Source organism: Panthera pardus, unplaced genomic scaffold (assembly GCF_024362965.1).
Source record: "Panthera pardus isolate Hobbes unplaced genomic scaffold, ASM2436296v1 HiC_scaffold_16, whole genome shotgun sequence".
Classification (NCBI taxonomy): Eukaryota; Metazoa; Chordata; class Mammalia; order Carnivora; family Felidae; genus Panthera; species Panthera pardus.
Window position 1 is genome coordinate 12,935,344 of NW_026526721.1, and position 144,179 is coordinate 13,079,522.

A 144,179-nucleotide genomic window follows, 5' to 3' on the forward strand; every position below is an offset into this window, starting at 1 on the left:
TATCTTTCGAAGTCATGCAAAGACACACATTCTACATTCATGTGGAATGCCACGTAAAGATGGAGCAAACATTGAAAAATTAGACCCTGGAGTCAAAGAACGCCAAGGTTTGCCTAGAACCACCAGAAGCTGGAAGAGGCAACGAAGGATCCTCCCTCAGAACCTTCAGAGAGAGACTCTGGCCCTGCTCCACCTCGATTCCAAACTTCCCTTCTCCAGAACCGTGAGGGAATTAATTTCCGCTGTTCGAAGGCACCAAGTTTGTGATCTCTTACAGCAGTCCCAAGCAACTAACGCAGCCCGATAAATGGGATGAGAAGACATCCTACCACCCTGTGACACACAGAGTGCACAGATGGACAATGGCCAGATCAAATACGACAGAACCCTGTCCCGCGACCGCCGCGGTAACCAGCCTATGAAGCCCAACCCCTCCGCAACAGTCAGCCCAATTAGGCCTTGGTCAGTGACTGCCCCTGCTTCCACCTTAGAGCCAACCAGAAAAAGCCAGATGTCCTCCCCTAAGCAATCACAAGGGACGCCCCCCTCGGAGTTGGCCTGCTTCCGGCTTCCCCATGACAACCAATCAGGGCACGCCTGAAACCTTCCCTTTATCCCACTGTGAAGCTTTCCCACTCCCCCGCCTGCCGCGGGGTCTCTGTCAGACACAAGTGACGGCTCTGTCCCCTTCGCTACAGCAAAGCTCTGATAAATAGCCTCTGTTTGTTCTCGTTGGATGGTCTCCCTTATTTCCACACCTGCGATTTGTGGGTGTGTTGGTTTGCTATGGCTTCCATAACAAAATACAGCAGACTTGAAAGCATACACAACAGCAATTTATTTTCTCACAGCTCTGGAGGCTGGGCGTCCACGATCAAAGTGCCGGCAGATCGGAGGACTCTCTCTTGGGCTTGCAGATGGCAGCCTTCTCGCTGTCCTCACACAGTCTTTCCTCTGTGTTCTCGCACCCCTGGTGTCTGTGTAATCGAATCTCCCCTTCTTAGAAGGATACCGTCCAACTGGATGCGGGCCCACCCTAACAGCTGCTCGTTTTTAACTTAATCACCTTTTCAAAGACCCCCGTCTCCAAACACACTCGTATCCTGCCATACTGGGGGCTAGGCTTCAACAGATGAACTTTGGGAGAACACAACGCGGCCCACGTGGGTGGAAGAAGGTCAGCTGGAGTGAGACAGAGAATGCCGTCTCCGTCAGCCACACACCAGCCTCATAAAAGCGCATTATCTGTTTGCGGTTTTTAGATGCTTTGTGCGCAATAGAGCCGGAAACTTGGGGTGACGAGATGGGAGAATGAGGTTATCAGTATTTCAGGGTCAGCATTAGGAAGAGTCTGGGCCTCAGTGCACAGGCCAGTAAACACTGTGTGAGTGGAGGAGGGACGGCAGGGAGCTGTCCCAGCCTCTCTTACAGTTTCCTCATCTTCTTGCCAAATCTCTATAAGGTCACCAAAGTTAAACCATCAAGTGAACGTACGGGCATTCGGCAGATGAGGACAAAGGCTTTGCCACACAGCCAAGGTCTAGGATTACTTGTTTCCAGGTGGCAAATGGACTTACAGTAGGAGGGGGCATTTCTCTGGCTGCCCTCTGTGAAGGACATTGGTACTCAAAGTTAGTGCCCTCTTTATTTTCCGGGCCCATCATTGTTATGTTTATTAAGTATTTTGAGGGCTAGTACCCTGAATTAGGGGAGTATTTCCCTCTCCCTTAAGTGCCCTTCAACCATTCACTAATCTAAATCATTTACATCCTCTCAACATTTATTTTCAATCCTATTCATTCCTCATTCCATCCACCCACCCATCCATCCATCCAACCACCCACCTATCCACCAGCTCTCCATCTACCATCCACAGTCTATGTGTTCACCACCCACCCATCCATCCACTATCCACCACTCACCCACCCATCTATTTACTATCCATCCATCCATCCATCCATCCACCACCCATTCATCCATCCACTAGAGGCCAATGAGGGTTGGAGTCACAAGACTCACACTGACTTTGTATCTGAATACATGACACATTAGTCCTAAGTAAGAAAAAAAAAATTAGCAGGAAGTTACAAACACTCTGCTCCAAGGAATTGCTTTGTGCTTATTCTAACAGCCCACATTTCCTGGTGCCTTTAGAGGACTGCCCCAAATTCCAGAGGACTGAGCCTAGGGCTGGGTGACCCCCAAGGTCCCTGCGATTCTGCGGCTTGGGCCTGAATGTTCCGAAAGTGGGAATGGCTCATGTAATCGAAGCGGTCGTAAGTGGGAAGGACTCTGAACGGGCTCTTTGGCGCTGATTCAGATGACACGATTCGTCTCTTAGTACAGGGGACACTTGTCCAACCTGTGGTGACACCACATCATTCAGGTGTGAGTAATGGTGATGATTCCCCTATGAGGCATCATTCAGCTTCACGTCTCTTCTAGATTTAGACTTGTTCCCTCTGACTTTCGGGAAGCTCTTTCTTTATAAGCAATAAGAACCCATTTTCGAGAGGCCATTCACAAAGAGAAAAGGAATGCGGCTTGAATGGAAAATGATTTGTGTACCAGAGCGATGCCCCGTTCTGCGCAGATGAAGGCAGGGATGAATCTGAGGGTGAGGACTAAGTGGCAGTGGCAGATTCCTGACCAGGACAGCTCTCCTGAAGCATCGCCACGTCTGCGGATGGCAACCAGCCTTGGAAACCCACTGAAAGCAATACAGGAAGGGGCAGCAAAGAGGAAGGCCAGGTTCTCGCCTCACCTCCCAATCCCCTTAGGTCCAGTCCCTTTCCGACACCCTTCTCCGGTTCATTACTATGAATGACGCCTCCTTCCAAGCACCTACTGGCCCAGATACCACAAAAAAAGCTCTTCTCTTTCTTGCGGGTGGTGAGTTCCTAAAACGAACACCCGTAGTGTATGACTCCAGTCCTGGGTGTGCGGACCAGGCAAACTACCTAAACTTACGGGCAAGAGACAACACTTGACCACGTTCCCGGGTTCTGGAGAAGGGGACAGCAGGAAGCTGAAGGGTCAAAGTCTGCTGTGGCCTGTTTTTATGTGCCCACCAGGTAAGAATTATTTTCACATTGTTTAAAGAGTTATAAAAACAAACACAAACTGAAAACAAGAAGAAGAATACACAACAGGCTGCATGATCGTCCACTAAATACAAAATATATTTACTACCTGGCCCTTTACAGAAAAAGTCTGTGGATCTCTGGATTAAAGGAAGAAGTATGCTTGAAAATAAATGGCACCAGGGCCTAGAGCACCGGGGACATTTGGGAAGGTGGAATTTCACCGCAAAAAAGAAAAGGACCTCCTGAGAGTAGTTTAGTTGTCAGAAAATGGTCAGTGGGATGGAACATGTGATTTGTGGCCTATATAAGTGTTTCTAAGTGTCTTCCCTGCCGCATTAGTCTTCTACGGCTGCCGTGACAAAGTGCCACATCCTCAACAACAGAAAGAAATTGGTTTCTCTTTAGTGCTAGAGGCTGGATGCCCAGGATGAAGGTGTTGGGAGGTTTGGTTTGTCCCGAGGCCTCTCTCCTTAGCTTGCAGACGGCTGCCTTCTCTTTGTGTCTCACATGGTCTTTCCTCTGTCTGGTATTCCTCTCTGTGTCCACATTTCTCCTTCTCCTTCGTTCTCCTTCTTTCTCCTCCTCCTCCTCCTCCTTCTTTTGTTAATGTTTATTTATTTTTGAAAGAGAGAGAGAGTGTGTGAGCCAGGGAGGGGCAGAGAGAGAGGGAGACACAGAATCCGAAGCAGGCTCCAGGCTCCGAGCTGTCAGCACAGAGCCCAACACGGGGCTCAAACTCGCGAACCGTGAGATCATGACCTGAGCTGAAGTCAGACGCTCAACCGATTGAGCTACCCAGGCGCCCCCTTATTATAAGAACACCAGTCAGATTGGATGAGGTCTTACCCTAACAGTGGCCTTATTTTAACTTATCTCCTTAAAGGCTCCGTCTCCAAAGACAACCACATACTGAGGTACTTGGGAGTTAAGGCTTTAATATATGAATTTGGGGGAGATACAATTCAGCCCATAACACTCCTTCCCTTAAATTAAATGAAACGTTAATAATTAACAAGGCTTATCCCTTTAATTAAAACAAATAATCCATACAACACGAAGAAGCGTTATACGTGTAACTATGGGAAAGACCAGTCCAGTCTTAGAGGGCCTTTAAGTGGTAAGCATCTTTACCTTCCCTGTGGCAGAAACAGTAGCTGTACCCCAAATGTCCACATGCGCCCCCACATTTCTCAGCCTCTGGCTCCTAGGAGGGCCATAGGACTAGTTTCAGCCCTCACAGCACACTCGAGGGCAGCAGAGAACCCTCTAGCTCGCAGCCAGGGAATCACGGTGAGTGGATGGAGCCATAGGTAGGAAGCAGCCTGGACCCCCGAGTCACCACATGGAGACGGCTGCTGTGGGACTCGGCCAAATGGCATCAAAGCGCGTGTGGGAACTAACCCTTCATTGGGCAAGTCACAGACATTGGGGGTTTACGTCGTTATCACAGCAAAGCCTCACCTATCCCACAGCAAAGCCTCACCTATCCCACAGGCTGGGTTGCCAGAGAAGACGTGAACACGGGTGAAGGGGTCACGGAAGGCATTCTCCTCTCACACCTGCCACGAGTTCACCGCCTAACTTTGGACGAGAAGCCTCGTTCCCGGCACAGGCTCGCACCCTTTTCAGCTGGCTCTCGTCACGAGGCCTGAACAGATATCTTTGTGTTATTCCCAAGGGTTTATAGTGCCGGCCAAGGACTTTCCTTGCAAAATAGCTAATGGGTCGACTGAGCAGGGCGTATGTTGTGTAAACAGCTCAGACCTATCTTTTTCGTCCACCTGTGAATAACGCAGCCTCCTGATGCTGCCCTCTCTGCCCCGTGCCATCGTTCAGTTTCACATCACTAAGCTCCAGCTGACCCCTGGGTTTGCTCCACATCAAGCTACTCTACAATGACAGAGCTGGTTCCCCAAAAAGCCTCCTTCTCCACACGTCAGCTCCGACGTAGATCTACCCGTGGAAGGGGACTGCCAAGGCTGAAACGCTCCCCACGCTTCCCCCACCCCAGTCCCTTGGTGCCACAAACGTCAGATCTCGGAGATAACCGTGTGTCGCGAAAACAGGCCCACAGAAAAGAAGTTCAAATGTGTATCCCATTTGTCTTTGGAACCAGATGTCTGAAAAGCTCCCTCGACGAAAAAGCTGCCACAAATAATACACTCATTTACTACTCAGGAAATACGCTCCTTTCATTGAAAAGTGATGACATTACATTGAACCAGTTCCCAGTACTGCTCTGAATTATTCGTACCGCGCCTGTAGCACATAGAGGGTCCTACAAAGAAAACAAATACAATAACTAAGAGGCTTCCGGACCCCCCTTAAAAATATCAGTCTTGTACTCTTTCTGAATTTGTTTCATTTCACGACATGGCTATTTAAAAAATGTTTTGTTGATTGAATCTAGTAAAACCCAACAGCCTTTTAACAGCAAAGCAGATAACAAAGTATCCAGGGGTTGCTGCTTATTTGGAAGATCTGCTGAGAAAGAAAAAGTCTTTCTCTGTCTTCGAGAGTCGGTGGTGGATGGTGGAAAAGAGCGGGATACACAGAATCTTAAGGAGCTGTACAATTCTGATAATGACTTAAAAATGCCTAGACCTGGGGGGGCGCCTGGGTGGCTCAATCAGTTAAGCGTCTGAATTCAGCTCAGGTCATGATCTCGTGGTTCGTGGGTTCGAGCCTCATGTTGGGCTCTGTGCCGACAGCTCAGAGCCTGGAGCCTGCTTTGGATTCTGTGTCTCCCTCTCTCTCGGCCTCTCCCCTGCTCTCGCTCTCTCTCTCAAAAACAAATAGACGTTAAAAAATTTTTTTTTAATTAAAAAAAAAAAAGTTGGGGTTGAAGCACCTCATCTCAGGTCTCTTTCTGTTCTAAAATGTTCTGCCCCCTAAAAGAAAATAGCATCACCACAACTAGATACTCATTGTTGCTTCCCAACCCCATCAAACTTCAGAGAAACTCCACTTCCTCCATGCCACCCTCTGAGCCACACCGCCCAGGGGGACCCCAGGGTTCCAGCAAGGTGGTTATGTATGAAAACCTTTTGCGAACGGTAATGAATAAAGTCAGAGCTAGGACAATCCAACCCTCCTGCTCTACCTCATCACCCTTCTTTCCCGTCCCTCACCAATCCCTAAGGCAAGGACAAAAGCTAGAGATAATGCTCACAGATGTCACTTTTCATGTGCCATTTTCAGAATCTCCAAGAGAGACCCCGAACCTGCTAAAAAAGAAAAGAAAAATGCTGAATTCTCTTGCACCGCCATTCGCTGTGTGCCGGTCGAAGGAGACTTCTTAGATCACACGTGCTGCAGCTGAAATGAAGCAGTGATGTGGGGGCAGAAGATGCCCTCAAACACCCCACAGCGCGATTCCCACCGTATCCTGTCAGTTGCAAGGCCAAGGACTTTACGGAGAAGACAGCTCAGCGATTGCAACATACTCAGTGTTTGGAGATGTGTCAAATGCAAGTGAATGAAACAGTCATGGTGAGGGAATAGTGTATTTCACAGTCATTATAAAAGTACATATACTTAATGGTGACATAAATACAGTCCTTACTTACGACCAAATCACACAATAAAGTGGACTTTTCCTCCTGGACTTCACACGGTGACAGTTCAGTCATTTCCGTCAGTGACTACAGGCTGACTGAGGTCATGGGCACACACTAATGAGAGACAGTCGTGGGTCAAACAGACAACATACTTTGTACTTACCAAAGGTCCAGTTTCCCATATAAATATAATAAAATAATAAAGAATTTAACATCTCCTCTTTCATTCGGTTTCATAGATTTGTCAGGTGCTCACATACAAAAAAATACAGTTGACCCCTCCCCCCTGCCTCATTCTCACCTCTCACTGGGTCTGGAATAAACCTGAGTTCACAGTTCAAGCTACCAGTGGTGACACGGTCCGTGAGTCGTACGACGGTCTGCGGCTGTTCCTGAATTGAGGGACAGAAAGCATGTCCCAATGAGCTTAACTGACAGCGATACGGAAAAAACACTCGTGTTCTCAAGGAAAGTACAATACAAGGAAGAGACATAAGGGGAGAGAAGTTCACAAGGCACAGGGACACAGCCCGCGAGTCGGCGAATCGGCAGAGCACGACACTTGAAGCCAGCAACCACGTTCGAAAAGGGTTCCTTCGCTGGTCGGAAACCAGACACGCTTCGTGTCAAGTGGAGAGAGGCCGCTTTCAGATGCTTTTCTTCTCTCTGCTTAACAAGCGCCACTTCCAATGGAAAGTTCTGGAACCCGGTCTGGAGCCACACAGAAGAACGACACCACAGCCAGGAGCCTGGCTCCCTCCTAGCAAGCCCCAGTGCCGGGATGATCCCATCGAGGTGGGACACAGCAGCTCCAGGTCTTGCGAAGTCAGCCGAGCCCGGGCATCTCAGTGGCTTCTAGAGTCAGCCAAATAGCCACGCTTTTCCTTGCTCAGCCAGAAACGTGTGGGGCAGGAGGAGGTCACCGCTGCTAAAGGAGAAAAGCTGAGGAAGCACCTCAGGGCTCTCTGGCACGGGCTGGTTGCCAGGGGAAACAAAGGCAGGCGTTGTTGTTCTCAAGGGCCGAGGCCCGTTTCCGAACCAGCGGGCAAGCCCCAGGGTGACCACAGCTGTGGGTCTGCTCACGCCTGCGCCAGTCAACAGCCGAAGACCCCAAGCCACTGTGTCACCTGTCTCCCGAGCTAACCGCTATCCGGCCTGTGCCAATTCCTCCTCTTTCTCCAATTTTGCTCATGACCGGTGGTCGCCACCAAGTGCCAGGGCCCGGGGCCCTGAGAGGAGACGGACCCCAGCAAGCTCCTGCTAGACACGGTCAGACAACACTGAGGTCCACAAAATGCGCATACGGGGATGGCGTGGACACAGAACCGGAGACGCATCTTTGGTTCGATCCTTGACGAAAGGCGTGAAAACAGCGCGGACTCTAAGCGTGTTTGAGGAACGCTGCTTTCCTCCAAGAGGATACGGTGCTGAGTTTTTGAACACGATCCCCGCCAGGCAAGCCCTCTCACAGCTCACAGCAAATGAACTCAGCTCTAAGCCACCCTTGTTATCTTGGCAGCTTGAAAGCCGCACTGCACAGAGGTAACGGTGCCTTCCGAACGCATCCAAATTCAACCTCAACCTTTTCTCTTCCTAAATAACCAGCCGTGGCCATGTCCTATGCCTTCCAGAAGGATCAGGTCATGTTGACACAACGGGAGGGACACGGGGCCAGCTGCGATCAAGCCCTCCTGCAGGCCACGGGAGGCCACCGGCCACTGAAAACATCACGTGGGAGAGCTTTCGTGCCCTCCACGCTTATCCTTGCGTGAAAACGTGAATTTGGTAGAATCGCTTCTCATGGTCTCTCCAGCCGGGTTGTTTTTTTAATTATGTTACTTCAATTTGACATCACATAAAGAAACACCATCTTGGGAAAAGATCATTCAACCATTAGCAAGGTCAACCAAAAAAGATGGCAAAGGCGTGTCCCTTTGGGCCCTTCCTTTCACCAGGGTCCCCACCGTTTGGATCGGTCTTTGCCCCGATGCCCCCTTCCACTCAGAGGGGGTGATGCTGCTTCCTGTCTTCCTCAGGCAGCGGGCTCACCAGCGACCACGGTCTGCGAGAGGAAGGGGAGCAGTGGCCTGGACGAGTCACTCTGCGATGCCGCCTTCAGTCCCCGGGTGACTGGCTGACTGCTGAGAAGATCACAAAGTGAGGAAAGATCTCATAACAGTCTGTGATCCGAGAGCCCAGTGGCCGGTGTGGGGTTTTCACCCAGCAGCCCAGCAGTGGGAGGTGGGCAGAGGGTCGTGGGTGGGTGGGCAGAAGGAGGACACAACTGGTTGAAACCGCACCTGTAACCACCCCTCCTCGTAAATCCCAGCGACTCCAGGGTCCCTACGCGAGCCTGGGGAGTGCAGGCTTTGGGTCTGTGGGTTTTAGCGGTTCACAGTGGGGACATTCCGTGGCAGGGGGCGGTGAGACCCTGAAGGAGGCTCCCATGAGGCCTTTCAATCTTCACACCCTGACAGATGTGAGGAGCTCTGTTCCACCGCTGTCCTTAGAAACACCCAGAATCCCGCCACTGGCCCGGGTTAGCACTGGCCTTTGACCCCATCAGGCATGTCGAAGGAGAGGCTCACGGGGGCCATGGGCTGCAGGGGGGGCATGCTGGCCTCCAGGGGCCGGTCTGCGGGGGTCTGCAGGCTCTGCTGTCGCTTCCTCAACATCTGTCCGATGCCCATCATGGGGAACCTGCCGCGGCTCTTTACGCAATTCGGGCTCCCCAGCGGCTGCGTGGCACCGTTACTGGGAGCCGGAGGTGGGGAGCACACGCCCTCCTCCTTCGGGGGGCTGCTCTTCTCTTCGTGAGCAAAGGAGACCAGAGTGGGATGCAAAGGAGTCTGCAGAGGGGACAGGCTTCCGGGCAGCAGCGCCGGGGAGAGCGTCCGCTCACCGGGATTCCCACGGGCCAAGCCCCCAGGTGAGCTTAGAATCCGATAGTGATGAGACGGGGACAGTGGTTCAGAGTGGTCCTCGCGGTCCACGGACTCGAAGGAGCGCACCATATCCAGCACCGGGGGGTCTTCCTTGGGGGGGATGCCAGGGCCCCCAGGGCCCTGCGGAGGGGGCTCCGGTCTCTTGACGATCCTGGGGGTCCTGGGGGGTGGGACGGGGATGAACTCCATGGAAGAAGAAGTCACACAATTGGAGTCTGAGGTCTTGCGGAAGATATTGCGGCGGCCGAAGGAATCTGCACGCGAGAAAGCAGAGGAGACCATGAGGACGGCGGTGAGAAGGGCCCTCCTGCTTCACCGAGACAGACCGTTCCTGGGGAGGCCAGAAGGAAGCAAGAAGCAAAGGGCCCCCGCGTCCAGCGCTCCCCACAGGGGACCAGCTGCTCTTTCTAGAATGGAGGGGACAGAAGGCCGGAGACAGGAGGCCTCCCGAGTTCTGACGTGCCCACGGCACCACCTTAACATCTGCCCTCCTCCTGGCTGCCTAACATGCGGGACCCTGCCAACGAGTCTTTGAATCAAAAAGGTACCCGACTCAGAAGAACGCCACCAAACTGCTAGGAGCACACCCAGCCCAGGACCCGTGAACTTGGTCCTCAGATAGCCAACACTGGAAGGAGGGTTTCCCTTGTGCTTCCTTTTTTTTTTTTTTTAAATTGTGGTTAAAAAAAAAAATACGTAACATAAATTTCTCATCTTAACCATTTTTAAGTGGATGGTTCAGTAGTGTTAAGTACGTTCACACTGCCGTGAAACAAAACTCTTCGTGTTGGGAATCTAAAAACTCCGTACCCACTTGGCAGTAACACCCATTCCCAGCCCCTGGCAACCTCCATTGGACTTTCTGTCGATGCATCTGACGTCGCTGGGTGCTCCATATAAGCGGAGTCTACGGCATCTGTCCTCTGTGACTGGCTCGTGTCCCTCAGCTGAATGTCCTCCTGGCTCACCCGTATGTAGTAAGTGTCCGAATCGACTTCCTTTATAAGGTTCCCTCCTGACTCCTGATCTTACCGGGGCCTCATCCGGTTCTGAAGGGGTGAAACAGTCCTCATCTATATCTTGAGGGCGATGAGCCAATCCCCCTGGCTTCCATCTCAAATTGGCACAGACCGGAATCCAGGGTTGCGGACTGTGCCAGAAAAGAGAGGGGAAACCCCACAGATCTGAAGCTGAGGGAAATAGAGCCAAGTTCCTGCAGAACGAGCTCTTAGCTTGGCTTTTCTACCATCGCGTGTTCTAGGCCCCCGTCGAGGCTCAGCTACAGGAAGAAGCAGAGTGATTCAGGAGCAGCCGAGGGCATAGGGCATCCTCGTGGCCTCATATAAATAAATACACAGATCCCAAAATAAATCGCCTCCTCAGGCCACCACAGGTGCCTGAGAGTCACCAGCAGAGAGAAGCAAAATTTCATCGGCGGCTGACGAATCCGGGGTGACAGCCGGGCACTGCAGCATCTCGTCCCCTCCCCTTCCTGCGATGGCCGTGTCCTCCAAGTTTGTGGCCCGGGGTCCCCCTCTGCCCAGTCCTGTGTCCTTCCCTTCTCCGGGTGATGTAGATCCTGAGAGGAAGCCTCCCACATTCGCCCTGCTAATCTCCATCTAGAGTCAGCCCCCCAGGGCCCTGGCCGGCACACTCCATCACCCTGGGCAGGAAGGACCTGGTCACCAGCCCCACCCTGTGAGCGCACCGGCCGGCTCCTCACCTTCCATCCCTATCAGGACGCAGGGGCCTGCACCAGTCAGGAGAGAAAGCTCTAGAGCCAGGCGGCCGGGTTGGAAATCTGGACTCTGCCACTTACGAGCTCTCTGACTTCGGCCAGTTCTGCCTATTTCCTCTGCTTTAGTAACGGAGGTGAGAATAACCTCACTGGGGTGAGCTGAGAGCTTGACACAGTGCTTGCCCCATGGCGAGAGCTCGGTCTTAGCAATTACATAGGGTGTCCACGCTTCTAAGCTAACATGCTCTCAGAAGGAAAAACTCGAAGAAACAAATGATACTTGGCCCAGGAAACTGCCAGGAATGGAATCCAGCTCTGGGGTGGCAAAGTTATCCAACGCATCAGCACTGACCTAGACTTTGTTGGGGACATCCATGGGATGTCTCCGTCAAGGGCCTGAATTTGCTGCTGGTTACAAAGCCAGAAAGGAGAATCACTCAGGAGGGACAAGCAGAGTCATCCTGTGAGACCCGCTGCCTTTCTGAAACCTCAGGAAGGAAACGGAATCAAATGGAATTTTCCTCTCTGGCTGAGAACCAGGTCTCTCTTAGGGTAACACCTCTAGTGCTCGGTGCTGTTGGAACCTCCCCAACACTTTCCTGCTTCCCCCACGTCCCTCAGTGCTGTCCCGGAGGAGGGAGCCTCGCATTTATCAGTTACCTGATGTCCCACACTCTGAAAGAGGCGGACAAGCCAACCTATGTATCTCATTTAATCCACCCAGTAGCTCCAACGGGTGGGCTTCCTTTTGCCAGTAAGGGAACCAATTTTGGTCCTCTAAGGGTAAGGAGCTTAACCCACAATAAGCCACAGAGCTGGCTCTGAGCACCCCCAGCCCCACCCCAGAGCCCAGACTCCATCAACCATGCCTCAGTGTCTCTAGGTGTTCGCTATTCTGGGCAGGCTCTCGCCACACAGTGCCGCCAATCCCCAATTTCTGTCCCTGCAACAATGAACACCTGTCCCTCGTTCCATAACACTGTGCACCCCAATCCCTACTCCTGAAATACCTTATACCCTGATCTCTGCTCCCACAATGCAATGCACCCCACCTCTGCTTTCTCAAACCCTGCCTGCACGGGTGGCCAATACCACCCCGTCTGGACCTCCAGTGTTCTTGGGTTGCCTTGGGTGTGTTCACTGCTTTCCCAGGGCACAGGAATCGTGTATGTCCCAGGGGGTCCGCACAGCCACCCGGGAGGGGTACGCATGGCCGTGCAGCTTAACACGAGTGGTCTAGACTGTACCTGGAGCTGACCCACCTTTGTCGGGGAAGCCGGACTTGGGGGCCTTCCGGTCCTTCAGCAGGGCTTTGGTGTTCTGAATGTGCGTGATGAGCGAGGCCGAGGGCTGTTTGTGGGAGGGGAGGTTCCTGTCCAGCTTCTTGGAAAACGGCCGATGAAGAAAATCCCCTCTCTTTTCTTGTTCTTTGGGTTTTTCATCCTTCAAGTCAGAAGTAAACACATGTACTCAGACACACAGACATATACAATGTGACTCCCCTTTGAAGAGTTATCCAAGTGGATTTGAGAAACCCCAGCCTCTCAAAACTCCGTTCTCAGCTGCACGTCGAACAAGGGAGGAGCAGAGGCCCAGCAGATGCCCCAGGGAACCCACCTCCCTCTCCCTGGGCCACAAGCAGGCTTCTGTCATCCCCAGCTCCCCGCACGGCCCTATTTCAAGGTGTTCCAGCAAGGGCAAGTTCATCCCTAGGAGGTCAATTGTTCTAGAACAAGATGAAGGAACTGAGGCAAAACACATGAGGATTTCTGGAAGTCTGTGGTCTTACTCAGAATAGGGCTCTAGGATTTTGCTCACAGCAGTGGTTTTGCAAAGGTAACTTCGCAAATGAAACATAACCATTTCTATCTTAATGTTTACTCTTGTGTGTTCAGTCAGGCCAAGGAGGTGGACGGCAACCCCAGGAGCCCTGTGCCATCCTGGGTGAGTTTCTGACCCTTTTCCGCCCTCGGTCATGCAAGCCCTTGCTTGCGTCACTATGTGTCACTTGTGTCCCTCTGACTGGAGTGAATTTTACTATTTTATGTATCTTCAACCCCACAGCCTCTGGCATAAAGCCAAGCACATAGAGAAGACTTAATAGTTATTGAAATGTAAAAAAAAAAAAAAAAAAAAAAAGCCAGTAGAAACCAAACTGAATTAAAATTGCGTTCCAGCTTCTGGGAAGGGCGATACCACTCAGAAGTTTCTTCTCCAGCCGTAAAGACTTTGATGTTTACTGTTCAACAGATTCAACCGCATCCCTGACCTCACCACCAGATTCACGGTTTTTGCCTTAAACGTGAAGAATATTTACAATTCAAGAGAGCTCATCAGCTCCTCATTGATGTTGTTGAAAAGCTTCTCCAGGAAGCTTCTCCTTGGGCTCACACAGCCCCTTCCAATGGGGATTTTCAAAGCCTGTCCAGATGGGGGTTCCTGATGCCCAATCGGCGGGTGGGAGAAAACAGCAGGGGAGGAATGGGAAGTGGGGGTGCCACGCCAACCCTGAGGGTCACCGTGAGGGCTCCAGTGCCTTAGGGCCCCAAGCCTGGGCTGCCATGGCCATCCCCAGTGGAGGGCTGAGGAGGGAAGAGAGGAGGGGTGAAGCTTCGCAAACTCCCTCCCCAGCATCCGAAGAGCCTTTTACGGGACGTCGAGTGCCAGGTGCTGCACTGAGAGCATGACCTGGGACAAAGCACAGCTGTCACCCCATCACGGACCAGCAAACAGCCAGAAGCGGGTTGAATAATTCATCTGGGAGCCGAGTGAAAACTCACGCCCTCTGGAAGCCTGGGGCAGGACGAGTCCGGGGCAGAGAGAAAGGCAGACACACGGGCCGGTGAGGGACAGGGACCAGGCTGTAGTCCCAGGGTTCCAGGTGGGCATCCGGGATTCTCGGGAGGAGGCTTGAGCCCCAGGTCATTAGCAGAATGCTACGAACGGGAAAGGGGGCCACCTGCTCCAGACCATCTGGGTCAAGGCCGCATCCCTCTCCTGGTTTCTGTGACCCCCCCAACAGCCCCCTTCTCTAAGGCAAAGGGGAACGAGCTGTCACACCCCCGCTGTGCCCCAAGCATCGAAGGGACGTGACAGGCTTGTCCTGAAAAGTCTGGCAAAATCTCTTCCTCTTGTGCTATTCTTCCTGTCTCTGTTCTAATGAGAAAAATCACCAGTTCTACCTGTTTACACTTTAAATGGTAAAAAAGAAACTGAATGCACTTCTATGAAACCACGTAAAACAGTGTTTGGAAGAAAAGACAAAATTGCAGATCCTCCCCGCCCCCCCCCCCCCCCCGCCATTTTCAGGATTGTTTTCTAGAATAGTGAGTACAGGGGCGCCTGGGTGGCTCAGTCAGTTGAGCGTCTGACTTCGGCTCAGGCCGTGATCTCATGGTTCGTGAGTTCAAGCCCCGTGTTGGTCCCTGTGCTGACAGCTCAGAGCCTGGAGCCTGCTTCCGATTCTGTGTCCCCCCTGCCCTCTGCCCCTTCCCCACTACATTCCGTCTCTTGCTCTCTTCCTCTCTCAAATAACATTTAAAAAAGAAAAAAGAATGACGAGTACAGCTTCCTTCGGGGTGCTCCGTGATCCCTACACTTTAGAGGAAGCTGCTCTGCCTTTGGCTTCATGGCTTCATCTTGGCCCCTCCCCAACTCTCTTTGGGTTCTCCAAAGCCAAAGGATCAAGATGCAAAGTTTCTGGGGGGCCAGCATCACCACCCAGCTAGAGTTCATCAGCACTGAGAGGTGTACAGGACGTGAATTCCCTGTAGAAAGAGCCCAACGTTGGCTCTAAAAAACCTCTCTGGGAACTGACAAAGGGATAGCACCAAACAGCCTGCTATGGGGGCAGAGGGATGGGGAAATGACCTTAGGAACCCTGCTGGAGCCACCCTGTTGAACTTCATCCCAGGATCCTGCACCCGGGTGTTTTCTCCAAAAGCTCCCAGAACACCCTTGTCCAACCCAAAGAATGGGTGATTTCATAGTTACCAGTTTCTTACGGGCATGCCAAGAATCCACCACCCAAGAGACCCCTGCTGGGGACACACGGCTGGATCAGTCCGTGTGGATGGGTCACCAGCCCACACAAGACATGTGTTTGTACAACCAGCCAATCTCAGCGCCCTCCAGGCACAGGTGACCAAATGCAACCCATCATCCCATTATACCTTTTCATTTGCATACCCTATTTTCTCCACAAGAGATCTTCCAGGGAGCAGGATGCTAAAGCACCTTATGTAACAGAAACAGATCTTCAGAGGGACTCATTATATTTCCCCTTCGATGTGCCTACACCCACTCCCGTGCTCCCCTCCCAGCAATCCGGCTGCCTGCACGGTCTCTCTGGCTTTCTTCTGAGTCTCATGTGCTCCCCACACCCACCCCGCCTCCCAAACTCCCCAAGGCAGATCGGAGAGGGGGCCACATGAGGCCCCAGAAGCCAGCCCCACACAAAACAGCTTCCGGTTTTCTTTAAACCACTTTCTACCCACTGCACATGTGCACGGACATTTACTAAACCGGACACTTTGAAAATGTGGCCTCAGGGCACCCAGGTGGCTCAGGTTAAGCATCCGACTTCGGCTCAGGCCATGATCTCGCGGTTTGTGAGTTCGAGCCTGGCATCGGGTTCTGTGCTGACAGCTCAGAGCCTGGAGCCTGCTTCAGATTCTGGGTCTCCCTCTCTCTCTGCCCCTCCCCTACTTGTGCTGTCTCTGTCTCTGTCTCTCTCTCAAAAATAAATAAACATTAAAACAACAAAAAAAATGTGGCCTCACAAAGGTTTGTCTACTCAAGACTCTTACAGTGTCACAACTGTTTGGTAGAAGAGAGGAAGAAGCCAGGGAGTGGTGGTGCATGGGGCTTTCTGGAGAAAAGTAGGTTCTTGGCCTCTGACATCTGAGCTCCAGAGCCGGTCCCTTTGGGCTCGTCCCTGTGACTCCAGCCTCCTGCGTTCCAAAGAGCGAGAGCCCTCCCCCTTCCTCCCCAGCTCTGCTCCTATAGATACAGCAGGGTACACATCAGTAGCACACGGCCCCTTGAGAGAAGTGTTTCCCCCTTGAGAGAAGTGTTTCCCCACCTGCAACCGAAAGTCAGCTCTTCAGGCATAAACATGAACCTCACATCTCATCTGCGTCACAGTCTGAAAGGCCAACGCAGCCATTTCACAGGGACAGGGGCGGCCACACCTCCTCCCCACCCCGGGCTGCATAAGAGCTGCCTTGCACCCTCACGCGGTGGAAACTGACCACGGATGGCGTGATGCCGCAGCCAAGAGCCTGGGGTCTGCAGGTGAGCTGAAGCTGTTTTCTTTGGATGATAGTCCAGCTCAGCATGGGCTCTTCTGGAGCCTGCTGTCCCCTTGCTGACGAGCTAACCTCATGTGACTGTTTGGAACGTCAGAATCAGGTGTGGATCGTGAATACCTGGGGCGGCCCAGGTGCCCAGGCATTGCCTGCCGGTTGCTTTGGAAAAGCCACAGAGACCTGATTTTGCCACGAGAAAAACACAACGCAGCTGAGAAAAAGAGGACTTCGTTCATAAATTAGGCCACTGAGCTGGGAAGCTCTGGACTGTTGCAAACCCCACTTCTCATATAGGTAAAAACATGAATGCACAGCCCAGTGTGCAGCGACAGCAAGACAATTAAAAATGGTCAACAAAGAAAGCACCAGTCTGATCTGAAGGGATTCTGATAAACCCACTCACCATCGGACTCTGCGTTTTAATTCAGGACAAGGAAGGAGGTATGTAGAATCCAGAGCCCTAAGCAGAGATCCACTAGCCCTCAGGGTCACATGTGATGGTTCATTTCAAGTGTCAACTTGACCAGGCCACAGTATCCAGTTTTTGGTCAAACAGCAATCTAGATGTTGCTGTGAAGGTATTTTTCACATGGGATTAAATTAGTAGGCTTTGAGCAAAGCAGATGACCCTCCACAAGGTGGGTGGGCCTCATGCAATCAGGTGAAGGCTGTAAGACAAAAAGTCTGAAGTGTCCTGAGAGAGAAGGAATTCTGCTTCCAGAAGGCCCTGGATTTTGAGCTGAAACATCCACTATTCCCTGGGTATCCAAGCATCATGAGACAGACACACACACACACACACACACACACACACACACACACACACACACTGTTGGTTCTCTCTAGAGAACTCAGACTAACCCATCATAACTCCCAGGTTCTTACCTGCACAGCATGGAATTCAAGGTCTCTTGTCCAGGTGTCCAGGGAGGCCTGTGAAAAGCAACATTTTCAACAATTTGAGTAGCTGTACCTGCTGTTTATTCCCTAAACTCTCTCTCCCCTACCACTTGCAACTCTGGGTTTGAGAATTATTCCTTTCAATGTTTAGAGACCAGAAACGAGACTCCTAAACCATCATGCAAGCGGGCAGCAGATGTCCTAATTCAGGCACCGAATAGATTTTCTAGGTGAGAAAATCTATTTTATTCAAGTCTAAGACATATAACGGAGGAGTGCTCTCAAGGAGACTGAGCTGCTCAGTCAACGCATTCTCTCCAAGAGCAAAAAATGTGCATGAGAGCTCCACCCGGATTAAGATATGGAGCCCAACCGGCCCCACCCGGAACCCCCTCCCCCCCCATCCTTGCCCTCTCCCAGTCCCCAAAGGGAACTACCCTTTTCATTTCCAACAGCACTGATTGTCTAATCTGATTTCAAACTATTTTTACAAGCTGCATAGATGTGAAATAAGATACAAAGTGAACATTTTAATATTTTACCTTCTAGCTTACTGCCCCTCTTATGGGTGGAATCGTATTCCCCCCCCCAAACTGGTACCCAAGAGTCCTAACCCCCAGGAGCTCAGCACGTGACCTTCTTTGAAGACAGGGTCAGGACAGGCCTATCGTGTCCCCTTTGATGCTTTGGAAGGGGGGAGGAGCACATGGAAAGCTCACTCTCTTTTGCCTTTGGGGAGGGGGCCTGTTGGTGTCGCCTTTACAGAGGTAACCCAGCCCTCCTGCAATGGGTCTGGTATTCTCATAAAAGGGAGAAACTGGAGACAGAGGCGCACACACAGAGAAGGCCAAGGGAAGGTACAGGCAGAGATCGGGTGGTGCTTCTTTCTACAAGCCAAGGAATGAAGCCCAACGATGTCAGCAACCAGCAGCAGCCAGGAGGCAGGGGACAGGTTCTCCTCCACAGCCCGTGCAGGGAACCAACCTTGATCTCAGACTTCCGGCCTCCAGAACTGAGAGTCAGTGAAACTGCTGCTGTTGAAGCCCCCCATCCCATCCCATCCCACCCCACCCCACCCCCGGTGTGTGGCACTTTGCTCCAACGGCTGGTCACACTGATGCCGTCCCTCTGCCGCCCTCCACGCAGCTCTCTTCCAAGCCTGCCTCGTTACCCTGTGCTACCCAGAAGCCCTCCCCGCTCTATTTTCCACTGCTCTACAAATTAACATTTTTGGGGAAAGATTGTAACACAAATGGCCTCTGGCTCTATGTGGCTTTAATAAGCCAGCTTAAAAATGATGACTGGCCCCCCTGCCTCGATCTCCACGGTCCTTGAGGGCCTCTTTTTTTTTTTTTTTTTTTTTTTTAGGAAGAGGAGTCTCCGGGGCCCATGCTCGAGGTGCTCTTGGATGAGACACGTGTCCCACTTTCACAGACATATCTGCTACCCTTTAAAGGCAGAGGAGGTGGAGAACGTGGTAAAGTCGTACAATAACAGCACTGTAATCCCAAGGGGGACGTTTTTGCAACTTAATTCAGCTGCTTTGTCTCGGAGGAGAGAAAGAACTGGGACTCAGAACAACGCAGAGGCCTCGCTCACTCCCCAGCCAGCCTGCGCACGACCTGAAACCCATCCGCCTCTCGGCGGCTTCTCCAGGACCAGCCGACGGCAACTGGAAAGAAGCCCACGGAGGCTCTGAGTGGGCTTTACCTAGAAAACCTGGGCCCTTTCAGATCTTCTTAACACTTTTCCGAGCTGGCCCCATTCCACTCTCTACGTTCCAGCAGAGGCGGGCTGGATGATCCAGTAATAGCCCGTAATTTAATTAGCACAAGTATCACTGCCGTTTGGAGAAAACAAATGGATCACAGAGAAGTGAAATGCTCTTTTCCCATTAGTGTTCCTATTTAAACCCTAACCGTTAAATATTTCAACAAATGTTTAAAACGCTCTCCATGTGTTTTCAGGCCAAATGAGATAATCATCCAAGGAAAATAATCTGGGTGAAAGAAAAGGCCCCTTTCCCATCATAGACGCTTTCAAAACAAACAAGCGCAGGGGTCAGGTTCGAGGGCAACCGAGGACATGGGCGTCAGCAAAGTGGAGTGGAGGCCACGTAGGGCACACAGATGGGACGCTGGGTGCATCTGTTCACGTTGCTCCTTGAGGCCCTAAACAGTCAAATGCAGATCCAGAGGCAAGGGAGCCTAGCCGTGAATTCTGCACTCTCGGCACGCCAGCCGAGGTGATAAGCCCTCAGAGCCCGTGACCGTGAGACGGCCCTCCCTGCTTCGGGGCATGGTCATCTGTAAGGATAACACGACTTGCACGCTATGCTCCAGGCGTTCCCCTGCTTTAGTCAAGCTAGCTGTCCTTCCTGGATCATTCCACCTTCTCCCCTTGGGAATCCAATTCTACCGGTCAAGGCCCACTTGCTTCTTTCCTTTGTTCGTTTAGCGAATGCCAGGCATCGTGTAGACTCTAGGGATACTGTAAGGAGCAAAAGGGACACAGTCCCCGCTCTCATGGAACTCACAGTCCAGAGTGGGAGAAAGACGTGAATCCAACACTCCCTGAGCAAACAAAACATGCGCATGGGACAAACCCCGGGATGCAGGATGCGGGCGGGGGTGAGTCCGTGCTGGAGAGATGTGATGCGATGGCAAAGGTCAGAGAATGGCAGGGGTCCGGGATGAAATGACCCTGCCTTGGAATCTGAAGACATAAAATAGTAATCAGCAAAGAGAGCTGAGGGGAACATTCTGGAAGAAGGGGCAGGGTGTGCATGGTGCTGGGAGCCAAGAGAGCACAGAAGTCTTAAGGCCTGCAGGAGCGAGTGAGAAGCAGGGCTGCGCGTGTGGGCCCGGGGGACGAGGCTCGAGAGGCCAGCAGACCACGGTCTAATCTGTGACGTGGTGGCCATGTCACCGACCGTGCCTTCCAGCTTAAGGAGGCATGCCTGGCGTGCACGAGGTGCTCAGTAAACATGTGCTAACTGGAGCAGGGAAGGGACAAGATTCCGTCTGAGCGCGGACGGCTCAGCTCCGGCTGGCGTGTGGAGAAGTGAGAGCCAGGCATTCACGGAGAAGGGGGTAGACTGGTCAGGGCTGTGGCAGACATCCCCGACAGAGGCAGAGGTGACAGTGGCTGGGATGGGGAGGGAGGAGAGAGACCAAGGCGGCGGAGGGGATCTGAGAGGTTGAGGAGTCACACTGGCAGAACTTGGGGACGACCTGGCTCTGGGGGTGAGAAAAAGTACCTCCTGAGTTCCTGCCCCGTACCGAGGGTGGGGCTGCCATTTGGAGACAGACACTGGGGGCTCCAGGCACGATGGACTGGAGACACCTTCCCTCACGCAAGAGGAAGCTGAGGAAGCAATTGGCCTGAAGGGTCTGGAGCTCAGGGCAGTGTGGTCCCGACATCACCTCCTGCCCTCGGCCTGAAAGCCAAGCATGACCCACCCCCCCAAAGACTCCTCTGCATCCTCATCATGCAGGTGCCGGAGCCTGTCTCAGAGGCAGGAGGCCTCCAGGCCGTGGTCAAGGCTAAGCCCCACCCCAGCCATCCCTGGATTTCTGCCCAACTTCCCCCACCCTCACTCCTCCCCAACCCCAGCATCTTTCAGGCGGGGGGCCAACGTCACCCAGAGAGAGGTCTACGCTCACTGTCTTCACTTCCCCTCCTCCTCCTCTTCCGGAACCCAGGCTATCTCTTTCTGCCTTTCCCACTTCTGCCCAGCTGGTCTCTGTAAGGGCCCAGGACAACTAACTGCTCGGTCACCACCACTGACCACTTTGACCACAGAAAACGGAAGAGAGAAGTGGGCAGGCCCATCGGCCTCATGTAGGGCATGGAGGAAGGCTCCCTTTTGATTTCTGCTCAAATGAAAAAACTGTTGGGGCACACGGCAGAGGTTGCGAAGGGGAAATCAAGTGGGTTCCCAGGAAGATCACTGAGAAGGCCGAGGGGTCGCGTTTGACAAAGCATTGCGTGAAGAGTCCTGGGCGTTGGGGGTGGGGGGACACCCTCATCCTGTGCCCCTGGCCCTGGATCCAGATTCCCAGGCACAGTCTCTTCCCAAGCACATATTTGGGGACCAAATTTGGTACAACTTGCCAAATGATACTGCTTATTTTTAAAAAAATTTTTATTTTTATTTTTTTATTTTTTATTTTTTTTTATTTTTTATTTTTGGGACAGAGAGAGACAGAGCATGAACGGGGGAGGGGCAGAGAGAGAGGGAGACACAGAATCGGAAACAGGCTCCAGGCTCCGAGCCATCAGCCCAGAGCCTGACGCAGGGCTCGAACTCACGGACAGCGAGATCGTGACCTGGCTGAAGTCGGACGCTTAACCGACTGCGCCACCCAGGCGCCCCTTAAAAAAATTTTTTTAATGTTTATTTATTTTTGACACAGAGAGAGAGAGAGAGAGACAGACAGACAGACAGACAGACAGACAGAGCATGAGCGAGGGAGGGGGGGAGACAGAGGGAGACACAGAATCCGAAGCAGGCTCCACGTTCTGAGCTGTCAGCACAGAGCCCAACACGGGGCTCGAAATCACAGACCGCGAGATCATGACCTGAGCCGAAGTCAGATGCTTGACCGACTGAGCCACCCAGGCACCCCATGATACTACTTTGTACTTTGAAATCAAAGGATCTTGGTATTTTAAGTATGTATCTAGCATCAAGTTGTCCTAGGATGCCTAGAAATACTTGTTTTCATCCAAAACTTTTTCCTGTCCCTCATTTTACTGCCTCCTTCTGATGCCAAGTGTTACACTCATGTACAGTTTTGAGCATCTCATTTTTACCTTTCGAAGAACTGGCAGTGGTTTCCAACCTTGGCCACTCCATGGAATCTGCCAGGGAGCTTTAAAAACTACTAACGCGCGCCCACTTTCCCATTCCTGCCCCATGAGTTTCAGGAGAATTATGTGAGGTGCAATCTGGGCATCCAGATGTTTACATTTTTTTTATATATATATTTTTTAATGTTTATTTATTTTTGAGAGAGACAGAGACAGAGAGTGAGCGGGGGAGGGGCAGAGAGAGAGGGAGACACAGAATCCGAAGCAGGCTCCGGGCTCCGAGCTATCCGCACAGAGCCTGACTCGGGGCTCGAACCCACGAACCATGAGATCATGACCCAAGCCAAGTCAGACGCTTAACAGGCTGAGCCACCCAGGCGCCCCTCCCCCGGCGACTCGACCGTGTAGCCACAGCTAAGATCCACAGTCTAACAACTGAGAGACAGTGGCTCGGCCGTACGCCATTGTTTCGGGGACCCAGTTAAGTGACTAGTTGTCTCTTGCTGCTTTTCTGTCCCACAATAACCGGTTTCCTTTCCACTTTGCTCTCAAAATGGAAACCCACTCTTCCTAAGCGATCCTGGATTTTATTTTTGGGGGGGGGGGGGTCACTCACCTCATAGGGCTCCTTGCTGGGCCTGCACTTCTCTATCTGGTAGAGCTGGGTCTTGTAGCAAACGCTGTCCTGGATGTCAGATTTCTATCCGAGGAGAAAGGCGGGGAAAAAGCATGGCTTAACTCACAGGAAATAGAAGTGTCCATTAAGCAGTCATTAATTTTTAAACCAGCACTTGGCTGAGAAAGTGCCGAAACTGGTTGGCAAGCCAGGTAATCGCAATGCAAAGCCTCTTTGGAGGGTGGCCTGCAGGCATGATGCAGCGAGGGGACAGCCCCGGACCCAGAGTCGGGCAACCTACTTCTGTTATGGCTCTGCCAGGACAGGGCCAGGTGACCCTGGGCACGTCACTGCTCCTTGCTGGCCTCAGTTCTTTCATCTGTACGATGAAGACTACTCTGAGATGTGAAAGCAGAAACCGGATACGTGAGCTCGAAAGAATAACTCATTTTATTGACCTACCAAACAAGATACAGATCTTGCTTATTTCCTTAGTGAAAAACAGCCCGCATCCCTGCCCTCCCCTGCCCAGTGAGCCACAGCAATTCATAACACAGCTTACAGATGACAGAAAACCATATCTAGGATGATCTAGGTGCACGACTGAGGTGCCGGCCTGTGTGGAGAAAGGTGAATTAAATGACTGATGCATCTACCAACCAACAAAGAGTCACGGAACGGCCTTCCAGGCTCTCCAACACAGAATCCACGCTTCTTGGTTTTAGAAAGAGAAAACAAGAACGAAGAGAGAGAGGGAGAAATGACAGATAAGGTAGGTATTTTACTTGTCAGTTCACGAGTTTCGGTCTTAAAATTTTACGTGGGTTGTCAGTAATTGGTTGATGAGATTAATAGACGGGACAGTGCACACAGGGCAGTTAAATTAGCCGTGTGTGGAAATTACTGAGCTGACCGGCTGTAGCTGTCTGTGGGGATTAATTCACCCTAGTTAAAAGCAGCCACTCGCCCAGACCCTAGTTCTCAAGACCAGGTACGTCCTAGGCTTTAAGGGTTAAGTGTGAAACAGACACAATAAAATAACCTTCTCCAGCTGGAACTACATTAGCCGAGTTTCCAGGGAACATTCTCAACAGACAAAGCCATGCTCAGCTTTGCAAGACTTGCACGCAACCTTTATGCCGATGCTCAGGCCGGGCAGAGAGGAGGTGCCGAAACCAGCAGATGGGAAGAAACAAAGACAAATTAAGACACAGCCTGAGAGCTTCAGGGATTGCTCAGGAAGAGCGTGAGTAACCAAAGTTCGTATCTGTAGCTGTGGAGGCAGAACAGAGGAAGGAAAGTATTTGAAAAACTAAAGTTCCTTGGGGTGCCTGGCTGGTTCAGTTGGTGGAATGTGTGGTTCCTGATCTCGCGGCTGTGAGTTCGAGCCCCACGTTGGGTGTAGCGGTTATTTAAAAACAAAATCTTTAAAAAGCAAAACAAAAAACCCCTAAAGTCCCTGCACATTATTGATCGGCATCCAAAGAAGTTCTGCCAAAAGAATGTTTGCTTAGGAAAGTAGTAATTTTTCCTTTAAACATGAAATTGTGAATTTTATAGTCAGTTTCAGCGGAGGCACTTTTTAAAAACTAATTTTTGAGTAACAGTCATCATTTGAAAAAAAAATCAGTGCGTTGATCCTCTTTCCTTCCTTTTAGTTGACAGCTATTTAAATTCTTGGGGCACCTGGATGGCTCAGTCGGTTATGCATCCGACTTCAGCTCAGGTCACGATCTCACAGTCCGTGGGTTCGAGCCCCACGTCAGGCTCTGGGCTGACAGCTCAGAGCCTGGCGCCTGCTTCAGATCCTGTGTCTCCCTCTCTCTCTGTCCCTCCCCTGCTCACACTCTGTCTCTCTGTCCTTCAAAAATAAGTAAACCTTAAAAAAAAAATTAAAAAAATAAAAATTAAAAAATAAATTCTTAACTACTGTTTTCTACCACAGTCATCCCCAAATGGTGCGACCTTGAACCCATATGAGTGGAAAAGGTATAGGAAGGGACCTATAATATATGCATATTTATTTATAAATTATAAGCATGCACCTCTGTACTAACATATCATGTACATCATAAAACATATAACCAAATAGGGATTTAAAAAGATAAGAAATTGGGGCGCCTGGGTGGCTCAGTCGGTTGGGCGTCCGACTTTGGCTCAGGTCATGATCTTATGGTTCGTGGGTTCGAGCCCCGCGTCGGGCTCTGTGCTGACAGCTCAGAGCCTGGAACCTGCTTTGGATTCTGTGTCTCCCTCTCTCTCTGCCCCTCCCCTGTTCACGCTCTGTCTCTGTCTCAAAAATAAATAAACATTAAAAAAAAAAAGTATAAAAAGATAAGAAAGAAACAGGGGGCATGTGGTCTTCTTATAAAAGGGAAATGAGAAGTAGCTTCAAGTCCAATTATCTTTAAGTTCATCATCATGGAGGGACAGAGAACCTGGGCACAGTACAAGAGATGCTCCTAATCATTCCTTATAGTAAAATGATATAAAAAATATACTGTGTCAAAGGTCCTGTCTTTCTGGCCTCAAATTCCTCTCCCGCAGTAGCTCTCCTGTGACTGGACACCATCCCTCACATCCAGTCTCAAAGCTGCAGATTTGTCCCCATCAGAAGTGTCACCCCAGCAGGGCTTACATGGGACATGTATGTGCCATCCCACCCCCCAATAAAACACCGTTGTTATTTTCAAAAGCCTCTTATTTGTTGAGAATGTTTCTTCTCGAGTACAATTTTTCCTCTGGTGGTTCACCCAAAAAGTACTTCTGTGGATAATTTCCCACTGGAGCAAAATCTAGCAAATTCCCTAAGCTGACTCAGCTTAGAAACACCTGTGCTCTCATCCAACTGTTCAACAAACCTCCCAAAGAGCCTCTGTGTCTATTCAGCAATGTTTTGTAGACATCTCCCAAATCCATTTGCTAAAGAGACGCACTCTGACCATCTCGCCTTCTGGGCCTTATTGTGTGGTCATTTCTGCCAGACAGGGAGAATATCATTTCCCCAACTGTAGGTGGATTTTCATTTTAGCTCCAATCGAGAAACCTCACCAAAGGTTTCTAAGCCTTTTGCGAGATACTGGGTTGACTCTCACATGACTTTAAATAGCACTGAAAATGCACTAGAAGTTCTTCATGTTCTGTTTTCTACACGTGTTCCTAACACTGACAGCCCCATACCATCAGATCTCAGGGCACCACATACACAGGGTGATGGTCACCCTTCGTGACCGTGGATCTGAAATCAAATTTCCGACAGGCTTCCTGACAATTCTCAATCTCTCTAGCAGGCTGACCTCCCGTCAGAACTGGTCAGTCTCCTCTATTCGGAGTAGGAGAAACAGGAGTGGTCTGCAGAATTCTTTTCAAGTGGAGAGAGGATTTAGTCAGAAGCAGACACTGAAGCACGTCAATTCCTTCCCCAGGCGCACATGAACTGCTTGTGGCGGAAGACCAAAGGCGACCGACGCATGAGGGTACCACCGTCCACCCCCGTCCTAGGCTGCAAGACTCCCACACTTCCTCCCGTGCGGCACAGGACACCTGTGCTCTGTCACCCAGACTGAAGGCACCGGGGTCAAGCCAGCAAAGCTCAATTTCATTTTCACCTTCTGGAGAAGTACCAGTAAGTAATGCCTTCCTCATTAAATCATGCTTTCGAGATCAGTGCCTGAGAGGCTCTGCTCCCCAACTTTTACGACCACAGAAATCCCCAATGCCTTTAACATGGGAACCCAAGGAGCTAAGAGGTAGGCAGAGAAGGCAACGGAGAAACTGAAGGGAAAAGAGGCTTGACTCTCTCACAGTGCTGCCCAGGGCTTAACTCCGAGGGAGGACATTTGAAAAATACCTCAGATAAAAAGCGCGAGCTACCTGAGAAGCAAGTTTAGCTACTATTTTATCCCACATTCAGAAACTCGGCCTTCCATTAGTTCAAATTAACAGCTTAGATCAAGTGTCAGCAAGTGAGAAACACTCGAGGTCTAAGAAGAGCTCCTTTTTCCACAGAGAGCAGAGAGAACAGCCACCAGGGCCCCACTCACCCCTGACAAATAGCGCTCGAGTTTCTTGTTTAAGAGGAAGTAGATGGCGAGGATGTGGCAGGCGCGGTTGGAGAGCACAGTGTTGATCACGTCGCTGTTCTTGTAACCCAGCTTCTCCGTCATGTGAAGCACCACACTCGGGCTCAGGTCCTCCAGGGAAATCCTGCACCGTAGAGAGAGAACCGGTCACTTCTCCACGGCCACCGAGAGGTTCTGGATCCTCCTTGGTGGGGTCACAAACATGGCGGCACAAAGCACAGCCCCCCTCCCCATCCCAGGCCCTTGGAGACACTCAGACCGGTTCATTCATTCGTTAACTCATTCATTCTTTGGCTTGGCTTTTTGTGATGAAGAATTTCACACAGGAAAGTCGAGGGAACAGTAATAAATACCCTTTGTGCACCCAACACCAGAATATACCGCTGTTAACACTTGGCCATATTTTCTTCCTTTGTTTCTTGTTTATTGCTTATTTATATTATATATATATATTGTTTATTTACTGCCTATTTATTATTATCAAGTATTTTGAATCACACACATCATGACATTTCATTCCTAAACACCCCAGTGTGCACCTTTAAGATCCAAGGGCATCTCCTGCAGAATCACAATACCGTCCACACACCCAACAAAATTTTAATAATTTCTTGGTGTTCTCTAATATCTGGATTGTATTCAGATTTCCCCAATTGTCCCCAAGTTTGTTTGCACTTTGGCGTTGCTTTCTAAAAATGTACTTCTTGGACACGGGTGGAGCCTACACTTGTGTTGGGTGTAAGGTGGGTTAGGAAAGGAGTGCGTTCAGAAGCCAGTGCAGACTGTGTTTAAAGAAACACCAAGAGCTCCCACATTCACAAATAAGAGTCTGGGGCGCGGCTGTAGGGTACTGTTATTTTCCCCATTTTACCAATGGAAGAAACTGAGGCCAACAGCTATGAAGTAACTTGCCCCGGGTCACATAGGCAGGAAGTTGCAGCCCCACCATACAAACCCTGACAGCCTAGCGCAGAATCTAGATGCTAAACCTCTACACTCACCGGCTCTCAAGTAAACAGATGTGTCAAATGGCTGTGGAGAACACGAAAGCAGGCTGAGGAATACAGAGTGTGTGTGTGTTGGTAACACGTACATCATCAAATAGAACTTTCTAAATCCCTTAAGAGAGATACAGATGGGGCACTCTGAGCAGAAGGAAGGCACATCTGGCCCGAGAGCTCTGTAACCCACCCCTCACCCCCAAGGGTCTGAAGACATTTTTTTATGGGACTTCAGACCGTAACACCCTGAGAAACCACACAGGACAACTCCACACTGGGATACAGAAGAGGAAACTGACTTGCCAAATTCACAAGCCAGCTGAATAGGGCAGCAAGGGCAGACCTAGGTCTGCTGACCATCTTCCACCACCCATCCATGTAACCTATGACAGCACTCCCTCGCTAGATAGGAGTAAGTGCCATCCAAAGAAAACGGGCCCAAGGAACCACGAAATCCACCTTCCTCGCCCTGTTGCCCATAAAATCACAAATTCTAGATCACAGTGGTGGGGTGGAGAGCGGGGAGTAGAATGACTACTGGTAAAAAATAACTTTTGTTAAAAAAATAATACTTTTGAAGTTTGCCAAAGCACTTACTAACGCCGAAAACTCCATTGTTGGCAACTCCCCAGTAATGTCTGCAGGGGAGTGACCCTGCTCCTGGCCAATCAGATGACTGCCATGTGCCTTGTCCTTGGCCAATCAGACCACAGCCTCATGGCCTTGCCCCTGGCCAATCAGATCAGGGCCACGCAAGGTGCCCCTGGCCAATCGACCCAGCAACACCTTGGAAGCCTGTTCTCCCCAGGAGCAAGCAGGGGAAGGGAGAGCTCTCTAGGAGAAGGGTGGAGGTGAAAAGAGGCCAGTAAACGTGGGCAGGCACTCCAACTCTGCCCTTCATGTCCACTGCCTTCAGAAATAGGAGAGCTCTGCCAAAAGACACTGCTGACTCTCTTGATTGAAAGTACTATTTTTTTTTTTTTTCATTTGAGAGGGAGAGAGAGAGCGTGTGCATGCATGGAGCCCCAGATGGGGCTCTATCTCACAACCCTGGGATCATGACCCGAGCCAAAATCAAGAGTCAGATGCTCAACCGACCGAGCCACTCAGGTGCCCCTATTTTAAACATGTTCAGGGGCGCCTGGGTGGCTCAGTCGGTTGAGCGTCCGACTTCGGCTCAGGTCATGATGTCGCAGTCTGTGGGTACGAGCCCCGCGTCGGTCTCTGTGCTGACAGCTCGGAGCCTGGAGCCTGCTTCCGATTCTGTGTCTCCCTCTCTCTCTGCCCCTCCCCTGCTCATGCTCTGTCTCTGTCGCAAAAATAAATAAAACATTAAAAAAAATTAAAAAAACATGTTCAATAAGTGGCATGTATATTTGGTATTCTGCAGCATCAGTTATTTAATTTGTATCATCTCCTCTTTTTTGGGCAATACAGTCACTAGTCAAACGTTCTGGAACACTAGGTGCAATTCTAAGTAAATTCGCATTAAATCCCGTGTTAGACCGCTTTGGCCCAATTCCTTCCTGTGTTACCCATGACCTCCTTCCCCTCCCACCCATCTGCAGAGCTAACTGGAGGGGTGGGAGACTGTCCAGGCCCCAGAAGGAAGATGGAGGAAAGCAGCCAAGGTCACCTCCATAAAAATATCTGCTCCCAGAACAGGGAGGCTAGCCTGGCACATGGCAAAACTGCTGACGGACTGGCTTGAACATTTATTATAAAAAGTGTACTTTTATACGTTTAAATTGTAAATATACAATTTAAAGATATTTTCCTCTTGCCTTTTGGAGATCAACTTGGAAGCCCAAATGACATAACAAAAGGCTTTACAGAAGAGTGATACAAAACGTAAGCCCTTTATTTTATCCATTTCCCAGAAGTAAAACCCTTTTTTTTTTTTTTTAATTTCTGAGACAGAGAGAGACAGAGCATGAGCAGGGGAGGGGGAGAGAGAGAGCAAGATACAGAATCCGAAGCAGGCTCCAGACTCCAAGCTGTCAGCACAGAGCCCGACGTGGGGCCCGAACTCTCGGACTGTGAGATCATGATCTGAGCCGAAGTCGGATGCTCACCCGACTGAGCCACCCAGGCGCCCCACAAGTAAAACACTTTTAACAACATCTAAAATAATAAAATCTGAGGCTAGGTATGTTGAGAAGCTGTAAAATATACTTTATAATAAAGCCTATATTCCTTTCCCTGATCACATGTTCTTACTCCATTAATCTGTGTACTGGTCAAACCAGAAAAATAACTACCAGGGGCACCTGGGCGGCTCAGTCAGTTGAGCGTCCGACTTCGGCTCAGGTCGTGATTGCATCGTTGGGGAGTTCAAGCCCCGCCTCAGGCTCACTGCTGTCAGCGTGGGGCCCGCTTCGGATCCTCTGTCCCCCTCTCTGCCCCTCCCCTGCTTGCGCTCTCTCAAAAATAATTTAAAAAATAAAACCTTAAAAAAAAAAAAAAAAAAGAACTATCAAAAGCACATTTTTTGCCTTACACGTTTTTCAAAATAAAGACTGTAAACAACATCTGCCTCCCCCAACAGTTTCAATTTCTGGTTCCAGCACTTTAAAACCCGACATTGGGGCGCCTGGGTGGCTCAGTCCGTTGAGCATCCGACTTCAGCTCAGGTCATGATCTCCCAGTCTGTGAGTTCGAGCCCCGCATCGGGCTCTGTGCTGACCGCTCGAAGCCTGGAGCCTGCTTCACATTCTGTGTCTCCCTCTCTCTCTGCCCCTCCCCCGCTCATGCTCTGTCTCTCTCTGTCTCAAAAATAAATAAAAACACTAAAAAAAAAAAATTAAAAAAAAAAACCCAACATTAATCTGCCTCTGGTACAAAACGAGCGACGGGCCACACGAAAACGGAAGGCAGCGAGCTGCTGTTTTCTTTGACATACAGGATCTTAACGGTGGTCCGAACCCAACTAGTTCACATGCAGCCTTTATGCTTCTGACCAAATCCAAATGCAAAAATCACTGATCTGGCAAAACCAGCAGACGATACCTGGGTTGAAGTTGTAATCCACAAATGCCTGTCTGCGACCTGTGGAAAAGCTACAGAATGAGGTGCCCCGGAACGACTCCTTGCGAATGAAGATGCGGCCATCAGGGAGGGGCAGGCTGTGTTTCTACTACCAGAGCCGCTTCCTTCCAACGGCTGCCATGTTGAGTGGATTGATTATACTCATTTAGGCAGCGATCACATTCGCTTAATGACTCCTGTGGCTGTCACCAGTGCCCCCTCCTTTAGCAGACAGCATACCTGTGTGCTGCCACCTTTCGTGAGCCCTGGTAATGAGGCATGGCTCCTCGGCTTGGCTTTCCAGCTCACGTTGAGGTAATCTTTCTGGTGTCTGTTTCAGGTACGGGCCGAGGGGAGCCAGCGCTGGAAACGAGCAGTCTATTTCCAGGTTCCCTTGGTAACCTAAGTAACTAGACTTTGTTTAAATTACTTCTCATGAGTCAAATGCTAGAATTCTAGATGGCGGCTGAGTGAAACCACCTCAGCCCTGGTGAGTGTAAATCTGGCTCTGTGGCATGGATACGGACTCTACCCACGGCCTCTTAAGTTCTTCTAGAACTTTCTTCCCAAGACAGAGCCCTGCCTGCCCATCCTATTTGAAGAACTCAGTGTGACAGCTTTCCTAAGTCTTGATGGATGTTTCCAGACCTTCCTGGACATCTTGAAAATCTCTGTCCCCCCTTCATCAGTGGTCCTTTTGTCCTCATCTGAGCTTCAGACTAGAGTGAGCAGGCCCGGGACCCGGCGTGTGGGTCCCAGTCCTGGAAGGTATTTGACCTTCGTGGACTTCATGTTTGCTCTAAGGGAACCAAGGTGAGGGTCCTCATGCCTTCACTCGGGTTGGTTAACAATACATCCGATGAGTAGGAAGGAAGTACAAGCTAATGTTTTCTTATACTTGTTTTCCAATGTGTAGTCACTACAGCAGTGACAGAGACGTGTGGGCCATCACGAGGTGCCCCTCGGCATTTCCATGCCGCGGACCCCCGCCTGCAAGCCTGCCTTAAAGCATTCTCCTCATGGAAGCTGCTAAAGTGAAGCCTTCACAGGAAGTCCACAGGGAAACACGGCCTGAAGCGGCTGACCCCTCCTACTGCCTTTTCTTCCTGACCCCAACGTTCTAAGGCAAGGGACTCGGTGCTAAAATAAACATCAGAGCAAACAAGTGTCAGAAGAGGAGCCCAAGGGGTGGTCTGAAAGGGGAGAGGGGCAGTCCCGCTGGACTCTGCCTGAGGCTGTCAGGAGAGCCTACAGATGGATCTCACACACTCAAATACAACCACGTACACTCACAGACACAGACACGCACACACACAAACGCAACCAGATACGGCCACAGACACGCTCAGCACAGACACGCGCCCGCTCGCTCGGGCCACAGCAAGCCTAAATGGTCCCTTTGTGTGAATTAGAAAGAGGTGACACTCTGTGAAGACAGAGGACGTGGGCCCCCGGGGCACGTCTGACAAGGGGAATGGGGTGTGGAGGGCAGCCTCCACCCACCCTCTGCTGGGTGCCCCGTGCAGGGTGAGCTCTGCATAGCCGCATGGGACGGCCCCGTCTACACTTCCTCTCGTGCACTGAGGTGGGCTAGTCGGTGGCTGTAGGGGCCCGGAGGGGAGGGGGCGGCCAAGGGGAAATGCAGCTTCTCCTTGAATCACGCACAGCTTCCTGCCCAGAAGTGGTCAGGGCTCAGAAGACGGCCTCGTGTGGCCCGAGAGAAGGGCCCCCTCTGCGTGCAATCGATTACCTGTTGGGATAGGTGACGTTACACGGCACTTTGCCCGTGTAATTCTCATTAAGCCAGCGATTGGCCAGGGCTTGCTGGATATTGGGCCTCTTCACAGGATCCGGTTCCAGGAGAGAGCGCAGGAAGTTGATGGCCCCTGTGAAGACATTCGGCAGACAGACATCCGCGTTACAGGCTGAATGCAGAGGCCACCGAGACTCAAGGCAGGTGCCCGACCACCTCTCCGGAGTCATTGCCAGCATTGACCTATTCCCTGGATCTCCGGGTACCTCGAGTCTGACGAGTTTAAGGTATCTGTCCAAGGAATACAACTGGTACACGGTAAAGTAAGAGCCGATTCAGGTCTCTCCCCGTGCCCTGCACTTCCCAATACTGCGGTCTTAGCTTGGCGGCCCATCTCTAAAGGTGAGCCAGAGGGATGTGTGACGTACAGGCTGGTAATACAGGGATGAAAGGAAGTAAAGAGAAAACACTTGGCCTCAAGGTGGGTTTTTGAGTACTCAGAAATGAACCAGAGAATGAAGGCATTCAAAATTCTGCCCTCTAACTTGACCCTCACCATGCGACACACAGAGTCTCCTGAGACCCAGGGAGGTCGTGCTCTCTTTCTGGTCCTTTCTTTTAAAGCCATTTTGCATGGCCATCTACTTAGTCCCCGGACTCCGGACTGATGACACAGCACCCAGATCAGCTATAGCCCACGCCTGTGAAGCCAGGCCAATCAGAGGGCCAGTCTGGGTTATGGTGTAAGTAAACTTTGTGACTCAATTTTTTTTAAAAAAATGTTTAATGTTTATTTATTTTTGAAGGAGTGAGAGAAAGAGAGTGACAAGTGGAGGGTCAGAGAGGGAGAGAGAGAGACCCAGAATCCGAAGCAGGCTCCGGGCTCTGAGCTGTCAACACAGAGCCCGATGCGGGGCTCAAACCCATGAGCCACGAGATCATGACCTGAGCAGAAGTCAGACGCTTAACCAAAGGAGCCACCCAGGCGCCCCTGTAACTCAAATTTTAAATTCCTTAGTTTGTGTACAATGTTGCAGAAAGCACCACACTATAAAACCACATCTACTTGAGGGGCCCATTCCTTTTGTGCATTCCCTCAAAATGAAGGGGCAGCTTGGGCAGGCTATGTTGCCAATAAAGTCTGTCCTTATCTGGCAGCCTACTGAACTTGGCTGTGGTCACGTTAGTTAGGCTGAGCATGATAGGTAAGGAAAGAGTATGAGAAGCAACTGAGAAGCCAGAAGATCCCTACAACGCCCTTCCCCTCTGTCCCAGGCAAAAGCCACAGTGATTTTTTCAAATGTCCTGGGTGTCCTTTCATTAAATGAACATTTACAAAGCACCTGCTGCCCAGCCAGGCACTAGGGATAGGAAGCTGGTTCATCTCTAAGGAGACATTTCCATCCTTTACGAGTATAACAATAGAGATAACTACACGACGTGGAAAAAATATCTGAATAATGCACAGGAAGGTCACAGGCTCCAAAGCTGCTAGCGTGACAACAGGCATGAACACATATAGAGACAAAGAATGCCAGGGACTGATTACTTCCAAATGAAGATGGCCTGTCTTGCTTGTGTTGTGGGACTGTGATTTTGTTTTTATTCTGTACTCCTTATCTTACTGTTGTATCATCTTGGCACTATAAAAAATATCCTTAGGGCGCCTGGGTGGCTCAGTAGGTTAAGCATCTGACTTCGGCTCAGGTCATGAGCTCGTGGCTCGTGGGTTCAAGCCCCATGTCGGGCTCTGTGCTGACAGCTTGGAGCCTGCAGCCTGCTTCCGATTCTGTGTCTCCCTCTCTCTCTGCCCCTCTCCAGCTCATGCTCTGTCTCTGTCTCTCTCAAAAAGAAAAACATTACAAATAACTTTCTAATAATATTCTTTTATGTAGCCTTGCACATGATATCCAATTTCCAACATACCAAGTAATAGATTCCAGGAAATAATCCCGATTTGCTTGGTTCCCAAACTTTTCTATCCTTCTCCCCAAAGCTATCTTTCAGTTTTCTAACATAATCTAACCTTTCAAAGAAAAGTCGTAAGAATTCCCACATCCTCATAGGCTTTGGCTGTCATTTAGTTACCGTTCTTAGAGAATGGTGGGTGTTTTCTGTCATTGTTTTCCGTAGGGCAGAAATCAAGCCATCAAAAGAGGGGCTGATGGTGATGCCAGAATCAACCCAAAAGAAACAATTTTTACCACCAAGTAACTCCTCCAGTGGGTTTCCATACAGTTGGTGTGGTCATCAGGTTATTTCTCTTTAAGAATGTAGCGGGTAAAAGTACATGTGTAGACACAGTTATGAGGGACATTTAATATTCTGAGGTTTATAGCTGAGTCTCCAAATAAAACTTTCCTAAAATGTTGTTCAATGGTCTGAAAAGCAAACAGATGTCAAACAAAAAAGAAAAAAAAAAAAGGAAAGAAAGAAAAAGGACGTTTCTCTTTTTGGAACCTTTGTCCCTCTTCTCTCGACTCCCGTTCATTGCAAGAGTCATCTGGATGCTTAATCAGGGACATCTACTGATCAAATAAAAAAGATGCGGCCTTAATGAATTGAAATGCGGAGGCTGTGAGTTCCGGATGTTTCTGCGACATCTCTGTCGCTTACCCTCAAAGGACCCGTACAAGCCAGGCTACTGCCAGGCTTTTTCAGAGTATGATTAACCAGAAGAGCTAAGAACAGACTGGATGTGCGTTTTTGTTCTATTTTCAGAACCACGCACTCTGCACCTTCACAAACTGCTGATGAGCACAAGTAATTTTAGTTCTGATCTCTACTGATGAATTTTATTTCTTTGGACATCACAAACGTGGCATTACTATCCAAAAAGGACTTTGAAAATATCGTTAGAGTTCTTTGAAAAAGTTTGTGTTGGGGCCTTGAAAATCCCTATGTTTGGTGACCCCAAAGGGATTAAAATTCTCCATTTTCCTGGAAAGCCACGGCAGGCATGGCCACTCCTTGCCCCCTTGACAGAGAGAGACGGAGCATGAGCGGGGGAGGGGCAGAGAGAGAGGGGGACACAGAATCCGAAGGAGGCTCTGGGCTCCGAGCTGTCAGCACGGAGCCCAATGCGGGGCTCGAACTCACGAACCGTGGGATCATGACCTGAGCTGAAGTCGGATGCTTAACCAACTGAGCCACCCAGGCACCCCTGCCCCCCACTCTTCTAAGCTAGGAATTGGGGTCTCCATTCAGGCCCAAGGGTAGGGCTGACCCACACAGAGAGCTCCCTCTCCGTGTTCCACATCATATGCATCATACACTTCTGGTGCAAAACCTACTTTCCTCCTCCTTTCCAGAGTCTGGACTGGTTTGTGTGAGCGCCGTGACACTGTGCCCAGGGAAAGGGCTATAGGACACAGACAGAGCCATCGGACTTTTTGCAGTGGTAAGCCCATCACTTGCAAGTGGAGTCCCATCCCCACGCAAGTCTCCTTCCCTATCATTTCCTAGGCAAAAGCATCAAGAACAAGAATTTGACGGTTGAACCTTCTCAAAAATCTCAACTGGCATCGGCTCAATCCTTACAAAACGCGAACAACTCACCTTCAGCTTCACTTCCGTGATTTCATGGTGCAAAACCCTCTTGATCTGAAGTGATTGTTTGGAATGTGTAAGCACCATCACTGAGACGTAGTGATGTAAAGGTAAATTGTCTGAAAAACGCGTAAGCCACGAAAGGCATTCCCGACCCTGTGATAGGCAAGTGCCAACAACAAGCGGAAAGAGACTGTCTAGAAGCAAGAATTGCAAAGATCCCAAAAGCTTAAGTTCTCAAAGTACATGGTAGAGATGAGGGGCAATTCTTCGAAAGCATGCATAGTGGACTCACAAGGGCAATAACACTGAGGTTGTTTTGTTTTTTTTTTAACTCGGCCAAAATTCTCCCAACTGAATCTAATTGTACTATTATACGGTACACATGTAGAGATCCTTACAAATACGAATGATAGAATCATTAAATTAAAGATGTGTTGGCAAGACATTTAATGAAATTGGCGTATTTTCAATTTGGGCATCTCAATTTTGACATTACTCAAAACGTAAAAACAACAGATCATTCCCCCCAAATCTGGAGGAAGGGGAAGCATCTTACAGCAAATAAAATAAGGAAAGGGAGAGAAGCAGCCTGATATATTAGGCAAATCCAGGTTTGGGGGTGAAGCAGACATAAAATCAGAAACAGAGAAGCCACATAAGCTCATTGAGACTCTGTTTCCTCCCTGATAAATTGGGAATGAGAGTACTTACCTTGCAGGGTTGTTACGAGAGTAAATGGTAATGTACAAAGCACTTATACCTGGCCATTCAGCTGGTCTTGTTACTGGTGAGTATTTGGGGATGTAAACAAAATGGTGCCACACAGTATCACAAATGACGGGGGGCCAGGCTAGTCGGGAAGGAGAAGAGGTAAAGCTGGCAGGGCATAAAGGGCAAAGGGTTGGAGAAAGCGGGGGCTGTCAGAAGGCATGGGAGTGATCCCCAAAACTGAAGTCATTCACTGTGTAAACAAGCCAACATCCTTTGCACTGCCCCGGCAGCCAGCATACAGCTCTGGGCCCCAGGGTATCAGGTCAAGTCCCATCCCTGAGCAGCTGGGCGGATCTGTGCCTTCCTGGGCCACACGCTTTGCCAGCAGAGTAAGCAACCTAGATTCCCTGAGCATCTACTCTGTGTAAACACTATGCTTGGTACCTAGCACGGAGCAGTAAAGCCCTAGTCGAGGAGAAACACTCACGAGCCAACTCCAGGGAGGCTAAAATCACTCAGAACATTTCTAATGCATCTTCTTTGGAAGTTCCTCTGGACTATGTTTTAAATACCTTCAGGGGTGCGGCTTTTACTTCTTTAAGGTAAAGTTAAAGTTCCCCATCAGAAAATACTTAGAGCCCAGCCTGCTAAGTCCAGGTAATATTACTAGGGTTAAAACAATGTCGGTTCTGACGCAGTTAAGAATGAGTTCCTGGGCTGCTCATCTACCTGCCTTGCCCTGCCGTGCAGCCCACCCCGGGGAGTATCACAGGCCGGACCATCTGCTCCTCCTCCCACAGCCTGTGACTCACACTCATGATGTTCAACAGATATTTCTGGCTTTCTGCCTTCTAGACACACAGTAGGGTTGTATTTCCCCATCTGCTTTAGTTAGGTGAAGCCAGGTGACATGCTTCAGAAAGTTGGGAGTTGTGAACGAAATGCTGGTGGGAGACTTAATTGCTGATGAGAGGTGGTTCTAGACTTTTCTTTTCCTCCGCATGGACCAGATATGTTTGAAATGGTGGCTGCTCCATCAGTCTGGGACCCTGACTGACTAGGATGGGCAGAATCCTTCAACTCTGGAATCAACCCTCCACAGATACGTGGTATGAATGAGAAAGAAGTCGTTGTTGTCTTAAGCCACTGAGATTTGGGAGCTACTTGTTACTGTGCATTAACCTGGCCCATCCTGACTAAACCAGTGAGAAGCAGTTCTCCAGTTCCTCGGGATCTCACTGGGATTCAAAGTGAGCCCTGTCTGCCTTTTCCAGGCATGAGGGTACAAGAGATTCTATCCTCCCTAGCAAAGGGGAAGTACGGACCAAATTAGATCATTACATACAAGAATGCATTTCATGGGACACCTGGGTGGCTCAGCCAGTTAAGCATCCGACTCTTGGTTTTGGCTCAAGTCATGATCTCACAGTTCATGGGTTTAAGCCCCACATGAGGCTCTGTGCTGACAGCATGGAGCCTGCTTAGGAATCTCTCTCTCCCTCTCTCTGCCCCTCTCCTGCTCATGTTCTCTCTCTCTCTCAAATAAATAAATAAACATTTTTTTTAGAAAAAGAATGCATTTCAGCTTGGATTCCATTTGGCAAACATAAATTCAAGGTCGGCTTTCATGGATGCTTTATAAACTCAAGAGAAAAATGCCTAACAGTAGTAAAATAAAAATGTTGTATTTTAACCGTGTATCATAAGTTGAAATTAAACAATTACTTTTTTTTTTTTTTTTGTCACATGACTTATCTCAGTGAAGCTGAGTTTATTCTAAGGAGCCAATTAAATGATCACCAGGACCAACCTGAGGCCAGGAACTTGAAGTGAATTGTGACCAAAACAAAAGAATGAATTGTGCTAATTTATAGGATCTGAAACCAAATCTTAATAACAACCTGTTTACTGAAATGTGAGCCACGTAAAGTTTGAGAATACTTTCCAAACACACCTGATGATTTAGTCTAATCGAGTTACTGAAACTATATATATTTCAAAGATTTTGAACAGGCTCAAAACCTCAAATAGCAAGACAAATCACAGACCAAACTTGAATGAATCTAGTATTTCTTTACAGTGAATTGACTAAGGAAAACACAATAGACATGTGATTATAAAAGCTTTTTTTCAAAGTCAACAGTACAATATGGTGAGTTTTAAAGCAATCAAGACTGCATTTCTTTTTCCAAGATCCTTTTGAAATATCGGTTTTGTGCAGAAGGAGGAAGAAGGAAGTCAGGGGTTCAGAATTATAATGGAGAAGAAAAGGGCCAAGGTGAGATGAAGGGTTGCTTAGCGATGGGAAACTCAGCCACTCTTGAGTCACGGTTTAATCCTAGGAAAAGGCCTAATATCATTTCTGCAAAACAAATACTACTTCACAGATGGACCAAACCTGGTAGGCGCCCAAGTCCTGAAACCAGGAACCCAAGAGTATTAGGCACATTACCTGTGGAGAGCTGGGTGGGGAGGGGGTTCATTTCCTTGTCCACCATCTTCTGGTACAAAGCCCTCAGGCTAAAAGGCTCCACTGTGAAAGGCAGGGTCCCAGTCAACATGGCATACATGTTCACGCCTCTGAAAAGAGAGACACCAAAGCATGAGACCAGACTGAGGCCCCCAGGAAGGGAAGACAGATAGGGCACAGGCTTGGCAAAGCTTCAGCCCTGTCCCTTTCATGCTGACCTCAAGGGGCCTTTTTTCTAGAAAACTCAGCACCACACTGAAGCAGCAAAAGTGAAAGGCACGGGTAAAAGCTTCCTTGTAGACTTGGACAGTGGACTGTGGAGATCAAAGGAGTCTAAGAAACTTCAAGAGCTACCCCCTACGGAAGGGAAACCAGGTCCTTCCTTCTGGAAGGAAGTCCAGACGAAATTATGCGAAAAATACCAGGAGCATGCTAGGACCCTTGAATAAAAGTCGTCTTGCCGTTACGTGGTTTTCCAAGTGTGGCTTACAAGATGCAGCCTGGAGGCGGCCAGACAAAAAAATATAGGGCAAGACCCTGCCACGGAAGGCAAGCCACAGCCTAGCCAGCAGGCCTGGTTACCTTTCAGCCCTTTGAAACAAAAATCTCATATCCAAAACTGGCCGGTTGCTCTTCCCTTGAATGCTGTTTGGGCTTTTGTAACTAGAGAATTCCCTCAGGGGGGTGGGGGACGGGGAGGTGTCTCCTTCCCACTCTTATTTTTTATATCATTGTTCATTGTGAGATTCTGCCACCCGGCCCGGGCCCAAAACGTCAGATGTGGTCGAAATACCTTCTAAATGGGCTTAACTGCTTACATCCACAGCCAACCTAGCGACATCTTCTTGGAGGACTTTCATTTTCCTGATGTGCAAACCTAATATCATTTTGATGAGATTTCCTGATGGGGATGAAATGCCTGCCTGCCAAGAGGTCTCAAGTGTTCGAAAGTACCCAAGGGAATATGTTTTAAAAACAGGTGATAGGATTTCCAGTCAAAACAAATCCAATGAGACTGATGGAAATTAAAACCCTTGGGGGTCCGTTCCACTGAGGCACCCCTGAATTACAGGGCCCCAGATCATGACAGGTACAGAGCCCGCGGGGCTCCAGCCAGAAATCACTCTCATATCGCAGACAGAACGCTAAGCCTCGGCTAAGACGGTGTAACTCACAGTAGAGTTACACAGATTCGTACACATTCTGTCCACAAACATTTGCTGGCTGGCTCTCCCCCCCACCAAGCAGTGCTACGGGTGCTGGGTAGGGCTGAACCAGACAAAGCCCTGCCATCTTGGCCTGTAGGGGAGAGACGGTCAACAAGTAACCAAATAACTAAGCACAATCCTTTCAAGGAGCAACGGAAGTGGGGGAGTTAAGAAATGAACGCTGCTGCCTCTGACCACAGAGGGTTCAATTAGGGGAGGAAGAAGTCTACGATAAGTACTTGAAGACAGGTGGCCTGCGGGGGGAGGGGCGAGTATACGCGTGTGAGCTTCTGTGTCTTTCGGATGCGGGCAGTAAACTGGGCAGACAAGAAATGGAGACAAGAACGAACCGGGCATACACAGAGCCATTTAGAGCGTTTCCCTATGTATTTGGGGGAACACGTTCCCCAGGATAAGAACAGATGTCAGGTGAATAAAAGTGCCACAGCCAAATGACTGGGGAAGCAGTCAGCTGGTATTAAGTGGATATCAGGGGCTCAGGATGGGGAGCAGGAGCCAGGGGCAGTGAGTGGGCACGCTGCTGGCAAAGTCTGAATGGGAGGGATAGCGGGCCACAGAGAGAAAGGCTAATAAGCACTAGATATCTGAAGGCGATGTGCCAAGTTGCAAACCTGGGAAGCGAGAAGAATGGTGGGAACAGTGTCAGGATTGAGGAAACTGAGGAGAGGGGAAGGGACGGAGTACCGGGGCTGGTGACACGTTTGGGGACCTACCACGCAATGCTGCACCGTGGATATGTTTGAGATACAGCTAAACATCCCAGCTTAAGGGATTCTTAGAGACCAATAAGAGAGAAAACTAAAATCCACCCCCCCCCCCCACCAACTGTAGAATGTCCGCATCCAAACGGGTCTTGGACGCGTGGCTTTTGTAAATAAGAGCGCCCTCCCCCCACCAAAACATCCACAAAGTTGTTGTTGGAGGCCCCTCAGCAACCTTCAAGACAAGGGTTTCCAACCTCGCCAGTGCAGCTCATTCCATTGAGGGCAGCTCTGGGCACAAGGAAGGCTTCTCACTACAAAGCTGCGGTCCCTCTCTTCTACGCTGAGGTTAAGGGACAAGCCCAGTCCTCTCTGTCCCTGCTCGCTTCTGTGCACCTTTGTCTCGGTCCAACGTTCATACCTAAAGCTGAAGAGCCTGGTACTTACACAATATCATTTTTCCCCACAGGTGAATGTTTTCTTTTCTCAGACTGAGGTACACAGGACACGTCTTCAGGGGGTCAGCAGTTCCGTTTTTTATTTTCTTTTGGTGATAGACTAGAACATCTTGCAAATCTCAACCCGGGCCATCGGACGGCCACCATATAACTAAGTACACACTGGATTTCAATCTTATAACCAACTATGCGCTGGATTTCAGCGCTTGCTTTTGCATTCGTGTTTACCAACACACCATCTTTGCCAAAATATATCACTTTCATTGTCACAGGCTAATGAGAAGAGGACATAAGTGGGCTTCGGGGTGATTCCCAAAGTGTGGTGCTCGGTAGGGCAGCAGCGTGACCTGGAAATGTTAGATCTGCAAACTCTTGGGCTCCACCGCAGACTCATGGGATCAGAAACTTTGCGGGGGGGGTGGGGGGGGTGGGGGGGGACTCCGCAATCTGGGTTTTCCCAAGCCTGCCAGGTGCTTTGGATGCACCGTCAGGTCTGAAAGCCCCTAGAAGGTGACAATGGTGGGAGAATTGGGTGATCACACGACCATAGCGCTGACCAGCTCGGAGCCTGTGCCCGGCAAGAATTACACCCAGAACGCGTCGGGCAGTTCAGTCCCCACAAAGCAGCAGCCACAGCAGCTAACTAATGCTGCTGGCTTTAATATTTTGCGATTCTTTTAGCCTTGGTTATACTTAACTTTGTAAATCAGTTTTCGGGTCTTATTTGCACAGAGCCATAAATGAAAAGAATTTAATTTTACATTCAAGTACATTAAGCACAATGTAAATAAAAACAACTTGAGTCAACACCGGGGGTTACCAAGAATGTCCTTCCTTTAAAAGAAGAGTATATAGGGGCGCCTGGGTGGCGCAGTCGGTTAAGCGTCCGACTTCGGCTCAGGTCACGATCTCGCGGTCTGTGAGTTCGAGCCCCGCGTCAGGCTCTGGGCTGATGGCTCGGAGCCTGGAGCCTGTTTCCGATTCTGTGTCTCCCTCTCTCTCTGCCCCTCCCCCGTTCATGCTCTGTCTCTCTCTGTCCCAAAAATAAAAAAAATAAAAAAAATAAAAAGTTGAAAAAAAAAAGAGTATATAACACTCAAGTGTAAAGACCACTGCCCTTATATAATGATCTTTTGTTATTTCCCTTTATCTTTAGGGGACACAGAGTTTCCTATCACAGATGGAGTGCATAAAATAGTGCAGGATGTTACAGAGGGAAGACACTATGGTAATGGAGGGGAATCCAACTGAAGGAGTTGGGTGAATGTAGTAAGCAGTATGAAGCCAGAGAAGCAACTCTAAAACCTTTATGAAAGTTTCTTTCTTCGAGGAGTCTTGGAGACCTCTCCTTGCCCCCAACAGGCTTCAAAAGACAACATCCCGGGCACTTCCTTTCTCCAGTATCTGGCTGGGACCACAGATAAAGGTAAGCGCTTGTGTTAAAGACAGTGCTGGTGCACCTGCTCAGAGTAGTCCCACCAGAACCGAGCGAGTGGTTTTGATAATAACTAACTAGGTTACGAAACTGGCTGCAGGATTTCATTTTGCTTGGCGAAGGTTCTCATCAACAAAAACAGTCACAAGTCCTTAAAGAGGACCCCGCTCTCTCATCCAGGGTCTCTCGTCTACAAAACGTGGGTGACAACAGTACCTACCTCTCAGGTTGTATGAGGGGCAAATGAACGAAGCCACAGAAAGTACTGGATGCTGGGCCGGGCAGATTCAGTACCTGATAAATGTGATCTGTTGTTTCATCACAAAACTTTTAAAAATAACACATACGGAGCTACAATTAGATTTGCGTCCCGTTGCCAAATAATGATGGAAATCTACATTAAGAGGCATCCAGTCCCAGGAGATTTTGTAAAGGAAACCAGATTGAGCATTTTCATTCCTCTCCCCCAGAGTTTTCATACATGTTTAATATCAGGATAAAGAGAAATCTCATCCCTTTGACATTTCGGAAGTATGTGAGAATACCAAGGGAAAAATGTGGAATGCAGTTTATAAACCTCTGTAATCCCGTAGAATTAGTAGGAGTCTTCAGACATGTTCAGAATTTCCTGACGTGTCTTTTGAAATATGGTCCAGGCCTTTCTAGCCTCTCCATGGTACACACGGAGCCCCCAAGCATCACAAATGGTTTTAAAGAAAGAGAAGGATGACGGACTGGAATGAAGGACGCAACAAACAGACACACTCTGGGTTTTTCCAAACAGAATGAAGCAAGGCTGAGTCATCAGTGGGTGACAGAAAACCCAAAGGTACTGGCCAGTGTGGAGTCAAAAGAGCAAAATAAAGTGAATGAAGAACAACTAGAGGATGAGGAGATAGGACCCCATGAAATATAAATGGGGAATTTGGGGGATTAAGTCAGGAGCCCAATGGTGGTCCTCATATTCAGTCGGATAATGAAACACTCCCTGGAGGAAAAGCTGGATTGTCACCTATCATCCAAGGGAGGAAAGACAGAGTCACACCTTCCTGGAGAAGTCGGTCGGCACCTTTAACAAGACACAAGGGACAAAGCAATTGACAGAGCTGGGCTGGCCCGTGGGGGGTCTGGCTGCTGTTCATGCAGGGCTGTTGGGCAGGATCCTCGGGAACTGCCCAGGGTAGGGCAGAGTGAAGCTGAGAGAATCTTCAGCTGACACGCCTTGCTTCTGTGTGGTTCTTCAGAAAAGGAGCTGCCTCCGAAAAATTAAAAATAACCCTCTGGCCAGGGGCACCTGGGTGGCTCGGTCAGCTAAGCATCTGGCTCTTGATTTCCGCTCAGGTCATGATCTCAAAGGTCATGGGATGGAGCCCACATCGGGCTCCACAGGTGTCAGCGGAACCTGCTTAGAGTTCTCTCTCCCTCTCTCTCTGCCTCTCCCCTGCTCATGTGCACGCTCTCTCTCTCCTCTCTCTCAAAGTAGGGAAATAAACTTTAAAAAAATGTTGTTTAGCTTTAAAAAAGAATGACTCTCTGCCTAAAAGCAACATCTTCCCATTCTTCCAGTATCAACTTTCAATACAACTTCCAATTTAAAGTCTTAAAAATAGAGTGGGAACAGATCTGTCCATTTGGAAAATGTCAAACGTCGTGCCTGCTCCATTAAATGGTCTGTGTTCTACAAGAAATTACCTTCTTGTGGATGTTAAGACTTTTGCTTCTTTTTCCTTTCCTCTTTCCTCTCTTCTATTTTATAAACCTTTTTTTTAATGTTTTTGATTTTATTTTTGACAGAGGCAAGTGCGGGAGGGGCAGAGACAGGAGGACAGAGGTTCTGAAGCAACATGGGGTTTGAACTCATGAACGTCAATATCACGACGTGAACTGAAGCTGATGCCCATGTGACTAAGCCACCCAGGCGCCCCTCCCCTCTTCTACTTTAAATGCACACATTAGCTACCAAATACATATATATATATATATATATATATATATATATATATATATATATATATATCTCGTAGAGTTTACAACTGAAAAATCTCAAAGGCTAAAGGAGATTTCTCCGTTAAGTCAAAAGCCCTAAGCTACCTAAAAGAAGCCATAGGTCTGTTTCCAAATCCTTCTCCTGCCATTTTGAGGGGGTATACATGGAGAGAAAACGCTAACTTCCGTATTTGACCACTGGGGCTATAGCTGGTGGAATCTGGTTTACTCTATTTACAAAATAGAGTCGAAGGGTTGATTGCCTAGGTCTATATGGGGATAGTAGGGCTCAAAACAAGATGGCTGCTCTCAGCCAACTTGTCTACCCAAAGGGACAGCATGTGGGAGAGATTTTTTTTCCCACTAAGTGAAAAGAGATTCGGTGAGACTGGGACAGTGGTTCTGGGTGTGCTGTGCACGACCTCCACAAGACACCAGGACTTCACACAAATGCTTCATCCGCCCCAGGCACCCCCAGGAGAGGAAAGAGGAGCTTTGGTTGAAACAATCTGGCATTTCCAATGCTTTGGGGATTGGACTCTCAGTTTCCACTTTCCTTACTCTTAGAGATTCACCAAAGTTCTCCAAAGAGCACTGGAATATTCTGAAAATAAAGTCAATTTTTAACCTTTTCATTTAAAAAGTATATCTGCGTTAGTTTTGTTTTTTTTTTTTTTTAACTGGCCCATATGTCACTCTGAGGAAAAGTCAGTTAACCATGAAAGGTTCACTACCACAGAACGACCATTTTTGGTTTTGCGTCTGAAACCTCAAAGTTCACTTGGAGATCGAGATATTCTTGTCATCTCGATTAAAGGTAAGAAGCAGACGATTTGAAAGATATTCATGTACGAATATGAAGACCATCGAAAATAATGGAAGGGCCCTAAGACAGGGTGCACCGTTTCCCACTGACATGGTTAGTTCCTGATTCACTAGAGGAGGGGGGTCCTGGGGGCCCCATTTGTCAGAAGAGCGTTCCTTCCCCTGGTTTCCTTGAGTCACACGTTGGTTTTCTTCCCAAGACAGTCCCAGGAGTCTTGGAGAAGGGCCTCATCCATCTGTCAAGGTCCAAACCTCTAGAGAGAGAAGTTTGCTTTTGATTTTGGAAGTGAGCTTTTCATTCTGTTGTTTCACAGCGATAAAAAAGGGATGTTCTACAATAACAGTGTCTGACCCAGAAAGAAAATTGGTCCCATCTTCACTCTTTCTTAAACAGCCTTTTAAATTCTCTTTGGGTTTTCCGTTTCCAATTCTGCCAGCGAAGTCACTGAGCACCGAACAGAAACCTAACCACTATCTCAGACACAACACCCCAAAGCAGTGGAGAATTTCTCTCTTAAGGAAGGCTCTGAAGTTTTTCACTCTCTCCAAGATCAAGAATGACAGTCACCAGGTTTTCACACCTTCCAGCCTCTGCATATACTATTCCCTCTGCCTGGAAAGCTTCCTCTCCTCTCCTCCACCTGGCAAACTCCGCCTCATGTCTCAGAAGCAGATCCGACCCTCCTCGGATGCCTTCTTGAACTGACCCAGCTCTGCAGCCCTATTTGTTCTCTGCGCTGTGCCTCCTGACACGTCGTATTTGTTTACGGGTAAGTCGGTGTCTCAGTCAGCTCAGGCCGCCGTGACAAAATGCCACAGACGAGGTGGCTCGGCCAACAGACATTCGTCTTCTCGCAGTTCTAGAGCCTGGAGTCTGAGACCAGGGTGCCGGCACGTCCGGGGTGTGGGGTGCTCTCTTCCCAGGTTTTCTTGTTTTGTCCTCACTGTCCGAGAGCAAGCAAGCTCTCTGGAGTCTCTCCTTATGAGGACACTTAGCCCGTTATGGGGACGCTACCCTCGTGACCTCTCAAAGGCTCCACTTCCACCACACTGGGGAATTAGGGCTTCAACATATGGAATTAGCGGGGGATACACTTCAGTCCGTAGCAGTAGCTAAGTGTGTTGAATTGCAAAAAACAAAACAAAACACAACAAAAAACCCAAAAAACCAAAGCCCACAAATTCCTTGCCACTCCCCCACCACAGGGTGGGATCTTCTCTTTCTCCTCCTGCTTCTGGGTTGGCCATGCAGCCGGCTTTGCCCACTGAAAGGTTAGTAAATGTGACACAGAGGCTTCTTGAAAAGTGCTTACGCACGAGGGCTTGCCTCTCTTACTCCTGGGGACTCCTTCCACCATCGAGGGAGCAAAATTCTGCGTACCTTTGTGGTGTTCTTTGTTTCTGGTTTTCATGCAGCCAGGAACATATTACCTACAAGTAACAGCGATGATTGAGAATTTGGATTTACAATCAAACCATGCGGTGCTCTCTGCCGGGTGGCTGAGGGGGGCTGACACTCTGTGGGGTAAGGGATGACCAAGAATGCGGTTAGTCGACCTGAGGTGTCTGTCGGCGAACCTGATTCAGAAAAGAGATTCTTTCACACTTCCTGGGAAGGAGAATGGCTCTTGGGATCTGGAGCGGCGAGTTTTGTACTCTTCAGTTTACCTTGGAGCTTGCCTGAGATTTCAGAGCTTAAGCAACAGAAATTGATTTTCTCACAGTTCTGGAAGCTCGAAGTCCAAGAGGAGAGTGTCAGCAAGGTTGGTTCTTTCTGAGGGCCGTGAGGGCAGACCCACTCCATGCTGCTTCCAAGAGCTTCCCTCGGCAATCCGGTGTTCCTCGGCCCGTAGATGCACCACTATGATCTCTGCCTTCAGCCTCACACGGCGCTCTCCCTGTGTCTCTGTCTGCAAATCCCACCCCCCCATTATAAACGTGTCTGTCATACTGGATTTTATGACCCCGTTTTCACTTGATTACCTCCATAAAGACCTTCTCTCCAAATAACGTCACATTCTGACACACTGGGGTTAGGACTCCAGCATGTCTATTGGGAAGCGAACACAATTCAATCCGTGGCATTTGGTTACCCACCCGCTTATAATTTTCCAGCGGTCTTTCACCACCTTTAGGGAAAAACCCAAACTCTTTCCCACACTTCCCCACCCCACAACCTTCTCACATCCTGTTCCCTGTGTCCAGGGCCTTCCTCCCTTAACACTCCTTCTTCCCAGAGTTCAGCCCTTCTCATCCTGAGGATTTGGCTTTGAGGTGTTCTCGGCTAGAGGCCGCCCCCATCCCATTCGATACCTCCCACCCACCTCTCCACAGCAGTCACCACACCCCGCTTATAGCTTTTATAAAAACTGTCTGCCCCACTAGAATGTAAACCCCACAATAAGCAGCACAACAAAATAGAAGCAAAAGCAGGAGAGGGTGGCAATTTAAGGCAAACTCTAGAGTCAAACCACCTTGATCAAATCCCGGCTCTACACCTAGTGGCAGTGCTACCTGGGCAAGTGCCTAAGACTCTTAATGCCTCAGTTTCCTCATCCATAAAGTGGGATAACAGAACATTCCCTTGGAGGGTTGCTAGGCATGTGAGACGAGTTAATACTTGTGAGGCCCTTAGAACACTGCCTGTTGGGGCGCCTGGGTGGCGCAGTCGGTTAAGCGTCCGACTTCAGCCAGGTCACGATCTCGCGGTCCGTGAGTTCGAGCCCCGCGTCAGGCTCTGGGCTGATGGCTCGGAGCCTGGAGCCTGTTTCCGATTCTGTGTCTCCCTCTCTCTCTGCCCCTCCCCCGTTCATGCTCTGTCTCTCTCTGTCCCAAAAATAAATTAAAAACGTTGAAAAAAAAAATTAAAAAAAAAAAAAAAAAAAGAACACTGCCTGTCACTCAACTGGAGGTACACGAGCATGAATAATAATCTTTGCAGGAACAGGGACCGACCAAGGCCCTTCGACTCACCCCTGAGCGCTCAGAATCCGGCACAGTGCCTGGCTCAACAAATATTTGCCAAATGAACAAATTTCTGGTAAGCTCTGTGTTGCTCACGTGACTTCTTTTTGTTTTCTAAGCTTTATCAGCAGCTTCTAAAGGGGCCTAATTTACGCCATCCCTGTGAACCAGACTTGCGTCATGTGGCCTCATCCCCTAGAGAACGTCCCAGGTCGGCTAGCCCAGACTTGCTCTGGGGAAACCTGGTTGATAAGAAATAAAACAAGGCCCTTCGTGGCTAAACAAGGGTGAGAATCTCCACCCCAGCCCCCCACCACGGGGCACCGGAACACGGACTCGTGAGCTCGCAGCTGCTAGTCTATGTAGAGACCCCACAACCCACTGAAAGACCAACATCTCTGCGGGGGGTGTTCCTAGTTATCAAAGACTTTCCCATACGTCACTCTGTGGCACCAGGACTAAGAATGAGGCCCGATCAGAGCTTTTCAGGAGACCTCAAGCTACACATCACCTTCTTGCGGCGGGGGGAGGCAACTAAGCGGAGGTTAGCAAAGAAATGTCCAGCTGCTCCAGACAGCCCCCCCAGAAGCCAGGGTAGAGGAGGGAAGGGAGTGTTTTGGGTCAAGAGAGACACAAAACAGGTGGCAGCAGACCAGGTCCCTCGACTCCAATCATGGGGCCCCGAGACTGAGAAACAGAGCACCCGTGACCGTTACATGCGGACTCCTTTCCCAAGTCAAGGGACTTGGCAGGTGGGGCGGGCACAGGGTCTGAGCTTACACCTGACCTCACACGGTGCTGCCTTTTGCCGCCGTGCTTTTCAGTCTCCCTCGGATTTCCCCAGACGGGAGAAATGATTTACTCCCAACCTATGGTCCGCACGAGGGGATGAGAGGTCCCGTGCAGGTGATGCAGGCCCGGGAGCTCCCCTCCAGCTCTGACGGCCCACCAGGCTCCCTCCTTCTACCGACACTTCTAGACCATGAGGAGCCACCGGCTTCACCAGTCACGGAGTGGAAAGGTCCCCCTTTGTAGGCTGAGCCTCGTCGTCGTCATGACAACTCGTGATGACGCTTCTCCTTCAGTCCCCGGGAGAGCAGGACACCAGGCTGTAAACTGTCACCTGCTCTCCAACCGCCGACTTCTCTTCCCCTGTGGTCATGATGCCTCCCACCCCCTCCAGTTACATGACGCCTCGAAACCTCCTGGTCTTTCAGGCTCCCTATTCTGCACAGCCTTTATCGTGCGGGTACACAAACCGTCCCTTGCATAGCTCTCCATTTAGCAAAAGTGAGTTCCCTACCTATTGAGGAGAGAAGGTGATTATAGACTCACACATGTATATTCATCCACTAATAAATACTTACCGAGGGCAGATTATGTGCCAGACATGTGTGAAAATTCTTAAGCATTGAAAAGGACCAAGAATGGATTCCATCTCAAGTGTGGACTCTGATTCATTGGCAGTGCGTCCTGACAGCCGTGTTGAGAAGGATTCTGAGGCCCTTTATTCTGGGCACAGAATAAAGAGTCTGTGAATTTGCAATGCCGACCAAACGACCCGGCCGGCCAAACGACCTGGCCAAACGACCTCGAAGAGAAAGCTTCTCTGCCAGGGTTTCTTGCCACCATTCCCATCCCCCTGACAGCCCCTGCCCGGCCCCCTGCAGGGGGTCATCAGCACACACAGAGCATGCTCTCCGTCTACAGCCCTGCCCACACCTCCTCTTGAGACGTCAGGAAAGTAACCGGGGGCTCAGGCTTCTGTGCAAGGAGCCCCGAGTGCAAAGTTCACCCCACCACTTACACACGCACCACCAGGCCTCTCTCCCATCTGGGTCAAATGACCTCTGAGCACTTGGCCTGCCCAGGAATGGAAGCGGACTCCCCAGTGCCTTGTGGCCAGCTGTGCCCAGAGCCCAGGGGATCCTGTGGTCCTCAGAATCTCATGCTGGGCTCTGGTTCCCCTCACCTCCAACTGGAGCCTCCTGACCTCCCTTGACTTCCAGAACCTTGTACTGGGTCACATTCCTCTGTATGCTTCCTCTGCCAACTATAGCCCCTGACCCTATAGCTTCTGTTCTCCAGGATGAAATGCCTGTCCCTCCCTCCCTTAGCCGCCTTCCTTTCCTTCCTTTCTCTGGCCGGGCTCCGTGCCATCGGCCTACAGTGCAGGGGGTCCTGGGAGGTGAGCTGTGACTGCAGGGCGAGCACCAGGGAAGCAGGGAGCAGGAAACCGACGAGACAGCAGAGGCTCAAGGCCAGCCTGCAAGAGGCCGGGGGGGGGGGGGGGGGTCTGCCCAGGGGAAGTGGCATCCCAGAAAAGAAGAGGGAAAGAAAACGAGAGGACAGGACCAGAAAGAATTCCTGGCTAAAAGAACAGTGCACACAAGGGACAGGAAACAGCTAGAGAATGGATGGCAGGGGGGGGGGGGGGGGAGAGGGAGACAGAGAGAGAGTATAGCTTCCAATGAGGCAATGGGGCCATGTTCAGAATTCAGTACTTTGAGACCCTGAAGTCCTCGGTTCAAATGTCAGCTCCACTACTTAGTTAACCCTATGGCCCTAAGAAATGTTATTAATCTCTCTTGTGATAAGCTTCCTCTTCCGTAAAATGGGGATAAAATGGGGTTTCACTGGGTTAGCATGAAAATGAAGTGGCACAGTGCCTGCCGTGTGCCAGGCATGTAGCAAACGTTAGCTCATTTCCAATCTGGACAAGGGAAGTGTAGTGAGGGTGGAGAGAAGTAGGAGGCGTCCAGAAATGTACTGGATCAACGCACCCTTGCTTCGATTAGCCCCTCTCACCTCCAGCTTCCCTCTTACTCGGGAGCCCACTCTCTGTTTACAGCCCAGCTCCTCTTGATAAGGAATTTAGTCCCCACCCCAGACTCCAGCACCCGGTATGGTTCCCTGCACCATTCACGCATGATGACGAGAGGCTTGCTCGGCATGGGGACCCCAAGGGACCTGGATTCAGGAACCAGAGCCCCTGTAGCAATTCGTCCCTTCAAGGTTGACGGACTTTGCCCCAGTGGCCCACACCGGGTGAGACGCTGGCGAAGCCGACCAATAATGGACCCGTCTCCGTTCAGTGTCCTTCCCGACTGGGGAGACAGACAATAAAATGATAGGCTGTGATGGGTGAGAGGGACTTGGGACTTGAGAGGGCGAGGAGACAGAGTCGTGGGGGGCCTCCCGACAGGGAACCCGAGATGGTCTCTGCAGTGGTGGCACTGGATCAAAACGGTCACATGGGAACAGACGGGCCATTTGAAGAGCCGGGAAATGATATTCCACGCAAAGGAAATGGCAAGTGCAAAGCCCAGAGGTGGGAAAGATGAAACAGAGCCCAGCATCCCTGAAGAACCGTGAGCAGAGGGTAGGGTAGGAGGTGGAGAGGCAGGAGCGTGGGCCAGGCAGGGGCTGTTTTCTTCTGGTGCTGATAGAAAGCTAAGGGGCGATTTTAAGCAGGGGAAGGATGTGAGTGACTCATAAAACCAGATCGTGAGTTCTGTGGGTTCAGGACTTGGTTTTCTTGTCTCCCCAGCAACGGAATGAATTTTGGTAAAAGCCTCTCCGGTGGTCTATGGAGAACAGACCAGAAGGAACAGAGCGGGAAAGCTGCCCCCCGCCCCAAAAATCACCAAGTATCTATCTGAGAGCCTGGAATAGAACACGTCCTCATCAAATACTCAAAGGTTATGGGGCGCCTGGGTGGCGCAGTCGGTTAAGCGGCCGACTTCAGCCAGGTCACGATCTCGCAGTCCGTGAGTTCGAGCCCCGCGTCAGGCTCTGGGCTGATGGCTCGGAGCCTGGAGCCTGTTTCCGATTCTGTGTCTCCCTCTCTCTCTGCCCCTCCCCCGTTCATGCTCTGTCTCTCTCTGTCCCAAAAATAAATAAAAAACGTTGAAAAAAAAAAAATTAAAAAAAAAAAATACTCAAAGGTTATTTTGTAAGAAATGGAGAGTAAAGACGACCAGAGAGAGCATCCCCTTTTATAAGCACCATAACTCACATGGACCAGACATCGATTTTGGGGCCATATTTCTTCCTGGCAAGAAGTTCGGGGGCGGCATAGGCTGGACTGCCACACTGCGTGCTGAACGGGTCCGAGTGGCCCAGGATCCCAGCACAGTTGCTCAAACCAAAGTCTGCAAAGAGAGGAAGACAAAACCAGCTCTGAATGAGAAAACCGTGAAAAAGAAGAAAAAAAAAAAAAAAACCCAAAAAACCAACAAAAAAAACCAGGGGGCAGCAGGAAAGGAAATATTCTCTCAGGCTAACACATCATTTAGCATCCCCGAAGGAAAACCAGCAGGGGCAGACCCTCATCGCCGGATATGGGTCTTAAGACTGGAAACCGTTTCTATCAGGCCTCACTATAAAATCCAGCTAGAGCTGAAAGTATGTTGAACCAAAACATATTTTCATCAAACCTTGGAAATGAGTCATCCAGGAAAAAGAAAGGCTTCGCTTTCTAGGACTGGGGCGGGAAGAGAGAATGAACAGAGGCCTTGGAGGCAGCAATCTGGCTTCCCAGTGGCCACGTGGGGAAAAAAGCTGAAGAAAGATCCATTTTCCCTGGCTGGGGTCAGAGTCACCCCAAGTGACACACGATCCCACCATTTAGAGTTGACTTGTTCAGTTCAATGTTTTCATTTCATGCAAGTCCCTTAAAAATGCTCCCTGTGCATGTGGCAACGTATGGGGATTTAAAGAGGGAAAAAAATACACACCCAATGATTTAGAAACGCTAAGTGTTGGCTGGAAAACTAACGCCAGGAAGACAGCAATGAAAACTGAACTAAGCGACATCATAGCACTGCCTTGTTCCCGGATGATTACGGCAAACGGGAAAAACACAGAAGAGGCCGCTGCGTCCAAAGCTATGCTGCGTCCAAAGCCTTTTGTTTCGTGTTCACTTTTTTGAGCCTAAGAATATGGCAACTGACAGGTAATCAGAGCTGTCTCGGTCCTCATCTGATACCTTCCCTGAATCTTTGCTGATCCCAGAATTAAGATGATGACTTAGGGGCCCCTGGGTGGTTCTGTCGGTTGGGCATCTGACTCTCGATTTCCGCTCAGGTCTCACGGTTTATGGTTTGAGCCCCCCATTGGGCTCTGCACTGACAGCACGGAGCCTGCCTGAGATTCTCTCGCTTCCTCTCTCTGCCCCTCCCCCCTACTCGCATTCACTCTTTCTCTGAAAATAAACTTACTAAAAAAAAAAAAAAAAAAAAAAAGATCATGGCTTCTCTTTGAACTTCAATGTAAATATTATGGTTCTAGTTCCCCAAACAGGAGATTCTGTCCACAGGGCTCAGTGGCCAGGACTGTCTCCACGTCTCGAACAAAACCCTGTACTTTCTCAACTGGCAGGACTTCTGTCTGATTTCACTACTGTGTTTTCTCCTTGACCAACGTGTCTCCACCTGCAAAGCACATGACCGCTGTAATAGCTCAGGAAAAGAGGAACACGGGACGCGGTGTGAAGTAACCATGAGGCCATGAAGTGACTCACACCATGGGTCAAAGTGCACCACCAGAAACTCTCCCAACAGTCACTGGCTTAGGCTGTATAATGACAGAGCGTTCCCAAAGAGAACCCCGTCCCCCCGCCGCCACAGGCAGAGCTCAGAAAACTCTTGAAGGCCCTGGGCTTGAAGATGAAGACCCAGAATCTACCCAGGGATGGATGTGGACACCTTTAACTCTTCCTTTGTTTTTGTTTTTTATGATTCTATCTTTTTATCTCATAACTTCCCTTTGCTACCTACCCCCGCCCGGCCCCCATTTCCTTCCCCCCCCAGCCCAGCCCACACCAGTAGGTTCCCCCATAACCTGCCCAAGAAGGCCCCTTCCAGAGCCACAGAACTCTTGGCTTCCCACCGTAGGAGACCTCTGTACAAGAGGATCTGAGGGCCCCTATTCTCAGACCTCACCCTGTAGTATCACCGACACGGGAAAAAAAGGGAGGGGGGTATTTTTGTAAAAGGAAAAGTCATAGCGTGCTTGAAATTGGACGGTGGCTTAAATGCTCTGGGTTTGCAAATCAACCTAAAGGAATTTTAATAAAACAACAAATGCGTAAAGAGCACCATGGAATAAAGATTGTATTGTTCAGGGCAACATTTTAAGGGATGTTTCACAAACAGTCATGTGAGAAGGTCCAATCTCCTAGGAGTCCCATAAAATCTATCTCTAGATTTCTGACATGAAACCAAAAGACTCCGTGTCTAATCTCAATGGGGTTCCGCTAACAGCAAAGGACCTGCCTCATTCAGGTCACTGAAGCCTCCACTGCGGTCTGTAAAGAATTGCTTGATCCCAAGAGGGCAGGGAGAAGATAGAGAGCAGGTCACCCCCGCCACCCCCCCCCCCCCCACCACCCTTTGCTCCCAGGCAAGCTCAAGAACACAGTGTCTTGCCGGGTCTGGAGGAATGTTTCAAGAAGATAAATTAGCAGAGGATCTGGTGAGTGGAGGAGATAAAATCTGCATTTTAAATGACTTAGTGTTGACCTAGCCAGAAGGGTTTCATTTAAAATATATTACAGAGAAATAACCGGCCCTTTTCACATTCATAAGGCTAATTATTAAAATTTTACGCATATGCCTAGAATCAGAATCGAGAAACTAGAGAGAAGTCCGCCTTGCAGTATGTCACATGGGTCTGCCTCAAGTTAGATCTGGCCAACATACATAAGCGAAACATCTTCAGTTTTCTGAAGGCTCCAAAATGAGTCTCACAAAACGCCCAAGTGAACGCTGCGGTGCAAAACTGTTCTCAGCTGGGGCTCTCCCATTACCACCTAAACCATCAGACATCAGACTGTTTTTGTGGAAAGAAAAAAAAAAAATCTCGATGAAATCAGATCTTTCTCCCAGTTAGCTCCAGTTCATTTGAAACGCAGCTTTAAGTACATTTATTTAAACCAAATTATTTCAAAGAAAGGAAACTATTAAGGGGAAATGGAAATAACTGTAATCCATCTTTGAAAAACAACCAGGTAATTCCTTTGAAGAAAAGGTTCAAGAGCTTTCAACTTGCAAAACGACAGTTATAGAAACATTTGATCCAAATGGCCCAAGCTGGGGGGGGGGGAGGGGGTGGAGAGGGAAGGGGATGGGTGGGGGGGGGCAAGAAAACATATGAGACACTGGGCCTTCCTTCCCTCCAGCACCCCCCACCCCCAGTTATTGCCTTTGTGACTGACCCATAGGGAAAAAACGAGAAAATGTAGATATTGGTAAACACAAGGCAATGCCCAGTTGCCCCTGGGGGGGGGGGGGTACTATAATGTCTGTTTTGATTACAAATGTGAGATAAGGCTTTTGGTTTACGCTGCTGCTCACGACAGAACCAAGAGCCACATAAAAGTGCAGATAATGGGAAATCCAGTGATCAGAGCCTCCTTTCCAGCAGTTTTGGAAAACTGTGGTTTCTGACTCCCAGTTTCTGACAGAACCCACTTCAGTCCTGGCTTGGGTGCCCGAATCAGCTGCCAAGCTGAGCGGTGAGGACTTGGAGGCATTTGAACAAAAGGGTCCCTGGAATCTAAAGAGCCACCAGCCCACTCTCCTCAAGGGGAACCGTGGGCTCTCATTTAGGCACATCATGTTCCTCTTACTTCTACAGGTCCACTCTAAGAGGGGTTTGTTACCGGGCCAATCTGTGAACTACTTATAAACGTATCCCACTGGGTACAGAGATTGGTTCTTCCAGAATCTTCTGAGCAAACTTCCACCCAATTAAAATTTCTGCGCTTTTCAACACTGTTCATTCCACAGTACATTTCTAGTTTTAGACATGATGAGCTAGGGCTATCGCTTGGGGAGAAAGAGAGAGCAAGCCCAGAAGGGGAGGGAGGCAAGAGGGAAGGAAAGAAGCTGTAGGTGGCAAACAGCATCACCCCCTGGTGAAAGGCATCGTGCTAGAGCTACCAGCCTCAGTCTGGACGATGCGCGGTGCAAGGGAGTGATTTTAGCTTTTACTATGCAATGTACATCCGGCTTTCACGTGGCCTGTTTCCTCACAATCTGCTGCTGTGAGGGCAACTCCGTCTCTGTCACCTCCACATTTTCTGAAGGCAAGTTACAGGTCAGCCTGCCAGAGAACCTAAACGATCCGCTTTCCTCCATTCCCCACCACCCCCCAACCAGGTCGGGCCTTTGCTTAATGCCACAGATCCCAGAAACAAGGACCAGAAAGACATCCTACAGACATGTCAACGGCTGTCCTGTTGAACGCTTCCATATTTGGCCCTCAGGACGACTAAAATGTAAGAGCGAAACGATAAGAAAATAATTCTTTGAATTGTCCGTTTTAGAGAATATCATCTTTAAAATCTTTTGGGGGAATAAAAAAAACTGGTATCCCCTTGTTAATTTTCTAACAATTGGTATATTCGTTCGTTAACACCTATCAGTGGTGCTTAATTACCCAGCCAAGGGGTCTGGAGTCCCAGCAGCCCCTTGCCTCTTTACTGGGTTTTGGGAGCCAATTGTGAGTCCAAAGAATCTAACTGGTTATTTGAATGATAACGTTTCGGAGAGTCTAGAAATGGATCTCAGTATTTGCCAAACAAAATTCCTTCTTGGGTACGAAAGTTAAATTCACAACATTCTATTGATCCTTCTCTTTCCTCCTAATATAAAGCCTTTTTCAGGCTATTGAGATGGAAGAAATTACTTGCACTTGAGGTGGGAAAGGAAAGAAAGAGCGGAACAGATGATGGCGCTAACATCTGGGTGTAAAAATGATGCCATGAGACTTTTGCCAAGAGCAATCATACAGGCAAACAAAAACGGAATTCTTCTAACAAATGAGTCATGGAGTGAACTCACTTATGGACCCTGAATTATGAACCAATTATGACTCACTCTATCCTGGAACTTCCTTATGATTACCTTCCTTCTAAATTATCCCTCTATGGGGACTTCTCTCTGCACAACCACCAATGTACAATGGGGCTTCAATAAAGATTATAATAAAAACAGAAGGTTAGTTGGGGTTCCCTTTGATTTCAGCACCCCAGTATTCACTGAAAAGTGAATTAAGCCATGGCTAAGCTAGGAAGAGTACTTCTGAACTAAATAGCATTTTTCACTGTTTTAAAGAAGTTTTATGTTTAAAAGAAGTTTTAAATTTATGTTTAATCCAAACAAAAATAGCCCCTCTAAAAGTTCAGATCTATCTGAAGTTATACAAAGCTGATGTCTGAATAATCCCAAGAACACATAACCAACAAATACTTATTTGTAGCTGTGAAATTCATCTTATGGTCACATTACAGTATATCTACCTTCCTAATTATGTTCATTATTAAAAGCAATTTTCATTTTCAAAACCATTATTGAATATTGGAGGTAAAGGAGATGATCGAGAGAGTATTATCTGGGATTAGAAATAAACTATGGATACTTTTCAAAGTCAATAACCCAGCAATAAATGAGAATTGACAACACAACACTTAAAGAATAGTCTTGCCATGGGGCTCAGTTGGTTAAGCGTCCGACTTCGGCTCAGGTCACGATCTCACGGTCCGTGGGTTCGAGCCCCACATCGGGCTCTGTGCTGACAGCTCAGAGCCTGGAGCCTGTTTCAGATTCTGTGTCTCCCTCTTTCTCTGACCCTCCCCTGTTCATGCTCTCTCTCTGTCTCAAAAATAAATGTTAAAAAAAAAAAATAGTCTTGCCTTAAAAAAAAAAAAAGTCGTACATGGATGTCTGGACTGGGTGGCTCAGTCGGCTGAGCATCCAACTCTTAATTTCGGCTCAGGTCATTATCTCATGGTTCGTGGGGTTCAAGCCCTGTGTCGGACTCTGTGCTGTGTCAGCACAGAGCCTGCTTAGAATTCTCTCTCCCTCTCTCTCTGCCCCTACCCCACTCATGCTCTCTCTCTCTCTCTCTTTAAAAATAAATAAATAAACCGAAAAAAAGATTTTTTTAAAGTCATACCAATCAGCTTGATATTATTGTCTTCATCCAGTAGCAAATTTTCTATCTTCAAGTCCCTGAAATAAACAAAACCACAGCATATTTCAGATAGACATTTGAAATAGTGGAATAACATTTTGCTTCTGAAGGCAAACAAACCGTTTAGAGCCGCTCTGAACCAACCCAAAACGCTCTCTGCCAAAACTCACACAAGCGGTAAGTAAATATTTATAAACATGATATAATTAATTGCCGCAGGCCGAAGAAGCCAAAGGGTTTCAGAAAAGCAGAGAGCACTGAGGGCAGAACACATCATGAGAAGTTTCCGGAAGAAGTGGGATCAAAGCTGAAACTTGGAATTTAAATAGACGGGGTTGGAAGAGAGTGGAAGGCATCATTCAAGACAGGCGCTGCCTGAGCAGAAATACACATGTGGCCACATGTTTGTGAGACAGTGAGTAACACCAGCCCGGGGAAGGAACAGATTTGGGGAAGGTGCTAAATAAATAAATAAATAAATAAATAAATAAATAAATAAATACTGCGGGGCACTTGAGTGGCTCAGTTGGTTGAGCATCTGACTTCAGCTCAGGTCATGATCTCGCAGTTTGTGAGTTCGAGCCCCGCGTCGGACTCTGTGCTGACAGCTCAGAGCCTGGAGCCCGCTTCAGATTCTGTGTCTCCCTCTCTCTGCCCCTTCCCTGCTCATGCTCAGTGTCTCTCTGTCTCTCAATAATAAATAAACATTAAAAATAATTTTTTTTAAATGTTGAAAGCTGACATAATTTATCAGTCCTACAAACTCCATGCTTGGAGCCCCAGTGTCATCCACAAATTGGCAGGTAAGAATAATCTGTTTAAGCAGGCAGGTATTGCGGTGGGCAGAAAAATGGACTCCAAAGATGTCAGGGTCCTAATCCCTTATACTATGCTTGAGTAAATGTTAACTGTTACATGCCCAAAGGGAATTAAGTTTGCAAATGGAATGAAGATTGTTAACGGACCGGTGGGTGACTGTGATCATTGACCCTAAGGTGGCTTGAAGAGGGGGAAGGGAGAAGTGTACTCAGGGTCATGCTGAGTGAGAGGTGCCTGCGGTATCTGTGTTAGCTGACTGTAAGCTCCCAGAGGGCAGGGAACATGTCTGCCCCGCTTACCACTGTACCCCCAGTGCCTTTGTACATCCCAGGTACTCAGTAAGTACGAATGAATCTACATTACCAAAGAGATCGTTTTGGATTTTGGAAGAAGAAAATGGAGCAAAAGTATACATGTGGTCATCAAAACCATTGAGGCTGATGATTACAGTCCAAGCATCTTTAAGTTGTAGCCTGTCCACTCAGGCACACCTTGAGTATTAGATATGTAGGAATATTCTTTTACATACACACATACACACACACACACACACACACACACACACACACACATGCTCTATTCCACTGTTTTGAAGCACACAGCATTCTTGGTCTAGTTTATTTTTCCCACTTTTGAACAGAGGCACAGGCAAAAGAAATCCTTCTTCCTCATATCTCTACCAAAGGAATAGAATAGCAGAGTCATGATAAGCAAAAATGGCAACCGATAATACTACGTCAAAGTCATGAGACAAAAGGGAGCTTTTGCTAGGGCTTTTGGTAAACGGGAAAGCAGTGTCCCATTTAACGGGGACAGTTGCTCACAGCTCAGTCCCAACACCGCCAGCTCATCATTTTCTCCAAGAGAATCTAGCAATCTGGACTTTATCCCAATTTTTAAACGTTGGCAACAAATTCACATTTAAAACAGTAACAGCCACATTGCATAGGCCAAACTTGCAGGCAAGTTACCTCCGGCAAACTACCAATTTTCAACCTCAGTTGGGGAGCTGAGCCTTGAAAGGACAGGAGATTGCCCAGGGAGAGGATGAAGGGCAGGGGGGGAGGAGATTGGGGGTTGGGGAGAAGAACCAAGGACAACATGCTGGTAAGGGGGGGGGGGGGGGAGGGAAAGCCCGGGACACAGTTGTCACAGGAACAATAAAGGGAAGCATTTCAAATTGGGAGAAGAAAAGGAGTCAAGTGAGAAAAAAAGGTGAGCTCTATAAAACATCCAACGTCTTTCAAAATTGGGAGGTGGCTGGTAGCTTTAGGGCTGCATACTTGGATGAGAAAGGGGAGGTCTGCTTTGAAACCTACAGCTAGGGCATATGGATATCCCCCCACCCACATGCACCCACCAACGGGAGGAAGAACTGTGTCCCTTCGCTTCAATCCAGGGGAAACAATGCACAGACTATATAAAACCTATGTCAGCCTGTAAAAGGGATCATGGAGGGGCGCCTGGGCGGCTCAGTCGGTAAAGCGTCTGACTTTGGCTCAGGTCATGATCTCACAGTTCACGGGTTCAAGCCCCACGTCGGGCTCTGTGCTGACAGCTCCGAGCCTGGAGCCTGCTTCGGATTCTGTGTCTCCCTCTTTTCTGTCTCTGCCTCTCCCCCACTTGCTCTCTGTCTGTCTCTCTCTCAAAAACAAATAAAGAAATTTTTTTAAAAACATTAAAAAAATAAAATGTATCACGTATGTCCAAATACAGGGTGACCCCAAATATAAGGTAATCTCCCCCTCATTTTTCCAATGGGAAGACCCTGTTCCTCAGAAAAAGGGTTTTGGAAAAGACACATATGTAATTTTTAAAAACACAATGGATTTACCAAATGATCATTCTATTTATCTTCAAGAGCATATAACATAATGTTAACTTTAGAAATATTGTTCCTACACCCTCACCTTTCATGAAACAATTTTACTGAAACTTGTCACAGTCAGGACAGGGATGACAGAGCCTTCCTTTGGTGTTACCAGGGTCGCATGACCTTGCGGTGGACTGGATGTTTGTGATAACGCACTTTGTGAATACTGGCGGGTAGTCTCAGCACAAGCCATTTGAATAATAAGCACCCATTTAAAATCCCTGCAAATCAACAACTCGGGTGAATTGTTTTTAGAGTTGTCGCAGACCCTCACAACTGTGAGGTTATGACCCTGAAAGTTATTATTAAAGCCATGTAAAACGTCCTGGCCTGCCTTTCTATTCGTTTCCTCGGGTGACTTCTAAAGCTCCCAAAAGTCCTAAGTGAGTCAAGGTTAATGGGTCTTTTCTAGCTAGTACTTTGTTGTTGAAAATTAGACACTTCCTCTTTTCTGAAGAGAAGTAGGACATGATCTAATTTGACCTTCTATTCAAGCATTTACGGTAATTCCAAAAAAACTGCACGTACACACAAAACACTGGGCCAGCAATAGCCCAAACTGTGATCCTGTGCAAACTGATTATAAAGCAGCTGTGCTATTTAAATCTAAAGGAAGGCCACAGTTTGTTTCCAGCGAAATTAAACCTCTTTCCCTGGAAAGAATGGAAGCCACACTAAGGCATTAAAGGAGAAATTTGGTTCAGAACATACACTATGGAGAAAAACAATTGAGAGAGGTGAGGTATAAGAAAGCAACTGCCAAGAATTATAAAGCTAAGCTGGATAATTCTGGGCCCACAAAAGCCTAGTGAACAACCACAATGATGAGAAGAATGATATAAATGGAAGACTAAAAATAAGAAAAAATGCAAAAGAGGGAAAAAAAATGCCCACTTTTGAAACTGGGGAAATGTCATAAAACCAGGGGAGTAAGTATAAAATGTAATTGTTGGGCAAAGTGAGAAAAATATAATCAGTTTTCATTTCTACCCACCGCATCCCATAGTATCTATCCTTAGGACAAACGCTCAGAACAAACCTGTTACTGTTACTCGGTTGTTTACCTATCTATTACCCTTCTGTCAATGTTTCTAAATGTTTCGGACTGCCTAAACCTTCCAGGACTAAAGGTGAGCTACATTAGTCTCTGTTCAGGAAAGGAGTGTACCTCATCTACCCAAATGAAAGGAACATTCCACAACTTCTGGCTTTATCTATTGCTACCTTCTGCCTTGTCTTGAAATACATCTAGAAGGAGGGGGAGAATATTTTCCTTCTCTTCAGGAAGAAAGGCTTTAACATCATGTTTTTAAAAGTAGCTTTTGCGTCGGTATTTACCCAAAAGAGTCAAAAACTTATTTTTTTTTTTTTTACAGGAGAGGGAAAGAGAGAATCTTAAGCAGGCTCCACGCTCAATACGGAGGCCTACGTGGCACTTGATCCCACAAACCTGGGATCATGACTTGAGCTGAAGTCGGGAGTTGGGATGCTCAACCGACGGTGCCAGCCAGGTGCCCCAAGAATCCGAAACTTGTGGACAGCAATGTTCATAGGAGCTTTATTCATAATTACCAAACCCTGGAAGCAACCAAGCCCTATCCACCAGGAGATGAATGGGTAAACAAACTGGGTGGTCCACCCAGACAAGGGAAAGTTAATTCAGCAATAAGAAGAAATGAGCTACCAAGTCATGAAAAGCCACGGAGGAACCTAAATGCATATGATTGAGTGAAAGATGCCAATCTGAAAAGGGCTACGTACTGTGTGATTCCAACCATATGACCTTCTGGAAAAGGCAAAACCATGGAGGCAGTAAAAAGATCCGTGGTTGCCTGAAGGAGGAGGAGGAGAAGAGGTGGCCCATAATTTTCACAGGTGGCGAAGTTATTATGATGCTGACATCAGGCATTTGTCAAAATCCACAGAACTGCACAGGGCGGAGAGAACCCTAATGTAAACTATGGGCGTAAGCTAATGATAATGCATCAACATTGGTCCATCAATTCTAACAAATGTACTACGCTATCACAAGATATTAACCGGGAAAACCATGCAGAAGGGGGGTGGGAAGGCATGTGGGAACTCTACAGTTTCAGCACCATTTTTCTGTAACCCTAAAACTGCTCTAAAAAAAATATAAAATCTATTAACTCTTTAAAAGTAGCTTTTGGATATTTTTCTCCCCTCCTAGGAGATCAGTACTAGGAATGTTACCACTACAAGCAAGTGCCTCACTCAGGATGTTCACTTCGGGGAACGCTTACCACCTGAAATTAATTACGAGCCCCATTCGGCACAGTGGACCATTCAGACCCTCTGCCCAGCTCTTCAACAACTGACCCCAGAGACCACAAATATTCCCAGGAGACCACAAAATTGAGAGACATCTTCTTGAATAATAAGAGGGATGAATCTATCCATAAGGTTTTAGCGGTAGCATATTTCACTGCATCTTTTTAAAAACAAACAAAAATACTGGCAGGCCTCTGTTATCCAGAAAACCTCCCTGTGGTCCCTGTGAAAAGATGCTACTTACACTAGCCCCATCCCCGAGAACAAGATATTTGGCTCTGGTAAGCGTGAGATTTGCCATCTGGGAAGGAACGTTCTGACAGCGGACTGGTTCGCACTTGATGAGGGAGGCAATCCTCAATTTCACAGCAGTGTCCCTCGATAAGATTCATCACTTTATTGAGGGGAGAGAGAAGTAGGAGGCTCCTCCCACAGTCTTGCAGTGTGAGCGGGTCTTCCCTGTGGCTGGCAAACTGCAACTTCGGAGTGAACGTAAGCCTCGGAAGAGAAGAGAGGGAAAGAGAGTGGTCCCTGGATGGCGGGAGCGGGCAGGGGGTGGTGAAGACAGCTTTTTCTTGGCCAAAGGGGCTTCAAAGAGGAGACAGAGAGAGGGGATGGGGCGTGGCCTAATACAAGGGGGCACCAGAGGATCGGGTTACCTGGACAGTGTTGGGGCGGGGCGCCTGAGTCTTGAGAATTTACCAAAAGCAATTACTGTGTGTCTTGGGAACAAAGGAGGGAGCTTGGCCCAGAAAAGGCCACCAGGGGCCCAGGCACAGAGCCTTCTCTGGACACCGGGCTGTTCCAGGAGCAATGCCCAAGGGCCTCATCATCACAGAGCTCTGGAGACCTGACACCGGGTCTCTCCGTCTCTACTAAGCTTGGGGAAGGGGGAGACTGAGAGGGGTTGATGGGTGTTTCTCCGGAGACTGAGAGGGCCCGAGGGGAGAGCCCTAATCACCAGCCCTTTGTTCTAGTTTATTCCAAAAGCACAAGCTCCAACGGGCCAGGCCGTGACTAGCAATTAAAGGTCCACCCACAAGCTACCAAGCGTGCCCCTCGCCTTCCTTCCCCCTGCACCCACCCACTCACCCAAACTCTCCTTGCATTTCTTGAACGATGGTAACCTCCAAACCTTCCAAGGTTTGGAGGCCAGCCGCCAAGAACTCCAGCCACAGCCCTCCCAGACAGAGGGGTGTGCTTTGGGGAGGGCTCTGTTGCCATAACAAACATAAGGGGTCCTGGCGCTCAGTGTGTGAGGAGAGGAGAAGCAGCCGCTGGGACCCTTCAGGGAAGGCGGCCAGGAGAGTACTGGGGAGGTGGAGAGTGGGCGTGTGTGCCTGCACAGGTGTGCCTGTGGGTGGCCATGTCTGCATGCACGTATGTGTGTGCACAGATGATCATTGTGTATGTGGGCATGCATGTGTGTGTGTGTGCCTGTAGGCGTGCGTGTGTGCACGTGAGCGGGTGTGAGGGCGTGCGTGTGGTGTTGCATACATATGTGCATGTGTGCATGGTCGTGTGTGCATGCTTATGTGTATGTAGGTGAGCGTGTACACGCATGCACACGTGAGCGCACTTGCGTGCACGCACATACACCCAGAACACTGGGGAGGAAGTGAAGGAAGGGGCTCTCCGCCGGCCTCTCCAAGGCCCTTTCCAGCCGGCACGGTCAAAGGTCAGGCCCCTAACAAACCTCAGGCCAAGTCACAGAGACCCCAGGTGCCACTCGGGTGGAGACAAAAGATGGAAGTGAAGACATGAGCGCAAGGCGCCTCCAAGAGGGGGGCAGCGACCCGGGGCAGAGACGCTGAGCACAGTCTCGGCCCCAGACCTGGCAGCTGGAGACAAGGACGGACAGGCTCTCTAACTGACCGTCCCGTGGCCGTGGGCAAGTAGTTTAAACTCCGAACATCTGATTCTGGTTTGAAAAACGGCGTCCCAAGAGTGGCTACCTGGCAGGGCCCTTAGCAGGAGGGAAACTGAGGCCCAGTGTCTTGTGGCCACTCCCAGGCTAACCTACCATTGGCAGAGATGAGGATAATAAAGGTGCTAAGAGCAAGTGCCCTCCTCTGGAGGAGAGCCCAGAAAAGACTTAAAAAGGTGATTAGTTGGGTGATAAGCAAACAGCACTGGGGGCCATTAGCCCTCCACGGAAAGGTCAGAGAGAAAGAGCCCAGGGGGTGGCCAGAGCAAGCTCACACAGGATCAGGTCTGGAGGAGACATTGGTGCCTGTGGAGATTGATTTTAGCAATAAGCTAAGAATAAAGCATCCAAGGGGCGCCTGGGTGGCTCAGTCGGTTAAGCAGCCGACTTCGGCTCAGGTCATGATCTCGCGGTCCGTGAGTTCGAGCCCCGCGTCGGGCTCTGTGCTGACAGCTCAGAGCCTGGAGCCTGTTTCAGATTCTGTGTCTCCTTCTCTCTGACCCTCCCCCGTTCATGCTCTGTCTCTCTCTTTTAAAAAAAAATCTTTTTTAAATAAAAAAAAAAAAAAAAAGAATAAAGCATCCAAGAAAAGCACCTAACTCCCCAAGGCCATAGGCATTTTGCAGGGAACGAGTTTTTGGGGGGTTAGGTTTATCTTCAAAAGCACTGTATTAAAAGCAAATGATTTCTTAATCACTGATTTACTTACAATATGGGCATTCTGATAAAACACAAGAATCATTTGTGAAGCACGTACCTGATTTATTTATTCAAAATGAAACCTTTATTGAATTCCTACAATGCTCCAGATATGAACTGTTTATAAAGTGAAAGAGCTACTCACTCACTAAAAAGATGATACTCTACAAATTGGGACCCGAAAAATAAACAAACTGGTACTAAGTCAATGAAGAAACGCCCCCCTTTTTTTTTTTTTGCCTTTTTTTTTTTTAAAGTTTATTTATTTTTGAGAGAGAGGGGAAGGGAACGAGCAGGGGAGGGCCCAAGAGAGAGGGAGAGAGTCCCAAGCAGGCTCTGCATTGAACCGACACCCAAGAGTTGGGACATTTAACCGACTGAGCCACCTAGGCGCCTGGAAACTCCTTTGATATTCTAGGGACGATATGGAATATTCCAGAATGAACTGGCTGCCAAAAAGCCTCCATCCCAGTGCTAACTCTGACACTAGCTGTAGTCATTCAACTGGCCTTCATTCATTCCACAAAGTCTTGCTGTATGCTTACTGGGCTGCATGCTGGGCTACCTGTGGCCTGTGCAGAAAACAGATACCAAACAAGAAAGCTACCGTTTGAAAAGTTTGGAATGCAAAGTAGAAATGCAGTGTGCGTCTAGGACCAGGGACCTAGCCTGGAGAGCCTCCTGGAGGAGGTGATCTTAGAACAAGGACCTGAAGAATGAGCAGGGCAGGATGAGGTACTCCATACTTACTGCCTCAGTTTGGACACTTCACGTGAATGGACTAATTGAATCCTCATGACAACCACGTGAAGTGGATGACCCATTATCCCTATTGTGTAGAGAGGCACATAAGCCTGAGCGATTTGCCCAGGGCAGCTTTTAAGTGGCAGAACCAGCACGTGGGTGCAGGCGGTCTGGCTTCGGAATCAACGCCGCTGATCACCCTGCAACCCGCTCCATAAAGTTGCTGCGTTAGAGCTTTGTGAAATCTCGTAGTTCCGATCCGATTTTTTAAACCCAGCTCAACACAAAACCTTTGCTAAATGTGACCAGCGTCTCCAGATATGTGCGGTCTCTCAGCAGAAGGCCCAGGGATCCCAAACAGTTGCTGAATGTAAGCAGAAGTCACCCCCTCCTCGTCCACCTTTCCTGCCCTCCCCTCTCCAAGAAAACCTGCAAGTTAAAAGAACTCAATGCCCCACCACTGCGTGGTGTGCCTGCTTCTTGTCAGACCCAAGAGAACAAAGGAGTGTCCCTTCTCTTCCACCACATTCCTCTTGAGCGGAGAGGGTCCTTTCCCAATACTGATGAATGAGGAAGGTCATGGCCCTGGGAGTGGCAGTGTTGACGTACATCCAAACACAGGCTCGCACTCCCTTTGATCATGAGTCTCTCAGCCCTGGTCCTGCGGGCCCCCTCGGCTCCTCTCTTCCTGCTCAGGGATGGCGGTATTGTGTTACACTGTTACGTTTTGTCTGTACGGTTTGATCGGACTTTGTTATTTTGAATGAACCGATGAATCTCAAATTAGCCTGTCCGCGGAATCACACTTTTCATTGACTGATGTTAAGAGTCAACGCTCTATATACAACAGGCAGATCATCAGGTTTGGGCACCGTGCTGGGCGAGCACGTTTGAGAGAGAGAAAAAAAAAAAATCGTTATATTTTAAACGTGGAGTTTTCTCAGGCCATCCTAACACGGAGTAAGGAAGAAATCAGACCATACTCTACTTTTGTAAAAGTCAGCCACAGCCCTACTATAGCAAAAGACAAAGGAGCCGGCAGGCCCAGTGTAAAATGAATTTCTCTGCCGGCTGCTAAGGGAATCTTGCTATATACAGCTTTAGTTTCCTTTTCTCTTTTTCTGCTTACAATATTTACATGATTTTTAAAGATTTCCTTCCTGTAAAGGATATTTCAGTAGTTCCGAGTCGACAATTAAATATTTAGATTTCATATCACAGGAAACAAGGGCTTTGCCAAGCATTAAGCTGATGAGAATACAAGGATATAGTATCAGCCTAATCAGGAACTGTGCTGTTAGAGCATCCTCTACCACACTAACCAAAAGCCCTTTAAATCACTGGACAGGCACAGTCACCAAAACTCACCCTAAATCCTTTTGGGATGATCCAGTCTACTTGCTCAGAAATCTTCCCACGAGGGACTCCCAGGGCATCTCTGAAATGCCATACTCTTTTATTCATTTGAAAAATCTAACTTCAAAATAATTTATGAAACAACAGTTTCAAACAGAGAAGGAGGCAACAAACTGAGGGTTGATGGGGGGGGGGGGAATGGGTGATGGGCATGGAGGAGAACACTTGTTGGGAGGAGCACTGGGAATCATGGGAATCTACCCCCACAACCAAGAGCACACCATATACGCTGTGCATTAGCCAACGTGACAATACATTACGTTAAAAAAATAATTTAAAAATCTGGTAAATACGAAAAAGAAAGAAAGAAAGAAAAAGAAATCCATTTCTTCTTTGCAACCTACAGGAGAGAAACTGCCACCATGGGAAAGGGCTACAGTAAAGGCTATACCAGCGGTGACCGGGTCATGTATGCTGTTAGTGGTACGGAATTTGGGAAAGTCAAGACATTCAGCTAGAGTCAGCCCATGAGTCTCTCCTGCACGATCATGTTCCTGTGATGTCTCCACCACCTAACCACCCACGTCCGTGCGCACTGGCACTCATTAACACGATCGCCAGAGAGAAAAACAAAGGACTCCTCCCTCAACGACACCTATGTTTCCAAACTCCCCTAACTTTGAAAGATCTGAGCCTCTACCATCGCCGGCTTATGAACGCCTTTCCAAGGACAGAGAAAGAAGGAGAATGTCAGAGATCAGAGGAAGAAAAGCACACCGTCTTTGCTATCAAAACATGATTAAATTCATTCCTTTGACGTCCTGACAGTAATTGTGCCGAGAGGGATGGGAATCTGTTAAAATGACTTTAAAAGCGTTGTTGAGAATTTCCTGCGGGAGAAGACAGTGAGCATGCACTGGATTTCCCTTTGTTGTCCTCAGGATCCTGCGAAGCTGGGCGCTCAGCTGGTTTTTGACAGCTCAAAACCCTTGTAATGACACCCCGAGACCTGCAGAAAGCTTGGACCCCCCGTTCTATTTGCCACTCTGACCAGCAGAGTCAGTAACCCAAGCTGATTCATTCGTGAGGTCTCTGCCTTTGTCTCCCTAATAAACAAAGCTACAACCAGGCACACTCACGGCCATTGTTCTCCTGTAAGGGCAGAGCTGTGACACGGCAGGCCGCACCAGGGTATTGATGGAAAGAGCCACAAACAGTGTTATTCCCTTAAAACTTCCCAACGTTCCCTTCCCTGCTGACCGGAACTCGAAGAGTTCCAATGAGGCGTGATTTCATGACAACATGTGTGACTAAGAAAACATGTACACGGAGAGACTGTCACCTCAGTGAGGAACCGATCTGCCTGAATGATGCCTGGCCAAGGCCCTGGAATCGCTCTGAGCCAGGGGACCTCCCCCACCGTGTCCACAGGCTTAAGCACCACGGGGTAGACCATCCAATCCCATTAGTCATCATTTAACCTTTTTTTTTTTTAACATTTATTTATTTTTGAGACAGAGAGAGACAGACCATGAACGGGGGAGGGTCAGAGAGAGGGAGACACAGAATCTGAAACAGGCTCCAGGCTCTGAGCTGTCAGCACAGAGCCTGACACGGGGCTCGAACTCACGGACCGCGAGATCATGACCTGAGCCAAAGTCGGCCGCTTAACCGACTGAGCCACCCAGGCGCCCCGCATCCAATCCCATTAGTAAGGAAAGGCCCTCTTCACCTTGAAAGTCTACAAGCTCCGTTAATTAAAGGCCTAGAGCTGCTTTCTTCACTGATCAGAATATGAATGGCTTTCAAACACATAAAACGCACCGTTAGAAGCTGAATTTTTAAAAATATGTGTCTACTGGGGCCCCCGGCTGGCTCTATCGGTTAAGCGTCCGACTCTTAATCTCTCTCAGCTCAGGACATGATCTTGAGGTTCCTAAGCCTGAACCCCCTGCCGGGCTCTGTGCTGACAGTGTGGAGCCTGCTGGGGATTCTCTCTCTCTCTTTCTCTCTCTCCCCCCCATCTCTGCCCTTCTCCCACTTGCACATGCTCACGCACTCTCTCTCAAAATAAATAAGTAAACTTAAAAAAAGATACACACACACACACACACACACACGTGTGTGTGTTTACTCAAAAGGTCAAATGCAGAGTTAACATATAACCTAGCAGTTCCTCTGCTAAAAGCAGAATTCTTCAAAAGAAGTGAAAACACATGTTCATGCTCTAACTTGCACATGAGTGTTCATAGCAGCATTGTTCATAATAGACCAAGGTACAAACAACCCCACAGACTTTTGTTTCCTTTTATAAAAAATGTCCAGAGCAGGCAAATCCACAGACAGAAAGTAGATTAGTGGTTGCCAGGGGCTGGCAGGAGGCGGGAATGGAGAGTGGCTGTTGATGGGTACAGGGTTTCTTTTTTGGAGGGATGAAAATATTCTAAAATTAGTGGCAAGAGTTGCACAATTCTGTTACGATGCTAAAAATGCCTGAACTGTACACGTTAAAATAGTGACTTTCGTGGTATGTGAATTGTACTTTGATACAAAACAATTTTTAAACATGGGGCACCTGGGTGGTTCAGCTGGTTAAGTGTCTGACTCTTGGTTTGGGCTCAGGTCATGATCTCACAGTTTTGTGAGGCTGAACCCCAAGTCGATCTCTGCCCGAGCAGCGTGGAGCCTGCTTGGGATTCATTCATTCTCATTCTCTCTCTCTCTCTCTCTCTCCCGCTCTCTCTGCCCCTCCTGTGCTCACACTGTCTCTGTCTCTCTCAAAATAAATAAACTTTTATAAATAAATAAATAAAATGATAATCAATTAAATGTGACCCTAAGTTTTCTCAACAGCCCAGAGTAATTACTGATTATAATTTCAAGAAGGAAGAAGTATGAATTTATTGGTAAAGTCAACATTTTCTTGGGGGTAAAAAAGGGCACTTTTTAAACATTTTTCTTTCTTTTGTTTTCATTGTATTTTAATACAGCACTAAAAATAGGCCCCCACCACCCACGGCAACATTGCTAGGCATGCTATTTCCATTCACTTTTCCTTGTGGAGCTCCCCCTCAGGAGGGAACAGACTGTTAAAAAAAAAAAAAAAAAAGTTTGACTTTCATAATCATTTGCAAGGTTAGTCTGGCTCGTGAGACACTCCCCTTACTTTCAAGAGCAAATTCACAATTTAAACAGTGATTCAAGGGGCGCCTGGGTGGCTCAGTCGGTTGAGCATCAGACTTCGACTCAGGTCATGACCTAACGGGCTTGTGAGTTCGAGCCCCGCGTCGGGCTCTATGCTGACAGCTCGGGAGCCTGGAGCCTGCTTCGGATTCTGTGGCTCCCTCTCCCTCCATGACCCTCCCCTGCTCATGCTCTGTCTCTCTCTCAAAAAAAAAAAAAAAAAAAAAAAAAAAAAAATGGTGATTCAGTTCTGTTGAATAAAACAGCTACTACCATATGTAAAGCAAATACAACGAAAGCATCATCCACAGCACCAGCTGAAAAACCATCCCATGCCACCTTATCATTGATTCGAGCAGCCAACACTTACATGTATGGACCCAGCACTGTTCTCAGCACTTTTCATAGATTAACTCATTGCATTCTCTACACGGACCCTTACAACAACCATGAGGCAAGGATCATTCCTCTTCCCATCTTACAGAAGAAGAGACTGAAGTTCAGAGTGGTGAAGTTACTTGCCCAGGGTCACACAACTGTGGAGGGGTAGAGCCAGGATGCAAACCCCGGCACTCTGGTTTCAGAGGTCACTCTTTCCACCCCACGATGGCGCCAACCCAGCTCACAAAACAATCCCCCGACACAGAAATCCGGAGACGGGGCACAGCGTGCTGCAACAATTCAGCCTTGCCGAGAGCGCACTGACCCGCTGTGCCGTCCGCTCAGCACAGAGTCGGTGATCGTGAGCGTGGCACGGCCCTTACCTGTGGACCACCCCAGCCCGGTGCAGGTGCTCCACGGCAGAGATGAGCTGCCGGATGTATCTGCGGGCTTCAGACTCCTCTAGCCGCTTCTTCTCATAGATCTTGTGCATCAGGTTGCCTCCAGGGCACAGCTCCATGACCAGGTAGTAGCTATTTTCCGTCTCCAAGATATCAAGGAGCTGGGTGATGTTGGGGGTGGCGGATCATCTGCTGAATCTGCCCCTCTCGCCGAAGGTTTTTGGTGACGTAAGTGTCCTTTTTGGCTCTCTTCTTGTCAATGACCTTTATGGCCACCTGAGGAGACACCGAGAACATGGCTGTTGTCAGATGCTGCAAAGGTTATTCCTTAACTAGGCACAAGAACCCTAGGAAAATACATAGCTACTTCTCTGTACCAGGGGGAAAACCCCCTCATCTAAAAATAGCATCCAGGGGGAAAAAAAACCCAAAAATGTAACATCAGGAACCAGACCCGATTATTGAGGAAGAGAGTGAAATTCACTTAGGCCAACTTGGACGGTCTGGAAGGCTCAGTGAAGAGTCAGTGTCAAACTTGGTTATCCCCGGCGTGAAATGCCAAGTTCCAGTCCAGCCAAGGGCCTCTCCTGGCTCCCTCTCAGGCTGAGCCATCATCCATCCGGGGGCGGGGTTCCCCCAGGCCTCCACTTCTGACAGAGTCAAATCTGCCCTCGTCTTTAGTTCCGGGTGGAGGACGCAATGCCCTCTCCTTCCTCCCGCCACGGAAGAGCATCCTTTTCTTTCCCTTGGCGAGTCATGGCTCACATTAGCTCTTGGCCCCTATGTCAGGGTGCAGCCAGTTGGTGACCCACAATTGTGTCTCAGCTGCCCACAGGACACCGCTCCTGGGTCACTGCCCTCACAAGCAACGTGTCACATGCACAGACCCTCCAGCCTCCTGCAAAGGCAGGGAAAGAGGGACGGGGGTGGAGATGGTCTTTCCCAGCCAAATCTGCACCCCTTCCCTTTGGTGGGCTTCACCTCTCTGCTCACCAGCTCACCGGGCCCTAAAACACACCCCTGTTTTTGCCCTCTCCCGTCTTCACTCCTCTCGCTAGGAGACCAGCCACTGACATCATGTCGCTTCCTCCTGCTGATGCCTCCTCACCTGTCCTTCCTCTGTTCCCATGCCACCGGTCGGGCTCATTTAGGACTGTGCCTCCTATCCCCCAGACGGACCATCTCTGTGACTCAAAGTTGTTTGGGACATTCCCAAAGCAAGGGACATTCCCGTGCAAGGCTCTCAAGGCAGGGGCCCCGCCCCGCAGGACCAAAAAGAGTGGGTTTTCCACTTCTGTTTATTTCCTTTTTTTGTGATTGTATTTTGTCACTTTCATAATATACCCCATATATTAGTACCAAGTTATGACACAGATAAAAAACATAAATGATTGAGGGGCGCCCGGGTGGCCCAGTAGGATAAACATCTGACTCTCAATCTGGGCTCAGGTCAAGATTTCACAGTTGGGGGGGATATCGTATCCAGCTCTGCCCTGACAGTGAGAGGCCTGCGTGGGATTCTCTCTCTCCTTCTCTCCACCCCTCCCCTGTGCTTGCTTGCTTTCTCTCTCAAAATGAAGAAATAATAAATAAATGAATGTTTGACTGATAGATGATTGATAGGTAATATTTATAGTGAGCTGCTCAAATGTTACTTCTTGACTCAGGTTTGTGATTAAAAACTAAATGAGGGGCGCCTGGGTGGCTCAGCTGATTAAGCATCCAACTCTTGATTTCAGCTCAGGCCATGATCTCACAGTTCGTGGGATCAAAACCCATGTGGGGATCTGCACTGACAGCATGGAGCCTGCTTGGGATTCTCACCCTCTCTGCCCCTCCCCTGCTCATCCGCGCTCTGTCTCCCTCTCCTCTCTCAAAACAAAACAAACATTAAAAAAAAAAAAAAAAAAAACCCTAAAAAACTAAACTGAAACAAAGTCCAGTCACCTGGACTATGACATCAACGTCCTACCTCTTTTCCTGGCCCCCTAAAGTCACTCTATGCTCTGCCTCAAAATCCATGGGTCTGGAACTCTGATTTCTTGCTTAAAGCTCTTTGGGGCTCACTGCTGTCTGCAGGGCAAGGTCCACACTCCCTGGCCCAGCACTCAAGCTTCTCCGTCTTGTCAGACACTGCAAGCAAAGGTTATTCCCTAACTATTCACAAGAACCCTAAGAAAGTGCTACTTCCCTGTACCAGGAGAAACACCTTATCTAAAATGGCATCAGGGGTGCCTGGGTGGCTGAGTCTAAGTGTCCGACTCCGGCTCAGGTCATGATCTCACGGTTCGTGAGTTCGAGCCCCACACTGGGCTCTGTGCTGACAGCTCGGAGCCTGGAGCCTACTTCAGGTTCTGATTCTGTGTCTTCCTCTCTCTCTCTGCCCTTTCCCCACTCATGCACTCGCGCTCTCTCTCTCTCTCTCAAAAATAAATAGGCATTAAAAATTATTTAAATAATTAAATAAATAAATAAATAACATAGCATCGGAGATGGCCTGGGGGCCAGTCTCCTCACTCTCCTGAACACACTGGGTTACTCTGCGAGCTTGAGCCCAGGCCACCCCCTCACCCAATTGGACACCCCAGTCCTTGAGCCACTAACTCAAATCCCACCTCCCTCCCAGGGGGTGCTTCAGCTCTCTTTCTCTTGTGCCCACCATAGCCACCATCTGAGGCCCCATTCAAAGCACGCGGCCCTTGAAGCAGGAACCACGATCCTCCCATCATGCATAACACTGCATAAACAGTGCGGGACCAGCCGGAGCAAATCACTGAACCTTTTTTTATTTTTAACCACGGAAGCAAAAATAGCTGCCAATACCTGAATCTATTATCTCTTCTGGAGAGCAGAGTGTCATTTATATTTTAGTAAATTTTTTTTTTTTTTTTTTTTTTTTTTTTTATTTATTTTTGGGACAGAGAGAGAGACAGAGCATGAACGGGGGAGGGGCAGAGAGAGAGGGAGACACAGAATCGGAAACAGGCTCCAGGCTCTGAGCTGTCAGCACAGAGCCCGACGCGGGGCTCGAACTCACGGACCGCGAGATCGTGACCTGGCTGAAGTCGGACGCTCAACCGACTGCGCCACCCAGGCGCCCTTATATTTTAGTAAAATTTTTAAATTGACATGCAACATCACAGTCGTTTTAGGTATACAACATACACTGATTTGATGTGGCGTATATACCGCAAAATTACCACGAAAAATTTAGTTAACATCCATCACTACACATAGTTACAACTTGTGTATGTGTGTGTGAGTGTGATACGAACTTTTTTTAACATTTATTTTTGAGAATGAGAGCAAGGGAGGGAGGGACAGAAAAAGAGGGAGACAGAGGATCCAAAGCAGGCTGCGTGCTGACAGCAGAGAGCCTGATGCGGGGCTCGAACTCACAAACTCATGAACCATGAGCTCATGATCTGAGCCGAGGCCGGAGGCTCAGCCAACTGAGCCACCCGGGCACCCCTGTGATATAAACTTTTAAGATGCTCTGTGTCAGCAACATGCAGATATACGATACGGTATCGTTAACGACAGCCACCATGCCACATGTGACATCCCTAGCCTTATTTATCTTATAACTGGAAGTTTGTGCCTTCACCCATTGTGATGGGGGGTCTTCAGGTCTTTAATCCAAAGATATAACTAAGAAAGACAATCAGCCAATAGGGATGCAATCCTCCCATAGAGGGTTAAAAGTTATACTCAGGCTGGAGTTTGGCCCCCACGAGTAAATGCTAGACTGAAAGCTGTAAAAACTGTACTCACCCGTGACCAAAAGATAAAGAAAAAAAGTATATATACACATATATACGCACATCCATGCTTGTGCACACACGTACATATGCATAGACATACACAACCACACATACACGCGTGTATGTGTGTGCATACGTGCATGTAACATAGCCACTGTCTTGTGGGGGTGGAGAGAAAGAGCGATGCTGAAAAGTACAATTAGACTCTGTCTTTGCTTGTGGCTTTGCTTGCAATGGTTTAAAAATGACACCCTTTGGCAATGAAATTCTTAAAAGTACTATGAATGAACAATAGGCTGAAAGCCCGGCGGTAATACAATATGCCTTTTTCAACAGAGCACACAATGGTTATTAGGATAATTTACTTAGCTCTTTAATTGCCTGTAGTCGATTATGTAACGGCCACCCAAAGACTTTAAATCCTAATCCCCAGAACATGTGAATATGGCCTTATTTGGAAAAAGTGAAGGATTTTGAGATGAGATTAACCTGGACCATCTGAGCAGGCCCTACATGGCAGCACAAGTGTCCTTATAAAATAGGAGGGGTGGGAGGGGGGTTCACACGAACGCACAGAGGAGAAGTCCGCATGAAGAAGGAGGATGGCCCACAAGCCAAAGAATGCCGCAGCCACCAGACTCATCAGACAGAGCACGGCCCCCTCAACACCTTGCTTTTTTGGTCCAGTGAAACGGATTTGGGACTTCCAGGCTCCAGAACTGTGAGAGAATCAATTTCTGTTGTTTTAAGCCCCCAAGTTTGTGATGCTTTGTGACAGCGGCCCCAGGAAGCCAGCACGCCACATGTGCCCCACTGTCATTTGGTATCTTGGTTTCCACGTTCTGTGGCTTCTGAGAGCCCCTCAGTGAAGACCCCTGAGCCTGAAAGCCACCTCATTAATGCCCCTCTCCATTTCCACACACCACCTCATCCCTGGGCTCTTTAATCCACCCCCTAAACTTACCAACCCCGCCTCGATAATACTGAAAATGGAATGTTTAACCAGCTTCATCTGTAACAACTAACATGGGAAACGCTGAACGGGAAATTAAGGAAAAGGCAGTCAACGATCAGCAAAGGAAGGCATCTAATTTGACGGTAATCAGACATTTGCAGGCAGAGTAGATCTAACGCTGATTCTACAAGGTTGAAGCTTGGCATGATGATGGGTCTCGAGCTGAAAGGATGAACTGCTTCAGTCAGGCGAGTTTTAAAAAGTAAAAATTAAGGGGCGCCTGGGTGGCTCAGTCGGTTAAGCGTCCGACTTCAGCTCAGGTCACGATCTCGCGGTCCTTGAGTTCGAGCCCCGCGTCAGGCTCTGGGCTGATGGCTCAGAGCCTGGAGCCTGCTTCCGATTCTGTGTCTCCCTCTCTCTCTGCCCCTCCCCCATTCATGCTCTGTCTCTCTCTGTCCCCAAAATAAATAAACGTTAAAAAAATTTAAAAAAAAAAAAAAAGTAAAAATTAAATGTGTGCAGACTCACTGAGGACCAAGTCCAAGGACCCCAACTGGAAGGGTGTGTTTGGAGAAGGGGGCGGGGGGGGGGGTAGTGATGTCAAGGGAGCGTGGCAGCTCGGATGTCACCCTGAGCACATCAAGAGAAACAATTCTGCTGTGAAAGGTAAATCAAACAGCTCCAGATCGTCAACAGACTCAAGCTTGCAAAGCTTCTTGAAATTTACAAAGGCCTCCGTTTTCAAAGATTGACGCCATGTTTCCGAGACGCGCAGCCGAGTCTCGCGGTGGTGCAAACATCAGAGCGAAACTAACACGGCTCCCGTGAGCCACGGTTGAAAACAGATTATTCACCAACTTCTCTCATTAATTAAGAAATCGCATTTCTCACAACATGGCAACTCCCACCCTCTTCCCCACCCCACCCTGCTCCCACCAAAAAGAAAAAAAAAATGCCTATCAGTGACGGGTAAGATCAGCAAATTTAAATGGCTAAGCTCCTGAGGCGCTCGGGTGGCTCAGTTGGTTAAGTGTTAGACTGTTGATTTTGGATCAGAGCACGATCTCACTGTTCGTGAGTTCGAGCCCCGAGTGGGGTTCTGTGCTGATAGCACAGAGCCTAATTGCCCTCCAACACAGAAAAGGGGGAGGAGCACAAGCATAGGGATCCCAATCCATCAGGAGGAAGACAAGGTACAGAAAGGAGTTCGTGCTTAATGGCATGTAGTAGGAGAAAAAAAATCCAACACTGAATTTTACTCAGAATGAGGGACGCACAAAGGCATCCGACCCTGTTGCAGCACACACTGGGACCTAAGATAATGTGCAGAAAGCGCTCAGTACGATGTCTGACACATAGTAAGTGCTCCTTAAATTGGTGCTCTGACTAGTGTTACCATTCTACATTCACGGAAGCAGCCTGTAGAGAGGGTGGGAAAGCACTCCAGTTTGGTTCAGCTCAGGAAAAAAAAAAAATGTGCATTTCCCTCCCCGGCAGATTAAAAAAGAAGCCTGAACCCCATTTCAGTGTCCCGAACTCTCTGGAATAGAGCTGCTTTTAAATCCCGAGGCAGTGGTTTAATATCAGCCTACTTCTCTCATCTTCTTTAAATATTGACTTAGTTGAGACTGTCTACATAGGATCAGCGTTAACAGGATTTAAAATTCATCCCTTCATCCCCGATCACCCTCCACTGCCTTTAAAATTCATGACTCTCAAACACATCAAGAATCATACATGTGTCTAATCTCTAAAATGAAAAGACAGATATAAAATGGATCTTCCATATGAGTAAGAAAAAGAATGCTGACCACAGACCCCCTCTTTAATACCACAAAAACACACATGTATGTCCCCCACGTCTTATCCGTTCTACGGTGTGTGCTGTGTTTTTGAAAGTTCAGCCTTTCTTTAATCACAGTGCTATTATACCATAATGTTTTAGATAATCAGAAGGCACAGGGAGTAAGAGGCCCTGACCAACTGAATTTTCTTATTACATGGAAATTAGCCAAAAAAAAAAAAAAAAAAAAAAAAGGAGCTTTCTTCCAGAATGCTTTGGTTTCTTTTTTATGTTTTAATTAAAAAAAATTTTTTTTTAATGTTTTTATTTTTGAGAGAGAGAGAGAGAGAGAGAGTGTGAGTGGGGCAGGGGAGAGAGAGGGAGACACAGAATCCAAAGCAGGCTCCAGGCTCTGAGCTGTCAGCACAGAGCCCGACCCGGGGCCCTAACTCACAAACCATAAGATGATGACCTGAGCCAAAGTCGGATGCTTAACTGACTGAGCCACCCAGATGCCCTGCTTTGGTCTCTTAATGAATAATTTACGTTAAACTCAAAAGACTCTTTCCTTCTTCAGCAAACATTTATTAAGCACCTAAAATGTATCTGACACTGTTCCATGTGCCAAGTACACACTATGGAAGGGACACGGGTCTTCGGGCTCTTTCTCAGGGATAACTCAGATCCTTTGGAGTGTTCAAGACCACCATCTGTTACGGACTGAATTGTGCTCCCCCGCTGCAAAATTTGTATGTTGAAGCCCTAACCCCCAAGGTGATTATATTTGGGAAAAGGGAGGTAATTAAGGCTAAATGAGATAAGGGTAAGGCCTTAATCCAACAGGACTGGTGGCCATATAAGAAAATGAAGAGGGGCGCCTGAGTGGTTCAGTCGGGTAAGCGTCCGACTCTTGATATCGGCTCAAGTCGTGATCTCACAGTTCATGGGTTTGAGCCCCGTGTTGGGCTCTGTGCTGACAGCTCAGAGCGTGGAGCCTGCTTCGGATTCTGTGTGTGTGTGCGCGTGTGTGTGTGTCAAAAATAAACAAACATTAAAAAAAAAAGGAGGAAGAGATACCAGAGATCTCTCTCTCTCTGCACATGCACAGGGGAAAGGTCACATGAGGACACAGCAGGAGGACAGCCATCTACAAACAAAGGAGGAGTTCTCACCAGAAACCAACCCTACTGGCACGTGATCCTGCACGTCCAGACTCCGGGGCTGAGAGACTATAAGTGTGTGTTGTTTAAGGCCCCAGTGTGTGGGGTCTGGTTACGGCAGCCAAGAGGACCACCTGACCATCCAAGCATCACGTACTACCACGGGGTTCCCTCATCCTGCAGGAGAATGAAAAGGTAGAGCCAAGGGCTCCTGTCCCTTCCCCGAGGGCTGGGGCCAGACCTCACAGTTCCTGGCATGATCTCCGCCGCTTTCCACACCGCGGCGGGTGACAGGGTGGCGCAGCCTGGCAGCCGGGCCTGCGGGCTCGGGGGCCGGGAGCCTGGACTCCAAAGTCGGTCTCTGCCACTTGGTAGCTTGGACCTCTCCAAGCCTTAGCGTCCTCACTTTTTAAAACGACGCAGGGAGGGCCACTAACGCACACCTCACAGGGATGCTGGAGAAATGAGCGAGGCCACCCAGGGTGTTGAGCACCAGCCGCGCTCAGGAAAGCCCTCGGGAAGCGATCGCTGTTAGGAGCTGCATTTTTGTGTGAGAGGAGGAGGAAGAAGACGCAGAGGCACCCAGCCCCACGGCTCCCTGGTCCTCACCGCAGGTCTGGGGCCCTCAGACCACCAGTCAGGAGGTCAGAGCAGTGCCTCCTGCTTCTCCCCATGGCTCAGCCTTCCCAGCCTCCCCCCACACCCCCGCCTCCTCCCTCCTTCCCAGCCTCCCGCCCCCGCCCTCCTCCCTCCTTCCCAGCCTCCCGCCCCCAGCCTCCTCCCTCCTTACATGCCACCAACATGCCATCCACCCACCTCTACTTCTAGCCCCTCCACTTCCACACGCTGTGTATTCACACCCCCAACACCTATGTCCTGCTCGCCTCTTTCCCGAGCCCTGACTGCCTGTGGGCACCTCCACCACCTCTCCTGGGTCGCCTCCCCCCACCCCTGCCTGGAATTCCCTCCCACACAGCACTCTTCCCGGGCCAGGACCCGCTCCCTCCTCCACCCCAGACTGGCTCAGGTCACCGGGTGCTTCCCCAGCTGTCATGCTCATCACACACACTTAACGGTTTGGGACACCTTCACTGGAATCTCCCAGAAGGCAGCAGTTGTATCTGGTCTCCTCACTTTTGTGTTCCCAGCTTCTAGGTCAGTACATGGCTCATGGGGAGCTCTTGAGGGAGAAAAAGGGAGGGAGAGAAGGAAGGAAAGAAGGAAGGTGGGGAGGAAAGGAGGGAGAGAGGAAGGAAGGAAGGGAAGAAGGGGGAGGGAAGGAAGGAAGGAAGGAAGGAAGGAAGGAAGGAAGGAAGGAAGGGGAGGGAAGGAAGGAAGGAAGGAAGGAAGGAAGGAAGGAAGGAAGGAAGGAAGGAGAAAGGGAAGGGGAGGGGAAGGGAAGGAAGGACGGAAGGACGGAAGGAAGGAAGGAAGGAAGGAAGGAAGGAAGGAAGGGGAAGGGAAGGGAAGGGGAGGGGAGGGGAGGGGAGGGGAGGGGAAGGGAAGGGAAGGGAGGGAAGGGAGGGAGGGAAGGAAGGAAGGAAGGAAGGAAGGAAGGAAGGAAGGAAGGAAGGGGAGGGAAGGAAGGAGGGAAGGAAGGAAGGAAGGAAGGAAGGAAGGAAGGAAGGGAAGGGAGGAAGGGAGGGAGGGAGGGAAGGAGGGAAGGAGGGAGGGAAGGAGGGAAGGAAGGAGGGAAGGAAGGAGGGAAGGAAGGAAAGAAGGAAGGAAGGAAGGAAGGAAGGAAGGGGAGGGAAGGAAGGAAGGAAGGAAGGAAGGAAGGAAGGAAGGAGAAAGGGAAGGGGAGGGGAAGGGAAGGAAGGACGGAAGGACGGAAGGACGGAAGGAAGGAAGGAAGGAAGGAAGGGGAAGGGAAGGGAAGGGGAGGGGAGGGGAGGGGAGGGGAAGGGAAGGGAGGGAAGGGAGGGAGGGAAGGAAGGAAGGAAGGAAGGAAGGAAGGAAGGGGAGGGAAGGAAGGAGGGAAGGAAGGAACGGAAGGGAGGAAGGGAGGGAGGGAGGGAAGGAGGGAAGGAGGGAGGGAAGGAGGGAAGGAAGGAGGGAAGGAAGGAGGGAAGGAAGGAAAGAAGGAAGGAAGGAAGGAAGGAAGGAAGGAAGGAAGGGGAGGGAAGGAAGGAGGGAAGGAAGGAGGGAAGGAAGGAAGGAAGGGAGGAAGGAAGGAAGGAAGGAAGGAAGGGAGGAAGGAAGGAAGGAAGGGAGGAAGGAAGGAAGGAAGGAAGGAAGGAAGGAAGGAAGGAAGGAAGGAAGGGAGAGAGGGAGGGAAGGAAGGAAGTTAGGAAGGTCCCACCAGTCTGCCACAGGTGGTCAGTACGGTGACCTCTTGGTCACCTCTACTCCCGCCTTGGGTAGGTGTAACCTCGCCAGTCCTCCCCGCCCTCAGCTAGGATACGGGCAGACCAAAATCCTTCCCTTCAACCATTAAAACGATAAGACGTGATGCCACCTATGGGTGTGTTTCAGCTTCTGTGTGACTGATGCAGAGACACAGACTCCCCCCCCCCTTGGAGAAATGTCACCTTCTCTGAGAGGCTTCCCAGACCCGCCTGATTCCGGCCGTGCCCCCGCACTCTGCCCCCACCGGGCACTCACAGTCCCCTTCCTCTGTCTCTTCACAGGCCGTCGCTCCTTTGCAGCACAACATTCTCCCCCCTCCAGGCCCCCTTCCCAGACTCTGGGATCAGCCCTGCTGGACCCCTTGCACCTTTTTCCAAGCGTCATCCTGTTCTTGGAGCCCTCTTCTAGAACCTCCTTCTTGGCCCCAGCCCCACTGTCACCTCAAACGGTGGCTTGCCCTTGCAGGCCCAATGTCTGGCACGGCGTCAGGAACACAGGAGCTCAATAAACATGGACCAGAGTAACGACACGGCCGATGTGTGTGCAGGTTAAGGGAAGAAGGAGGGAGGGAGGGAGGGAGGGAGGACAGACGGCTGCCGCCATTACCTGTGTGACTTGTGGATGCCACTGCAGCCAGGACAGAAGCCATATGACTTAGATTAAATGGCAACGAAAGCAGATCAGAGGATGCTGAACAGAGTATCCCTAGTGGCCCTTTCTGGGTGAGTCAGAGAGAGAAAATGAAAGCCTGGGCGGCTGCCAAGCTAAAGGCAGTGGGCTGACATCCCCTGCTCCAGCGTGGACTGGAACCGTCCCACCACCCTACTCCATAAAGCCCTTTCTGGCTTCCTCAGCGTCTGGTTGAGTATGGAGAAGTCACCAGGGAGAACCCTGGAGAGGCGCCACAACCAGCGTTAAAGCGTGGCATTCCAGCCCAGAAGAGCCGTCACTTTCGCCAGCCACCCCCCTGTGCCACCCTACGACGTCAGCCCAACACCTAACTCTGGCCTGTGCACCTGCCTGCTAGCCTCTCTCCCCCCCCCAAACTTGTCTACCATCTGTCACCTTCTCGAGAGCAACTAGTCTGGGGGAACAGGAAAGCTCCCCCAAATCCAGGACCAACCCCCGCTTCTCCTAGAGGAAGGAGCCAAAGAGCCAAGGATGCCCGCGGGTTCCCATCAGGCAGCCAGCTCGCTCTCTGACCTCGCCTCCCCCCTCCCCGGCCTCCCTCCTGTTCCCTCAGCTCACCCACCGCCTCCTAGCTCTTCAGATGCGACAGGTGTATTCCCAGCTGGGGCCACATGCTGACCCCTTCGCCTCCACGACTTTGCTGAAATGTCCCCTCCCAGAGACGCTTCCCTGATTCACCTGTTTACAGCCACAGCCAGCTGCCACTGACAATCCCCTTCCTCCGGCCCATTCTCCCCCCTTAGCCCTGGTCACCCCTTAAATCCTACCCAGCTCACTGACAGCATGTGGAATCTGCCTGGCCCTTGAAAGCTCCAGAAAGGAAGGCACGTCCTCTGTCTCCTTCACAGACACGTTCTCAGCATCCAGAATAGTCTCTGGCACATAGACAGCACTCCAGCATTTCTTGAATGAATGACTGAATGAATGAATGATGACAAGTTGCAGTTGGAAGAAAAAGATCCTATTAAAACTACCAGAATCTGTTACAGACTGAATCGTGTCTCCCTGCCAAATTCATTTGTTGAAGGCCTAACCTCATGTGACTCTAAAGGGACAGGGCCTTTACAGAGGTAATGATAAGTGAACGAGAAAATAGGAGTGGAGCCCTAATCCAACAGGACTGGTGTCCTTATAAGAAGAGGAAGAGGCTGCCCGGGAGGCTCAGTCATTAAGCATCTGACTTTGGCTCTGGTCATGATCTCATGGTTCGTGTGTTTGAGCCCTGCATTGGATGAACACAAGCCCCGCTTCTCTCTCTCTCTCTGCCCCTCACTCACTTGTGCCCTCTCTCTCTCAAAAAAAAAAGGAGGAGGAGGAGGGAGGAGGGGAAGGAAGAGGGAGGAGGAGGAGGGGAGGAGGAGGAGGGAGGAGGGGAAGGAAGAGGGAGGAGGAGGAGGGGAGGAGGAGGAGGGGGAGGGGGAGGAGGGGGGGAGGAGGAGGAGGAGGGGAGGAGGAGGGGAGGAGGAGGGGGGAGGAGGGGAGGAAGAGGGGGGAGGAGGGGGGAGGAGAGGGAGGGGGAGGAGGAGGAGGGGAGGAGGAAGGGGAGGAAGGGGGGAGGGGGAGGAGGGGGAGGGGGAGGAGGGGGAGGGGGGAGGAGGAGGAGGGGGGAGGAGGAGGAGGGGGGAGGAGGAGGAGGGGGGAGGAGGAGGGGGAGGAGGAGGGGGGAGGAGGAGGAGGGGAGGAGGAGGAGGGGGGAGGAGGAGGAGGGGAGGAGGAGGAGGGGAGGAGGAGGAGGGGAGGAGGAGGAGGGGGAGAGGAGGAGGAGGGGAGAGGGGGAGGAGGAGGAGAGACACCAGGGGTTCACGAGCACAGAGAAAAAAGGCCAGGTGAGGGCACAGAGAGAAGGCAGATGTCTGCAAGCCAAACAGGCCTAGGGTGAAACCAAACCTGCCAGCACCTTGATCTTGGACTTCCAGCCTCCAGAACTGGGAGGGAATAAGTGTCTGCTGTTTAAGGCCCCTGCCTGTGGCATTTTGTTACAGCGGCTCTAGCAGAGTAATACAGAACCTTCACGAAAGTGATTAGTAATAACAGAGCGGCTTACTTTGTAAATCGCATTAGGACAGTCAAGTCTGGGTGGCACTGCTGGACGAAGCCAATCGGGCAGCTGGAGGGGCTGCCCCGAAAGCCATGAAAAACATGACAAGGGACAGAGGGCTCTGAGGCTCCAGGCTCCAGGCTCCAGCCCAAGCCTGAGTGGATGTAAAAAGGCTGAAAACTGTGGTGATTAGCATGACCCAGTGGGAAATTCTGAAAATAAACGGGTTTCACGCCTTCTTCCCAGGAAAACGATACGCGTAAATGCATCCGAGTGGAACGTGTGCCTGTGTGGAGGATACTTATTTAACAGAAAGCAGAAAATATCCTTTGCCGGCTTTATAATTAATTTCAGGGTTGCTCCAATTCACAGAGAGACGGTGCTAGACAGCAAACACACATCGCTGTCTTTTATAGGGGCCCATTAATTGCTGCTCTTTATGCAGTGGAGCGCGACAGCTCCTGACCCCTGGCTCCCCACCGGCCACCCTCCCGCTGCTGTGCACTAAAATCTGTCTTCTTGTAAATGAGGGGGAAAAAGTTTCCGTCCCCAATTTAAACAACAGAGCTCATTAGGACTGATTTGGCAACCCTAACAGAACCCGGCGCCGGGTACGGGTAAAGAGCTGAACCCTGGCTGAAGAAAAGAAACAAAGTCAGCTCGCCAGGCACGCCTACCCCGCGGGGCTCTGGAGCCACTGTCACCGGGATTCTCTGTGCCCAGGCTCCAGCTTCGGTTCGGAAAGCAAATCACGTCCCGACGCCCTAGAAACATCCTCCTGGTGGGAAAACCAGAAACTGGGTTCCTGCAAGGAAGGAAAAAGGCAAACTGGAGAATTTTCAGATGGCAAGGTGCACTGGGGCAGCTGCGTACCCATGTGAGCAGTAGCTGCACAACTGGAACTCTTATCAAAAGCCCATCTATGTAGACAGAATGCACATGCTTCTTTGTCATCAAAACAGAGTTATCATCCACAGGATAAAAGTGACCCCGAATTCCATGCCCAGAGTTCCCCACAACTCAGGAATCTTAAAGGGAGATGAAGTAGGAATTAAAACAGGTAGTGCTGGGGGGCACCTGTGTGGCTCAGTTGGTCAAGCATCCAACTTTGGCTCATGGTCTTGCGGTTCATGGGTTCGAGCCCCATGTCGGGCTCTGTGCTGACAGCTCAGAGCCTTGAGCCTGCTTTGGATTCTGTGTCTCCCTCTCTCTCTCTGCCCCTCCCCCCGTTTACACTCTGTCTCTCTCTCAAAAATAAATGAACATTAAAACAAAAACAAAAACAGGTCGTGTTAAAATCACTTCTTCTTGGTTTTGGAAAATGGTCAAAAGGCCCAGCTCAGGAACAGATTATAAGTTTTTTGACACCGCATATAATTCATCTTGGCATTCCCCAGCATGCCTGGCTCCTGAAAGGCCAAATGTATTGAATCGATAAATACCTAGGTTAAAAAACTAAAAATACCCAATTGTCTCAAATACCCTTCAACTCTGATCCCCCAGCATCCCCTTTCTGCTGCATTTCTCTTCCAGTTTGGCCCCGTTTTTAATTACCCAGAATATAAGTTGGTGACAGTGGAAAGAAAACCTCAACTTACATCATCTAAAAGCAAATAGATACATGAATCCAAAAGATAACGGGGTTGGTTCGGCATGACTATCCCTGGCCAGCAATCGCTGTCAATGTGCCGAGAAGAGCATCCTTCCTACTGCCTGTGTGGACAGCCTGCCCCCCAGCCCTCCCTGACCAGCCTCTCCAAAATCACACTTGTCACTGTTCTCTGTGCTCCTGTCACGGAGGCCATCATCATCCTCATTTGTTGCCTGAGCAGTTGACTCTTCCCCTGCCTCCTCTCCCAGCAACCAGTCACCAAGTCTTCCAGAAGGTTCCTTCCCTGCCATGTCTACTGGTCTGGCCAGCCTTCTAAGGGCTTCCACGCACTCTTTCTGGGCTGCCCCCTTCTCTACATTGAGGCATTAGAGTTTTCTTTGTAAGAATGGTTATGATCATCTGCTGTGTTCAGAGACCTTTAAAATAAACTCGATTCCTTAATGAGAAATTGAAAAATCCTTCTTGATCTGGCACCAGCCCCTCCTTACTTTCTCCTCTTTTTTTTTTTTTTTGAACATTTTATTCCAACCATCCTACCAATTTTCACTGACCCAGCCATTTTCAGTCCAATATTTTCACATAATAGTCACAGTGAGACACAGTGAGACCACAGTGAGTCCTTAAGGTCTTGGTTGTTCTCTTCTATTATTTATTTTGATAAGACGCCTACCAGAAAATAAGCCATTATTAAGTATGTAGTTCAGTGGCATTAAGTATGCTCATATTTGTCGTGCAGACATCACCATCATCCATCTCCAGAACACTTTTCATCTTGCAAAACTGAAACTGCCAGTCTCTTCAAAAAGTGGTGCTGGGAAAACTGGGCAGCTACGTGCAGAAAAATGAAATGGAACCACTTTCTTACACCACACGCGAAAATAAACTCAAAACGGATCAAGGCCCCAATGCGAGACCTGAAACCATAAGAGTCCTAGAAGAGAGGGCAGGCAGTAATTTCTCTGACATTGGCTATCGCAACATTTTTCCAGATGTGCTTCCTAAGGCAAGGGGAACAAAAGCAAAAATAAACTATTAGGACAACATCCTGCACAACGAAGGAAACAATCAACGAAACTGTGCAAGTGACATATCCGATAAAGGGTTCGTATCCAAAATACATAACAAACTTACACAACTCAACACCAGCAAAAACAAACAATCCAATGAAAACATGGACGGCAGAAGACACGAACAGATGTTTCTCCAAAGAAGACATCCAGATGGCCAGCAGACACGTCAGAAGATGCACAACATCGCTGATCATCAGGGAAACACAAATCAAAACCACCACGAAATATTACCTCACATCTGTCAGAATGGCTAAAATGAAAAACACAAGAAACAACAAGTGTTGGTGAGGATGCAGAGAAGAAGGAACTCTTGTGCTCTGCTGGTGGGAATGAAAAACTGGTACAGCCACTACGGAAAACAGTATGAAGGTTCGTCAAAAAGTTAAAAATAGAGCTGCCATATGACCCAGTAATTCTACTACTGGGTATTTACCCCAAGAATGCAAAAACACTAGTTCAAAAGGATATATGCACCCCTAGGTTTACAGCAGCATTACTTACAATCGCCCAATTATAGGGGCAACCCAAGTGTCTATCGATACACAAATGGATAAAGATGTGGTGTATATACAGACAATGGAATATTATTCAGCCATAAAAAAATGCAATCTTGCCATTTGCACCAGTATGGATGGACGTAGAGGGTACAATGCTAAGTGAAATAAGTCAGTCAGAGACAAATACCACATGATCTCATACGTGGAATTTAAGAAACAAGACAGACAAAGAAAAAAAGCAACAAACCAGAAAACAGACTCTTAACTGCAGAGAACAAACTGATCGTGGCTACTGTAATTGTTAACGAGATACTTTACGTTGTCTTTGCAAAGCCTGACGTGTGTTTTACACACAGAGCACATCTCAGTTTAGATCGGGTACATTTCCAGTGTTCAGCAGCTACATGTGGCCAGTGGCCAGTGCTGCCCTGACCCCATGGCTCTGGCAAAGTCATTTAACCCTCTGAGCTCCAGAAGCAGCACACTGCCTGCCTGAGACACAGCACACAACAAGAACAACAAAAATCTGGTGAATGAATGAATGTGTGAAGAAATGCTCCACCGTCTCCTCTACCAACTGTGTAGATTACCAATCACACAAATTTGCAATGAGGATGAAACTGTGCCTCTCGGAACAAAGCCAAGGCAGCAGCCCAGAACTGAGAAATCCCGGACAAAACAAAACAAAAAACAAACCTAACGTCAATAGACCTCAGACTGTTCATCAGTAAACTGGGGGTAATAACGGCCACCATCTTCTGTCACAGTCATGTGCTCGGTACACGGTAACCATTCACGAGCTGTCGTTAAAACTGAGCAAACACAGCGGACCACACAGCAGGGTGGGATATCACCGCTCTCTGCAGAGAGTGCTAACGGGGCAAGAAAAGAAAAGCCAGTACCGCTCGGCGACAGAGGGCTATCTCACGGAAACCTGGAGGGATGGGCTGCTCCAGGTGGAAAAGACTTTCAGCAGCACCCCGCCCCCTACAAAGTGGGGGAGGGCAAAGGTCCGGGGGAGGGAGAGATGTGGTGGTTCCAGGAAAGGGGAGTCGAAATGACAGCTATGCATGAGCTGAGCACAGGAATCCTTATCGGCCCTCCCGTCTCCTGCGCCTGGGACCGGAGCGAGCCCTTTCAGACGAGGTCTTCAATAACCATCTGCAGATGGTTTCCCCACGCCACGTGCTCACAAGGCTTCCTTCCCCTCCACTGAAATCACACGCTGCATGTCAGGGCTGGCCCCGGTGCCTGTGCTCATCAGAAAGGGAAAGGTAGGGCTTTGCTTCCCCACTCTGCTCTGATTTATACGTGTGCATTTACGGTGTCAGTCTGTATGAAAGCGGAATTTGTGTTCCTGCAATGACACCATAAATCCTCCTGGCCTCCCTTCTACTCACTGGGAATACCGAATGCTCTGCGTCCACTGACAGGCAGATCATGGCTCTCGGGAAGGGCGAGGAATTCACAAGCAGATAACCAGGGAACTCGGTGGGAGGCGTGTGCGTGTTAGCACGCATGTGGGCACAGGGTGGGTGAGGGCTGCAGGGAGAGGGCCTGGGTGAAACCAGAACGCTCGAGCGCTTGATTCTCTTTTCTTTCTTCAAACACAGACTGTGCTTTCCATCATTTTAATAAACACGTCCCAGAGTCTTCGTTTGCGAAGGCTGCCATAACGTAACTGCTTAAACAACAGAAATTTATTTTCTCACAGTCCCAGAGACCAGAAGTCTGAGATGAAAAGTGTCAACAGGTTTCCTCTGTGGCCTCGTTCCTTGGCTTGTAGATGGCTGCCCTACACCTGAGTCCGCACTTGGTCTTCCCTCGGTGCCTGTGTGCGTCCCAATTTCCTCCTATAAGGACACCAGTCTGACCGCATTAGGGCCCACCCTAAAGGCTTCATTTAAAAGTAATTACCTCTTTAAAGATCCCATATTCAGGGGCGCCTGGGTGTCTCAGTCAGTTAAGCATCCGACTCCAGCTCAGGTCATGATCTCGAGGTTCACGAGTTCAAGCCCTGCATCAGGCTCTGTGCTGACAGCTCAGAGCCCGGAGCCTGCTTTAGATTCTGTGTCTCCCTCTCTCTCTGCCCCTCCTCCACTCGTTTTCCCTTTCTCCCCCCTCCCTCTCAAAAATAAATAAACGTTAAAAAAAACTTTTTTTTTTAAAGATCCCATATCCAAACATAGTCACTTTCTGAGTTGCTGGTGGTTAAGACTCCAACATGAATTTTAGGGGGAGACAACTCCCAGCCAAACTTCTCACAAATTTTAGCAATAAGAAAGGCAGTCACGAATCTAAAGGAGACACCTCCACTCCCAAGTGGAGGCAATGCGATTTGAGTAAACTCAAGTCCAACAATCACAATGCTTGCAGCTTCTTTCTATCTCTGTCACCTGTTTTCCCTGCTAATGAGTTTCAATACGCGGATTACTTTAAGTCATTAACTTTACTACAAACAGGCATATCTTGTACATCTTAACTTCGCCTTTGCACATCCACTTCCTGCTTATCTTTGGAAAAGGAGGCCGACATCTTTTCATCTGCATTTGTCACAGCAGTCTTTTCTTCTTTTTCTTTTCTTTTCTTTTCTGGCTGCTTTTAGTAATGCAAAAAGTTTAGGAAACATCAGATAAATATGCTTCGCACTCTTTACCACTGGTCCATTTAAAGTTTAGCAAAAAAAAAAAAAAAAAAAAAAAAAGCAGAGACAGAAAGGGGCTGCAAAAGTAGAACCAAAAAGATCTCCTGAAGCAAATCCATGTCAAAAATCTGCCAGAATTTCAATATTTGAACATTAAAAAAAAACCAAGCCCTTTGCAGTGAACAGTCATGACTTGAACACTCTAGACTAGGACTAATTGCTTAGCTTCCAGGCACGGGGCGGGGGTGCTCAAGACCATTTAGGAAGAAACAGAATTGGCTCTTTTAAGAGGTCTTTAAACCTCTGGCAGTAACTGCAACTGTTAGATGAGAAAGTCACACCCATCCCCAAAGGGGCTGTATTTTCTGTTGCTATTGTCTAGTGTTCTTAAATCGTGTCATGACTTAATAGTGTTCATCCCATTAGATACAATCTTAGAGTTTCCCTAAAACCTTTCTCGTATTTTCTCTAAATCCTCTCTCATTTGTGAAAGTGCATTTCTCTTAGCCGATCCCTCTGAAAATGTGACTGTTTAAGAAAGGATTGGGAGTTCCGTTTTGTTTCTGTTAGTGAGAGGGGTAAACCGTATTTAATAGAGGTCTGGGGACTTGCCCAGGGTGACACAATGTGGCAATTCCCAGACTGGAACACAATTATTCTGATTCTATCCAGGCCATCGATGTTCAGAACTCTTGTAAAAAGTGTAGACGTTTTTACCCATTATTCAGTCAACTGCCTCCTTGTAAAGGTGGTTATTTTTTTGGCAAGAATAAGTTAATCTGGCCAATAATTAAAATAATCTTCACCTCAATACTATTTTCAGTACCTAGCAAACATTTTTTTTTACTCCAATGGCAAAAAAAGTAACTAATGAAACAATATAAGATATACACATACAACAACATGAATATTTATATAGTCAAGTCCAATAAAAGAATCATTTCAAGAGAACTATCACAGACTTCAAAAGTTTGTTTCCCACTTAAAAGTATGTGATCACTAACTCTGAAAATACATTTTAAATTCTGAGCTATCTTTTTTTATTTTTCACAGAGGGGTTCCTGTGATTGGGGGTATTGTTCTTAGTTTGTGATTTCCTATGCTACTGGGTCCCTACTGTGAATTTGGGTCAAGTGCCAATTATCTATTTCTTCCATCAAAATTAATGGAGCTTTGTTATGTCAAAATCAGGCTGGAAAGATGTTAATAGTGTCTTTTATAGGAGACAAGATATACTGGTTGCAAACCTCACCTCTCCCCCTCCATCAAAAAACAAAACAACCAAACAAAAAGCTAGGCACTTTGATCATTACCATAGCTATTTAAAGTAGATCAAGAGTGATAATCTCATTAGATTGAACACATTTTTCTCATTACGTAAAGAAAATATTAACTAATAGCATAAATAGTATTAAAAATGCATGCTGTAATTAGGCATGGGTCTCCATGGTCCAGATCAATCAATCAATCAATGTAGGCGACTATCTGAATAACTCAAGCTCTATAAATAATCGAGCCAACTGGGGATCCATTTAGTGATCTAACTTACATAGTCTAGTTATCTATAAGCATAAAATTAATGAGCTATTTGGACAATTGCCATTTGTCTGTCAACTGCGGAGTGTGAAAACAAATAAAAAGGCACACGTGTAGACCACAGTGACCAAGCCATATAAATCTCAACTTGGGACCAGTCCCATTCAGCAAGCACTTGACAAACCAGACTCCACAGGACATATTACTGCACGTTGTCCCCTGAGACTCCCACAACCCTATGAAGAAAACCCTATTATTTTCCCTTTTTGTAGGAGGGAAAACTCTTGGTTTACACAGATTAAGAAATCTGCACGTAGGTCACCCAGACGGGACATGGGGCAACCTGGATTTGACTCCCAACCCACAGCAAAGCTGCTTCTTGCCATTTAGAAGAGCTATGTGATCTGCGTTGGAGGCCCAAGCCGGTTACCCAGTGGGTTATTCGATTATTGTAAATAGCTAAATCAGGAAAGTCAATGTAACAAAGAAACATAAAAACTTATCTTACTACCCACAGCGGTCACTTTAAAAGTATAATCCCCCGGGGCACCGGGCTGGGTCAATCGATCAAGCCTCCCACTCGTGGTTTCTGCTCAAGTCATGATCTCACGATTTGTGAGTTCGAGCCCCGCATGGGGCTCTGCCTGGCAGCACGCAGCCTGCTTGGGATTGTCTCTCTGCCTCTCCCCCCTCACGCTGTCTCTGTCTCTCTCAAAATAAATAAACTTTAATAAGCAAATACATAAAAATAAAAACATAATTCCCAAACGGCGACATCACCCCAGTGGCTCATGAGACATGCTTAGCCTCGAGGAAGTAGTTCGATCACACCTGTTACCGGAACTTGGGGAGCAGAGGAAGCAACGGCACCCGTGGCTCAGTGTGAACAGAAAAGAGCGAGTTACAAGTTCAAACGGGGGCTAAACACCGGTGTGACTGATGTCAGGTCCTCACCTCTGACATCCCAAGGGCCCAACGAGCCCTGCTGACCACACGGGCAGGGCCGACCACCGCCTGTCCCCCAGGCCCCCCAGGCCGGTCACTCTTGCCAGCAGCCTGAGGCCTCCATGCAGGAGAATGGCTGTCACCACATCAACAGCAGAGCCAGGCCTGTTTTCCCAGGGACAGAGGGGAATAGTGTGGACAGAATGGTCACCCCGTTCTCCTCACCTCCATCTTCTCTGAAGGCACCCCCCCCCCCCCGCTCCCCGCCTAATCTGGCAAGCTTCAGTGCCTCACCTAAGTCGATCTAGTGGACACTCCCCTCCAGGGAGGGCTGGAGCTTAGTACTTGTTATGGCTTGAACTGTGTCTCCCCCACCAAAAAGAATTCCACATTGGAGCCCTAGCCCCCCAGGACCTCAGAATATGACCTTCTTTGGAAACAGATGTAATTAGGTAAGATGAGGTCACTAGGGTGAGTCCCAATCCAATCCGATTGGTGTCCTTACAAAAAGGGGGAAATTCGGACATGGAGACACACACACGGGTCACAGATGAAGACGAAGGTCACGGTGAGGCGGCCACCAGCCAAGGAACTGCTGGAAGCTGGGAGAGAGGCCTGGAACAGATCCTTCCTGGAGCCTGTGGAGAGAGCGAGCCCCTGTCAAGACCTTCATCTCAGGCTTCTGGCCTCCAGGACTGCGAGAGAATAAACTTCTGTGGTTCTAAGCAATCCTGGCTGTGATACTTGGTTACGGCAGCCCCGGGAAACGAACACAGCACTCTGAGGTTACCAGGATCCCGTCCGTTCCAAAACCTGGGAAATTCTTTCCAGCCACTCTGCATCCAAATCCATCAGGAAGTTAAAAATAAACCACAATAAACCGGTGGCTGACTTTGGACAAAGGCTTGTTTCCAGAGTACTGATGAACTGAGGTATCACACGGGGCTCGATGGAGGGATGTTGTCCAGAGGAAACCTTTGGCCTGTGACAAAGCCTTTGAAATGCAGCCAGAGCCTCCACGGAAGACCTCCGTTCTACTGAGCGGTCCAAGTACCACCATTTGGGAAACATCAGGCCAGGCACAGATGAGAATTTCTTCTTTCGTGCCCAACACCTGGTTCTACCTAATTAATCCTACAAATTCGTGAGGAAGCAACATCCGAAATGCCACGTGCAATGTAAAAGGTGACATCGCGGTAGGTTAGAAAAGGCTTCAGGCTGGGGGCAGAGCGGGGCAGGCAGGCCCCGTGAAAGAATGGGGCATTTCGGGGGGCTTAGAAGGGAGGGTGGGCAGGAGGGGCGAGCGGAGAGCAGAGGCGCACCAGCAGGCCCCCACGAAGGACACTCAGAGGACAGAGAACCCACCTTGCCTGGACCCGCACAAACGGTGTTGGGACAGAAGTGAGGACACAGCCCTGAGCACACAGGGCCCTGAATGCAGGGGACGGAATGTGGAATCCACTCTGTAGGTAAGAAGGGAGCCAACTAATCGAGGGCTTTTTTTCTTTTAGCAGGCCTGTGGCATGAGTAGAGTTCCTTTCTAAGTGGTGAAGATGGATTATGGCCGTGAACGAGGAGACACAGAGGATTAACAAGGACTAAACCTGAATGGGGCACAGGGACCGGTCGGCAGGAGGTGAAATCAAAAAGCAACATGGAGCAAAGGGGAGCCCGGGTGGCTCAGTCGGTTAACTTTGGCTCAGGTCGCGATCTCACGGTGCATGAGTTCGAGCCCCACATCGGGCTCTCTGCTGAGCCTACTTTGGATCCTCTGTCCCCCTCTCTGTCCCTCCCCTGCTCACTCTCTCTCAAAATAAGTAAACATTTAAAAAAAAAAAAGTTTTTTTTAAAGCAACACAGAGCTAGAACTCACAGGAGATGCAAAGACCGAACGGGAGCAGCAGGGAAGGACAGAGAGGGGACTCACGAGGCACCTTGGTCAGTGGCAGCAGACAATTAGGGGTTGAACCATGTCCCTCCAAACAGATAGGTTAACGTCCTAACTCTCTGTACCTCTGAATGGGGCCTTACTTGGAAACAGGGTCATTGCAGGTGTAATTAGTTAGAGCGAGATGCCATCAGACAGGAGTAGGAAGGGTCCCTCAGCCAATATGGCCAGTGTCCTTAGAAGAAGAGAACGGACACGCGGAGCAGGTCTTGTGAAGATACACAGAGCCTGAGCCACGAATTTGCAAGCAAAGGAAGAGTGAAGGTTGCTGGTAAAGCACTAGAGGCTGGGCGAGGGGCAAGGAAGATTTCCCCACGTTTCGGTGGACACACGGACCATTCTAGTCTCCAGAGCTCCGAGACCGTTTCTGTTGTTCCAAGCTGCCTGGTTTGCGGCGCTCTGTCACAGCAGGCCCAGGAAAGTACCACAGAATAATGTAAGAACAGATCTAAGGGAGGTCATTTCAGCAGGAAATTGCTGCCAGCTTCAAAATCACGTCCGCCACAGCATCAAGGGCGGCAAAAGCTTCTCTCCTTACGCTCATCTGCCTACAGACAGCAGTGGAAGGGGGTGATAACTTCAGAGCAACTTGCAATCATTAAGACTGTCTCCACTACAACATACATTATAAATGTGTGTAACATTAAGCCGTCGAAGAGAGTAAGTTCACGAAGGGTGTTCCTCAAGAGACCCCTGCCAATGTCTTCAAGGCACACGGATCGGACGCTTTGTGGGGATTAAAGGCTTTGCTTTCAAACCAGCCTTTTTCAGGATGGACAGACACTGCCCTTTCTCTCAAACTTCCCAAATTCATTGCTTCACACAAAGCTAGTCTAACAATCAACCTCTCTTCACGCTTCCGGAAGCCTCTCTCCTACCCCCACCCGCCCTGTCCCACCCCACAGCAAAGTTCAATGCTGGACCTCTCCACGAGGGTGACCAAGAGACAGAGAATGGGCCTCCAGCGTCTAGAAGAAAAGAGAGCTCACAAAATGCATGTTCAACACCCCTACCTTTGCCCCAATAAAACCACAAAATACAAAGCTTCTCTTGATAATAACCACAAAACATAAAACGGTTGTGCCAGGTACAGATTCCCCATAGCCATACGGGTAACAATAAGGCTGCGAAATACTGCCCTGTGTTGCTCACTTCCTTGCCTTTCTATGGAAGCCAGCCCACCTAGGGGACTCAGAGCCCTGTGTCCAGGGTCTGGTGCATCCTCGACGGGAACGTCAGCATAACCATCTGCATTTCTACAGCACCTCTCTATTCCACCTGGTCTCCCAGCTTTCTCTCCCCCAAGTCAACTGTCACTCCACAGTGAGCCCCAAGCACCCTTAACAGTGGCCAGCATCCAGAAGGGATAGAGTAAGTTCAGTGTCCCAGAAAGCTAGAACACAGGGGTCAGAGGTGATGAAGCACCGTGGAAGGTCTAGGCAGTGCTCTCCACCCAGAGCCCAAGGAACACCAATGCCCAGGCAGTGTATCTTTTGGTCCTGACCACTCCATCTTCTTCACCGTCCCCTTGACCTTGCCTGTCTCTTGCTCTTTGCTTTGAGGGTCCAAAGGCCATTCTGGGCTAGTGAGTGAATGAGACAGGACAAGGAAAAAAATCCTAGCATGATGTTATGGAATGGGTTGTGTCTCCCCAAAAGATGCTGAAGTCCTCACCCCCCCAGTACCTGTGGACACGACCTTATTTGGAAATAGGGTCTTTGCAGATGATGGAGAGGAGGTCATTAGGGTGGGCCCTAATCCAACATGACTGTGTCCTTATAAAAAGGGGAACTTTGGACACAGACGGTGGCACATACGCACAGAGAGGGAAGATGCAGGGAAAATCCCATCTACAAGCCAACGAATTCCCGAGGCTACCAGAAGCTAGGAGAAAGACCTGGAACAGATTGCCTCCCCCCACAGCCCTCAGAGGGAACCACCCCTGCTCCATCTCAATTTTAGACTTCCAGCCTCCAGAACCAAATAAGCTTGGTTTGGTTCAAGATGATAAATTTCTGTTGTCTGATCCACCCAGTCTGTGGTATTGTTATGGCGGCCTTGGCAAACTAACACATGTGACAGAATACTATGAGCAACGACAGTACGTTCAACGTAAACGTTGCAAGAGGTACACGGAAGAGCCTTGTCGGTTCACACAAATCATACGTGAATTATTTATAAGCCACGTTGTCAACATCTCATAAACAAACAAAATCTAAGTACCTCTATGGGCCGTCTTCATAATTCCGTATACTTAAATGTGTCCCTTAGGAAATCCTAGTAGAAACGTGAAACACTGTACTCTTCTGAAGGCTGTCGAAATAAATATACCAGGCAAACAGAAGTAATGTCGGCCCTGAGTATTTTCAGAGGGTCGGTTAGCTGGCTGGTTGGTTGATGACACGACTCCTACGTGGAACCAGACGGCAGGCAACCACACAACAACAACAAATCAGGAGTTCGGTCAGCAAGATCAATCTCCTTACTGAGCGGAGGGCGTTGTTTCCAGGTATTATACTATCCAGATATAATGCAATTCACTACAGTGAAGTTGCCCCACGTGGTCCTGAGGCTGGTCCTAGCTCTCAGGACACCCAGCGAATCTGGATGTATAAACGCCGTGTGTGTTTGCCGGGCCACAGACCAGGAGGCTTCAGCGACAGGATTCACGTTCTCAGAGTTGTGCAGGCTGGAAGTCCAGGATCAAGACGCCTGCAGGGCCGGTTTCCTCGGAGGGCCTCTCTCCTTGGCTTGTAGGTGGCCCTCTGCTCCCTGTGGACTCACATGGTCTTCCCTCTGTGTGTGTCTGTGTCCTATTCTCCTTTTCTTATAAAGACACCATCAGATGGGACGAGGCCCGCCCCCACGACCTCATTTTGCCAAAATTATCTCTTTAAAGGCCCCATCTCCAAATACAGTCACCTTGTGAGCGACGGGGGGGTTAGGACTCCAACATAGGAATTTGCGGGGGAGAGGCACGCAATTCGGCCCAAACACCTCAAGAGATCCAAGAGGGGGGCCTCCACATGAGGACGGTCAAGGCGACAGCGGCCTGACAACCACCTCAGACCCAGACAGCAGCTCGCAAGCCCTCTCCGGGGCAGAAGTCACGCTGAGCTACGATATTCAAGAGATTGCGTGTGGTGTGCACCAATGAGGCACGGCCCACCCAGCTGTTGGTGCTGGATCAGAAGTGACTTTCCTGATGCTGAAATTCTCCTCTGTCACACGGAGACGGATGAGCCTCTCAGATTACACACAGAGAAACCCAAAACCATCACGTTCCTTTCCCCAGGGGTGGGGTAGGGGGTGGGGGACCTACGTTCAAAGACCCTCGCTTTCCTTCTCCCCACTTGCAAGGGGTGGGCACTGACCCCTTATTAAACGGTCACACTATCCGCCCATCCAAGGAAGGAATGGTGCACAGGGGCTGATGGGCAGTCAGCATGTTGGGGGGAGTTTTCTCTCTGAGCTCACAGAGAGGGGTCTCTCGGACCCCAGCTGAACAGCTGTGATAGCTCTTAACGCACAGGAAGTCTCAGCCCGGGGCCCCTCCGTCAGGTTGAATGATGACTCAGGAGACAGGGGGTCACAGGTCTCGTGGCTCCAGTGAAGGGCACTTCCCCCCAAGATCTCCCTGGTTACGTGTGCCGGAATATGTCTTATGTCTCCTGGGCAGTGAGTGACACAAACAGACCTGAATTGATTTCTCATCAGGCTTATCTTTCTCTCTACAGCAAAGCAACAAAGTGGACTTTCCCAGAGAGGCACCAGGACACTCTGAGCCTGCAGAGTTTTACTGGAGATCCCCTAAAAGCCTAGGATACTCCATCTGTCACTTGTTAGGGAAAAACTGTCACCGTTACCACGATACGTTCTGTCTGTGGTTCACGGCTCGATTCGGACTCCGGGACCCAGGACTCTTGGAGGGAAGATCTGACTCTTGTGCCCACTCACATTTGGTGCCTTACACAAAAACATCCTTTGGAGGGGGCCGTTTGGGACAGAAACCCAGGCCTCACGTGGCTTGCCACCCTGTGTACCCTGGAGGAAATGTTTTGTGTGATTTTTTTTAAGAATTTTTTTTTTCTCTTCATTTTTTATTTCAGAGAGCAAGAGAGAATGTGAGTGAGCAGGGGAGGGGGGCAGAGCGGGAGAGAGAGAATCTTAAACAGGCTCCACACTCCGCACAGAGTCCGATGCAGGGCTCGATCCCACGGCCCTAGGATCATGACCTGAGCCGGAACGAAGGGTCGGAGGCTGAGTCAACCGAGCCACCCAGGTGCCCCTGAAATGCTGTCTGCTCACCAATCCATGGCCCTTGGCACTGAAGCCACTCAGAGAGAGCACCTTTTTCTAACTGGTCTGCCCAGAGGGGATGCCTTTTTCTCAATGGTCTGCCTAGTCATACCTTTTTCTAATTTGTACAAAAGCCCACACAGGTTAGCAGCAGGTCTGCATGAAGAAGGCAATCAATAGTGTTTGAATGCAAAAACACACGATCATCTCCAATGGCCAAGTAAAGAGAACGCTTTTTTGAAAAACTGGTTACAAGTGGGAAATTTCTCCAGCAGTGACCATTCTGATCTTATGGTACACCTAGCAAATGACTTTAGGTTAGGAAATCAATCTTAAAAAGGATGTGAAATCGATCTTAAAAAGGAGGTTCTGAAAACAGGAAGGGTTTTCAAGGGGTGTAGAGGGAATGATCTGACAAAGCAAGAAATCATCAGCTATTTTCTGTTTTCCCTTTTCTTTCTTCCTTTCCCTTCCCCTAAGCCTTAGATGACCTTCCCTTCCACAACAAAGAGATCATAGACGTGCTTTCTTCAATATTTGACATTTAATACTTAAAACTCCAAAATTAGCCCTAATTCAAGAAGTATTCCTGTCCCAGAGGCAGCAGGAAACAATCAAAAGTCTATTCTCCCATCCTGGGACAAAACTGGGAGCCAAATGTAGCTGAAAAAGGTACATGAACAAAGTAGCCTTTGGGTGGGGGGAGCTTTGGGGGACACCATAGGAACTAGAAACACAGAAATTTTGGCAATAATAATCCAAGACAAAATTCTCCACTCAGTCTTGGAATTTAGCCTTAGATCACCATGGAAATACTGGGGACTTCTAGCAAAGGGTCGGTTAACAAATGTAGCATCATTATCTCCAAAACCACAAACACAAACACAGAAGAAATCGTAACAGTAAAATATTTTGTTGAGTGCTGAATAAAGATTTGGCTACCAAACCCAAACGCGGGGAATTACGTTGTCCAATAAATTTTTCCACACGATGCCCATCTGGGAACTTGTGGAGAATTATCTATCTATAGGTTTACTCTTTCTTCCACTGTTAAAATAACTTTATACCGTTGAAGGACGCTTTGTGCCGAGACGGTGACAAGAAGGTAAGGCCAGTAAGGAATCAATGATCATACCTTCCTAGCACTCTGTCACCGATCGAAGAAATGTAAGGGAAAAAAATTAATACTTAGAGCTTAAAATGGGGTCCCAGGGTAGCTCAGTCGGTTAAGCATGTGACTTTGGCTCAAGTCATGGTCTCGCGGTTTGTGAGTTCGAGCCACGCGTGGGGCTCTGTGCTGACAGCTCAGAGCCTGGAGCCTGCTTTGGATTCTGTGTTTTCCTCTCTCTCTCTCTCTCTCTCTCTCTGTCTCTTCCCCTCCTCACCTCTCAAAAATAAACATTAAAAATTAAAAAAAAAGAGAGAGAGAGAGAGCTGAAAGTACAAACCAGTCAGCAGAGAAACCACTGATAGTAAGGAGCTGTGAGGCAGAGGGGAGGGCAGACAGAGGAATATTCTGTAAGAGCCATGGAAATTGCTGGACGCCCCAGGCAGAGGCATAGGAGGGAAGTGGAATTTATGGAATGCAGGTATCCAGGCCCCCTGGAGCCCTGAGTGGCAGGCAGGTCCTCAGGGAGGTGTTGACTGTGGGGCTCAGGGATGCAGCCCGCTTTTCTTCCTCACCTCCCGTTATCTCTGAAATAAAACTTCATCACCCACGATAAACTCAGTGAGGATCTATTTCTCACTATCTGAAAAACCTTCATTCACACACCTTTAAGGGTTAACCATAAACACGAAAGTCGAAGAGAAGAGAATAACCAACTGTGGTTTGTTCACTAACACACTAACATTGAATACATTTTCAGGATAAATATGTGCTTTACACAGATGCATAGAAAGAAAAATCTATGTGGGGGCGCCTGGGTGGCTCTGTCAGTTAGGCGGCTGACTTTGGCTCAGGTCATGATCTCACGGTTTGTGAGTTTGAGCCCCACATCCGGCTCTGTGCTGACAGCTTAGAGCCTGGAGCCTGCTTCGGATTCTGTGTCTCCCTCTCTCTCTGCCCCTCTCCCTCTCACATTCTGTGTCTATCTCAAAAATAAACAAGCATTAAAAAATTATTAAAAGAATAAAAAAAATCTATGTGTATGTACATTGTATGTACGTATATTATACATATATTATATACATGTATGTTATATACATGAATATGTATATACTTTATCTATATGTATATTTTTATGCATAGGCATCTGTGTGTGTGTGTGTATAAAATCAAATGCCCATTGAATGCCCATGAGTTATTATCATTTTACAAACACAGAAACTAAAATTTGGAAGGTTTGAATACCTTCCCCAAGATCACACAGCTACTAAGAAGCAGAAAGCGGGGCACCTGAGTGGCTCAGTCGGTTAAGCATCCAACTTCGGCTCTCATGGTTCGTGAGTCCAAGCCCCGCATTGGGCTCTGGGCTGACAGCTCAGAGCCTGGAGCCTGCTTCAGATTCTGTGTCTCCCTCTGTTTGCCCCTCCCGTGCTTGCACTCTGTCACTCGCATTGTCTCAAAAATAAATAAACATTTAAAAAAAAAAAAAAAAAAAAGCAGAAAGGCGGTAGGAACCAAGGCTGTTTGTTGGCCCCTAAAGCCTGTGCTATCGATACCATCAGGTTCAACTGCAACAGGTTAGAAAATACAGTCAAAAATCCCCATCCCACAACACAAAGGATCTTCTGCAGACAACAATGAAACATTGACAAGACTCATACTTTAGGCAGTAATAAATTCATTAAGCAAAACTAATAACAAACCCTCTAGTTTAAGCATAAAAAATAAGAAAATACTAAAAAAAATTTAAAAAGACTAATTGGTTTAACTAAACAAAATTAAAATCTGTATATGCCCCCCTTCAAAACAACAACAACAACAACAAAAAGGAGACATAAAATGAAATAAAAGGCAAATGACCAATTGGGAGAAAATATTTGCAACATACCAAAAATAAACAGCTAATATCCTTAATATGTTAAAAGTTTGTATAAATCAATAAGAGAAACAGGAGAAAAATGGGGAAAATCATTAACAGTAGTTAATAGCAGAAACACAAATTTTCAATCAAGTATACAAATTATGACTACCCCTAATAGTTACCAAAATGCACTTTTTAAAGTCACTCCCATACATTGTGTCATGTGGCATAATCTTTCTGAAGTGCAATTTGCAACATGTCAAAAGCCTTCTGAGTATTTATCCTAAGGAAGGGCTTACTGATGTACATATAAGTATGGTAATAGCAGTATCATTTATGTAGAAAATGTTAAAAATAACCTCAATACACGGCAGTTGGGAACTAGTTTGTACAACTACAGTAACTCTAAATAATGCAATGTTATTTATCACCAACAATCAAATCTTAAAAGAATATTTAGGGGGGCCTGGGTGGCTCTGTGGGTTGAACATCCAACTCTTGATTTCAGCTCAGGTCATGATCCCAGGGTCATGGGACTGAGCCCTGTGTCAGGGTCCGTGCTGAGAGTGGAGCCTCCTTGGGATTCTCTCTCTCTCTCCCTCTCTCTCTCTCTCTCTCTCTCTCTCCCTCTCCTTCTCTCCCCCACTTGTGTTCTCTCTATATATAAAATAAAAAAAATTTTTTAAAGACTATTTAATAACATGAGAAAATGTTCTCTACATATTAAGACGGGGAAAAAAGTAAAATTGCAACATGAACATTGGAATCTCAATTTTGTAATATACGGGTTCAAAGCAGAAAAAAAATCACCTCTATGTATACATGTATATGTGTACATATCTCCGTATCACACGTGCCCAGCCCAAACACCTAAAAATATTCACAGTGATTATTGCTGGGTTGTATGATGACAGGTGATTTTTATTTTCTTCTTTGTGCTTCTGTTTATTTTCCACAAGTAACCAGAGACAAAAACGTTTAATTCTTTTTTTAAAAAAAGGGGGACGATTGTTAAGGTATTTAAAACAAAAGGGGAGTAGAAAATGAAATGTGATTAGTAAAGTGTGGCAGCATTATTAATAAAGAGGGTGTATGTAAGTAGCTACGCAAGAAAAAAGACCTAGCGATGAATAAATATTAGCCCAGGATTTATTCTGATTGATTAATAACCTCAAATACTCTAGAAGGTACCTGTGACTGGCCCAGTTTAAAGAATTTTAAGACACAAAATACTTGGTCAAAAATCCTTTTATAAATTATTTAAAAAATACTTATAGTTGATTGCATGAAAAACAACTGTTTCATATTAGGGGATTGGTATTTATTTTTAAATACATACGCCCCATTGCAATCTGGAAGACAGTCTAAGTCTGATTACTGGACAGGAACATTTGTTATTTCACACACTCTCAGGTGCTTTAATTTAATGGCCTTCTAAGATAAAAAGGAAAAAAAAAAATCATTCTGGATCTAGGAAAAAAGCATCTCAGAGTAATGAATTCGGCAACAGCACAACAGTCATATAGCCAATCCCTCCAGAGGGAAATTCAAATTTCATTACGTCCAACTGGGTTTGAAATTACAACTACTGCTCACAATGCTAGTTTTTAATAGAATACAATGTCATCCCATGGGAATGACACTTCACAAACCTGGAGAAGTGTTTTCAAAACAAATCTGGGTTTTTTTTTTTATTAGTATTGCTAAATATAAATGTCCAACTGAGAACTGAGTCATAGACCAGTATCTCTAATTAAAGTTTTACCCTGGAAGAAAGGATGCACTTAGAAAGCTAGACTTCTACATCAGAGCAGCAGTAATGCTAACTAAAGACCAGATTACAGAAGTGATAACACTTATCTTTATCCATTTGGCTTCACCCAAGTAGAGTTCAGATAAAATGCTAGAAGAGCCTGACCCCAGACTCCACGGCCAACTTTCCCTGTGGCCTCTTTTTCACCGGGGCACTTCCTCATTCCATTTGCCTCCGACGCCCCTTCTCGACCCAAAGGGAGCTTGGAAAAGCGGGTCGAGGTCCAGATCATCCGCATAGCACGTAAAGTGAAAGCACCGTGTTTTGCTTTGTCTTTCGTAAGTAATCTGCGTTCGTTCTTGTAGGAGGGGGGTTTAACAAGAAGACTCCTAGGGGCTGTTTGGTGGGCTACACGGGACAGGCACCCGCAGCTGACCACGATTCAAACTCCTCTCTCCCCTCATATTTTTCCCCCTCCAGCACAAAAGCTAAGACTGAAGGCTAACCAGAGCTACTCAACGCAGCTACCAGTGCCCCTATTTCCTTCATTAAGAAAATCTGCTGCCAGAAGTTATGCATTTATATTTCTATTTAGCATAGTATTCTATGACTTCTATTTAATATGCATACACACACACGTTTGTGTATATGTATACACATACATACATTTACGTGTGTATGATTTACACATAAACACATACTCGAGGCTCAAGCTTTTCAATTAACAGTGAACCTGTAAAACCAGACCAGAACCACTGCCCACACTTTGAGACTCACAGTGCGCTGTGAAGCTGGCACAGTAGAGCCAGAGGAAAAGCACGCTTCACCCCCCGGGACCACACGCAGAGGCTGTCATCTACAACAAGCACCCCAGTTAGGTCTAGGACTTTGGGCTTTGGTTTATTCATTGCTGATTCATGACCTAATTAGCTGTTCATTGAAACTTTTATTTGAGGAGTGCCTGGGTGGCTTAGTTGGTTAAGCATCTGACTCTTGATTTCAGCTCGGGTCATGATCCCAGGATCGTGGGATCGAGCCCTGCGCCGATCTGTGCTGACCGTGGAGCCTTCTTAAGATTCATTCTCATTCTCATTTTCTCTCTCTCCCTCTCTCTTTCCCTCTCTCCCTCTCTCCCTCTCTCTCTCGGGACACCTGGGTGGTTTAGTCAGTTAACCATCTGACTTTGGTTCAGGTCATGATCTCGCAGTTCATGGGTTTGAGCCCTGCATTAGGCTCTCTGCTATCAGCAAAAAGTGTGCTTCAGCTCCTTCGTCCCCCTCTCTCTGCCCCCTCCCCAATCTTGTGCATGCTCTCTCTCACTCTCTCTCTCTCTTTCTGAAGAAAAAAAAAAATTAAAGAAAAAGATTCCTGGGGCACCTGGGTGGCTCAGTTGGTTAAGCATCTGACTTCGGCTCAGGTCAGGATCTCACAACTTGTGGATTCAAGCCCCGCGTGGGGCTCTGCGTTGACAGCTCAGAACCTGGAGCCTGCTTCGGATTCTGTGTCTCCCTCTCTCCCTGACCCTCCCCTCTGCTCACACTCTGTCTGTCTGTCTCTCTCTCTCAAAAATAAACATTAAAAAATTAAAAAAAAAAAAGATTCCCTTTGCTCTTCTCCCCTGCTCATGCTCTCTTTTAAAAAAAAAAATTAATAATAAAAATAAAAATAATTTTTAATGCTTTAAAAAACTTGTTTTTATTGAGTGAGAGAGGGCGCAAGTGAGCAGGGGTGGTGAGAGAGAGAGAGAAAGAGAATCCCATGAGGGGCAGAGAGAATGAAAGGAGAGGGAGAGAGAGAGAGAGAGAGAGAGAGAGAGAGAGAGGGAGAGAGGGAGAGAGGGAGGGAGAGAGGGAAAGAGGGAGGGAGAGAGAGAGAGAGAGAGAGAGAGAGAGAGAAGCAGGGCTTGTGCTCACCCCACGTGGGACCCAGAGTCACGAATCCTGCTAAACTTGAGAGTCCTGGGCCCCACAGGATGGCCAGTCACTCTGCAAAATCAGTACAACAGTACCTACCATAAAAGTCCACTGTAAGGAAAAAATTATATCATGCAGCGAAGCATCTAGGACATAGCCCAGCAGATGGTACAAGATCCGTAAGTGTTTATGATTATTATTGTTATCAGTATTACATCCACGTGCTGAAAGCAAAGAGCAAGCACTCATCGCTTTGCTGCAGGTTTTTGGTGATTCGGGAGGTCATGAAATCCCTGGGTTGCTCCACACACACGAAGGATTCGCTGGGATCTGACTGCATCCGACCATCCCTACCCAGAAATAGTTAAGATTCCTGGAGGGCACGACATGTCCTTGCTTCCTCTGCCCTCAGCACCCCGCTCTGTGCTCAGTGGGTGCCCATCACTGCCGTCCACTCTCCCGTGTTCCATTCACAGAGCTCGGCAAACAGCAGGAAGCGATCGAGAGGGCACCTTCATGAAACAAGAGTGGCTCAACAGAGGCAGAATGAAAGCCAGATGCCTTCCCAGAAAGCCACGGGATGGGATGTAACAGCACAAGAACTCAGTACGGGATAAAAATGGCAGAAGTAACGCAAAGAGGGAGACAAAAAGCAATCGAATGGCTCAGAGAATGGGCAGGAGAAGCAAGCCGGATGGCAAAATGTTTTGGCAGCGATTTGGTTTAGGAGACCGATCCACTTATTTAAAAATTATAGTCCAAGAGACAGATCCAAACCTCCATATATCTCCATGGGCAACATCCAAAAAAAAATGTATGTTTGCAAATAGCAACTCTGCCCATCTGTCGCGGTGTCGGCACATTTTCTCTGGGAAGAGCTGAGGGTCCATCAACAGCCCCATGACACGGCAAGATATGCTTCTGCTTCTGGCTGGTCACCTGTCACTCTGCTACCTAGGCGCCTTCCTTAACAAATCCCTACAAAAGGCACAGCTGTTCCGGGGCTGGGGTTTTCTCCCAAAGAACGCCGGCTGGACAACCTGTCCAACCACCTCATCCCTCACACATGCGTACCCACGCACTGCAAGGACTGGAGAGACAGCACCTGAGGACCCAGTCCCCGCCAGCTCAGGTTATCCACGGACCACCTTCGTGTCCTGGGAACATCAAAGCATTCTCTGATGCATCCAGAAAATATTTACGATGCACCTTGTCTGTTCCAGGTACTATTCCAGACACTAGGGACAGAGCGGCGATCCCTTCCTCACGGGGCTTACGGTCCAGTGGGGAGACAAACAACAAACACATCAACACATAAATATTTACCAGGGGGTCAGATGACATCATGGGTTGAATTTTGTCCTCCCCAAATTCCTGTCTTTAAGTCTTGTCTTAATCTGTCCAAGCTGCTATAACAAAATACCACAGATGGGGTGGCTTAGAAACAACAGAAATTTATTTCTCACGGTTTTGGAGGCTTCAAGGTCACGATCAAGGAGCTTACAGATTGGGCGTCTGGTGCGAGTTCCCTTTCTGGTTCACAGACAGTCATCTTGCTGTGTTTTTGCGGGGGCCACGGGAGACTTCTGGGGTCTCTTCTACAGTTTTATTCATGGAGGCTCTGCCCTCATGCCTAATCACTTCCTAAAGATCCCACCATCACTGGAGCTTAAGCTCCAACATATGAATTCTAGGGGGACATAACCAATCAGACGATAGCAAGTCCTAACTCCCAGTACCTCAGACTGTCACCTGATTTGGACATACAGTCTTTCTTAATTTTTTTTTTTATTTTAGAGAGAGAACACAAGTGGGGGAGAGGGACAGAGGTAAAGAGAGGGAGAATCTTAAGCAGGCTCCACACTCAGCGCAACTCAGGGCTGAATTCGATGACCCTAGGATGATGACCTCAGCCAAAGTCAAGAGTCAGATGCTCAACCGACTGAGCCCCCCAGGTGCCCCATGGACATACACCCTTTACAGAGGTAATCAAGTTAAAGTAAGATCATTAGGATGGGCTCTAATTTAATATAGCTGGCGTCCTTCTAAAAAGGGGAAATGAGGATACAGAGACAGACACACGCACAAGGAAGATGACGGAAGAGTCACAGGGAAAAAAACACAGTCATCTGCAAGCCAACGAGAGAGGCCTGGAACACATTCCCCTTTACAGCCCTCAGAAAGAACCAGCCCTACTGGCACCTTGATTTTGGACTTTTAGCCTCCAGAGCTGTGTGGCAACGTGGGACCTGGGTGGCTCAGTCGGTTCAGCGTCCGACTCTTGGTTTCGGCTCAGGTCATGATCTCACAGTTCATGGGCTCGAGCCCCATGTCAGGCTCCATGCTGATGGTATAGAGCCTGCTTGGTATTCTTTCTCCCTCTGTCTCTGCCCCTCCCCTTCTCTCTCTCTCTCTCACTTTCTCTCTCCCTCTTAAAATAAAAAAGAAACTTAGAAAAAAGGGGGGGGGGGGTAGCTGGGTGGCTCAGTCGGTTAAGCGTCTGACTTCAGCTCAGGTCATGATCTCATGGTTTGTGAGTTCGAGCCCCATGTGGGGCTCTGTGCTGATGGCTCGGAGCCTAGAGCCTGCTTTGGATTCTGTGTCTCCCTCTCTCTCTGCCCCTCCCCCACTCATGTTCTCCCTCTTTTTCTCTCTCTCCCTCAGAAATAAAATAAACCTTAAAAAATTAAAAAAGAAAAAGATCTGTGCGACAATAAATTTAAGTTTGAGCCACCCAGTGTGTGGCAAGCAGCCCCCAGCAAGCTAATAGAGGGGATGAGAAGCACTTTGAAGAAAGACAAAGCAGGGTGAAGAAGGGGCAGAAAGCGACAAGCGTCATCAGAACAAGGTCATACTGACCTCTAGGATTCCAAACACCAGGGTCCAGGTGTTCAGCCCACGAGCACCACTCTCCATAGGGCTTATGGGTAGACAAAAGATCCCACAGGGTCCCAAGGCATATTTTTACCCAAGTGCCTACCCTTGACTTAGCGCACTTTATGTCCAAGTTAAGTGGCAAAAGTATTCATTTCCCTCCATATTCCTCTTTTTCTTTCTTATCAACCACCCACCAAAAAATTCTTTCTATTGACTTTCCCCTGAAGAGGTTATGGGACCAGGATTCAGAGTTGTCCCAGCAAAAGTCAAGGTCTTCCAAAGATGTGTCTACACTCTATCATGCCCTATGCCCATGACCCAGGCATAGTGGGAGCAGGGGGTCAGAATCACATGCCTAGTCCAAGGTCATGGTTGTAGAACCAGCCTGCCTGGTCTGAGTGTTATCTGCAATTTCAGCCCAATCAGCACAGGAGCTGGCAAACCAAGGTGACTCAAATCTTCATCCCAACAATGCACAAACCTCCATTCAGTCAGCAGAGTCGACAGAGGTGGGCAACGAAGCATTGGCTCTTAATATTCTGCGGGTAAATAACACCTTTTAGAATCCAATGGAAGTCATGGACGCTCTCCCCGGAAATATAATTATCCACAAACAATTTACAGGGGTTCATAGACCTGCAAAGCTCACCTACGGTCCCTCTCTAGTTTGTGGGGGCCAGGGATATAACCTCTGTGATGGCAAGAATCACCAGGAAACAAGGACAAAGATTAAGCAGGCAGCAGGAGAAGATAGCTGCAAAATCTGTCACTGTCCTTAACATACAAAGGGTGTCTATAAACCGAGAAGAAAAAGACCAAAAACCCAGACGCAAATGGTGGACAGGAACAACGAACAGCAATGACATGCAAATTGTTGTTAAACATGAAAGTATGCTCAGTGTCCTTGTAAATAAGAGAAACTGCAAAGAGGGGCACCTGGGTGGCTCAGTCGGTTGAGCATCTGACTTCGGCTCAGGTCATGATCTCACGGCTCGTGGGTTCGAGCTCTGCATCGGGCTCTGTGCTGATGGCTCAGAGCCTGGAGTCTGCTTCAGATTCTGTGTCTCCCTCTCTCTCTGCCCCTCACCTGCTCACACTCTGTCTCCCTCTCTCTCAAAAATAAATAAACGTTAAAATTTTTTTAAAAAAGAGAGAGAAACTATAAGGAAAACTGGATACCTTGTTTAATCTACTAGATTAGCAAAGATCAAAAAGTTTAAAGAGTGCCTTGTATTGACAAAGATATGGAAAGATACCCTCCACACACACACACACACACACACACACACACACACACACACACACACACCCCACCCCGCCATGTTAGGTTGACATGTGCAGAAACTGACCAAACTCTATGGAAGGCAATTTGACAATATTTATTAATAGTTAAAAACAGTCATACCCTTTCACCGAAGACTGGGAACTTATCCCTCCCTCAGCTATACTTGAAACGTTTACAAAATAACGGGCACAGATGTTTACTGCAGCAGAGTTTGAGAATAACAAAAAATTGGATACAACCTAAATGTCCATTCTTTAATTGCCTTTAATTCTTTAAGTAACGTCCATGGACTTCACCAACAGGGAATAATACAGTAAATACGTTAGCTCCGTACCGTGAATAAAATGCAGCAATTAAAAATAATGAGGAGGCGCCTGGATGGCTCAGTCAGTTAAGCGTCTGACTCTTGGTTTCGGTTCAGGTCATGATGTCACGGTTTCATGGGTTCGAGCCCCGCGTCGGGCTCTGTGCTGACAATGTGGAGCCTGCCTGGGATTCTCTGTCTCCCTCTCTCTCTGCCCCTCCCCCACTTGTGCTGTCTCCCTCAAAATAAATAAATAAAAAATTATAATGAGGCAATCCCATAGTCGTTTGGGGGAAGGATGTTCAACACGTATTACTAAGTGAAAAAGGCAAGACACTGAACAGCATTCACAGTGTAAAAAAGTGTACCTTTCTATACATTTACAATATGTATATACTGTATGTATATTGTATGCACATAGAGCGTCCCTGGAAGGATACACAGGAAACCAGAGGCAGTGTTGCCTCTGGGGAGAGAAAGAACTGTCTGCTGAGGCACACAGGTGAGAGGCAGAATTACCTCCCACCACATACCCTCACAAAGCTTTCGGATTTTAGAACACGAGTCTGTATTAGCCACACCAGATCTTAACCAAACGAAAAAACACACAAAAACGACTAAAAACCAAAAAGAACACACTAACGAGGAAGTGCATAGCCAAGTAGGGAAGAGCCAGCGTAGTGAGGGGGTAAGTGGACGTTAAGAAATGGCTCTGACCCAAGTAGTCTTTGGTTCCCCCGAATGTCCCAAATCATTAACTCTAATTGACAACAGTCCAGTTTCCCACAACTTCTCCCAAAGCCCAGAATGGATTGGGGGGGGGGGGGGGAGGGTCTCTCCCACTGTCTCTGAACTAGACACACTGGTCGACAAGTTAGCCAAACTCCGTTGACACAACGTTCTCCAGAGAAAACACAGAGAACACGTAAAAGTATCCTAAAAGCACCCCCCGCACACCCACACACAACAGAGACCCCAAGAATTCCAACCGAAGAGAAATCTGCAGCCAGAACATTTCCCAAGACACTGAGAGGGTTTGGAGTGTAGACCCCGTGGATGATCCCTCGTTTCAGGTTGAGAGGGATCACAACCGGTCAGCAAGGTAGGGCAGGAAAGCTGTCCACTTTCTTTACGGAAACAGCCAGGTCTCAGATTCAGACTCCCTCCCACCCGGGGCCCTGGCCCTGTCTCCCCCAGGAAGCAGTGGACACCGGGCCCCCCACCTTCTGGCCTTCAGAACTGTGATGGGATAAAATTAAGCCACCTAGTGTATGGCTATTTGTTCCAAAGCCCTAAGAGCACAGATGTGAAGGCCAGAGGGAAAACCTACTCAGGGCTTTCCTCTGCTTCATCAACAGAGGTATGAACACCAGCAAGTTGGTTCCCGTCTGCTCAGGGGCACCGCAAGTATATAGCGAGAAAATGCCCGGAAGACCCCCAAATAAACCCCAAAACGCGCCACACCACAGAGAGGTGGCACTCGTGATACAGGAGATGCAGTGGCTCTGCCCACCTTCGTAGAGGTTATCAGCCTCCTCCGGGGCTGATGGAGGCCCCGAGGTTCACCTCCTTCCTCCTTCCTGGTCATCTTACCAGCCAGCAAGCCCCCCATCGGAGAGCGTGAAATTCAATGCAGGTCAGCACTCAAAGCGGCCAGGGCCCCGGGGCTGAGCAGAGGAAGAGGTTTCACCAGTTTGCTAAAAATAAGGCTTGGGGGTTTATCTATGGGTTTCAATTAGCCAAGGGAGCAGGTCACTTGGTTACCATGAATAATCCAGAGGGGGGTGTAGATCCCGAGGACGTAAATGATACTTCGTGCCCAAATCACCTGGTCACAGAGAACACCCAGCCTGCCCATCCCTCTGGGGCAGACACAGCTGCCGCTCCCCATGCCTCCAGGGGGGACAATCACCCCAATGGGGAGGCAGCCATCCCGCCCTGGAACAGCCAGAACAGAACGCTGTCGTCGAACTCAGCCTGCACGATGACTCAACACCTGCGGACGAAATTTAGGGTTGTACGGCTCTTCCTGGGCACTGCTCAGCACTGCTGTGCCAATGCAAGGCTCCCTTTGAAGTCCACGGGACCCGAGCATCAATGAGCACGAAGAACTGAGCCCTACGTGCCAATTTCCATCACTCACACGTACTTGAAAAAGATGAGACAGGGCAGGAAGTTCAGAAAGAATGCGCTCACCACTGCAGCGTGCAATCTCGGAAATTATAGGCGCTGCCTTGTCACACGCGACACACAGAGCAGGTGTTTTTGCCAAACGCCTCCTTCTTGCCAAGAGATCCCTGCTGAGGATTAATAGGAATTTCCAGTTCTCGAAGCATTTCTTGTTCCTCAGAGCTATTACCCCTAAATTTCTAGCACTTCAAAAAAGAAAAAAAAAAAACCCACAGGATTTAGCACCTGTTTGTTTCAGAAATACTTGCTAAAAAACAGATCTGCCAAAAGGCCATCTCTAAAATTAGTCCTATTTCCTGTTCTGCAACACATAGTAATTTCTATTTTTAGTAACTCCTTCACTCCAGGTATCTGGCACTGTCGTGCTCAAAGCATCATTACCGGCAACTTACTAAGCAGGCAACCCTTATTTTAAGCCCCAAAATAGCTCCGCCTTATTTTCCTTTTTTTTAACCAAAGGGTAGGAGAAGATATTGAGACATCTTAACCAATCATTTCTGTGCCCACCCTTGTACCTTAGAAAGACTTAATCACAAAAGGAGATAACTGTGGCCTCCACCATTTTCCCCTTCGTGCGGTTCTGCCTATAAAACCAGCTCTCTACCTGAGATCTACCTTGCTTTTTCTCTGTAAGCCTTTCCTTTATTTTACCAAGTTTTTAAAAAATGTAACAATAACCTATTATGTGCCCAAATGATGCATTTCATAGGTATCAGGGAACAATCTCAGTGACAGCAAGCCCAACCTCTCTAGGTCTTTCAAAGTCATCACTCAGTACCCCCCCCCCCCCCCCGTTTGCTCTTGGTCTCAACGCCACACAAAACACTTTTCAAAATCTGATTTTGTGGTCAGTTTTCCTCCTCCCCCTATCATCAGGCTCCTTTAGTCACAGACACTGTCCTCAGAGCAGACCAGTTAAGAGCCTCACATGCCCAAGTGAATTATTTATTTTCAAAGCCGTATTAACAGAGAGGACGTCCACTCAAAGCCGAAGGCAGGCAAAAGTGGGTGTCACCCAAACCCATTCTTTCTTTTCAAGCAGTAACAAGGCCATCTAGATTCAAATGACTCTCAAACAAACCACTTCAGAGGAAAGGCTGGCAACTTGCTGTCCGGGAGACAGTGGCAGGAAAGGAAGCCTCTTGATGAGACAGAATTCAAAGTCAGGTAAGGGTGGTTTTCGGTCACCTGGACTGGGCAGTAACATCCGGCAAGGCACGGGGAGGTTCCTGCCCAAATCGTTTTGGAAACGTGCACCAAGTCGAAATGCAACACACACACGCACACACACGCACTCCAAGTGTCCCAAACCAGCAGTACCCTGGATTTTGGTATGAATCACCCAAAACACAGCGCATAGTTTGAGACTGCACCTGTGAAGTCCAAGGCCAAACATGGGTACCCCGTCTACTTCCCTTTCTCCACCCCGGCTTTCAACTTTTTCAAGGGCTGATTCCCCACAAGCTGCCTTGGATCCTGCCACTGAGGGGATGGCACCAGGGCATGCATCCATTTCTTACTACAGTGTTCGTGACTTCATTCCCCTCCCACTGTGATCTATGTCCTTTAAAACAGGAAGGAAAGGACAAAAGTGGCGTGCTCTATCCAAAGTATGCACTCCATAAAGGGGGGCAGTATTGGGATGAGAGGCTTTCCAGGGCCGTTGACATCACACTGTGAGGGACACCTCATTTCCCTTCCCCCAGAGTACTGTCACTTCAAGGTCTCCCCTTGCTAGGCTCCCATGAGTACCCCGTCTCCAGCCTGAAAAGCTTCTTCCTAGCTCATCTTGTAAAAAGAGGGCAAGGCTGCACAGAGTAGGAGGTTGACTTCACCTTCGTTTGGCTTTCGTAAGACAATATCCAGAGCGCGTGTGGATGGGGACTCACAAACTCAGCGATCCTTCCCAAAGTCATGCATGCATACACACACACACACACACACACACACACACACACACACACACACAATTTTAATCTCTACGATCTGCCAAAACCCTAATCTATTAGTTAAGCATCAAAGGTGTTGGATTTGGGAGATAAAAGCTATGAATGACACCCATTGTTTCCTTAAAGCAGGCAATTAAGCGAACTAAAATCCAGATTTCTCACGATGCTTGTACCCCCTGAAGCACTGATTCTCCTGGCTGGAGAACAACACATCAGAATAATCTCCCCAACATCCTCCCCCACCCTAGGAACCACCCTCAGTAACTAGAGCCAATCCAATAGCCTGGGAATGACAATTTTATATCCAATTAGTGCCACACACCCCCTGCTGAGATGAGGTGGAATTCATCATTTATGAAAGATGGGACGGCAGAGAAAGGGCATGAACACCTAAGGGTGAAGAAAGCTCCTCATCGGGACCCCATTCGGGCAAGAGCTCCCCGCATCCAGGCTGTCCTGGGGGCCCAGCACAGAGCTCCAGAAGCTCCGGACAGGGGCTGAGCTGTGAGTGCACCCTCGCTCAGTTCGGCCAAGGCTAACAGCCTTATGTTACGGAGCAAAAATGCACCGGTGAGGAGCTAGAGGCACGACGCGGCATGGGAAAGTGGAAAGAAGCCAGAAGAGGCTGAGCGGTAGGGCAGGCGAGATCAATGTGCTCGTAACGCTGCCCATAGGCCGTCGATATAGTCTCGTCCCTTTCTGCTAAGGTTCAAGCGGGAACATGCACAACCAGACTGAATTCTGAAATGTCTCAAAGGAAAATCAAGTTCTACCACCCATGCTGGCAGGGATTTACCCAGGGATGGGGAAGTGAGCGTACTGTAGTTAGCAAGCTGGGGGGGGGGGGGGGGGGGCCGGCCTGTGCCGGGTGCACAAGTTGGCCAGTCCTCCTGGAGCCAAAGGAGTGAAGTATGCAGTGCTCCCTTCGGACTAGAATGAGGTTAGGAGTGTTTTTTCTTCTTCTTTGAAGAATTACTCAGTTTGGTGAGTTCATTCCGCACACTCCTGTTTTACATGGAAATTCAAGCAAGAGGCACTTTTTAAACTACCCACTCTAACCCCACCTACTCAAAACAAAGGTACCCCACTTGGAGCAGCAGGTAGGAATAGATGGCCAGTGACAAGGGTGATAGAGACCTGCACTCAAATGCAAGGGGCTTCAGGACACAGTGGAGAAAGGAGGAGGGAAACCGAAGCTGGTGAGGTTAGGGACAGACGGGCAGGCCAGCTGGCTCTGGCATCAGGGGTCCAGTGTATGGCATTCCCAGGGACACCCAGGGTGGGCGGACGACCCCAGGTCAGTGGGCAGAAGGGTAGGTAGGAAGTCTATAGCTTCCCGATCCCCCCACAGGGCTGATGCTTCCCTGATCAATGAGCCACTCCAAGCCTCAGAGGAGAGCAAGGGAGTCTTGAGGCTGAGACGACCACGAGCTTGCCCCAAAACTTGGGCAACTCCCAGGCTGGGGCAGCCTCACCGCTTGGGGTGACCCCGTGCCTCTCACCTCCAAAGTAAGTCATCATATCTCGGGGTTCTCACAGTTCCAAGTCACAACTGAGATCTACCTCGGCAGCACCTAGCAAGGGTTCCCAACCGTCTAACTTCTCACAAGTCCGGAGAGGGTGCCCCTCTAGGTCTCTGGGTCTCCTCCTTTGCCTTCCCTTCTCCAAAGATATGAAGGCACCTCCCAAGCCCTGAAATCTGGGGGTATCAGTGTGCTCCCTGCAGGAGCGGGGTCCTTACTGAAGCTCCCACCCGGGGGCTGAGGAGAACGGGGGAGGGATAGAGGGAAGGAGATGGGAATGGCTGAGGGTGGAGGGGTGGGAGATACCCGAAAGCAGGAGTGGGAGGGAACGGGTGGGTGAAGGGGGGCCATGTGAAAACCCTCGTCTGAGCACGAAACACTTCCCTAGCTGCCCCCAGCCCGCAGGTGGAAAAGGCCCCTGGGGTCTCAGCCTTCCCCCAGCTCCTAAGTCCAGGAGGGAAAATCGGACTCGAAGCTCCCCAAGTGGCTCTCCCACCCTCAACCTAGTGGCCCGCGCGCGCAACGTAATGGCCTGGCTCCTGTCGCTCCGCAGATCTGGGGCCCCTGCGGACGCCAAGGGCAGAACCCCTCCACGACCCCCCCACGCGCTGGTGCCCACCAGGCGGCGCCCTTCGAGGAGCAAAAAGGCAGCAGGCGGCTTCGCGGGTCAACGAGCCGCCCCCACCGGGGAAGCCGACCCCAGACCGCCCCCCGCCCCGGGAAAGGCCGGCAGTCCGGCCGCGGGGGCCCGCGCGCGCGTTTGGCTCGTCCCCTCTTTCCACCCGCGAGGAAAAAACGGGATGAGGGGAGGCGCCGAGACTACGGGACTGGACTCCCCGCGCAGTGCTCCCGGCAGGGTCCCCGCCGCCACCCCCCCCCACCCCGCCCCGGGGCCCGCGCCCCGGGCGGCTCACCTTCTCTCCGGTCAGCACGTGCAGCCCCTCGCGCACCTTGGCGAAGGAGCCCTCGCCCAGCTTCCTGCTGCCGATGAGGTAGTTGCCCACGCGCTTGTGGTGCTGGAAGTCGCGGAGCCGCTCGCGGGGCACGCCGCTCACCCAGGCGGGCAGGAAACTTCCCTCGCAGGCCGCCGCCGGCCTGGCCGCGTCCTCGGCGCCGCCGCCGCCCCCGGGCGCCGCAGGCTCGCCCAGCAGCCCGTCCCCCGCCGCCGCCGGCATCGCGCTCGCCCGCGGCCCGCCGGCTCCGCTCGGCTCCCGCGCTCGCGGCTCCTCCTCTGCCGCCGCCGCCGCCGGCGCCGCCGCCTCCTCCGGCCGCCCGGGCTCCTCCCGCCGCCGCCCTGGGCCCGGCCCCGCCCGGCCCGCGTCTCCCGCGCCCCGGGCCGCCGCCGCGCGCCGCGCGCAGACAATAGCCGGCGACGGGGTGTCGGGGACCCGCCCCCAAGAAGTTCTTCTTCGGAGGGTCGCCCGGGCCCCCGCCCGGGTCCCGTGCGGCGGCTGATGACAGTCGCCCCGCTCGCGCGCGCGCGAGGAGCCGGGCTGGCGGGGGGCGCGGTCGGGTACCGGGTCCCGGAGCCCGGGCGCCTCCGCAGCCTCCGCCCTGCCGCCGCCGGCTGGCCCGCGCGGGCTCGGGGCCGGCTCGCTCGTCCTAGCTGCGCGCCGGGGGAGCGCTCCCGCCCGAGAGCAGCGCGCGGCGGGCTGCAGGCGCCCTCTGGAAGGCAGCAGAAGAAAGCCCCATTCAGTTTGAATTTGCAGAAATTCAATCCGGTCGGGGCGGCGGGAACAGATGCGAGCTCCGCTCCGCAGCCTGTGCACTTTCAAATCCCTCGTAGCCCTCCTTCCCCCGCGCGCCACAGCCAAACTCGACCCTCGCTGGAGAGGGGGAGGGCGCGGGGAGGGGAGCGGCGGGAGTGGGCGGCGGAGGCACCTGAGCGCCAGACAGGGGCACCCCGCGCGGCCTCGCAGACGCGCGCTCCCGGGCCGCCGGAGTCGGGCCTCCTCCGGCTGCGCCTTTCGCCCGGATTCTGGGCTTGGGCTTTCTGGACCTTTCGGCGATTGAAATCCAACCCCCACCCCCAGCCGCACCCACCCGGGGCAGGAGGAGGGAGGGCCGAGGGAGGGCTCTCGAAGCCAGTGGACTGGGGTTAGTGCTGGGTGTCCAGTCCGGGCCTGGCACACAGTAGGGCCCTGTGGACCCTGGATAGATGGGTCTGTCCGGGCTCGCGCGCAGACCGGATCGCTGGGTTGGAGGAGGAGCAGCCGCAATCAATAATAGTGGCGGCAGCAACGTAGGAACCTGGGCGTTTGCTGCCTCTGCTTGTGCGTTTACACCTTTGCTTTCCATCGAAACGAAGCCGGTGATTGCAGGAGGAGGTGGATCGCGCTCCCTGCTCCTGAAGGCTTTTGTTCTGTGCGCGCCGTGACTGTGCTCATCCCTCATAAACAAGTGCAGGCTGCCCAGATGACTCTGATTTTTCTCCAGCACCCCAACGCCTTCCCGAACCAAACATGAAGAATCTCGGGAGGGAGAAGCTTGGGGAGGGGAGGTACGTGAAGGGAAGCGTTTACAAATACTACCTGTTGAGCAGCCAGATAAAAGGCGCCGGCGTTTAATGCATACTTAACCCCTGGCATCGCATCAGAGTTGAAAGGAGGATTCGGTCCTAATCAAGTTCCTTAATTGACTTCTCGGTGAATGAGTGTGGCACGATCCCCGTCAGTGCTCTAATTTGGGGCGGGTGGGGCACAGCTGTCATTGATTCACTTGGGGGGTCCTCTGACCCATCTGAAAGGCAACGCGGAGAAACGCCCATTTTAAATAGATCTAATGTGGAACACGCTGTAGTCATCTACTCACAAGTTACGAGTCACCAGCCTCGTTAATGACTGAGCTTGTGTGTTTCTGTCCGGCTTCTCATTGTCCCCGTTTTCCAGTATTACATGTTTTTCGAATGTTTTTTCTTGCTATGCTTACAAGGCTGTGCCACCACCCTACCCCCCACAATTTCTGCAAAACCAATCCAATCGCTTTAATGCCTCTTGACTCAACAAATTTGAGGACAGTTACATGGGGGGGGGGGGGGGGGGGCGCTGTATGACCCGTGCTAGTGCATGCAAAGTAAAATGGCCAACAAATGTCTAGTGAATGAAGAATATAGAGCTCCCTTTGGGGTCATAACCATTCTGAATCACGTTTTGGAGTTTCCCCCAATGTTGTTTATTAATAAAGTATGATTTTTTTTAAATTTTAGGACATTGTATATGAAAATTTGGAGGTTCCTTTATTATGGTATAAGGCACATTTCAGAGACAAAGTTATCTTCTGGGCCTTAAAAAAGTTAGCCTCAGGCACAAAAATGGTTGAAGATGTTTACAGTAGAGATTTTCTTTCCTTTTAATTATGCTGTCAGGGTAGAGGTCAGAAAAGGGGTGAAGAAGAGAGAAAATCCAGGGGCGCTCTGGGCGACTCAGTTGGGTAAGCATCCGACTTCCACTCAGGCTATGATCTCACAGTTCGTGAGTTTGAGCCCAGGTCATGATCTCATGGTTTGTGAGTTTGAGCCCTGCATCGGGCTCTGTGCTGATGGCTCAGAGCCTGGAGCCTGCTTCGGATTCTGTGTCTCCCTCTCTCTCTCTCTGCCCCTCCCATACTCATGCTTGCTCTCTCTCTCTCTCTCTCTCTCAAAATAAACATCAAAAAATTAAAAAAAAAAAAAAGAAAGAAAAAAAAGAAGGGGCGCCTGGGTGGCTCAGTCGGTTAAGCGTCTGACTTCAGCTCAGGTCATGATCTCATGTTCGTGGGTTCAAGCCCCACGTCGGGCTCATGTGCTGACAGCTCGGAGCCTGGAGCCTGCTTCTGATTCTGTGTATCCCTCTCCCTCTGTCCCTCCCCTGCTCACACTCTGTCTCTGTCTCTCAAAAATAAATAAATGTAAAAAGAAATAAGAAGAAGAAGAGAGAAAATCCAGGCCCATTAAATCTTTTTCAAGCCTGATGCCTGGGTTTGATTCAAGTTCACTGCTAATTCCATCAGCTGGGATGAATGCCAAAGAGAAGTCCAAATCCTACCCCTTGCCTGAGGCTTAGGAACTGGCATTTGAACTATAGGTCCTATTCTCTGAAGTGGTCTTGGTTAAAAAGGAAACACCCCAGAAATTCCTTTATGTAAAACAAATTAGTACCCCAAACAATCTACTGCTCTCATAGATGTGCAGAAAACATGCGGTTGAAAAGCAACCGTTGCAGCATTGAAGATTCTCTATGAATTATCCTCAACTAGATTTCTCATCCTCCTGAGGGATCTCCCTGGGCACTGCATTTCAGTGATCTTCCTCCAGAATAGGGCTTCCTCGCCTCTGCACCTCTCCTTATGCCAAACCCACCGCACCAGTCTGCTGCCGACCCATTTCTACCCAGCACAGACGTTCCCTGTCCCATGATACCCTACCAGGGGCTCATCACGGCTCCAACCTCTTTTACTATATATCACTCATTTCATACTTGTGTGTACTGCATTACTTATCACGAGTGTCTTTCTCCCCTCTTAGGCTCACTGAGAACCTAAGGAGCTGTGCCTTAATTTATATTTTATTTGCCCCAGGGCACCTAACACAGTGCCCAAGACGCAGTCCTTATTCAATAAATATTTGTTGAATAAATGAATGAAAGTAACCATTCGCTAATTCTCCAGTGAGTAGAGTTTCGTGGCTCCTGACAGCAAAACTCCATCTGTCCCAGGGAGGAACATTTCTAGTAAGTCTCTAAAAGCATTTGCAGTTAGATTGTTGGTTGCCGTTGAGAGGTCGACTGAAACCATTTGTCTTGCCAAAGATGAGCCAGTGTGTAACTTGGGTGAGTGACCCCTGTAAGAAACATGACCGATTACGGTAGCCTGGAAAGCCACAAAAAGCTTTGTCCCATGGACTCGTACCAGCCGCTTCCTTCCTTCCCATTCCCTCCCTCCATATGGCTGGTGACGGTCTCTGTGCTCCCACAGAACACCAGCTAGGAGACCAGCTGGAAGCAGTCAAAGACAATTAGAAGTAATCAGGCTGGCACGGCCAGGAAATGAAAGTTGGCTAGAGGGGGTTAGGCTGCAGAAGCCGGCTGGTGACTGGAGAAGGAACCGAGAGTGAAGCAAAGACAGCAGGCACGAATAAACTCTGCCTGGAAGACATTTTGTAAGCTCTGCTCGTTAATTCTCCCCCAACGAAGCTGCCAATAAATTCTAGAGGCAGGATTTGCACCCATGTCCCCAGAGTTCATGTCCACCATTATTCTGTCACAACATCCAGCTGCTGAATGCGCCCCGTGCAGGGCTGAGGAAGGAAGGATTCCTCAGAAATAAAGGCGTGTGTGGAAGCGGCCTAGTGTCGTGCCGGAGAGCAAGCTGCCTGCCACACCCCACAATGAAACACTTCTCTGGAAATGAATCGTGACTCACCCCCTCTCTGTGCCTCGGTTTCCTTTATCTGTAAAGCTGCGATATTAAGGAAGTAGGAAGATTGAGTGAGATTGTGCACCCAAGGCCTTCAGCCTGGTGCCTGGCACTTCTAAGCATCTAGTGACCATTATCAATACTCCTTTTGATACCTTTATTAATAGTACATTAACAATTAATTAATACTAATTAATTAATTAATTATTTATTTTAAAATATTATTAATAAATATTATATATGGTATATTATTATATGATATATTATATATCATATATAAAAATATGTATATAAATATATAATAAATATAATGATATAATATACCATATATAATATTTATATATAATTAATTAATTAATAATTATTTTAAAATATTATTAATAAATATTATATATGATATATTATTATATGATATATATCATACATATATAAATATGTATATAAATATATAATAAATATAATGATATAATATATCATATATGATATTTATATAAGATTAATATTAATAATATTAATACATATTTTAAAATATTAATGATTAACACTTAATTAATAATTAATACTACATTAATACATCTCAACACTGAGAGAAGTCATATGAGAATGCCCCAGAATTCCACCCGCACAATTGTCTCTGTTGCTGAGAAACTCAAAGCATTTTCTCCAGGTTGGACTTCTTCCCTGAATCCAGACTTGTGTAGCCAGTCTTCATCTCCACAAGGCTGTCTGCCGGGATCTCAGACTGAACCTGGGCTCACCACACACACACACACACACACACACACACACACACACACACTGCTCCTTTCCTAGGGCTTCACCCCAAGTGCTCCCTGAATCTAAGGTTCAGCCTTTGCTTCCTCTCCTTCCCGACCCTCAGCAAATCCTACGGGCTCTGCCTTCATGATACCCCCGCACCTGACCTCTTCTCACTACCCTCACCTCTGGCACCCCCTTCAAGCCGCCATCCTCTCTCCTTCCCTGACTGCCATCCTGTGCTCCCACACCAAAGCCAAAGCCATCTCTTAAAAATGGGAATCAGCTCACACCAGCTCCCCGGCCCAAACCCTTTAATGGGCCCCCACCACAAAAAGATCCCCCGAAGGGCTTATCCTGGGGCGGCCCCTGCCTCCCCCTTCAGTGCCTGGCCTCCCAAGACCAGCTCCGCATCCCTCTCCCTCTTCCTTCAAGCCACCAAGCTCGTTTCCACTTCAGATCCTTTGTCCTTGCCGCTCCCTCCGCCAGCAACACGTTTCTTCTAGAACTTTGAATGGTCTGTCCCTCCCTTCACTCATGGCTCTGCTGTCTCGATCTGAGAGCTGTCCTCTTCCCCCACACCCTGTGCAATGCTTCCTCGAGCCATTCATCAGGAGCTACAGAAGAGCGCACATGAGCTTATATGTTTACTGCCTCTTACTCCCTGCAGAACTTAAGGTCCACGAAGCCAGGACCTCTCTGATTCCCAACCCGCGTGCACACCTGGCATGTTGCGGGTGCTCAACACCCGATGATGTGTAACGTCATCTAACTCCTGATCCGCCCTGGGAGAGAGGAGAGAGCCCCTGGACTTTGGGTGGCATGGCTCCTGGAGCGTGATGGAGCATGGATGGCTCCAAGTCTGCCCTCCTACGGCTGCTTCTCAGCAGCACTGAGCTGATGTTCAGGACAAGGACGGCCCATTCTTTGAACAAGTGCTGATGGCCACCCCTAGGAGAGCCAGCCTGTCACCACGATTGGTTTCCATCAGTCCTGAAGAGCCAAAGGTCATGGCTATTTCAGTAAGAAAAAGGTGTCTCCCACCTCCCAGCCATAGGGGACCCAAGGCTTTAGGACTCTACATCTTGAGGTTTGCCTGCATCTTCCAAATTCCAGACAGAGGCTATTAAGAAGGAATGAAGGTTAGAATATTCTACAGGAAGAGGGCCTCACACGCAATCCCCTGGACTGTTTCTGCTTGCTTGAATTTCTTATCTTCCATAAAGTCACTACCAGCATCACTCCTGTGACCTACGAAGCATCCTGCCCTATAAGGGACCCGAGCTCCTTGTCTTATGTCTTCACTTCTCTGACCTCACTTTCCCTGTTCAAGCTGCCCGCACGCTGCTCCCCACGGGTTACCGCAGTGGGCCCTTTACATGGTCATCAGTCCCCTGAAATATCGTTCCTGCAGATATCTGAAGACCGGGCTCCCTTACCACCTTTGCGTCTTCACTCAAGCGTCCCCTACTCTGCAAACCTGTGTCTGACCTCTTCATTTACCGTGCAAATTCCCCCCCAACTCCCTATTTTCCCTTCTCTGCTTTTTTTTTTTTCTTCACAGCCCTTAACACCATGTGACAAAAGCTGTGTTTTCTCTTACTTATTTTGCTGACGATCTGTCTTCCTTCCTAGGATGGAGGTTCCATGAGGGCTGGGATTTTTGTTAAGTGCTGTATGCACTTAGGAAGTACTCAGTACAGATTTGCTGTGGTTGAATGAATTTGTAATTCACAGGGTCTCCCGCTGCAGAGGAGAAGACTGTAATACACGAGAAAGTAGAAAAAAAGAAACACGACAAAACCGAGTTCCGCTGGAGAAAGCATGCGTCATAAAGACACATTTTAAAAAAATCAATATTCATGCCACAAAGATAAACCTCCATACCAAGCTCCACATTTGTATTATGGCAGGAAGGGAAAGGCTATTATTAGCACTAAAGTCTTGAAACTTATGGCCTCCATTTATGTGTGCTGCTGCCTGTCCATTTCTTGCTGGCGACTAGGCAGAACCAGGCAGCATTAAGCGTCTCCAGTGGGACCCAGAGAAGGAGCACACGCAATGGGGCAACTCTAAAGTGTATCCAGGGGGTGGGGAAGGGGTGAGAGGAAGAACCGTCTGGAACTGAGAATAGTCACCAGTCACAAGAGGGGCATTGGGGCAGACTGATGGCAGAAGCCTGCTCTGGGCAGTCAGGTGGCCAGACGCAGCTGAGGAGAGGCAGGCGCCCCCTGCCGGTTGACTCGGCTCTGCTTTCGCTCCACGGACCGAGAGGAAGCCCAAAGGAACCACAGACAGAACACCAGTGTGGAAACCAGAACCTCCCTTACCAGCTGGCTCTGTGACCCTGAGCAGGGCGCTTCCCACCTGTGATCGTCAGTTTTTCTCCATCTAATAGCTCCTGTCTGTCCTTCCTAGCCCCCAGGACAGTTGCAGGGATAAGGCAAACACAGATGAATGCGCCACAAAAACAGAGACTATCTTGGTTATTGTTGTCTTACGTCAAAATGGAAAGGTGTCTGGGACATAGATTAGAAAACAATAAATTTAAAAATAAGTAACGAACTAAACAAACAAATAAATAAAGTGAAGAGTTGACAAGACGTGGCTGTTTAGCGCCCCTTCCTTTCAAGGGGGAGGTTTTCTGGTGGTCCCTGGCATGGCTATAACTATCTTTATACTTTGTGCCCACTGTCTTAGGTCCAACCACATGCCCCTACCTCAGACCTCCTTAACCCCAATCTTCCAATTTTTCTCTTTCCAGGCTTCTGATCAACTGGCCAACCCATTTGTTGCTGCCCATGGGTCTCTGTGTATAGAAAGATAGATGGATGGGTGAAAGATATTCCCCATCTAGACCAGGTATAAGCAAGTGTACCACAGAAACTCCACCCACTGGAAGGAATTCACTTCGCTGCTGTCTTTAAGGCCAAGATGTGGGCAGCCACAGTGTAGTCACTGTCTGTTTTTTGGCTTATACCCACACACCCCGGGATCCAAGAGCCAAGCTCCTGCTTCTTCCTCCTCCATCAATGTGTCATAGGGGATTTCCCTTCCCAATGTAGCCGTAGGTGTGGACAACGGGTTGTGCAAACAATGGCGCAGGTTATGGAGGTCTAAGCTGCCTGCTTATATAGCTTGCTTGGACCCCCCCCACCCCCACCCCACACACATACATGTTCAATTCTGGAGGCAGAACTTCTATCTTGCAGTGGAGGCTGCTGAGCCCAGGGGGTCTTACAACCTCATGACTCTGATAGAATCCAGCCTATGAATAGCAGCTCTGGAGGTATGGTCACTTGGTGTCCCATATACAGATGCTCTATCTCTATCAGGGTCCAGTAGTGATGATGCACCAGGAGCCCCTTTTTGAAGAATGTGAAATTCCCCCACGGCAACTGCATGGCCTCGCTCCAGAATCCGAGACGTCTGCTTTATGATTCTCCCATTGGGACTTATTGTCAACTGCCCGTAGTGGTCTTTTCTCACCACTGATGTCTCTAGTAACTTGGGGGTCTGCTGGCTCGTATGGTCTATGCAAGCAGGGACACTTGCACGGCAGCCTGGATCTCCTCCAGAGCCCTCCCTCTGGGCCTAGCAGCTGGCAGCCTTCTGTGTAACCCAGTCTGTGGGTCAGAAGAATATTCTCGGGTATGGAATATGCCACCTCCAGGAATTATAAGACCTACAAGCATTGTGCTTCCTTCTTTGTCGTGGGTGTGAGGTGCAATCATGCATCCTTTATTACAGAGGGCACACTCCAGCCGGCCTCAGACCACTGGATTCCTACAGTGTAGGAGCTTAAAACAGCAATAAATATTCATTATCTTACGGAGTTTCCATGGATAAGGAACTTGGGAGTCACTCACCTGGGAGATTCTGGCTCAGGGTTTCTCATTAGGTTGCAGTCAAGATATGGGCTGGGGCTACAGTCATCTGAAGGCTTGACTGGGGCTGGAAGATCCTATTCCAAGATGCATGGCTGGAAAGTTCATGCCAGCTGTAGCAGGTAGTTCCAGGTCCTTGTCACATAGGACCTCTCCAAAGGGTAGTTTGACTATCCTCATGACAAAGCAGTTGGCTTCCCGCATATGCAGTGATATTTAAGAAAGGGCAAGGTGGAGGGGCTCCTGGGTGGCTCAGTCAGTTAAGCGTCTGCCTTTGGCTCAGGTCATGATCTCACGGTTTGTGAGTTTGAGCCTCTATGCTGACAGCTCAGAGCCTGGAGCCTGCTTCGGATTCTGTGTCTCCCTCTCTCTCTGCCCCTCCCCTGCTTGTGCTGCCTCTCTTTCTCTCAGAAATAAATAAACATTTAAAGAAATGTCTTTTTAAAGAAAGGACAAGGTAGAAGCCTCAATATCATCTTCCCTCTTTTATTGTTTTAGTTGACAGTTTAAAATTACATGTACTTAAGGAATACAACTTGATGGTTTTATATATTAAACACTGACATATTCACCACAATCAAGTCAACGAACATATCCATCACCACACCTACTTGCCTTCTTTGTGCCTGTGGTTGAGAACGCTTATGATCTTCCCATGTAGCAACTTTCAAGTCTATGATACAACATTGTTAACTATAGTCACATTGTAGTACATTAGATCTCCAGAACTTCCTTATCTTAAATAACTGAAACTTTAGACCCCTTGACCAACTTCTCCCCATATTCCCTTCCCCCAACCCCTGGTAACTACCATTTTACTCGGTTTCTTTGAGAGTGGCTATTTTATTTTATTTTATTTTTAATGTTTATTTATTTTTGAGAGAGAGACAGAGAGACAGAGCATGCGTGGGGGAGGGACCGAGAGAGAGGGAGACACAGAACCTGAAGCAGGCTCCAGGCTCTGAGCTGTCAGCACAGATCTCAACCTGGGTCAAACTCACAGACCACAAGTTCGTGACCTGAACTGAAGTCGGATACTTAACTGACTGAGCCACCCGGGTGCCCGAAGATTGGCAATTTTAGATTCCACATGTAAATGACAGCATGGAAAATCTGTCTTTCTGCATCGAGCTGATTTTACTTCGCATAATGTCTTCCAGGCCCACCTATGTGGTTGCAAATGGCAGGATTTCTTTTTTCTTTCTTTCTTTCTTTTTTTTAATGGCTGAATAACATTCCATTGCATATATACACTTCCTTTTTTTTTTTTTTTTTTTTAATTCATCTGTGGACATTTAGGTTGTTTCCATATCTTGGCTCTTGTGAGTCCTGTTGAAATGAACACAGAAGTGCAGAGATGAGTTTCCCTTTTCTCTGCCTCCTTTCCAACTTTGGTTATCTTTTGTCTTTCTGAAACTAGCCCTTCTACCAAGTAGGAGGTGGTATCTTGTGGCTCCAAGTTGCAGTTCCTTGATGATGAGTGAGGCTGAGCACCTTTTCACGTACCTGTTGGCCATTGTGTGATTTATCTTGAGAAATGTCTAATCAGGTCCTTTGCTCATTTGTAAATCAGGATGTCTGTTCCTTTGCTATTGGGTTGCATGAGTTCTCGTACATTTTGAAGACTCATCCCTTCTCGGGTACATAAACCATATTTTCTCCCATTCCGTAGATTGCCTTTTCATTTTGATTGCTTCTTTTGCTGGGCAGAAGCTTTTTAGTTTGGTGTGGTCCCATTTGCCTATTTTTACTTTGGTTGCTTATGCCTTTGATGTCAGATCCCCCCCCCCCAAATAATAATAATGACTGCCCAGCTTGTTAGGCTCAATATCCCAAGAGAGTGCTCCCAAGTTGATAAGCTCTTCCTTATCCAACTTTATGTTCCACTCTTCCTGATCCAGAACCTGCGAATCCAGTTCCTTCCGTTCTGTTTTTGGCTTCAGCCAACACATGTTGGCTAAGTCCTACAGCTTCTTCAACATATGGTCACATTGCTCCCTTATTCAGACCAGCCCTTCACCGGCTGTGTTAGGTTGTGACTTAACCCTAGCGACCGGCCTCTTGGCCAGGAAGGGAGATCGGATTAGGCTTTGCATCATCCTCCAGCAAGGGGGCTGTCCTAGCCCTAGGCAGGGAGATGAGACTATGAGTTCTCTGGTGCCCAAGAAATGCGAACACTAAGTGCTGTCTTTAGATCAAAAGCATAAAATTCAAAGCAACAACTAATCTCAAAAGAGAAACAATAAAAAATAGGTGCAGCGACACTTGCACAAACAAATCTAAATGCACAACAGCCAATTCAGAGTCCAGACTTGCAGCAAAACGTGTATTAAAGATTTCAGTGAGGTCTACCTTACAACCTGAAGTATAGCTTTTCAGTGATAACACTACATAGTACAAAAGAAAATAGTGGTGACTGGCCAATGGTCTGCGTCTGCCCTTAAGAGAATGTTGAAGACTACTGAGGAAGAAAAATCCAGGCACCAAGGTAAAAGCAAAAACTCAATGGAAATACTCTGAGAAGAGATACTGGGCATTCCACAACCCCCCCCCCCCCCCCCCCCGGCCCATTTAATCCTCAGGAAAAAGAAATGTGAGAAGGAGCTGTCATTCATGAGCTGAGAGAGTGGAGTAGTTCTATTTCAATTTATTTATGCCGTCCATGAGTTCCTGGGCTTCCTGGAATTTTAATTAAGAATAAAGATATTTTAGGGGCGCCTGAGTGGCTCAGTCAGTTAAGCGTCTGACTTCGGCCCAGGTCATGATCTCGCGGTTAGTGAGTTTGAGCCCCGCATTGGGCTCTGTGCTGACAGCTCAGAGCCTGGAGCCTGTTTCGGATTCTGTGTCTCCCTGTCTCTCACTTCCTCCCCTGCTTGCACTCCATCTCATGCTCTCTCTCTAAAATAAATAAATACTTTTAAAAAAATTTTTTTAAGAATAAAGATATTTTAGAAATATTTTTCATAATTTTTGCAAACTCTAAACAGGATCAGATAGGTCCAACTATCATGTGAACCTGAAACTTGGTGTGGGGACTATGGAAACATGTGGAACTTCTCACAGGCAGCAGGAGAGACACTTGAGTTGCCATGTTTCATGGCATCTGAGTTATGGATATAAACCATCATCATTATGAGGGTGGACTTCTTTGCAAAGGGACTTCTGTATCCTATAAAAATGACAGGAAATAATACAAACACTCCTAAGTACCCATGGTTATCCTTCAGAGCCCAAACATCCCAGAACCCCTGTTGACCTCACCCAGCTAGGACACCGTGTTACAAATGCATACTCCTTGAGTTATTCTAGTCCCAAAGTCCTAGCTGATACAAAGTACAAATGCTTCGGTATAACAGAAATTTGGTTGGTCTGACTAAAAAAAATAAAATAAAATAAAAAATATTGCCTCAATCTGTTGAATGAATTTACATGAACTAATCTGAACTAATTTGAGAAAAACAAAATATTAAAAAAAAAAAGATCTTCGGGGCCCCTGTGTGGCTCAGTCGGCTAAGCGTCTGACTTCAGCTCAGTTCATGATCTCGCGGTTTGTGAGTTCAAGTCCCACATCGGGGTCTGTGCTGACAGCTCAGAGCCTGGAGCCTGTTTCAGATTCTGTGTCTCCCTCTCTCTCTGCCCCTCCCCTGCTCGTGCTCTGTCTCTCTGTTTCTCAATAATAAATAAAGATTTAAAAAAAATTTTTTTAAGATCTTCAATCATTAGTTTATTTTACCTTCTTAAACTCAATGTATACCCCTTAATGCACACATTTTCACCTTCTTTCCAGAATCAGAGAAGTAACTGGGAGAAAGTGCCAATTCCTCTAAGGTACCGGTCAGGAAAATGAGAAAGCAAGATGTGAGCTCATAGTCACAAACTCACTCATAGAAAACTGTGGCTGAACCAAGATTCCAACTACACCAAAGGATTCCTCATGATATCAAAAATCACGTAACTAACACAAAAGAGGACACGCTAGAAGGGCAAGAATTTAGAAAGACATAGTAGGAAACCCCAGCTGAACAAAGATCTCAATACTGTTCATTAGAGGCTGGCATGGAGAATAGCGACAAGATCATTGAAAACCTGAAACCCTGCTACAGAGTAGTCATCTGCTGCTCTTATAATACTGCCAAAGAGAAAGAATACAGATCATCTCAATGGATGCAAAAAAAAAGCGTTTGACAAAATTCATGACAAAAGGTTCCAATAAACTGGGTCTAGAGGTAGCATACCTCACCATAAGAAACGCCATGTATAATAAGCCCACAGCTGACATCATACTCAACAATGAGAAACTGAAGCCTTTTCCTTTAAGATCAGGAACAGGACGAAAGTCTCCATTTTCAGCATGGTACTTACTAGAAAGAGTAATAAGAAAGAGAGGAAGAAAGAAAGAAAGGCAGAGAGAGAAGAAAGAAAGAAAGAAAGAAAGAAAGAAAGAAAGAAAGAAAGAAGAAAGAAAGGAAGGAAGGAAGGAAGGAAGGAAGGAAGGAAGGAAGAGGGAGGGAGAGAGAGAGAGAGATCCAAACCAGAAAGTAAGAAGTAAAACTGCCTCTATTTGCAGACGACTATATAAAGATGACATACTATATATAGAAAACCCTAAAGGCTCCACCGAAAACTGTTAGAACTAATAAAAAATTCAATAGTCATAGGATGCAAAATCAATGTATAAAAATCAGTTGTTTTTATACACTAACAGCAAACTGTCAGAAAGAGAAATTAAGAAAACAATCCCATTTACGATTGCATCAAAAAACAAAAAAAACAAAAAAGCCCTAGGAATAAACTTAACCAGAGGTGAAATATTTGTACACTGGAAACTTTAAGGTATTGATGGAAGAAATTGAAGAAGACATAAATAAATGAAAAGATATTTCATGCTCATGGACTGGAAGAATTAATATTGTTAAAATGCCCATACTCCCAACACAATCTACAGATTCAACACAAGCCCTATCGAAATTCCAATGGTATTTTTCACAGAAAAAGAAAAAAATTCTAAAATTTGTATGGAACCACAGAAGACCATAAATAGCTCAAGTAATCGTGACACAGAGAAATAGAGCTGAAAGAATCATGCTCTCTGCATTCAAAGTATATTACAAAGCTCTGGTAATCAAAACACCATGGTATTGGCATAAAAACAGACACATCTGTCAGTGGAACAAAACTGAGGGCCCAGACATAAACCCACACATTTATGATCGATTAATTTATGACAAAGGTGGCAAGAATATACAATGGGGAAAGGATAGTCTCTTCAATAAATGGTGTTGGGAAATCTGCACAGATTGTGTCTATGCACCAAGAATGCAACTGGACCACAATCTTACACCATACGCAAAAATCAACTCAAAATGGAATTAAGTCTTGAAGATAAGAAACCATAAAAGTCCTGGAAGAAAAGATAGGCAGTGAGGTCCTGGATAACAACATCTTGACAACGATTTTTTGGATGTGATACAAAGAACAAAAGCAATGAAAGCAAAAATAGATAATTAGGACTACATCAAACTAAAAAAGGCTTTATACAGCAAAGGAAACCATCAACAAAAATAAAAAGACAACCTAAAGAATGGGAAAAATATTTGCCAACAATATAATAGATAAGGGGCTAATATCCAAAGGATATAAAAAACATGTGCAACTGAATAACAAAACAAAACAAAAAACACGACTGACTTTAAAATGAGCAGAGGAACTGAACGAATGTTTTTTGAAAGAAATATACAAATGGCCGGCCGGTACATAAAAAGATGCTCAACATCACTAATCATCAGGAAACGCAAATCAAAACTACAATGAGATATCAACTCACACCTGTTAGAAATGGTTATCATCAGGGATCTTGGGTGGTTCAGTCAGTTGGGCATCTGACCCTTGGTTTCAGCTCATGTCATGATCTCATGGTTCATGAGTTCAAGCCCACGTGGGGCTCTGCTCTCACAGTGCAGAGCTTGCTGGGGATTCTCTCTCTTTCTCTCTCTTCCTCGCTCCACTCATGCACATTCTCTCTCTCTCTCTCTCTCTCTCAAAATAAATAAATAAACTTTAAAAAAAAAAAAAAGAAATGGTTATCATCAAAAAGTCACGGGATAACAAATGTTGGCAAAGATTTGGAGAAAAAGGACCTTGTACACTGTTGATGGAACTGTGAATTGGCACAGCCACTGTGAAAAATAGTATGGAGCCTCCTCAAAAAATTAAAACTAGAACTACCTTATGACCCAGCAAATCCACCTCTGACGTTATATCTGAAGGAAATGAAATAATTATCTTAAGAGATATCTGTACTCTCATGTTCATTGCAGCATTACTTAAAATACCCAAGACATAGAAACAACCTAAGTGGCCATCCACAGATGAATGAATAAAAATGAGATTATATATTATATGTATCATTTTATACAATTATGGGGGCCTGGGTGGCTCAGTCAGTTAAGTGTCTGACTCTTGATTTCAGCTCAGGTCATGCTCTCACGGTTCGTTAGATCAAGCCCTGTGTTCAGCTTCAGATTCTGTCTCTGTCCCCTTCTCTCTCTGCCCCTCCCACACACTCTCACTCTCTCTTTCTCCCTCAATATAAATAAACTTAAAAAAAAATTCTCATAACAATCAGAAAAACTAAAAGGCAACCAACAGAATGGGAGAAGATATTTGCAAATGACATATCAGATAAAGGGTTAGTATCCAAAATCTATAAAGAACTTACGAAACTCAACGCCCAAAAAGCAAATAATCCAGTGAAGAAATGGGCACAAGACATGAATAGACACTTCTCCAAAGAAGACATCCAGATGGCCAACCGACACATGAAAAAATGCTCCACATCACTCATCATCGGGGAAATACAAATCAAAGCCACACTGAGATACCACCTCACGCCTGTCAGAATGGCTAACATGAACAACTCAGGCAACAACAGATGTTGGCGAGGATGCGGAAAAGAGGATCTCTTTTGCATTGTTGGTGGCAAGGCAAGCTGGTGCAGCCACTCTGGAAAACAGTATGGAGGTTCCTCAAAAAACTAAAAATAGAACTACGCTACGACCCAGCAATTGCACTTCTAGGTATTTATCCATGGGATACAGGTGTGCTGTTTCGAAGGGACACATGTACCCCCATGTTTATAGCAGCACTATCGACAATAGCCAAAGTATGGAAAGAGCCCAAATGTCCATCGATGAATGAATGGATAAAGAAGATGTGGTATATATATATATATACACACAGTGGAGTATTACTCAGCAATCCAAAAGGATGAAATCTTGCCATTTGCAACTACGTGGATGGAACTAGAGGGGATTATGCTAAATGAAATTAGTCAGTCAGAGAAAGTCAAAAATCCTATGACTTCACTCATATGAGGACTTTAAGAGACAAAACAGATGAACATAAGGGAAGGGAAACAAAAAGAATATAAAAACAGGGAGGGGGCAAAACACAAGAGACTCATAAATATGGAGAACAAACTGAGGGTTACTGGAGGGGTTGTGGGAGGGGGGATGGGCTAAATGGGGAAGGGCACTAAGGAATCTACTCCTGAAATCATTGTTGCCCTATATGCTAACTAATTTGGATGTAAATTTTAAAAAATAAAAAATTAAATTAAAAAAAATTTTTAAAAACTAAAAAAAAAAAATTCTCATTACTAGAAAAAAAGTCACTACCTGTATATGAAGTAGTGGATATTAACTAAACTTGTTGTGGTAACCATTTCACAATACCTACATATGTCAAATCGTTATATATTGTACACCTTAAACTAAGACAATGTTGTATGTCAATTACATTTCAATAGAACTGGGCAAAAAGAAAATTACTATAAATCATTTTATATTTAATATAAAGACTTGGAGCCTTTAGTATTTTATGCCACCAATCTCATTTGCTCTAAGGAAGATAGAGAGACACGCAAACAGATAGATGTGTGTTTTAGAGGCCATCTTCCCGATACGTTAAAGAAGTTAGACATCACACTGGCTAAGCTATGAAACCAACTGATTCATAGAATGTGCAAATTTTAAGCATGTAGCACTTAAAAAACCACTTTAGGGAGAGCTTGATTACACACAGATCATAAATTGTAACTGCAGCTATAGCCACCTAAGATATATGAGATATGATATGATACGATGATATGACACGATACGTGACAACATACTTCTTTACTCTGAAACTTTAGTGAGACTATAAAAACTAGATTATGTATCAGTATAACACCCACCGTTAATATAACTAAGGGTGTGCAAAAATGAAAGAAACTGCATGATCCCCAACAAGATTAAAACTCACGGACTACTCTCGTGTTCTAAGGAATAAGGTGTCAAGACCACTGTCATGAAACTAAAAACTTGAATTTTCTCTTAGTGTACATCTAGACTCTGGGGTCTTGTTCAAACTAGTTTACAAGTCATGGGTAATGTGTAACAGTCACGCCTCTCACCGTGCAATTTTCTTTGCTCCTTAGAACTGAGATGAATTGGTTTGCAGTGGGATTCAATTACTGGGGACACACTCCATTTTAAATCCGAACATTTTTGCAAAGATGTGATATTTTTAGACAACCTCCTGGTGTTTCTTTTCAGAAGCACCTCTGATTTTATTGCAATATCAACTATAAAAAAAACCCTAAATATAAACATTTAAAAACAGATGAAAATACATTTATGCTTTATTGTTTTAAAGAAAATAAATGCATGTCAAAACTCGCTATAAGACTTTTGTTGAATGTTCAGTTTTGATTCCTCAAAAGTGAGAAAATCATGGTGTATGAAAATATTTCCGAGATCTTGGAAACACACATCCCTTTTGACCCAGAAATTTTACTTCTAGGAATTTGTCTTTGAAAGAATTTCTAGAAAAGAGTTCAAAGACATGCACACAAATATGTTTATTGCAGTATTTACTTACCGCAAAGTGCTGGGGAAAATCCAATTGCCTAATAAGGGAAAATCCAATTGCCTAATAAATAAATAAATAAATAAATAAATAAATAAATAAAATACGGTGCCTCCAAAACGTGCAACTACAGAGCCCTATTTTGGGCTGGAAGAAAACCTGGGGACGTGGGAAAGTCATAACGTTAAGTGGAAAATATTATAATGCTAATGGCACTTATAGAAGTAATCGTTGAGCAAGAAGAACATAGACAGTCCATGTGTTGAGAAAATATTTTAATAGCAATTATCTCTAGGGAGTAGAATAAGTAACATTTATTTTGTTTGGCTTAGGCTTTTCTGTGCATGCAATCAACAAACATTTCTTGAGTATCTTCTATGCACTAGGAACCGTGTTAGGTGCCGAGCATGTGAGATAGTGTGAACATATCACCTGAATTTTTTTTTCCAGTGTTGTTGAAACACACTGGAAATAGACCTTTGTGCAAGTTTAAAGTACAACGTGATGATTTGGTATATATAATAGTGAAATAATTAACACAATAAGGCTAGTTAACGCATCTATTATTTCACATAGTTCCTCTGGGTGGGGGGGAGGTGGGGCAAGGACACTTAAGATGGATTCTTTTAGCAAATTTCAAGTATACAATACAGTATTGTTAATTAGAGTCACCACGCTGTGCATTAGGTCCCCAGAACTTGTTCTCTTATAACTGGAAGTTTGCATGCTTTGACCATCACCACCCACTTCTCCCAACCCTCAACCCCTGGAACCACCGATGTACTCTATGTTGCAACGCTTTTGGATTTTTTCTGATTCCACAATAAGTGAGATACAGCATTTTCTTTCTCCATATGACTTATTTCACTTAGCATAGTGCTCATGCGGTCCATCATGTTGTCCCCAAATGGCAGAATTTCCTTCTTTTTTTATGGCTGAATAATATTCTAGTGTATATGCCACATATTTTTTTCATCAATTTTTTAAAATCTTCTCTGATTGAGAGATCTGTGCTCTCTCCTCTTGAATCTGAGTCCAAGATGGTTGCCACCACTGGAGTACGACAGAGGTGATATGCTGTGGCTTTTGAAATTAGGTCATAACAGGCCAAGCCACTTCTGCCTGGCTCTCTCTGAAGGCTCACTGTCCAAAAACAGCCCTCGAAAACTCCCTTTATGAACCCATCCTATCAGACACCCTATGAGACACCCAGGTCCCATGGGAGGCCGTGCCTAGGTGCTGCCGGCAAAGTCTCAGCTGTGTGCAAACCTCAGCCAGCCCAGCCCAGGAGCCAGGCAGATGAGTGCAGGAGCCCTCTGACAAAGAGCTCCTGCAGACTTAACCCTTCCAACCCCTGGCCTTGAGTCCTGCCAACTGAGCCCAACACTTGCTGGAGTAGAGAACCCGCATCCTCATGATGCTTTTTCCAAATTCCTCCCCCACACAATGTGTGAGCACAATAAAATGATTGCTGTGTAATTCACTTTGTTTGTTACACAGCAAAGACAACCAGAACAGCATGTAACAGTGAATGATATGCCCTGGTAGACAAGGTACATAACGAAAAAGATACCAAGCGAGACAGTTACAGATGATCGCAGTGATGGAGAAAATAGAAGGCTACGGGTTTTCTCCATTGCATTTATCACTATCTGCTGTACTGTATAATTTATTTTGCCTATTTATCTGGTCTATTTATTCATCAAAATTCTGCAGAGAAACAGAACAAATAGGGTGTGGTGTTTGTGTGTGTGTGCACAGAAAGAGAGAGGTGTATTTTAAGGAATTGGCTCACATGATTATGGAGGCATTGGCAACCCCAACATCTGCAGCAGGCTGGAGGTAGACTTCTTTCTTCTGCGGCCGTGGTCAGTCTCTTCTCTTCAATCTCTTCAACTGATTGGGTGAGGCCCACCGGCACGGTGGGGGATAATCTGCATTACTCAAAGCCTACAGATCTACTTGTTAATCACACCTGAAAAATACTTTCGTGGCAACATCTAGACTGGTGTTGGATCCAAAAATCTGGGCACCATGGCCTCACCAAGTTGGCACACAAAATTGACCATCACAGGGGTGCGTGAGTGTCTCACTCGGCTGAGCATCTGACGCTTGATTTCAGTTCAGGTCATGATCCCAGGGGTGTGGGATCAAGCCCCTCATGCTTAGGATTCTCTCTCTTCCTCTGCCCCTCACCCCTGCCTGCTCTCTCTCTCTCTCTCTCTCTAAAATAATAATTTAAAAAACATTAACAATCACATCTGTTGTTTGACCCCCACCCCTAGAAAAGTAACATCCCTGTGGGCAGCTATTCTTATCTGTTGGATCCACTGTTCCGACACATAGAACATGCCTGGCACATTGTGGACACTTATTGAATATTTGTGGAATCACGAAGTAAGCGTGTGAATTGACTAGGGCAGTCACTTTATTGGGGTGCTGAGGGGAGACCTCTCAGAGGAGGCAATTTATCTGGACCAAGACCCAAAGACTGAGAAGGAGTAAGTCACGTGAAGAGCCTTGAAGACAAAGAGACCCACGACTGCCACAGCACAGAGGTGGGAGTGAGCACATTCACAGAAGGAAGGTGCTCCCTGTGGCTGGAGCCCTGGGAACAAGAGCAATGAGAGATGGTGACGGAGAGAGAGCAGAAGGCGGCCATTAGAGCCTTGCAGCCAAGGCAGCTTTGCACAAGTTCGAGAAAGGCACCTTCCGCTGGGAGTGGAGGTTCACCCAGCGGGCAGGACACAAAACAGGTCAGGTGGGATGTCAGCCCCGGACCACGTCGGACATGCATCCCAAGCAGGACCCTCACTGCCCAACTGTACCCCATGGCTTTGCTTATAGCTCATCATAAGGAGCCTGGACTTTGTTCTTAGGACCCACGGGAGTGACGAGTTTTGACCCACACTTTGACAATTCGAGTCTGGCTTTTCGGAAACGGGCAGAAGCGGGAAGGCCTTAAAAAGGCTCCTGTGCAGATGAGTGAGTGACAAAGGCCCCTGGGGGGAGTGGCATGGACACAGAGTGGTGGGAGGGGAACAGATTTGACATCTACTTTGGGAATCGGGCTGACGGGTCTTCATGAGAGATTCGGTGTGGGCAAGACAACGGGAGAGGGGAGAGGGGGAGAAACGGAAAATAGTCAGCAGTGGCCCTGGGTGTGGGGCTCTGGCAGCCTGGCAGGGGTGGGGGGTGCCTGACCACCACCGGCCAGCCTGGTGAGGAGCACGGTGTCCGGTGGAGGGTAGCGTGCACAGTTGGGCGCAGAGATCAGGAGATCCATCAGACACCCGGGGGATGTAAGTACGCTTTTGGACATGCAAACCCGGAGCTCAGAAGAGAAGACCTGGAAGATGGTGTAAATTGGGGGGGGGGGGGGGGATAAATATCATCGTCTAAAATATAAAAGTGCGTCACGTTGAAGTTCCTTGCCATTAGAAACAGTTGGCACACCGGGAAGGGAAAATGGAAGATAAATCCATGAAGGGAGGATCGTCAATTAAAGGGTGGGCAGAGCTGAGGGAAAGTCCCAGGAAGGGAAGGGAAGCCCGCTGGGGCTGGGGAAAGAGGGGACAGTTCTCAGCCTGGGACTTGGAGGAACAAGAACACGGACGGATGTCATCAAGCCGTGGCCTGAGGCGGACAACTGCAGCCCTTTCACCAACAGCACCCAAAAGGGAGGCAGCTGGGGGGCAAAGTCTCCCCTCCTCTCTCTCTGTGGCCCCTGGGGCCTCCTGATGCCCAAACCCAATGGGAATCCAGAGGGCAAGGAGCCGGGCGGTGTCCTTCGAGAAGCCCCAAGGAGGGTGGAGAATGCTGAGGGCAGCCCTGGTGGGGAAGGGAAGGGGACCACGCAGGGTAGCCACCTCCGCTTGCCCCAGAGAGCAGCCAGCTCGCCACGGCACTCTTGAGCTTGAGGTTTTCCTGGCTCAAGTCAAACAGCCGCCTGTCGGGTCCCTCCATCTGTGGGATATACAGAGCAAGCTGAGTGGTCCCATGGGAGCCCCTAGAGGTGTGTGCCTCCCATCACCCTTAAAGCGGGGAGAGATTCCAAATTCACCGACCTTCTCTAGGAAAATCCTCCTCCTGCTGCAATCTTACTTCTTTACACACCCGATATTTTTGAGACGCTCGGGGTCACAAAACCTAGCTTGAGTCACCCTTCTGCCACCCCTTTGTGGCATTCCCACGTGGTACCTGAGATGTGGAAACTGCTCTCTTCAGAAGCCAGCTAAAATAAGACAAAATTGTTGCATTATCACCTCCTGTCACCTATGTATAGGTGGAATTCATTTTTTTTTTCAACGTTTATATTTTTGAGAGATGGAGACAGAAACAGAGCATGAGCAGGGGAGGGGCAGAGAGAAGGGGAGACACAGAATCCAAAGCAGGGTCCAGGCTTCGAGCTGTCAGCACAGAGCCCAACATGGGGCTCGAACCCACGAACTGTGAGATCATGACCTGAGCGGAAGTCAGACACTTAACCGACTGAGCCCCCCAGGCGCCCCTGGAATTTAACATTTGACACAATGGGTGTTTAAATCAGGAGGGAAAAGGCTGGCCATTTAAGAAATGGGGATAGGACATATGGTTATCACTTGAAGGGGGAAAAAAAAAACTAAACTAAATCCCCACTTAAATAAATTGTGTCAGGAGTAAAACCCTATTTTTAAAGTGTTAGCTGTAAATGGAGGATAATATGTTCATCTTCAGCATTCTTAAGAGACAAAAAGCAAAAACCATCACCAAAAAAAAAAGATAAATGTGACCCCATCTGTGGAGGTTGTGAGAATGTGTCTCACAGACGTCCAGTTATGGGGAAGCATGAATGACCCAGGGCCCTGCTTGCTAAGCTCTGCAATCCATCACACATGGAGCTGAGGCCACCCTTCCCGAGGCCTGTTCTCGGGCGGTGACTGAGCACAGTGGGGACACTAAGGCAGCCAATTCCTGGGAGCAGGGCTGGCTTCATGGGACCCCACACTCAGATCCGTGCTTGGTTTAGTGATGAGTGGTTAACCACTTTTTAACAAGGGTCCCTGCATATTCGTTTCAGCCTGGGCCCCACAAATCATGTAGCTGGTCCTGCCTGGCAGATAGGTGACCCCCCCCCCCCCCGAAATGGGCTTGAGGACTACTTGGCATCCTTGCAGAACCTTCATAAGCTGCAAATCGGTCTGGGACACTCCCACCCAACCTTTCCTCCCTTCTCTCAAGGTCTGCAAGCTCTCCCAAATTTTGGCTGGTCTCTCTCCCCATTTTCTCACAGTCATTTGCCCTAATAAAATCCTTGCACGCTTAAGCCCCTTTCAATGTCTGCTTCTTGGAGGACCCAGGCTAGCTTCGGTGGTGGCCAGAAGAGGTCAGACAGCACAGACGGAAAGTGGGAATCTGTGACTCCCCCACCTGCCACCTGGTGGGCGGAGAGGATGCCCTCTGGGTTGGTAGGTGGGGGAAGGACAGTCCTGCCTCAAGGTAGCAACCCACTTGCTAGATTTCACCAGTGGTAGCCTGGAAAAATGTCCCAGCGGAAGAAGCTTCTGTAACAGGTGCAATGATGTGGGCATTTTTAAAAATCTGGGGGACAAAACCTACAGAGAGAGCAGTGTTGGCTAAGTGACGCTAAGTCATGCTGGCGCCCCGCAGAAGGAAATGGATAGCTGGTCACCAGAAGCAAATGGCAGGTGGCAGGAGCCAGAGGGCTTTGGTGGGCATTCACAAAGAGGCTCCTATCAGCTACAAAGGAAGGATGGACACAGGCCCGCAGCAGGCTAAGACCTAATTCTGCAGAGATGTTTGAATGCTCAGCTGAGGCAGGTATGTTATGCAAAATCCAAGACCCAGATGGATACAACCCAGCCTGCAGAATAAAGCCAAACAGAAATAAGGAGAGACGGGGAGACAGAGACAAAGGCCACACATTATTGCGTGAGCTCCTGCATCCAGCCATACCTGAGGCCAAATCCACCCCTGGACTTTTCAGCTTTGAGAACCAGTATTAGTCCCTTTGGCTGAAGATGCCTTGAGTCAAATTTCAATCACTTGCACTATGAGTCCAATCATAGCTTTCTCTTTGCACCGAGACGCATGTTCCCTCTGTGTAGTCCAGCTACGGCAAAAATTTCTATATGCTTTCCTTCGTGCTTTTGCACAAAAGGGGAAAATCATAGATTCACAGAGAACATGACTCCATAAGTTGGTCTTGGTTCAATCAAGAAAATCCTCTTGGTAGTCTGGAAATCATTTCATTCCTTCATACTTTGCAACCCTTTGAGGCTTCCTGTTGGCGGACCATTTGTTTTACATAGGATGGCTCCAGATTACTTTTTAAGCCCTGTTTTATACAATCTGGCTCTGGAACTAAGCTCTTCAACTCCCTGGGGTTTACAGCCTGACTTTCTGCTGATGCAAATTTCTTCTTAATCCTTAGAAGTCCCAGACCTTTTTCCTTCTAATATTTAGAACTCATTTTGAAAAGGCAGAAGGGATGCGGGGTTGGGGGGATGGATGTTATGGTTTCTTTACCCGATGTTGAAGAGTAGTTGTTACTGTGTTGTGGTAATAAAAATGTTGAGATTATCTTAACCTGATTTCAGCTCTTCTCACAATTCACAAAAGCACACAATTGTGCATTTCTACTCAAAGAGACTGACTCCTCTGGCTGGGATTTGAGAATGCATTGATACATGATTATGTATTGGATAGAGTTGTTTAATCAACAAATATTTGCTGAGTGCTACGGCACTTTGCATTATCATTTGCAAATATTTGCGGCCCCTCCCTACGGGAAGAATATATTTCCTTGTGCCAATGACATCAGGCAAAGTCACATAACTGGCTTTAGCCAGTGAAAAGTCCATAGCAGTGGCATGTGTGATTTCCAGGCAGAAGTTGTAAGAGCCAATATAGGTTCCGGCAAGTTCTTTCACCCCCGCCATGGGCCAGGAAAGAGGATAGAGGATGCTCTGTCAGCGTACGTCCCAAAGTAGGATGACATGTGAAACACAGCCACAGATGTGCAATGGACATATAATATGAACATGAAATAAACCTTATATGTTTGGGGTCGCTTTTTTATAGCAGCTAACGATAGCCACCCTGAATAACACACATACCCACTAGGTGTTCATCCTTGTGCTGGGTGTACAATTTATTTATACATACAGCTATTAAGCCATGGTCCCCAAATAGCTTTGCTTAATAGAAACTTCTTTTAAAATAAGGGCGCTATGTCACAGAGAGAGGATTTCAAACTTTCTTTACACAGCAGAACCCCCTTACCCAGAATGCCAACTAGAAAACAGATACCAACAGGGCTGCTCTGGTTGAAAGAGTGAGGGCCAGAAACTTGGTGGTTCTATCTCCCCAATGACCACACTCAACCCAGTGCCAGACATCTGGCCAGCACTCAGTGAATATCTGTTGAATAAATAAACAGATAGGTTATTTCCTACAGGATATAAAGAGTCCTTAAAGAGGACTCTCTGGAGAGCTGTATAGTTCTATAGAGCAGAGTGGAACATTCGCATAGTAACAGTATAGTCTAGTAGCGGGGTTCAGGTTCAGTGATCAGATTCACATCTATGTAGAATAAGAGGACAAGAACAGAGATGGTGAAGATTCAGACCCTGTTGTAGCCCACCATTCCTGTATCTTCCCAATTACAGTCCCATCAAAGATCTTAATGATTGGCCTGAAACTAATATAATGCTGTATGTCAACTACATTGGAGTCAAAATAAAATTTAAAACAAATTTAAATGTTAAGGATTGTTATTAAACAGTTTTGTTAAGTGTTTCCTATGACACATTTTCCATGGTCCAGCCAACAATAGAGACGCTAACAAATAGAGAGGAATGAAGACAAAATAATCATTCACACCTCAAGTAATTAGTCCTAACACAATAATTCAACCCCCTGTTTCAGCCTGTATGTTAGTGACGACATAAAAAACAATAAGCCCTACTGAACAAGCTCAAAAGTATACCTTCAACGTAACGAGAATTTTCCTCCTTACTAAATCTCCCGTAAGTGTAGGCTGCTAGACATACTGAGCCTAAAGCTCATATTGTTCCCGTAACAGTGACCTGTTGGCAGAACTTTATTAAAAACAATGATGGGGAGGGGCAAGATGACAAGCTAAAATAACACAAACCTCCCTCAATAAAATCCTAGATCCATTGCCTTTTTGAAACATAGGTCTTAAAAACTCATTTAAAAAAGTCATAGTTGAGCTCACAAGAAACTAGAAATCCCAGTGGGCCACATAGAAGACAGAACTGAAAACTGCCATGTGAGCTAACACTGCAGGATGTGACTGACGGGAGGTAGTTGTTGGTTCAAATGACCAAGGGACTTGGATT

General features: G+C 48.2%; 1 protein-coding gene across 1 annotated transcript; it reads right to left on the reverse strand.

Moving 5' to 3' along the window:
- Nucleotides 1–6,576: 6,576 nt before the first annotated feature.
- On the reverse strand, nt 6,577–118,826 carry HUNK (hormonally up-regulated Neu-associated kinase). Its single transcript, XM_019420179.2, is given in 12 exon segments — nt 6,577–9,845; nt 12,592–12,772; nt 17,524–17,571; nt 22,970–23,053; nt 27,013–27,175; nt 32,830–32,965; nt 39,548–39,675; nt 53,182–53,317; nt 59,127–59,182; nt 72,802–72,995; nt 72,997–73,095; nt 117,787–118,826. Coding segments are annotated over 12 exon segments (2,145 nt in total). The 5' UTR covers nt 118,048–118,826; the 3' UTR covers nt 6,577–9,186.
- Between the last annotated feature and the right edge of the window lie 25,353 nt (nt 118,827–144,179).